The following is a 144,179-nucleotide window of genomic DNA, read 5'->3' as shown; positions in this document are numbered from 1 at the left end:
TACCACGTGACACGTGGCAAGTGCCACGTGACACATGTCAAGTGCCACGTGACACATGCCAAGTGCCACGTGACACATGCCAAGTGCCACGTGACACGTCCGGCATGCTCCTGGCACACGTTACACCTGCTGCTGCTGCATTGCCCTGCTCCTGCTGCCTGTGCAGCTCCCACCACCAGGCCAGGGTGCCACAGGCCACTGATACCACCTATATTTAACCTAAAACACAATTGCTGCATAATTTTTTGGAGGTGTCTTGGCTGAAAACTGTCATGTCCCAGTTGTGCGGTTGGACTTTGGACACAATGTGGGCTGCACGACTGCTGTCTGGAACCTAGGCCTAATGTTAATTGACAGCCATTTTTTTTTCACTTAGTGTTCCCCTTTAAAAAATAATCATGCTACATGCCTCATTAACCCTTAAAAACGTTTTTAAAGCAATTCCATTTTTTCTATCCGAATAGGTCGGATATCCACAGATAATGCATTCGGATATCCGCATGAACGCGTATATCTAAACGGTCGGATTCAGATATCCGATCCGGATATCTGGGTTTCCGGATCAATTTGGATTTTAAAAAGTACTATCCGAGCACCCCTGGTAAATTTATTAAGAATGCTGTAAAGTGCCCTAGTGTAAATTTAGATTTGTGAAGCCAGAGCATATTTATTTATCTTGGTTTCCCTCCCCATGTCAAAGAACTCTACCCTTCCACAGAAATAGGGATATAAATGTATGCATTGCTACTAGTGCTCCAAGCACTTCAATGTTACAATTAAGTTAATAAACATCTTTCTTTGCCTTATCAGGCCTGTTAAGGTAGAGCAGAGGAATGTGTTTGTGAAGTAGCTCAGGTGAGCTGCTTCATTAGCCATATTTTTTCTTCTCAGCCTATCATTAATCACACATCTCTCATCAACAACACAGAGGGGCTCACTGGTCAGCTGGATAGAGTACTGGTAAGGCTGTTGTCTTTGATGAGGGATTTAAGCCTTTGGCCAGCCAATCCCAGCTAAAACCGGTACCTAAAAGAGTAAGGAGTCTTTGGACAAGTCTCCCTAATGATCCCGGTCACCTGTGGAGCGTGCCTAAGTGGCTGCAGCTCTGAGTCTGCCAGGACAAAAGCATGATATTAATGTTCAGTGGCTTGTCCTGTCTGCTTATTAATTTCAAATAGCAGTGGAGAATGCTGGATAACATAAGTGATCCAGTAAACCTGGACTATGTTTTTATAAAGTGTCTGCTATTAGGTAGCAATGGTTTGAAAAAAATCACTTAGCTCATATCACAACATAATGTACATAAAAAAGGCTAGTAAATTAGAGGTGGTCTATGTGCAGCCATGTCCAAATGCTAATACTAACATCTATTTTTTTATAGATCCAGACTGTCTTGGGGTTATTTAATATGTTTTCCTGTGAGTGGGAATAAGCTGGGATTTATGCCAGAATCATTTTTTTGCATTCAAATTAGCATTTTCATCTGACTGAATTTTTTGCGAAAATATAACATAATTGTTGCATGATATACATTTTTACAAAAATAAGAATGTTCTTGAAAACATGTTTTCTCAAGCACATTAATGGGAAAACGTGTTTGGGCATGCATGCTCATACATTTTCACGTATATACACATATGTGTGACCATCTCTTGTTTTACAATTCTGAGTTTACTTCATGATTTGTGAAAAAGTGAATGTTACTTAAATTTCAGTTTTTTTCTCCAAATGTATATATTTCTTTCTTAATTCACCTGTATTTTTGTTTATTTATTTAAGTATTTATATAGCGCCGACATATTATGCAGCGCTGTACAGAGTATATTGTCTTGTCACTAACTGTCCCTCAGGGGGGCTCACAATCTAGTCCCTACCATAGTCCTGTGTCTATGTATGTATCGTGTAGTGTATGTATCATAGACTAGGGACAATTTTAGGGGGAAGCCAATTAACTTATCTGTATGTTTTTGGGATGTGGGAGGAAACCGGAGTGCTTAGAGGAAACCCGCACAGACACAGGGAGAACATACAAACTCCTTGCAGATGATGAACTGGCTGGGTATCACACCGGGGGACACAGTGCTGTGCAAGGCGAGATTGCTAACCACTACGCCACCATGCTGCCCAACCTGTACTGTAAACATGGATATTGTGTAAGCTCTACATGACTCAACAGAGTAAAATATATCTGTATGGTCATCTTTATGTTTTAAAAAGTAGAACGTCAATGCAGAAATGCACAACTGAGCAACATGCCAGTCTGATTTTCTGAAATAAAAGACATGATCATTCTGGAATGTAATTAACATTCATAAGTGGACGGTAACACAATGGATACAGAATGTTAACACTGTTAGATTTTAGTTAATCACAAAAAGTCATGAGCATAATTTGTTGGCCAGTTCAAAACAAGTGAACTTAATTATTTCTTTTAGATTATGAGCTTATCAGGGTAGGCACCTCATTATTACTGATTGCCTCATTATGGTTTAAGTTGTAATTATTTTTCGCTTTGTTCTCCTTTCGTTATGCAAATTGTTCTGCAGTGCCGATTCCAAATATGTTGACACAATGGAACTAGTGTAACATATACATCCAAGATAAATTTCTGTACAATTTAACAGCCATAGCCAATTGATTATCGTCAATGAAATTAACAATTAGTATGGTTTATATTATTTTATTACAGTTGGACGTGGAAATTAACCCAATCTGTTCACAGACTTTAGGCATTATATTAACCACAGGCTGTTTTACCCTTCCTTTTATTCATTCAGCAATAACTTTATCACTGATTATCACACCTACATGATCTATATCTTGTTTTTTTTTTGCCACAAATAGGCTTTTTGTTGGTGATAATTGTTTTCAGTGATTACTTTATTTTCTATGCATTTTAAAGAGTCAAAACAAGGGGAAAAACACTATTTCTCTAATTCCATCACCTACAGTTTTAAAATAAACAACACTACCATAGATACAACCCAAACATTTTGGGCTTGATTCACTAAGACAAATAGCATGCCTTATCAGAGTTAACATGTCTTATCAGATTTTAACATGCCTGATCAGAGTTAACACGCCTTATCAGAGTAACATAGCGATTGCTTTTAACTTACTGTATGCCTGCTAATTGGCAATGATGAGAGCTCCACTCTTCCTGCCCTGAGCCCCTGTGGGTCCAACCACTTTAAAGGATATTATCTCTGCAATTTGATTGGCTAATAGGCTGCCTGTCACTTGACAGGAAACTTGACAGGCAGCCTATTGGGCAAATCAAAGTGCGGGGATATTGTTCTTTAACGTAATTGGACCTGCAGGGGCTCAGGGCAGGACGAGTGGAGCTTTCGTCATTGCGAATTAACAGGCATAAGTTAATAGCATTCACTATGTTACTCTGATAAGACAAAAAAACTGGGCTTGCCAAAAAACTCTGATAAGGCATGTTAACTCTCATAAGGCATGCTATTTGTCTTAGTGAATCAAGCCCTTTATTTGATCATTTGTCCTTGCTATCTCAAAATTTAAATTATGTGGATTGCACAATGTATGGTGACAATATATTATTTGGAAATAAAGGTGTTTCTTGTTTTCTCACTGTACCCGATCAATAATTGCAAACCTTTGTTTGCTAAAATAACAATAATATACTCACATGACATACACATTAAAAAGATGGGTTCTTAAGGTAACTGTTTGATTATTTTTTTAAAATGCTGTGGCTCTTTTTTTTTTTTTTTTTTTTTTTTTAAGCAAGTGTTTTATTTTGGTAAATATGAGGGTGGGAAGGGAGCAGTAGGAGTTAATCTCTTTTTATTGTAATTTTTTGTTGTGTAAATAGTGATTTTAAGTGATTCGTACCTCTAGATGTCCCCACACACTTTATTCCATGTGCTTATAAATAGTTCAAAACACACAGGATGTGTATTCATTTGAATGAATGATCATTGGCTTCTAGCTGAAGCCATGATAATTCATTCACAATCACTTTGATTTGCTCAGGAAACACATGTTCCCATTCACCAATCACAGATGAGTACAGTAAGTCTTGGCGGGTGCATGAGGTGGGAGCGCATCCTTTGCGTGCACGGTGGTGGAGATTTAAGTGACACATGGAAAAGTCCTGTTTGCGGCTAAGAAGATCAAACTGGAAATTGAATGCATCCATATTGCAGCAAGTGGTTAATATACAAGAGGCCTCTGCAGATCAATACATTTTATTACAATAAACTAGACACAGTAAATTTAGAGGCAGTGATTTGGGTACCACATTTTTTTTTCTGCATGATGAATCAGACAGGTTGTACTTCAAACAGGATCCAGTTGGGTATTATAGCCTTTGACAACATTTGTTTTGTAGGTCATAACCTAAATGTCTCAGAGAGTTTTATATTCTAAGTTCCCAGCCTAGAAAATAATTCATAATGATCAGAATATCATCAGCAGCAGTGCTGGACACAAAGAATTAGTCTCCAACCACCAGGAGGAAGAAGTGAGTGCAGCTACCAGGAGCTACTCTCCTGGTAGCTGCAAACATTCTTGAATGGATCATTAAGCCTAAATACACTCTAGTGAAATTATCATGTATCCAAATAAACCACACCAGATATCATTGTGTCCGTGATCAAAACAATGAATGTGTGTGTGTGTGTGTGTGTGTGTGTGTGTGTGTGTGTGTGTGTGTGTGTGTGTGTGTGTGTGTGTGTGTGTGTGCGTGCGTGCGTGCGTGCGTGCATGTGTGCGCGTGTGTGTGTGTGTGCTGAATAGTGATTGATGAGCTGCTAGGCTTGTCCTTCAGTCGGTTAGTAAGTCTAACAGTGCTGTGAAGATGCATGTTCAGCTCGGGAACACTGCAATGAAGTAGGAAGGGAGAATGGTTAAATTGTGATTCCCAGTTCCAGACAGATTTATGGTACACAGAAGAGACTGGTAATACAAATATAATCCTGACCAACTAAATGTTTGCTGAACAATGTTAAACAGAAGCTCAAAGGATGCCTATGCAGACATAAGGTATTTACTTATCCAATGTATAGCCAAATGTTACTTCCGGTCTTATTCAGCTGAAACTGGGCTTGCCAAAAAAGCAAAAATGTGCATGAGAGTGGTGGTATAGAAACAATGATTGACAGATTTAAATGCATGATCTTCAGATGAGATGTAAACCTTCACTGCTACTTGAAGTGGACATCCAGTGTAATTTAAACTTAGTGTCAGGGGCACTAACTCTCTGTTCAAATGAATTAAAATAGCCACAATTCTATTTACTTGCTCGCTCAACCCATGCTACACCATATAAAGCAAAACAGAGAAATGCCATGGCATTTTTTCTAGAGACTAGGTTACCTCCTCCAAAGTCCAGCCTTCATCTCTGTAGCCCAGCCCTAGCTTTGTGGCCATGGTATAATCACACAATATTCCTTTTGAGAAGAGAGGAAAGCTTGCACAATTATGCTGCTTTCACAGAGTTAGAGGCAGACTACAGAGCTAGAGGCAGACTACAGAGCTGGAGCCTGAGCTTTGTAGGAGGAAACCCAGCCTCAGGAAAAAAAGCCTTGCCCTTTTCCTGTAATTGGGTGGGGCCTTCATTCAACATGGTGTAACATGAGCGGAGAAGTGAGTAAATAGAATAATGGCTATTGTAATTCATTGTAACATAGTGAGTTAGTGTCCCTGAACACTGACACTAACTTTACATTACACCGGATTTCCACATTAAATGATTTTCCTGGAACTAGCATTTTATTTTTAATTTAGAAATGAACAGGCATTTTTTACAAATGCTTTTTTCAGATTAGTGCACTAATGCTGGGGTGCAAAGGGTGTCTATTTATTTTATTTATGCAGGAAAAGATGTCATATGGATATGTGTTAAGTTTCAATGTTCTATGCAAAATTTCATGGTAAAGTGAAAAGTTAGAGTACTTTATATTGATCTGTGACATAGCATATTCCAGGCTGTGAGGCCTATAAGATTATTCTAGTTACAAAAAGTCAGAGCATTCTTGTTTATGCTAGTGCGTGGCCTTGATATTTAAAGAGGCTTCAATGTGTTAAACTCACATTACTGCAGTAATTATAAATGCACATAATTATTACACACAGATATTATTAATCTAAATATTAATGATCAATACAGACCTTTTAAAGAAAGAAATAGTTATTGTTAAACCCTATATAATAGAATCTATTACTTTAAAATAAATTTAAAAGCTAGTGATGATTTGAGTCTGTGAAACCTTCTTGTGAGATTGTTTTAGTTTTAGAAGATGTTGACATGTTTCTTAGCTTGAAGACCAAGGCCAGCAAGAAAATATAAACATTTCCCAGACAGAGAAAGTCAAAACATGGAAGATATAAAATATAAAACAAGGGGTTTTCCCAATTAGTTAAAGATGACTCCATGATGCCACCTTGTGGTTACATAGTTTTATAAAACCAACATTATTAATAGATTGTTATTTGTTATTAAATGCTGACCTCTGCCGGTTGAAATTAGATATTTATTTCTTCATCAGAAAGACAAATATATGGAAAAGGATTTTATATTATCAAGATTTAATGTGCAATTATTTCTTTTATGATTAATTGTTTTAAGAAGAATTATATAATAAGCTTTATATTTAAATAAGTATATTAGAAGCCCTGTATGTTTTAATAAGCCTTAAATTGCTGAAGGCTCTTACAGGTCTGTGTATAGGGTCAACCTGACCTGGGAAAGTACAGACACATTCCAAAAACTAATTAGCAGCGAACACTTTATCAGAAATGCGTCATAAATTACATTGTTTAGTCTCCATGTCTGGGTCAGCCAACAGACAAGAGGGCTGGTGACGTCCATTTTTAATTAAGTGCGTCAGAAATGACCCTATATCAAATGTCAAGCACTCCAAATGACGTAAATTCCCACAAGATAAGGTAATTAAGAATTTATAAACAATAATATTGTGACTTAGGAAATCAAAACCTGATAAAGCATTGACGCACGGAAGCTTTAGCCAATCAGAACCTGGGATCCAGGGAAGTTCCAGATTAGGCAGCCATATTGCCTCCAGCCCCTATAAAGGTAGGAGCTGTAAGCTCATAGTTTGCAGAAGCCCAACAATCTCCTGAGAAGACACATGAGGCAGAAGCTACCTTCCCACAAGTGGTTCTAGATGCTGAAGAGATGACAGAGAAGGGGTAATATGCTTAATATTCTGGTGATTTACTTTATTAATTTTTCAGCATTAAGTTTTATTAAGATGTTAGCAAGAAGTTTTTTAGAAGCTATTTTTTATGCTATTTCTTTAAGAAGATTACTACAAGTTTTACACAGCTACTAGATACACAGCTATTGATACAGATGAGACTACTTTTGATCTTATTCTACATAACACAACTGTTATATTCTTTTTTGAATGTGCTTAGAAGATTGATGATCGCTTGGCTCTAAAGCCTTGTTGAGATGGAATACAGTTAGAAGAAAACCCTACTTGGAACTGTTCATATTTTGTATATATGCTGTATGATAAGAAAATACAATTTTTTATATAAATGCATATACTGAGTGCTCTGATTCATTTCAAGGTATACCGTCAATCTATAATTACTGTTATAGAGGGTTCAGACCCCACTATGCCGGATTTATATGATAGCAACGCTTTAAAGGCTGGTCCTTTACTGAGTTAGCAATCATGAAAAAGGCAAAAACCGCTCAGGTTTTTGACAGTTGGCGCCCAACAGTTGATGGTTACCTTGATTGTTATCTTGAAAAATACTTTCTATGGTGGAAATATAGACCATAGTTTTCTATCGCGATAAGAGAATAAAAAAGTACTTATATACTCAAATAGAGAGTTGGATATGCATATGAAGCATCCAAAAATCTGAAGCAAAGAAGGAAGATATTCTTATGCTTTAAAATCTCATAGAAGAGAATTGCTAATGATCACACTCAGTTTATAGTCTATGAAAAGACTTAGAAGAAAAAATAAATACTTTGGCCTTTTGAACCTAAGAAAAGGATTAGCGCTACATGTATTTTTCTGGCAAAATGAAGCAGATTATATTGCAGCAGCATACTGAAGCAGAGTATATAGCTATACGTTGTGAAAACGGCTACCTTAGAAGTGCAGAAAACTTTTTGAAACAAGCTCAGTGAAAAAAAAAGGGAGAGAACAGTTTTTGTCAAACAAAGAACATTTTTTTTATATACGTAAGAGATTCTACTATCAAGAGAATTAACATTGTTTTTTTATACTAGAGAATTGAACAGACTTTGATGAAAGCAAATGCTCCTATAAATAACATTTTTGAGGGAAAATAAAAGAGAGAAAAATCCTGTTTTAAAGATGTATGGCTCTTTAAATGTAGAAGACTACAGATACAAGACAAGTTACAGCAGACATAAATGAGATGTAAGAAGAAATGTTTGCTTTTATTTTTATTTTTGTAATTTTTTTATGAGAACAAGAATCTTTAGTGTGTGGCTAGCACTACCAGATGCCGACACAGGAGAAGACAAGACAATCCTCCAACTGACAGCAACACAACATGCATTAAGAATAGACTTAAAGAGATATGACACTTGATTTTTTTTCTCTCGAGACTATGAATGAAAGATTTTTTTTATATGACTGCTGATCTCAGTTTTTTTGTTGAAAATAAGAAAGAAAGAAAAAAAAAGCCTACTACAGTCTTTTTATACATACATTAATAAGCTATTATGCCAAGAAGTAAAAGAAGAATGCACTAGTGAAGATTCAAGTAGTGAAGATTGAAGTGTTTTTTTTTTTTTTTTTTTTATTATCATGAGAAGCTAAAAGAGTGATGAAGACTCAAATATAGCAGCTGCCATGTTGAGATGTAACGCATGAATATACAGAAGTGACCGTTAAACAAGAAGGTTTTTCATTTTTATAGTCCTAGCCTCAAGGGGGAAAATCTCTACTCATTTTTGAGGCTAGATCCTATTAAGAAGCATCAAGAGACTCTATTTTTGTGACAACATTATACTAAGAAGGTTTCTCTAAAGAAGAATTGAAAATGTTGCTATTGAAGCTTGGAAGACTCACAAGATAATCTCTTTTGTCTGAACCAAAGAAGACTCCAAACAAGCATTCCTTGCAGGCACCCAGAAGAAACCCACTAAGATAAAGCGATGAAAGCTACATGCTAGAAGACTATGCAAAGACATCAACATGAAGCCATTTGATGAGGCTATGTTATAAGAAGCTCTGATCTGAAAACAGCTGAAGAAGAAACAATTGGAACTGGAGTAACCAGAGAAGTGTGATGACTAAAAAGTACTTTTACTTCTTTAACAACTCCAACCACTGGTTGACGCACCAGCTGAGAAAAGATCGAGACAGCACTAAGAGAAAAGTGGGCCTGAAGGAATACAAGAAAAGAAGACCAGACAGAAGAAGACACCAGGTTAAAAGATAAATGAGATTATCAGGTGGGTGAAGAGAGAGCATTAGAAGATGAAGATGGAGATATTCAGTTTTTACAGATAAATCTGATGAACTAGAAGAGGACATATTTTTGATATAGAAAATACCAGAAGTTGAGTGAAAGAAGGTTTTGATAGACATTTTAAACTACAATAGAGACTGTTACATCATATCAAGATTTCAAGATCAAGACTAAGATGTCAAGATTATCCAGTTTTAGAAGAAGACAGCCAATGTAGAAGTTTTTGAAAAGACTGATAGATATTCTATTTTTGATTCCGTATATGAAGAAGATATAGATTTTTCTACCTATGCAGCGATATACTGCCATGCTAGAAATACAGAAGCAGATGCAATAAAGATTTATGAGAAGTTACAGGAAGAAAGCCATACTACAGGAGAAACAAGGAGATAACTGTTCACAATAATGACACACAGCAATCAAGCTGGTACTACAAAAGACTGCACTAAACCACATTCTATGTACAAGATGATTAAAGGCCTAATGTGAAGAATGAAGCCTAGATTGATGAAGACTTTTAAATACATGAAGGAGAAAAGAAGTTATGTACACCAAGAGACTGGAAGAGAAATCCATGCCTTGGGCAATCGACTGACGAAGTTCAAGATGAACAGTTTCAAGATGCATACTCTATTCAAGAAGTGTGACGCTGAGGACAACAGTTAACTAAAGTGATGAACAGATAACAAGAGAAAATGTTTTTGTACATGGACAAGGACTTACTGATGTCAAGCTGTGATAAAAGCCACGACACACATGAAGCAACCAATGAAGACATGTATGATATGCTATCAATGGATTTTTTTGCACAGCTTAAACGTGAAAGTTTTTTATTTTCAGAAGAAGAAAATGAACAGTTTTTAAAGAGAAGAAATATCTCAACATTTACAAGACAAACTAAGATGAACTTAAGAAAAGACATAAGCAAGAAGAGAAGGAACCTGATGTTATAAGTGTGAACACTAGAGCAAACTAGTAAGAATGCACCCAGCACCATAGCATCAATAATATTTTTCTTTTTGAACCACAAGTGAGAAGGTAGTAGTTAGTTTAGTTTTTTTATGCTGAAAATTCACCAGAATGTTGCATATTACTTTTTTGTGTTTCCCCCTTCTCTCCTCTTCCTTTTTATTTTTTCTCAAAGGTGCTGAGGACAATATCAATTATCCGCAAAAAAAACCCATACAATGGGGTTTGCTGTACCTGATACATTTGATGACTACAAAAGCTGAACTTTGCAACTACAAGGAAGACTTCAAAATAAATTGAACTTGATGCATCAACAGTATGCCCAGCGCCTGAACAAGAGTGACTGCTGGATTTGCTCATACAGCCTTTATCCTTAAAGATGATGCTCAACCTAGCCATTCCAGTACTATCTGAAGAGTTGGAAACCAAAGAGTCCGGAGGAAACCCACACAGACACAGAGAGTAGTGTTGGGCGAACACCTAGATGTTCGGGTTCGCGAACGTTCGGCGAACATCGCCGTGATGTTCGGGTGTTCGCGCCGAACTCCGAACATAATGGAAGTCAATGGGGACCCGAACTTTCGTGCTTTGTAAAGCTTCCTTACATGCTACATACCCCAAATTTGCAGGGTATGTGCACCTTGGGAGTGGGTACAAGAGGGAAAAAATATTTGAAAAAGAGCTTATAGTTTTTGAGAAAATTGATTGTAAAGTTTCAAAGGAAAAACTGTCTTTTAAATGTGGAAAATGTCATGTTTCTTTGCACAGGTAACATGCTTTTTGTCGCCATGCAACTTACCAAACACACAGGAGAAACTCACTTCCCAAACAGTTCTCTGCTGCTTATATAGAGCCTGCAGGCTGCTTGTAAGCCAATCAAGAAGTGCACATACACATGACACCTAGTCTGCAGTAATTGATTCAAACAGAAGCTGAGCTACTCAGCTAGTCATAGGAGAGGGTTTCAGTTGCATATAGACAATGGCTATATGGCCAGCAGGGGGCACCAGCGTGCAGGATATACCCTCTCATCTGCCCCCCTCCTAACTAAACTGCATGGGAATCTACATTAAAATTTAAAAACAATAATGGTGCACAAGCCAGCCTGGGGCCCCAGGAACTCTCACTGCCCGGGGCCCCAGAACCAGCATGCAACACCATATGTGAGCGCAGCCAAGCCCTGGATCTGCCACACCCAGGAGCTTGTCCCCAACTGCTCTGAAACTTACCAAACACACAGGAGAAACTCACTTCCCAAACAGTTCTCTGCTGCTTATATAGAGCCTGCAGGCTGCTTGTAAGCCAATCAAGAAGTGCACATACACATGACACCTAGTCTGCAGTAATTGATTCAAACAGAAGCTGAGCTACTCAGCTAGTCATAGGAGAGGGTTTCAGTTGCATATAGACAATGGCTATATGGCCAGCAGGGGGCACCAGCGTGCAGGATATACCCTCTCATCTGCCCCCCTCCTAACTAAACTGCATGGGAATCTACATTAAAATTTAAAAACAATAATGGTGCACAAGCCAGCCTGGGGCCCCAGGAACTCTCACTGCCCGGGGCCCCAGAACCAGCATGCAACACCATATGTGAGCGCAGCCAAGCCCTGGATCTGCCACACCCAGGAGCTTGTCCCCAACTGCTCTGAAACTTACCAAACACACAGGAGAAACTCACTTCCCAAACAGTTCTCTGCTGCTTATATAGAGCCTGCAGGCTGCTTGTAAGCCAATCAAGAAGTGCACATACACATGACACCTAGTCTGCAGTAATTGATTCAAACAGAAGCTGAGCTACTCAGCTAGTCATAGGAGAGGGTTTCAGTTGCATATAGACAATGGCTATATGGCCAGCAGGGGGCACCAGCGTGCAGGATATACCCTCTCATCTGCCCCCCTCCTAACTAAACTGCATGGGAATCTACATTAAAATTTAAAAACAATAATGGTGCACAAGCCAGCCTGGGGCCCCAGGAACTCTCACTGCCCGGGGCCCCAGAACCAGCATGCAACACCATATGTGAGCGCAGCCAAGCCCTGGATCTGCCACACCCAGGAGCTTGTCCCCAACTGCTCTGAAACTTACCAAACACACAGGAGAAACTCACTTCCCAAACAGTTCTCTGCTGCTTATATAGAGCCTGCAGGCTGCTTGTAAGCCAATCAAGAAGTGCACATACACATGACACCTAGTCTGCAGTAATTGATTCAAACAGAAGCTGAGCTACTCAGCTAGTCATAGGAGAGGGTTTCAGTTGCATATAGACAATGGCTATATGGCCAGCAGGGGGCACCAGCGTGCAGGATATACCCTCTCATCTGCCCCCCTCCTAACTAAACTGCATGGGAATCTACATTAAAATTTAAAAACAATAATGGTGCACAAGCCAGCCTGGGGCCCCAGGAACTCTCACTGCCCGGGGCCCCAGAACCAGCATGCAACACCATATGTGAGCGCAGCCAAGCCCTGGATCTGCCACACCCAGGAGCTTGTCCCCAACTGCTCTGAAACTTACCAAACACACAGGAGAAACTCACTTCCCAAACAGTTCTCTGCTGCTTATATAGAGCCTGCAGGCTGCTTGTAAGCCAATCAAGAAGTGCACATACACATGACACCTAGTCTGCAGTAATTGATTCAAACAGAAGCTGAGCTACTCAGCTAGTCATAGGAGAGGGTTTCAGTTGCATATAGACAATGGCTATATGGCCATCAGGGGGCACCAGCGTGCAGGATATACCCTCTCATCTGCCCCCCTCCTAACTAAACTGCATGGGAATCTACATTAAAATTTAAAAACAATAATGGTGCACAAGCCAGCCTGGGGCCCCAGGAACTCTCACTGCCCGGGGCCCCAGAACCAGCATGCAACACCATATGTGAGCGCAGCCAAGCCCTGGATCTGCCACACCCAGGAGCTTGTCCCCAACTGCTCTGAAACTTACCAAACACACAGGAGAAACTCACTTCCCAAACAGTTCTCTGCTGCTTATATAGAGCCTGCAGGCTGCTTGTAAGCCAATCAAGAAGTGCACATACACATGACACCTAGTCTGCAGTAATTGATTCAAACAGAAGCTGAGCTACTCAGCTAGTCATAGGAGAGGGTTTCAGTTGCATATAGACAATGGCTATATGGCCAGCAGGGGGCACCAGCGTGCAGGATATACCCTCTCATCTGCCCCCCTCCTAACTAAACTGCATGGGAATCTACATTAAAATTTAAAAACAATAATGGTGCACAAGCCAGCCTGGGGCCCCAGGAACTCTCACTGCCCGGGGCCCCAGAACCAGCATGCAACACCATATGTGAGCGCAGCCAAGCCCTGGATCTGCCACACCCAGGAGCTTGTCCCCAACTGCTCTGAAACTTACCAAACACACAGGAGAAACTCACTTCCCAAACAGTTCTCTGCTGCTTATATAGAGCCTGCAGGCTGCTTGTAAGCCAATCAAGAAGTGCACATACACATGACACCTAGTCTGCAGTAATTGATTCAAACAGAAGCTGAGCTACTCAGCTAGTCATAGGAGAGGGTTTCAGTTGCATATAGACAATGGCTATATGGCCAGCAGGGGGCACCAGCGTGCAGGATATACCCTCTCATCTGCCCCCCTCCTAACTAAACTGCATGGGAATCTACATTAAAATTTAAAAACAATAATGGTGCACAAGCCAGCCTGGGGCCCCAGGAACTCTCACTGCCCGGGGCCCCAGAACCAGCATGCAACACCATATGTGAGCGCAGCCAAGCCCTGGATCTGCCACACCCAGGAGCTTGTCCCCAACTGCTCTGAAACTTACCAAACACACAGGAGAAACTCACTTCCCAAACAGTTCTCTGCTGCTTATATAGAGCCTGCAGGCTGCTTGTAAGCCAATCAAGAAGTGCACATACACATGACACCTAGTCTGCAGTAATTGATTCAAACAGAAGCTGAGCTACTCAGCTAGTCATAGGAGAGGGTTTCAGTTGCATATAGACAATGGCTATATGGCCAGCAGGGGGCACCAGCGTGCAGGATATACCCTCTCATCTGCCCCCCTCCTAACTAAACTGCATGGGAATCTACATTAAAATTTAAAAACAATAATGGTGCACAAGCCAGCCTGGGGCCCCAGGAACTCTCACTGCCCGGGGCCCCAGAACCAGCATGCAACACCATATGTGAGCGCAGCCAAGCCCTGGATCTGCCACACCCAGGAGCTTGTCCCCAACTGCTCTGAAACTTACCAAACACACAGGAGAAACTCACTTCCCAAACAGTTCTCTGCTGCTTATATAGAGCCTGCAGGCTGCTTGTAAGCCAATCAAGAAGTGCACATACACATGACACCTAGTCTGCAGTAATTGATTCAAACAGAAGCTGAGCTACTCAGCTAGTCATAGGAGAGGGTTTCAGTTGCATATAGACAATGGCTATATGGCCAGCAGGGGGCACCAGCGTGCAGGATATACCCTCTCATCTGCCCCCCTCCTAACTAAACTGCATGGGAATCTACATTAAAATTTAAAAACAATAATGGTGCACAAGCCAGCCTGGGGCCCCAGGAACTCTCACTGCCCGGGGCCCCAGAACCAGCATGCAACACCATATGTGAGCGCAGCCAAGCCCTGGATCTGCCACACCCAGGAGCTTGTCCCCAACTGCTCTGAAACTTACCAAACACACAGGAGAAACTCACTTCCCAAACAGTTCTCTGCTGCTTATATAGAGCCTGCAGGCTGCTTGTAAGCCAATCAAGAAGTGCACATACACATGACACCTAGTCTGCAGTAATTGATTCAAACAGAAGCTGAGCTACTCAGCTAGTCATAGGAGAGGGTTTCAGTTGCATATAGACAATGGCTATATGGCCAGCAGGGGGCACCAGCGTGCAGGATATACCCTCTCATCTGCCCCCCTCCTAACTAAACTGCATGGGAATCTACATTAAAATTTAAAAACAATAATGGTGCACAAGCCAGCCTGGGGCCCCAGGAACTCTCACTGCCCGGGGCCCCAGAACCAGCATGCAACACCATATGTGAGCGCAGCCAAGCCCTGGATCTGCCACACCCAGGAGCTTGTCCCCAACTGCTCTGAAACTTACCAAACACACAGGAGAAACTCACTTCCCAAACAGTTCTCTGCTGCTTATATAGAGCCTGCAGGCTGCTTGTAAGCCAATCAAGAAGTGCACATACACATGACACCTAGTCTGCAGTAATTGATTCAAACAGAAGCTGAGCTACTCAGCTAGTCATAGGAGAGGGTTTCAGTTGCATATAGACAATGGCTATATGGCCAGCAGGGGGCACCAGCGTGCAGGATATACCCTCTCATCTGCCCCCCTCCTAACTAAACTGCATGGGAATCTACATTAAAATTTAAAAACAATAATGGTGCACAAGCCAGCCTGGGGCCCCAGGAACTCTCACTGCCCGGGGCCCCAGAACCAGCATGCAACACCATATGTGAGCGCAGCCAAGCCCTGGATCTGCCACACCCAGGAGCTTGTCCCCAACTGCTCTGAAACTTACCAAACACACAGGAGAAACTCACTTCCCAAACAGTTCTCTGCTGCTTATATAGAGCCTGCAGGCTGCTTGTAAGCCAATCAAGAAGTGCACATACACATGACACCTAGTCTGCAGTAATTGATTCAAACAGAAGCTGAGCTACTCAGCTAGTCATAGGAGAGGGTTTCAGTTGCATATAGACAATGGCTATATGGCCAGCAGGGGGCACCAGCGTGCAGGATATACCCTCTCATCTGCCCCCCTCCTAACTAAACTGCATGGGAATCTACATTAAAATTTAAAAACAATAATGGTGCACAAGCCAGCCTGGGGCCCCAGGAACTCTCACTGCCCGGGGCCCCAGAACCAGCATGCAACACCATATGTGAGCGCAGCCAAGCCCTGGATCTGCCACACCCAGGAGCTTGTCCCCAACTGCTCTGAAACTTACCAAACACACAGGAGAAACTCACTTCCCAAACAGTTCTCTGCTGCTTATATAGAGCCTGCAGGCTGCTTGTAAGCCAATCAAGAAGTGCACATACACATGACACCTAGTCTGCAGTAATTGATTCAAACAGAAGCTGAGCTACTCAGCTAGTCATAGGAGAGGGTTTCAGTTGCATATAGACAATGGCTATATGGCCAGCAGGGGGCACCAGCGTGCAGGATATACCCTCTCATCTGCCCCCCTCCTAACTAAACTGCATGGGAATCTACATTAAAATTTAAAAACAATAATGGTGCACAAGCCAGCCTGGGGCCCCAGGAACTCTCACTGCCCGGGGCCCCAGAACCAGCATGCAACACCATATGTGAGCGCAGCCAAGCCCTGGATCTGCCACACCCAGGAGCTTGTCCCCAACTGCTCTGAAACTTACCAAACACACAGGAGAAACTCACTTCCCAAACAGTTCTCTGCTGCTTATATAGAGCCTGCAGGCTGCTTGTAAGCCAATCAAGAAGTGCACATACACATGACACCTAGTCTGCAGTAATTGATTCAAACAGAAGCTGAGCTACTCAGCTAGTCATAGGAGAGGGTTTCAGTTGCATATAGACAATGGCTATATGGCCAGCAGGGGGCACCAGCGTGCAGGATATACCCTCTCATCTGCCCCCCTCCTAACTAAACTGCATGGGAATCTACATTAAAATTTAAAAACAATAATGGTGCACAAGCCAGCCTGGGGCCCCAGGAACTCTCACTGCCCGGGGCCCCAGAACCAGCATGCAACACCATATGTGAGCGCAGCCAAGCCCTGGATCTGCCACACCCAGGAGCTTGTCCCCAACTGCTCTGAAACTTACCAAACACACAGGAGAAACTCACTTCCCAAACAGTTCTCTGCTGCTTATATAGAGCCTGCAGGCTGCTTGTAAGCCAATCAAGAAGTGCACATACACATGACACCTAGTCTGCAGTAATTGATTCAAACAGAAGCTGAGCTACTCAGCTAGTCATAGGAGAGGGTTTCAGTTGCATATAGACAATGGCTATATGGCCATCAGGGGGCACCAGCGTGCAGGATATACCCTCTCATCTGCCCCCCTCCTAACTAAACTGCATGGGAATCTACATTAAAATTTAAAAACAATAATGGTGCACAAGCCAGCCTGGGGCCCCAGGAACTCTCACTGCCCGGGGCCCCAGAACCAGCATGCAACACCATATGTGAGCGCAGCCAAGCCCTGGATCTGCCACACCCAGGAGCTTGTCCCCAACTGCTCTGAAACTTACCAAACACACAGGAGAAACTCACTTCCCAAACAGTTCTCTGCTGCTTATATAGAGCCTGCAGGCTGCTTGTAAGCCAATCAAGAAGTGCACATACACATGACACCTAGTCTGCAGTAATTGATTCAAACAGAAGCTGAGCTACTCAGCTAGTCATAGGAGAGGGTTTCAGTTGCATATAGACAATGGCTATATGGCCAGCAGGGGGCACCAGCGTGCAGGATATACCCTCTCATCTGCCCCCCTCCTAACTAAACTGCATGGGAATCTACATTAAAATTTAAAAACAATAATGGTGCACAAGCCAGCCTGGGGCCCCAGGAACTCTCACTGCCCGGGGCCCCAGAACCAGCATGCAACACCATATGTGAGCGCAGCCAAGCCCTGGATCTGCCACACCCAGGAGCTTGTCCCCAACTGCTCTGAAACTTACCAAACACACAGGAGAAACTCACTTCCCAAACAGTTCTCTGCTGCTTATATAGAGCCTGCAGGCTGCTTGTAAGCCAATCAAGAAGTGCACATACACATGACACCTAGTCTGCAGTAATTGATTCAAACAGAAGCTGAGCTACTCAGCTAGTCATAGGAGAGGGTTTCAGTTGCATATAGACAATGGCTATATGGCCAGCAGGGGGCACCAGCGTGCAGGATATACCCTCTCATCTGCCCCCCTCCTAACTAAACTGCATGGGAATCTACATTAAAATTTAAAAACAATAATGGTGCACAAGCCAGCCTGGGGCCCCAGGAACTCTCACTGCCCGGGGCCCCAGAACCAGCATGCAACACCATATGTGAGCGCAGCCAAGCCCTGGATCTGCCACACCCAGGAGCTTGTCCCCAACTGCTCTGAAACTTACCAAACACACAGGAGAAACTCACTTCCCAAACAGTTCTCTGCTGCTTATATAGAGCCTGCAGGCTGCTTGTAAGCCAATCAAGAAGTGCACATACACATGACACCTAGTCTGCAGTAATTGATTCAAACAGAAGCTGAGCTACTCAGCTAGTCATAGGAGAGGGTTTCAGTTGCATATAGACAATGGCTATATGGCCAGCAGGGGGCACCAGCGTGCAGGATATACCCTCTCATCTGCCCCCCTCCTAACTAAACTGCATGGGAATCTACATTAAAATTTAAAAACAATAATGGTGCACAAGCCAGCCTGGGGCCCCAGGAACTCTCACTGCCCGGGGCCCCAGAACCAGCATGCAACACCATATGTGAGCGCAGCCAAGCCCTGGATCTGCCACACCCAGGAGCTTGTCCCCAACTGCTCTGAAACTTACCAAACACACAGGAGAAACTCACTTCCCAAACAGTTCTCTGCTGCTTATATAGAGCCTGCAGGCTGCTTGTAAGCCAATCAAGAAGTGCACATACACATGACACCTAGTCTGCAGTAATTGATTCAAACAGAAGCTGAGCTACTCAGCTAGTCATAGGAGAGGGTTTCAGTTGCATATAGACAATGGCTATATGGCCAGCAGGGGGCACCAGCGTGCAGGATATACCCTCTCATCTGCCCCCCTCCTAACTAAACTGCATGGGAATCTACATTAAAATTTAAAAACAATAATGGTGCACAAGCCAGCCTGGGGCCCCAGGAACTCTCACTGCCCGGGGCCCCAGAACCAGCATGCAACACCATATGTGAGCGCAGCCAAGCCCTGGATCTGCCACACCCAGGAGCTTGTCCCCAACTGCTCTGAAACTTACCAAACACACAGGAGAAACTCACTTCCCAAACAGTTCTCTGCTGCTTATATAGAGCCTGCAGGCTGCTTGTAAGCCAATCAAGAAGTGCACATACACATGACACCTAGTCTGCAGTAATTGATTCAAACAGAAGCTGAGCTACTCAGCTAGTCATAGGAGAGGGTTTCAGTTGCATATAGACAATGGCTATATGGCCAGCAGGGGGCACCAGCGTGCAGGATATACCCTCTCATCTGCCCCCCTCCTAACTAAACTGCATGGGAATCTACATTAAAATTTAAAAACAATAATGGTGCACAAGCCAGCCTGGGGCCCCAGGAACTCTCACTGCCCGGGGCCCCAGAACCAGCATGCAACACCATATGTGAGCGCAGCCAAGCCCTGGATCTGCCACACCCAGGAGCTTGTCCCCAACTGCTCTGAAACTTACCAAACACACAGGAGAAACTCACTTCCCAAACAGTTCTCTGCTGCTTATATAGAGCCTGCAGGCTGCTTGTAAGCCAATCAAGAAGTGCACATACACATGACACCTAGTCTGCAGTAATTGATTCAAACAGAAGCTGAGCTACTCAGCTAGTCATAGGAGAGGGTTTCAGTTGCATATAGACAATGGCTATATGGCCAGCAGGGGGCACCAGCGTGCAGGATATACCCTCTCATCTGCCCCCCTCCTAACTAAACTGCATGGGAATCTACATTAAAATTTAAAAACAATAATGGTGCACAAGCCAGCCTGGGGCCCCAGGAACTCTCACTGCCCGGGGCCCCAGAACCAGCATGCAACACCATATGTGAGCGCAGCCAAGCCCTGGATCTGCCACACCCAGGAGCTTGTCCCCAACTGCTCTGAAACTTACCAAACACACAGGAGAAACTCACTTCCCAAACAGTTCTCTGCTGCTTATATAGAGCCTGCAGGCTGCTTGTAAGCCAATCAAGAAGTGCACATACACATGACACCTAGTCTGCAGTAATTGATTCAAACAGAAGCTGAGCTACTCAGCTAGTCATAGGAGAGGGTTTCAGTTGCATATAGACAATGGCTATATGGCCAGCAGGGGGCACCAGCGTGCAGGATATACCCTCTCATCTGCCCCCCTCCTAACTAAACTGCATGGGAATCTACATTAAAATTTAAAAACAATAATGGTGCACAAGCCAGCCTGGGGCCCCAGGAACTCTCACTGCCCGGGGCCCCAGAACCAGCATGCAACACCATATGTGAGCGCAGCCAAGCCCTGGATCTGCCACACCCAGGAGCTTGTCCCCAACTGCTCTGAAACTTACCAAACACACAGGAGAAACTCACTTCCCAAACAGTTCTCTGCTGCTTATATAGAGCCTGCAGGCTGCTTGTAAGCCAATCAAGAAGTGCACATACACATGACACCTAGTCTGCAGTAATTGATTCAAACAGAAGCTGAGCTACTCAGCTAGTCATAGGAGAGGGTTTCAGTTGCATATAGACAATGGCTATATGGCCAGCAGGGGGCACCAGCGTGCAGGATATACCCTCTCATCTGCCCCCCTCCTAACTAAACTGCATGGGAATCTACATTAAAATTTAAAAACAATAATGGTGCACAAGCCAGCCTGGGGCCCCAGGAACTCTCACTGCCCGGGGCCCCAGAACCAGCATGCAACACCATATGTGAGCGCAGCCAAGCCCTGGATCTGCCACACCCAGGAGCTTGTCCCCAACTGCTCTGAAACTTACCAAACACACAGGAGAAACTCACTTCCCAAACAGTTCTCTGCTGCTTATATAGAGCCTGCAGGCTGCTTGTAAGCCAATCAAGAAGTGCACATACACATGACACCTAGTCTGCAGTAATTGATTCAAACAGAAGCTGAGCTACTCAGCTAGTCATAGGAGAGGGTTTCAGTTGCATATAGACAATGGCTATATGGCCAGCAGGGGGCACCAGCGTGCAGGATATACCCTCTCATCTGCCCCCCTCCTAACTAAACTGCATGGGAATCTACATTACTACAATTACTGCAGACTAGGTGTCATGTGTATGTGCACTTCTTGATTGGCTTACAAGCAGCCTGCAGGCTCTATATAAGCAGCAGAGAACTGTTTGGGAAGTGAGTTTCTCCTGTGTGTTTGGTAAGTTTCAGAGCAGTTGGGGACAAGCTCCTGGGTGTGGCAGATCCAGGGCTTGGCTGCGCTCACATATGGTGTTGCATGCTGGTTCTGGGGCCCCGGGCAGTGAGAGTTCCTGGGGCCCCAGGCTGGCTTGTGCACCATTATTGTTTTTAAATTTTAATGTAGATTCCCATGCAGTTTAGTTAGGAGGGGGGCAGATGAGAGGGTATATCCTGCACGCTGGTGCCCCCTGCTGGCCATATAGCCATTGTCTATATGCAACTGAAACCCTCTCCTATGACTAGCTGAGTAGCTCAGCTTCTGTTTGAATCAATTACTGCAGACTAGGTGTCATGTGTATGTGCACTTCTTGATTGGCTTACAAGCAGCCTGCAGGCTCTATATAAGCAGCAGAGAACTGTTTGGGAAGTGAGTTTCTCCTGTGTGTTTGGTAAGTTTCAGAGCAGTTGGGGACAAGCTCCTGGGTGTGGCAGATCCAGGGCTTGGCTGCGCTCACATATGGTGTTGCATGCTGGTTCTGGGGCCCCGGGCAGTGAGAGTTCCTGGGGCCCCAGGCTGGCTTGTGCACCATTATTGTTTTTAAATTTTAATGTAGATTCCCATGCAGTTTAGTTAGGAGGGGGGCAGATGAGAGGGTATATCCTGCACGCTGGTGCCCCCTGCTGGCCATATAGCCATTGTCTATATGCAACTGAAACCCTCTCCTATGACTAGCTGAGTAGCTCAGCTTCTGTTTGAATCAATTACTGCAGACTAGGTGTCATGTGTATGTGCACTTCTTGATTGGCTTACAAGCAGCCTGCAGGCTCTATATAAGCAGCAGAGAACTGTTTGGGAAGTGAGTTTCTCCTGTGTGTTTGGTAAGTTTCAGAGCAGTTGGGGACAAGCTCCTGGGTGTGGCAGATCCAGGGCTTGGCTGCGCTCACATATGGTGTTGCATGCTGGTTCTGGGGCCCCGGGCAGTGAGAGTTCCTGGGGCCCCAGGCTGGCTTGTGCACCATTATTGTTTTTAAATTTTAATGTAGATTCCCATGCAGTTTAGTTAGGAGGGGGGCAGATGAGAGGGTATATCCTGCACGCTGGTGCCCCCTGCTGGCCATATAGCCATTGTCTATATGCAACTGAAACCCTCTCCTATGACTAGCTGAGTAGCTCAGCTTCTGTTTGAATCAATTACTGCAGACTAGGTGTCATGTGTATGTGCACTTCTTGATTGGCTTACAAGCAGCCTGCAGGCTCTATATAAGCAGCAGAGAACTGTTTGGGAAGTGAGTTTCTCCTGTGTGTTTGGTAAGTTTCAGAGCAGTTGGGGACAAGCTCCTGGGTGTGGCAGATCCAGGGCTTGGCTGCGCTCACATATGGTGTTGCATGCTGGTTCTGGGGCCCCGGGCAGTGAGAGTTCCTGGGGCCCCAGGCTGGCTTGTGCACCATTATTGTTTTTAAATTTTAATGTAGATTCCCATGCAGTTTAGTTAGGAGGGGGGCAGATGAGAGGGTATATCCTGCACGCTGGTGCCCCCTGCTGGCCATATAGCCATTGTCTATATGCAACTGAAACCCTCTCCTATGACTAGCTGAGTAGCTCAGCTTCTGTTTGAATCAATTACTGCAGACTAGGTGTCATGTGTATGTGCACTTCTTGATTGGCTTACAAGCAGCCTGCAGGCTCTATATAAGCAGCAGAGAACTGTTTGGGAAGTGAGTTTCTCCTGTGTGTTTGGTAAGTTTCAGAGCAGTTGGGGACAAGCTCCTGGGTGTGGCAGATCCAGGGCTTGGCTGCGCTCACATATGGTGTTGCATGCTGGTTCTGGGGCCCCGGGCAGTGAGAGTTCCTGGGGCCCCAGGCTGGCTTGTGCACCATTATTGTTTTTAAATTTTAATGTAGATTCCCATGCAGTTTAGTTAGGAGGGGGGCAGATGAGAGGGTATATCCTGCACGCTGGTGCCCCCTGCTGGCCATATAGCCATTGTCTATATGCAACTGAAACCCTCTCCTATGACTAGCTGAGTAGCTCAGCTTCTGTTTGAATCAATTACTGCAGACTAGGTGTCATGTGTATGTGCACTTCTTGATTGGCTTACAAGCAGCCTGCAGGCTCTATATAAGCAGCAGAGAACTGTTTGGGAAGTGAGTTTCTCCTGTGTGTTTGGTAAGTTTCAGAGCAGTTGGGGACAAGCTCCTGGGTGTGGCAGATCCAGGGCTTGGCTGCGCTCACATATGGTGTTGCATGCTGGTTCTGGGGCCCCGGGCAGTGAGAGTTCCTGGGGCCCCAGGCTGGCTTGTGCACCATTATTGTTTTTAAATTTTAATGTAGATTCCCATGCAGTTTAGTTAGGAGGGGGGCAGATGAGAGGGTATATCCTGCACGCTGGTGCCCCCTGCTGGCCATATAGCCATTGTCTATATGCAACTGAAACCCTCTCCTATGACTAGCTGAGTAGCTCAGCTTCTGTTTGAATCAATTACTGCAGACTAGGTGTCATGTGTATGTGCACTTCTTGATTGGCTTACAAGCAGCCTGCAGGCTCTATATAAGCAGCAGAGAACTGTTTGGGAAGTGAGTTTCTCCTGTGTGTTTGGTAAGTTTCAGAGCAGTTGGGGACAAGCTCCTGGGTGTGGCAGATCCAGGGCTTGGCTGCGCTCACATATGGTGTTGCATGCTGGTTCTGGGGCCCCGGGCAGTGAGAGTTCCTGGGGCCCCAGGCTGGCTTGTGCACCATTATTGTTTTTAAATTTTAATGTAGATTCCCATGCAGTTTAGTTAGGAGGGGGGCAGATGAGAGGGTATATCCTGCACGCTGGTGCCCCCTGCTGGCCATATAGCCATTGTCTATATGCAACTGAAACCCTCTCCTATGACTAGCTGAGTAGCTCAGCTTCTGTTTGAATCAATTACTGCAGACTAGGTGTCATGTGTATGTGCACTTCTTGATTGGCTTACAAGCAGCCTGCAGGCTCTATATAAGCAGCAGAGAACTGTTTGGGAAGTGAGTTTCTCCTGTGTGTTTGGTAAGTTTCAGAGCAGTTGGGGACAAGCTCCTGGGTGTGGCAGATCCAGGGCTTGGCTGCGCTCACATATGGTGTTGCATGCTGGTTCTGGGGCCCCGGGCAGTGAGAGTTCCTGGGGCCCCAGGCTGGCTTGTGCACCATTATTGTTTTGTCGCCATGCAGTCATAAATGTAATACAGAGAAGAGGTTCCAGGAAAAGGGACCGGTAACGCTAACCCAGCACCAGCAGCAGCACACGTGATGGAACAGGAGGAGGAGGCGCAGGAGGAGAAGGCTACGCTTTCTGAGACACAACAACCCAGGCCTTGCATGAGGACAAGAAGCGTGCGGATAGCATGCTTTTTACCGCCATGCAGTCATAAATGTAATAAAGATGAGAGGTTCCATAAACAGGGACCGGCAACGCTAACCCAGCAGCAGCAGCAGCAGCACACGTGATGGAACAGGAGGAGGCGCAGGAGGAGAAGGCCATGCTTTCAGGCGCAACTCAGGCCTTGCATGAGGACAAGAAGCGTGCGGATAGCATGCTTTGTACCGCCATGCAGTCATAAATGTAATAAAGATAAGAGGTTAAATAAACAGGGACCGGGCGGCAACGCTAACCCAGCAGCAGCAGACGTGATGGAACAGGAGGAGGCGCAGGAGGAGAAGGCCACGCTTTCATGCGCAACTCAGGCCTTGCATGAGGACAAAAAAATGCGTGCGCAAAGCAATGCAATGAGTAGTTTTCAGGACACAATGGGCTATTCGGAGGAGCTATTCCCACCCCCACAATCTTCTACCTGTGAAATGTCAATGGAACAGCCACAAATGTTGTGCCCGGATTCACAACCTTTTTCTGTGGAAAATGCACCTCGCACTGAAATGCAAGGCGAGGCCGAGGATGAACATGACGTCAACAACTCAACATGACGCAAAATGGGGGCGGAACAGAAAGCTGCTTTCAATGTTTTGAAGGCCTTAATTGCCTCCGGTGGCCAGTTAGATGCATCATTCATCACACCCAAATCCCAGAGCAATGTGTGCAGGAATTTGAATCGCAGGAGGTGTACCGAGATCATCTGGACAAGTGACCAAGTGACCAAGTGACAAGTGACCAAGTGACAAGTGACAAAGTGAAAAATGACAAAGTGACCAGTGACAAAGTGACAAAGTGACAAAGTGACTGACAAAGTGACAAAATGACAAAGTGACAAAATGACAAAGTGACAAGTGACAAGTGACAAAGTGACAAAGTGACAAAATGACAAAGTGACAAAGTGACAAAGTGACCAGTGACAAAGTGACAAGTGAGAGGTTGTTCTGGGGAGCTCTACTCCACTGCACACAGTCACATATGAGGAGAGGTCTCGTCGGGACTGCTGATCCTCCTCAGCTTGCTCAAAGCCTTGAGGGTTCCTGAAGATCCTCTGCTTGGAGTTCGCCGGGGTTCAGCTTGGTGTCGGGGTCGGCGGCGTCCTCCTCACTCCAACGTGGCAGATCTTCTGTTGAAGGAAAAAAAAAAACATTTTTTAAAGTCCAGTACCGCTTCTGAAGGACTCACCAAGAGATGCAGGAGCGCTTCAATGTAGCGCACCATCGCTCGCTGGGTGATGTCCCTCCCTACGCGCTGGAATTCTACGCTGCACATGCTAGCACGCTTTTGCGCAGTGAAGAGGCGCATTCCAGCAGCTAGCTACCAAGCTTCTGTGGATCTGATTGGGCCACCATGTTGGATCTCTGCCAAGTCCTCCAAAATTTTGAGCAATCCACGTTGCTTGTGACTGAGCAGTGACAACTCTACAGTCAGCATTACAATACCACTGCTGTGTTTACTGAAGAAATCAATGTTGAAGATGGAAACCGCTGGCATGATGCAAGTGGGGGAATCTGAAGATGAAAACGATCAGCGTGATGATACCAACATCAGGCAACCTGCCTCAGGAAACGCTGGTCCCAGCTATGACAAAGAACAGGACAAGGAACAGCTGGAGTTGGAGCAGGAATTGGATGCCCCCACTGCTGAGGGACAGAGCGGTGCACGTTGGACTTCCACAATTTAGCGGGAATGGACAGCAGAAGAGGAAGAAAGTGATGCTGGTGACGAATATGGTGCATCACAACAATCACAACGCTCACAAGAACATGAAGACAGAGGAGTCTGGCAGGATTCTCTGGCACACATGGCTCAATTCATGCTAGACTGCATTGAACGCGGCCCGCGCATTATTCACTATTCATTATTATTCATTATTCTGGAATCTGGACAACACCAATTACTGGGTTTATACCCAGTTTGTACAAACACAATGTTAAAAAACTGATTGAAGAAAGTGTCAGACAGGTCAAAAATGGAACAATTCCAGCAGGCCCTTGAGGATGGAGACTTTAGAGAGGAGATTGACATCCTCCTCCTTCTCTAGCCAGTTGTACGCCGACAGACTGACTTCAGCAAACCCAGGAGGACCATGAGGGCAGCAAAGAACACAAGCTGCTGCTAGTGCCCAAAAGGGAATGGTATTGGCAGTGTCCTTGGAGTGGGAACATTTTCTGACACCCATGCAGCAGCCCACAGAACAGCAATCGGGCAGTTCCACGTCCTCCAACACCAATCGCCTGGAGAAGATGGTCAAGGACTACATGTCAGATGGCGTAGCTGTGTTGAACAATCCATCTGCAGACAGACGGTGAGTGTGACAGCACAGAAGGACCATGGCAACTCACTCATAGTACCACAGTTTGATAGTGCTGCCCAAAAAATAATATGGATCCGTGGACCCGGGCAGTACTGGGAAGTGGGAACGCAGATTTTAGTACCTAAACACACGATACAACATGTTTTCTGGGGTCGGACTCTGAGGCACATACAGATGGTCCCAATCATCATCCTCATCATACAACTCTTCTCCTGAGTCTGACCCACCCACCACCTCTGCCACCCCAACATCCCCAGACACAGACCCCTCATCGTCCTCAACATTAACTTGGGATGCTGGCCTGAGCCCGACCTCCTCCTCCACATCAGGCCCCATCATCTCCTCAATGGCAGCCCTCAATAATCGCTCTGGTGCCGGACCGATGGACACAACGTTCTCCTCCGGGGAGGGCTGCTGCTGACCCTGGCTGCTGGGGTGGATGTTATAGCTTGCGTGGGGCGTTGGCTGTTGCTGTTGTTGGGAGTGCTGCTCACAGCGGAGGTCTCTGAGGAACTCATGGTGAGCTCATATAGTGGTTGACGTTGAGTGGAGTATTACTGATCCCAGCAATATACACACTGACTGGCAGAGTACGCAATGCTATATAGTGGTTGATGGTGAGGGAAGTACTACAGATCCCAGCAATATACACAGTGACTGGCAGTACAATGGTATGGGTGGGTGAGCAGAGTACTACAGATCCCAGCAATGCTATATAGTAATGGGGTGACTGAGTGAGCGGCAGTGTACTACTGTTCCCAGCAGACACAGAGTGGCAGTAAACACAATGCTATATAGTGTGGCTGAGCGAGCGGTGTACTACTGTTCCCAGCAGACACAGAGTGGCAGTAAACACAATGCTATATAGTGTGGCTGAGCAAGGTACACAGAGTGGCAGTAAACACAATGCTATATAGTGTGGCTGAGCGAGCGGTGTAGTACTGTTCCCAGCAGACACAGAGTGGCAGTAAACACAATGCTATATAGTGTGGCTGAGCGAGCGGTGTTCTACTGTTCCTAGCAGACACAGAGTGGCAGTAAACACAATGCTATATAGTGTGGCTGAGCGAGCGGTGTACTACTATTCCCAGCAGACACAAAGTGGCAGTAAACAGAATGCTATATAGTGTGGCTGAGCGAGGTACACAGAGTGGCAGTAAACAGAATGCTATATAGTGTGGCTGAGCGAGCGGTGTACTACTATTCCCAGCAGACACAGAGTGGCAGTAAACAGAATGCTATATAGTGTGGCTGAGCGAGGTACACAGAGTGGCAGTAAACACAATGCTATATAGTGTGGCTGAGCGAGCGGTGTACTACTATTCCCAGCAGACACAGAGTGGCAGTAAACAGAATGCTATATAGTGTGGCTGAGCGAGGTACACAGAGTGGCAGTAAACACAATGCTATATAGTGTGGCTGAGCGAGCGGTGTACTACTATTCCCAGCAGACACAGAGTGGCAGTAAACAGAATGCTATATAGTGTGGCTGAGCGAGGTACACAGAGTGGCAGTAAACACAATGCTATATAGTGTGGCTGAGCGAGCGGTGTACTACTATTCCCAGCAGCGACACAATGACTGGGGGGACCCTGGCTAGCGTGGCTGGAGCGCGAACTACCCTGCCTGCCTACCCAAAGCTAAACCCACAGACAAATGGCAGAGATATGACGTGGTTCGGGTATTTATTTACCCGAACCACGTGACAGTTCGGCCAATCAGAGCGCGTTCGGGTCCGAACTACGTGACCCGTTCGGCCAATCACAGCGCTAGCCGAACGTTCGGGGAACGTTCGGCCATGCGCTCTTAGTTCGGCCATGTGGCCGAACGGTTTGGCCGAACACCATCAGGTGTTCGGCCGAACTCGAACATCACCCGAACAGGGTGATGTTCTGCAGAACCCGAACAGTTGCGAACACTGTTCGCCCAACACTAACAGAGAGCACATACAAACTCCTTTCAGACCCAGCGCTGCAAGGCGAGAGCATTAACCCCTACACCACTGTGCTGTTCACATGAAGTTAAAGAAAATATTCTTCAGAAACATTCAAATATGCAATACATGGACAATTGAAAGAGGATCCAATTCATCAGAATAAAGGACAGTTTAACATTTGTTTGAATTCCAAGAGAGATGAAAATATCCTAAATGGTGAAAAGATATGTTCAGCAAGGGACTATTGTAAATCTGCACACAGCTCTGCATAGTGAATGAAACTGTACTAAATTGCAACCCGACTGATAATGAAAATAATACAAGGTTCCGTTTAATAATACAACTTGTAGATGACCGTTGTTACTCATCCTTTTCAAGTTTCAAGAAAGCATTCTGGGACAAATGAAATTGCCCTATGACTGGTTCTAGCATACAAGTTATTGCCTAATGGTGGAAAAGGAAGATGCACCATAATTAGAGGAGCACCCACTACATGACTTGGAGAAGAGCAAGAACAGCTCAAATATCAATTAAATACCTAATCCGTATATATACAAGAAAAGTACTGAAGAAACTAAGAGAGTGAAACGCCTTCAAGTGCCATGGTGTGCAAAGACTGTCCTACACACTAGACGTAAAGATGCAAGATGACTAGCCTTAGTCAACTCAGAAAACAGAGTTATTTGTGAGACTATTTGATAATATAACAGATTAAATATTCTAAACAACCTGAACTGTCAATAATGCATTAAAGTGGCAGACTTAACTGCTAGTAAAACACTGGACTGATACTAGATTGCTATAAAGTGGCACAAGGGGGGATCCTATCGTGCTATCAGGAGAACTGCATACTGTACAAGATTTACAGATACTTGACTAAAGCTATACGAACCATATGATACCTGTGAAAGAAGTTTCTAGAAAAGAAAATTCGGAATGACTACTGATTCCAATACTAATGATTGATTGCTGCGGAGAACTACTTCAATCAGAGAGAAGATCTACACATGACATATCCAGGATCAAGCGTGTAACTGCATTAAATATTGCCATAAGAAGAGACTGTGCAACAAGAAAACAACCATATGTCAAACTTACTCTACAAGATAAATTATCACATTTGACTTTTTGCGGAAGTAAACATGCAAAGATTTACATACAAGAATGCTGACAGTCTACAACATAAGTTTCAAGAGACTTTTAATTCAACAGTAAAGATCCTGATTAATTCAAGAGCGAGAATTACTCCTAAATATTGGAAACATGAAGTGGAGAAGCAACTTCAACAATGAGATGTTAATATATATGTTTTATTGAGAATATATTTGAAAACAGCTACTGCAACTAGTTAGCTTGCAATTTGAATAGCTAAAGAACTTTTCCATGCCTACATTTTTGATATGATATCTATATTTAAATAGAAAGATGATATTTTTTGGGATTCTGCTGGTAAACTACACATACTTTATTTTACTACATACCATTTGTGAAAGAAACCTTGTGGTATAAGAAAGGTGTAATTAACTGTATTAATACATAATACTAACCAACTAACTAATTAACCTGTTGTAAGCTAACAATAAAATGTTGAATGTATTGTGTTCAAAAGAACCTAGAGGCCACATGAACGGTATAACTCCTGTTTATACATTTTGAACTTTAAGTTTTACCATATGTCTTTAAATGGGTGACAAATATTGCCTAGAATTTTCCTACATATCTCCACAAGCTACCACAGTGATAGAAACTACAAATTCAAGGGTGAATCCATACATATGTCATATATAAAGACTATAGCCATATCTAGACCAGCAAAATATGTTTATTGGAGAAGATATTAATCTTACTATTGAGTCTATTGTCAGGCAGGCAACACAGCTGACAACGCTACTTAATGAGCAAGGTTTTGCAAGAATGAAAGATTGCATTACTTTTAATTTTGATTATAGAATTATTTTTTTTTCCGGAGAAATATAACAACTACAGAGATCGCTAATCATCTGCCATCATTTTCCTGCAAGGGGGGGTGTCAGAATTAGTGATGGGCGAACACCTGGATGTTCGGGTTCGGGAAAGTTCGCCGAACATGGCCGAGATGTTCGGCATGTTCGGGCCGAACCCCGAACTTTCCGAACATCCAGCTTTTGGGGGCCCTATGGGGTCGCAGGCATAAGGGGGGAGCATGCCCCGATCGCGGGGGGGGGGTCGGAAATTCCCCCCACCCCCTCCGCTAGCGCTCCCCCCTCTGCCCGCTTCCCCATAACAAAGTTTCAAGAAGTACCTGCTGTGTCCGGTGGTAGTGTGGGTGGCTGGCAGTGGGCGGCACTATGCAGTGACTGAATGAGGAGGAGGAGTCCGGAGAGTGACGCGTTGAGGGAGGCCGGGCAGCGGGCGGTTCACTGCTGGGAATTTCCGACCCCCCCCGCGATCGGGGCATGCTCCCCCCTTATGCCTGCGACCCCATAGGGGGGCCGTATTCGGCCGAACAGGGCCCTGTTCGGCCCTGTTCGGCGGCCATTAGAAGTTCGGGGCGAACCCGAACTTAAAAGGCCGAACACCATCAGGTGTTCGGCCGAACGCGAACATCACCCGAACAGGGTGATGTTCTGCAGAACCCGAACAGTGGCGAACACTGTTCGCCCAACACTAGTCAGAATTCTAGCGGTTTTATTTATGCAGGAAAAGATGTCATATGGATATGTGTTAAGTTTTAATGTTCTATGCAAAATTTCATGGTAAAGTGAAAAGTTAGAGTACTTTATATTGCTCTGTGACATAGCATATTCCAGGCTGTGAGGCCTATAAGATTATTCGAGTTACAAAAAGTCAGAGCATTCTTGTTTATGCTAGTGCGTGGCCTTGATATTTAAAGAGGCTTCTGTGTGAAGACAGAAAAGCAAGTTAAACTCACATTACTGCAGTAATTATAAATGCACATAATTATTACACACAGATATTATTAATCTAAATATTAATGATCAATACAGACCCTTTAAAGAAAGAAATAGTTATTGTTAAACCCTATATAATAGAATCTATTACTTTAAAATATATTTAAAAGTAGGGATGGGACGAATCCACAATTTCTTCGAATCCGGATCCGAATCTAAAAAAGTTCTCGAATATCTAGAACCTTTCGAATCTCGAATCTAATGAATCCTGCACATACGAATTGTGCGATCCATGGTATAGTTGCCCGCAGTATAGGTACCCAGGCATAGGTAGCGAGGTAAAGGTGCCTTCAGTATAGCTAGCTAAGTATGGGTGCCTTCAATATGGGTAGCTTTCAGTACAGGTAGCAAGGTATAGTGGCCTTCAGTATAGGTAGCAAGGTATAGGGGCCCTAAGTATAGGTAGCAGGGTATATGGGCCTTCAGTATAGGTAGCAGGGTATATGGGCCTTCAGTAAAGGTAGCAGGGTATATGGGCCTTCAGTAAAGGTAGCAGGGTATATGGGCCTTCAGTATTGGTAGTTAACTAGGTATAGGGGCCTTCAGTATAGGTAGGTAGGTAAAGGGACCTTCAGTATAGGTATATAGGGTATAGGGCCTTAAGTATAGGTAGGTATGTAGGTAGGTATAGGGGCCTTTAGGTAGGTAGGTATAGGGGCCTTTAGGTAGGTATGTATAGGGGCCTTTAGGTAGGTAGGTAAAGGGACCTTCAGTATAGGTAGCAGGGTATAGGGCCTTAAGTATAGGTAGGTATGTAGGTAGGTATAGGGGCCTTTAGGTAGGTAGGTAAAGGGACCTTCAGTATAGGTAGCAGGGTATAGGGCCTTAAGTATAGGTAGGTATGTAGGTAGGTATAGGGGCCTTTAGGTAGGTAGGTATAGGGGCCTTTAGGTAGGTAGGTATAGGGGCCTTTAGGTAGGTAGGTAAAGGGACCTTCAGTATAGGTAGCAGGGTATAGGGCCTTAAGTATAGGTAGGTATGTAGGTAGGTATAGGGGCCTTTAGGTAGGTAGGTAAAGGGACCTTCAGTATAGGTAGCAGGGTATAGGGCCTTAAGTATAGGTAGGTATGTAGGTAGGTATAGGGGCCTTTAGGTAGGTAGGTATAGGGGCCTTTAGGTAGGTAGGTATAGGGGCCTTTAGGTAGGTAGGTAAAGGGACCTTCAGTATAGGTAGCAGGGTATAGGGCCTCAAGTATAGGTAGGTGTGTAGGTAGGTATAGGGGCCTTTAGGTAGGTAGGTATAGGGGCCTTTAGGTAGGTATGTAGGTAGGTAGGTATAAGGGCCTTTAGGTAGGTGGGTAGGTAGGTGTAGGGGCCTGTAGGTAGGTAGGTATAGGGGCCTTTAGGTAGGTAGGTAGGTATAGGGGCCTTTAGGTAGGTAGGTGTAGGGGCCTTTAGGTAGGTGGGTAGGTAGGTGTAGGGGCCTGTAGGTAGGTAGGTATAGGGGCCTTTAGGTAGGTAGGTAGGTAGGGGGGCCTGTAGGTAGGTAGATGGGTGGGTAGGTATAGGGGCCTTTAGGTAGGTAGGTGGGTAGGTAGGTATAGGGGCCTGTAGGAGGGTAGGTAGGTATAGGGTCCTGTAGGTAGGTATACGGGCCTTTAGGTAGGTAGGTATAGGGGCCTTTAGGTAGGTAGGTATAGGGGCCTGTAGGTGGGTAGGTAGGTATAGGGGCCTGTAGGTGGGTAGGTAGGTATAGGGGCCTGTAGGTAGGTAGTAGTGTTGGGCGAACACCTGGATGTTCGGGTTCGGGCCGAACAGGCCGAACATGGGCCAGATGTTCGGCATGTTCGGCCCGAACGCCGAACTCAATGGAAGTCAATAGGACCCCCGAACATGCCCATTTTGGGGGCCCTATGGGGTCGCAGGCATAAGGGGGGAGCATGCCCCGATCGCGGGGGGGTCGGAAATTCCCCCCACCCCCTCCGCTAGCGCTCCCCCCTCTGCCCGCTTCCCCATAAAAAAAGTTTGAGGCAAGTTAAATAGTACTTGGTGGCTGGCCTGGCACTGGCAGTGGAGTGAGGAGGAGGAGGAGTCCGAGTAGCAGAGTGACGCGTTGAGGCCGGGCAGCGGGCGGTTCAGCGGTAGTACCCTTGTGGTACTTCCGCCCTTTCTCTGACCTCACGTCCTCTACGTGATGACGCATACGAGGGTACGCGTGACGCGTACCCTCGTATGCAGAGGACGTGAGGTCAGAGAAAGGGCGGAAGTACCACAAGGGTACTACCGCTGAACAGCCCGCTGCCTGGCCTCAATGCGTCACTCTGCTACTCGGACTCCTCCTCCTCCTCACTCCACTGCCAGTGCCAGCCACCAAGTACTATTTAACTTGCCCTAAACTTTTGTATGGGGAAGCGGGCAGAGGGGGGAGCGCTAGCGGAGGGGGTGGGGGGAATTTCCAACCCCCCCCCCGCGATCGGGGCATGCTCCCCCCTTATGCCTGCGACCCCATAGGGGGGCCGTATTGCGGCATGTTCGGGCGAACAGGGCCCTGTTCGGCCCTGTTCGGCGGCCATTCAGTAGTTCGGGACGAACCCGAACTTAAAAGGCCGAACACCATCAGGTGTTCGGCCGAACTCGAACATCACCCGAACAGGGTGATGTTCTGCAGAACCCGAACAGTGGCGAACACTGTCCGCCCAACACTAGTAGGTAGATGGGTAGGTAGGTATACGGGACTTTAGGTAGGTAGGTAGGTATAGGGGCCTTTAGGTGGGTAGGTAGGTATAGGGGCCTGTAGGTGGGTAGGTAGGTAGGTATAGGGGCCTATAGGTGGGTAGTTAGGTATAGGGGCCTGTAGGTAGGTAGATGGGTAGGTAGGTATACGGGCCTTTAGGTAGGTAGGTATAGGGGCCTGTAGGTAGGTATAGGGGCCTTCCCCATGCCTCCTCCGGCAGACCTCTTCGGTACTTCCCTGTTCCCTCTAGTGGCTGGACCGGCTCTTACTGATGACATCACCAGGAAGTCGGCGAAAGGTCTGCCGCTCTGCGCTCCGCTCAGGTGAGTTGATGCTGTCGAACGGAGGAGGCGCGGGGGGGTTGGAGGAGGTCGGGGGAGGACGAGTGCGAGCGGGGGGGGGGGGGAGCGGCGTATGCGGCGATGCAGCGTCGGGATTTGGCGGATTCGGAAAGTGAAAAATGGCGTCGGGATTCGAATCCACGAATCTCGAATATTTCCCAATATTCGAGGGATTCGTGGATTCGCCGGATTCGTCGTCCCACCCCTATTTAAAAGCTAGTGATGATTTGAGTCTGTGAAACCTTCTTGTGAGATTGTTTTAGTTTTAGAAGATGCTGACATGTTTCTTAGCTTGAAGGCCAAGACCAGCAAGAAAATATGAACATTTCACAGACAGAGAAAGTCAAAACATGGAAGATATAAAATATAAAACAAGGGGTTTTCCCAATTAGTTAAAGATGACTCCATGATGCCACCTGGTGGTTACATAGTTTTATAAAACCAACATTATTAATAGATTGTTATTTGTTATTAAATGCTGACCTCTGCCGGTTGAAATTAGATATTTATTTCTTCATCAGAAAGACAAATATATGGAAAAGGATTTTATATTATCAAGATTTAATGTGCAATTATTTCTTTTATGATTAATTGTTTTAAGAAGAATTATATAATAAGCTTTATATTTAAATAAGTATATTAGAAGCCCTGTATGTTGTAATAAGCCTTAAATTGCTGAAGGCTCTTACAGGTCTGTGTATAGGGTCAACCTGACCTGGGAAAGTACAGACACATTCCAAAAACTAATTAGCAGCGAACACTTTATCAGAAATGCGTCATAAATTACATTGTTTAGTCTCCATGTCTGGGTCAGCCAACAGACAAGAGGGCTGGTGACGTCCATTTTTAATTAAGTGCGTCAGAAATGACCCTATATCAAATGTCAAGCACTCCAAATGACGTAAATTCCCACAAGATAAGGTAATTAAGAATTTATAAACAATAATATTGTGACTTAGGAAATCAAAACCTGATAAAGCATTGACGCACGGAAGCTTTAGCCAATCAGAACCTGGGATCCAGGGAAGTTCCAGATTAGGCAGCCATATTGCCTCCAGCCCCTATAAAGGTAGGAGCTGTAAGCTCATAGTTTGCAGAAGCCCAACAATCTCCTGAGAAGACACATGAGGCAGAAGCTACCTTCCCACAAGTGGTTCTAGATGCTGAAGAGATGACAGAGAAGGGGTAATATGCTTAATATTCTGGTGATTTACTTTATTAATTTTTCAGCATTAAGTTTTATTAAGATGTTAGCAAGAAGTTTTTTAGAAGCTATTTTTATGCTATTTCTTTAAGAAGATTACTACAAGTTTTACACAGCTACTAGATACACAGCTATTGATACAGATGAGACTACATTTGATCTTATTCTACATAACACAACTGTTATATTCTTTTTTGAATGTGCTTAGAAGATTGATGATCGCTTGGCTCTAAAGCCTTGATGAGATGGAATACTGTTAGAAGGAAACACTACTTGGAACTGTTCATATTTTGTATATATGCTGTATGATAAGAAAATACAATTTTTTATATAAATGCATATACTGAGTGCTCTGATTCATTTCAAGGTATACCGTCAATCTATAATTACTGTTATAGAGGGTTCAGACCCCACTATGCCGGATTTATATGATAGCAACGCTTTAAAGGCTGGTCCTTTACTGAGTTAGCAATCATGAAAAAGGCAAAAACCGCTCAGGTTTTTGACAGTTGGCGCCCAACAGTTGATGGTTACCTTGATTGTTATCTTGAAAAATACTTTCTATGGTGGAAATATAGACCATAGTTTTCTATCGCGATAAGAGAATAAAAAAGTACTTATATACTCAAATAGAGAGTTGGATATGCATATGAAGCATCCAAAAATCTGAAGCAAAGAAGGAAGATATTCTTATGCTTTAAAATCTCATAGAAGACAATTGCTAATGAGCACACTCAGTTTTTTTTTTTTTTTGACACCAAGATATCCTTACCCACTTAGTGGAAAAGTACAGATGTGCATTAGTGCTCCACATACTATGCCACAAAGAGTTACATGTTAAAAAAATTGATTCTCACCATCATAAAATATTTTAACTGAATAAATACAGAATACACCAGTTTTAACATAATAAATACACACATTTTCAAACGTATTGTATTAGAATAAGCATTGCAATCAGATTCTATTTTGTAATAATTATTGTCTGTTATTTATTTTATTCATCTGCTTGGCTTTCTTGTGGAATGTTGTCCTTCTATTGTTGTTCCCTTGCCTAACACTGTACAAGAGCCGCAGGGCCAGCATATCTGAATTTTCGGCTGGGACTACCCATTGATCCATTGCTCAAGACAAATGATAATCTTTGTCTAGAAATTCACCGGGATCCAATTCAAATAACCTACAGTGGGGTTACCTTAAATTCCATGCCTAGTATACCTATTTATCCACAGCACAACACATTCATAAGACTGCTCAATGGAAATTCAAATAAGACCCACTGGCCCAGTGGAAAGTCCCGCTGGGAAATGTAAGCACAGTCATCAGCATAGGTAACAATGACTTGGAAATTAAGTGATACAGTAAAGCACAGGCCTGTCCTATATGACTCAATGTGACTAAAATTATACCAACATTTAAGGTACGGGAGGGAGAGGAGAAAGAGATTAATTAGTAGACTACACAGTAGGTAAGTATGACCTCTGTATGGTTATTTTGATTTTTTGTTTTTAGTTCAGGTTCTCTTTAACCTGAGTAAATCAATTTTTTTTCAACGTTTACATAAAGTTATGTTGTACAAGGGGGCATAACTACAACTGACATGGCCCCCCCCAACAAAAGCATCATGCCCACCCCCTAGTATCCCATACTCCCAGAAGTGTGGCCAGTACACCAGTACCCACTACCCTCTACTATACAAGTGTGACCAGTAAAGCACCTTCCCTTTATGCACCACAAAACCCCTGGAAATTGACAAATAGCAACCCTTCCCCAAGAATCAGAGTAGCACATCAGAGCATTATATTTACCTGCTCCACTTCAATGCCTGATAATCTTTGTGCTTCTCTACAGCTGCACACATGCTTTCAACTCCTGATGCATGTCAAGCAGGGTCATTGCTAACATCCCAAAAGATCCGGGGCACTTTTGGGGACAAATGAAGGGAAAGCGAGCAACCTACTGTGATGCATAATACTATAAGAGAAAAGATACCCCTATAAACAGCACCACTGCAGACCATATGTAGCAATCAAAAAATGTTTGTATTACAATCTTTGCAAACACATATCAATGATACACAGAAAATTTATAAAAACATCTAAAAACATCATAATATTGTATTTCCAGCCATATTCAACATAATGGGCCTGCTAGATATGATAATCTATTATGTTCAATCTCAGTGGATGTACAACCTGTAACCACTGGGGGCTCAGAGAATGAGCCCCCTCGTGGATGAACCCGGGTTCAGTAAGAATTATAATGTGCAAAAAACCTGTGTATAACAGTGCATATCAGCCCTACTTGGAACCATGAAAGTGCATATAGTGCTATATTTACACAAACAACCATTCATCATATGCAATAAACCTGAACTGTGCAACCTATCAGACTAAAAGTGCAGTTTAAATACTGTCAAAGTCACTAATAACCAAGTGAAAGCAGCCTATAGGGTCTGCAAGGAAGTGAATAAGTAGAAGATATACTTAGCCGGGTATAAAGAGAGGCAGGCGCAGACTGGCTTGAAAAGACGGAAATATCCCCTCAGGACATAGCCCACATGCTCCGCAGTCGTCACTCCGCTTTGAAAGGTGAGGTGGATAGCCGTCTATCCACCTCACCTTTCAAAGTGTAGTGACGACCACAGAGCATGTGGGCTATGTCCTGAGGGGATATTTCCTTCTTTCAAAGCCAGTCTGCGCCTGCCTCTCTTTATACCCGGCTAAGTATATCTTCTACTTATTCACTTCCTTGCAGACCCTATAGGCTGCTTTCACTTGGTTATTAGTGACTTTGACAGTATTTAAACTGCACTTTTAGTCTGATAGGTTGCACAGTTCAGGTTTATTGCATATGATGAATGGTTGTTTGTTTGTGTAAATATAGCACTATATGCACTTTCATTGTTCCAAGTAGGGCTGATATGCACTGTTATACACAGGTTTTTTGCACTTTATAATTCTTACTGAACCGGGGTTCATCCACGAGGGGGCTCATTCTCTGGGCCCCCAGTGGGTACAGATTGTACATCCACTGAGATTGAACATAATAGATTATCATATCTAGCAGGCCCATTATGTTGAATATGGCTGGAAATACAATATTATGATGTTTTTAGATGTTTTTATAATTTTTTTGTGTATCATTGATATGTGTTTGCAAAGATTGTAATACAAACATTTTTGATTGATACATATGGTCTGCAGTGGTGCTGTTTATAGGGCTATCTTTTCTCGTATAGTATTATGTATATATGTTCTACCCCAGCACACACAGTCAATATTACTTGGGGTGCTGACCAACTCTTTTGTGTTCAACCTACTGTAATGCAGTGGGCGTGGCAATGACAGGTTGTGGGCATGGCCAAATAATGGGCATAATTTACAGTACAGCAAATAGGCAGTATCTCTCCCACTTAACAGCCAAGATATCTCACACAGGGCAATTAGGCAGCAAATCCATCATTTAGCAATTAGGTAATGTATCCACCCCAAAGCAAAAAGTCTGCTTATGTCCCACATAGCAATTAGGCAGCATAGTAGGCACATCACATTGCAATTAGGCAGCATATCCCCCACATAGAAAGTATACACTATATCCATCGCATATGGTAGCAATAAGACTGTATATAGAATTTAGCAATTAGCCAGCATACAGTTCACAAAGCAGATAGGCAGCATATCCCCCACAAAGCAGACATGAACCACTTAATCAGTACACACCAGGTTTCCCATACAGTGATTTGGCACCCTGTGTTCACATGATGAATTTTCACCATGTCCCCCACATGTGAAATAGGCAGCAGGTCAACAATTAAGCAGTAATAAGCCATGCATTTATTTCAGTGAATGGGTAAGGATGTGTACACAGCCAAGAAAAAAATCACTTGGCGATCTCTATTATTAGCCCAATTTCTTCTGGCTATGACCTCCTCACTCACATGGGCATCTGTCCTGCTGCTTTATCCTCCTAGATGTCACACTCACTAACTATCCCCCCTGCCTGCTCCCCCCCTTTCCCTGCTGTCAGCCATTTTTATTTGTCCTTTTCTACACTAATGGTGTGAGGGAGAAGGGGTGGGGGAGAAAAACTCTCACACGCTGCTGATTTCTCCCCATTCAACACATACTTGCAGCCTCCTTCTCTGCTTCCAACCTTTCAAACAGTTGTGCTGTCCGCTTCAAACTGGATCTCTCCGCCCTGCAATGATCTAAACACTGTATCTTTCCATCTGGCAGGCTGCTGAAAATTGGATCCTTCCGCTGGTTCATCTATAGAGTTTGCAGCAATAAGGACTATTTTGTGTCCTGTGGATTTGCTCCATTCGGGGCACAACTGGGAGGATTAGGGGCACGTGATACGAATATATTGGCCTAACGACACCACTGAGTCAAGTGACATGTTGAAAGCCTTAAGAGCAGGAGGCATGTATGCAGCAAAGTGCACATGGCTGCAAGAAAGAAACAGAGAAAACCCAATGCACATAGCAGCCACTTACCTGATAGGAATGATGCACCATACCATACCTGGGAATCGTAAATGCTGCAAGTCAAGGCAATACAGATTGCAATCCCTCAGTTTAACAAATCACCCACCGATGCCTGATAAGTAAAAATATATTAGGTAACACTTTGCACTACTTAGTAAATGAGCATTTGTTAGTACTTTCTTCTGAGCAATTCTATATTTTTAACTGAAACATTTTGTGAAATGAGGAAGTCAGATTTTTTTTACTTTAATTGTTACACTGATGTAAGTTCTATTTCCTAGAAATAGGGAAGTTAATGGGGTATCTAATTTAAAAAATAAATAAATAAACATATTGCACTTTTCTCCTGGAGGACTCAAAGTGCCAGAGCTGCAGCCACTAGGGCATGCTCTATAGGCAGTAGCAGTGTTTGGTAGTTTTGCCCAAGGTCTCTTACTGATTAGGTGCAGGTTTACTGAACATGAAGAGCCAAGATTCAAACCCAGGTCTCCTGTGTCAAAGCAGAACCCTTAACCAGTACACTATCCAGCCAGCAAGGTAAAGGATGAATAGCAGAACCCTTAACCAGTACACTATCCAGCCAGCAAGGTAAAGGATGAAATGCTTGATATAGAGCATTATGTAGGCTGGATTTCTTTGTTTAAACATGTTGTGGTTTATTTGATTGACTGTAAAGACAAACCACCATTATGGCCAGGAAACGTGCTAAATGGTTTGTCTTTACAGTCAATCAAATAAACCATAGCAACGGAATGGCTGTTCCCACTACAGACATTCCGTTGCTGTGGGGAAATCTTTTTCAAATGATATAATGCACCTGGGGTTGTTGGGAAGCATTAATTAACAAATAACTTCCCCATCTTCAGTGGCTCCTGCAGGAATAACAAAAGGGTCATAATAGTAATTTTAGCAATGATCCCACTGACATGGGGAATGATTTGTTGTATTATGTTTAATACATTCTAAGCTTTGGAGGAATATAGAAAACATGTCCACTGATTAACATCATTGGGAGCATGCTGCAGCTGTGTTAGAGCGAGTGCACACCAAAATCGATATTGCAATCGCTAGTGCTTAGCAATTTGTGATAGCGCTTTTATGAAGCAATTTTCAGAGTGATTTTTTAATGAATGAGCATTTTTGCTCATTCATTCAAGTTGAAAAGGTCCCAAAAAAATGCTACATGCAGCGCGTTTGTGATTTTGAAAAATCAAGGCGCTGCTGTGGGAACACCATCATAGGGTTTCAGTAGCCAGGCACTTTTGAAAGTGCTATCGATTTGAAAAGCACTCAGAAGCGCTCTTGGTGTGCACCAACCCTAACTCAGTTTTCCAAAGCATGCTTATTGTGCTGCTACATAGGTAGAGGCACCATATATGGCACCATATATAACCTCCCTAGCATCCTGGACGAGCCTGACTCATCCATAAAAAGCTAGCAAGAGATGGTATGGATGAGTCAGGCTCATTCAGCAATTACATTTACTCACGTGTGCGGTCGCTGGCACCTCACGGCTTCCCTGTGAGCACATTCCCGAAGTCTTCTTGGCCATCCCCAGTGGAAATCTCCATGATTCCTCCTGCATTTCTTACCGCTCCTCTGCGATCACATGTACCCTGCCGTGTCCCTGTGATGACGCTGCATGTGCCCCCTGGTGTCGGGCGTATGTAGTGTCATGACATCAGGTGGCAAATTCAATTTTGTTTGTATTGGATTTAATACAAACATCTGTATTAGATCTAATATAAAAAATTATAGATGTAAAAAAAGCTATAGGCCTTATAACTGCATAAGGCCTTATAACTGCATAGCAGCAAACACTGAAGTTCTAACTCCTTCTGTCTTCTTGAATCACCTCTGCCCCATGTGTCCCTCTGTCCCCCTGTGCCTCCTTATGTCTCCTTGTGCCACCTTTAAACCCATTGGTGCAATGACAGTGGGTCCACACTTGATGGCCATGGCCGCCTAGCTTTTTTGGCAAGACTTTTTGGGATCAGCATAAACGAGTGCCATAGACTCTCTCCAGGCCCTAGGTACTTGCCTAAGTCCCTTGCGGATGATCCGGCTTTGTATGCGTCGCTCTGTTCCTCCCTCTGTCTCATTGTGCCTCCTTCTTTCTCCCTTTGTGGTTGTCTCTGTCCCCTTGCCCTACTATCTGTTCCCGTCTCCCTCCTGCATTCCTTCAGTCCAGTGCGTAAAGCCAGAGTATAGCACAGCAGAAGCTATGCTCTATCCTCTATTTTGATGACCAGTGCTGTGCCTGTGCGACCATCCTGTCTGTTTTCTGCTCCCTCTAGTGCTGGCACCTCACTCTCCTCATATAGCATGTATCAATCATGCTACATGTGGTAGGAGATGCTGGGCACTAGGGTGAGTGATGAGCAGACAGGTGGAAGCACAGAACTGGACTCAGCAGAGAGGTGAGAGCACAGCTTCTGCTGCACCATACTCTGCATTTACACACTAAGTGGGGGTAATGCAGAAAGGGTGTGTGCAACACAATGCGTCCGGATCAGCGGGTTGTTTGTATCTCAGAGACTCCCTGTATTATGCATCAACCCTATACAACACATGGTTTTTATTCTCTAGTGTGCAGAGTATTTTTCAGGGGGGGGGGGGGGGGGGGGTGACACAGGAATTCTTGCCTGAAGTGACAAAAAGGCTAGAATAAATTTATAGCGCAGGTTATTTACATGCTAGCTGATGGCCCAGCGTTGCCCGGGTAAGTATTTGGATGATGTTGGCTCCGTCCACTTTGTCTAACCTTAACACACACTTACTCAATGACCAAGTTTCTGAGCTTTGCAGTCTTTGGCATCAATATTTTGCATTGAAATTAAACAAATCTGATTGGCTGTTTGTGGCTCTACTCCCTTTTTCTGAATTTGAACCCAACTGTACCGGGTTTGAGGCTTGTGCCATTAACAGTGCAAGAATAGCAGCAACTAAATATTCCGCCTTGAAAATCAACAGGTGAATTTTGATTAACTTTTGTAGGCTCCACCCACTTTTCTGAATTTTAATCCCAGTCACCCAGTGACCAACTGTGTAAAATTTGAGAACCCTGCCATTGACAGTGTAAGAATGGCTGCAGTTTAGATTTTCCCAGTGAAATTTGTATTTGTCTCTGCCCACTTTTTGGTTATGGGGATAAAAAGTATCCTATATGTTATTCCAGGTAATGTACTATGTGTGTGCCAAATTTCATTCAAATCCATTCAGCCATTGTTGCGTGATCGAGTAACAAACATCCAAACATTCAAACGTTCACATTTATAATATTAGTATGAAAACATGTGGAGCATAGAGAAGAGGTAGACAGTGGGGGTGAAGGCAGAGAATGAAGGGAGCAGCTGCCAGGGCAGGTGAGTTATTACAATGGAGCTACACATTGTGCAGGGGCCCCAGGAAGCACTCAGAGAGAGACCACTGGGGGGCAGCAGTAGGCCCTGGGTCACTCTGTAACTGTTACTCTATATTTGTAAAAAAAATTAAAATGATACATCTAGGCGACACAACTTATGTTGAATGTAACCTTATTAGAAATACCTTTATATTCCAATCTTCAGTCAGTTATGATTTTTTAAAATTAGCAGAGTGTTTAAGTTTTGATTCTTCACAGTCTAAGCAATTTTAAACAATCTGGAATACAAAACACTAGCATTGTTTTATAGAACACACCAATTTGCCATTAAGCTATGTAAGTAATTCGCCAAGTTCAATCCAGCATGCTTGATAATGGTGCCGTTTCTTAGGGCTCTTTCACACCAGACAACGCGTGCAGGAGCCGTTCTCCTGCACACGTTGATAGCCTGCGGCGTGTCGTCGGGTCTCTGCAGTGCGACGCAATCAGCAGCTGTAGCTAATTAATTGAACTCAATGGAAAACACCGGCTCCCGGCGGATCGACACTCTCGGGTGCATCGGAAACCGCAACGTACCGAACCGCAGCGTCGGGTGTGAAAGGTAAAATGAAAGTCTATGGACTTTCATTTTACCTTGGTTAACGCAAAGAACTGCCTTTACATAAATTACAACAGAAAAGGGCTCTGGTGTGAAAGAGCCCTCAAACATCATACTTTAACGTTGGGCATGAATTACTAATCTCAGGCTTTTTCTTTTAATGTTTTTGCTGGAATTATAAAAAAATAAATAAAAAGAGACCTGATTTCTACTATCTACGTGGATCAGTTTTGCTTGTGAATTTTTGCCAAAGTCATTTTTGCTTTTGAGAATATATACGTAAAAATACATTGTAATGCAAATGGCAGAGGTGAGTGAATGGCACTCGTAGCATGCTGGATACAAGCACTTAGATTGTAAAGACTACACTTGACTGCTCACCACCAGTGAGTAGACATTAATCCAGTATGGGAGAAGAAAAGCAGGTTGGGCACCAGTCTGATGCTTCAGTGTAATTTTAATCCAACAGGTTCAGTAAGGTTACATTAGGAAGTGAAAAAAGAAGACGGCCTGACAGCCGTTCCGCGGGTCCCCCTGCTTTGTCAGAGGCCAAGCAGGGGGACCTGTGAAATGACTGTCAGGCCGTCTTTTTTCACTTCCTAATGTAACCTTACTGTACCTGTTGGATTAAAGTTACACTAAAGCATCAGACTGGTGCCCGACCTGCTTTTCTTCTCCCATACTGTAAAAATACACTGTATTTTTGCAATATGGTCAAAGGAAACAAACTTTTGTCCCTCGCATAAAACGTGAAAAATGACACCTGATAATGTAAATAAATTGAAAGAAAACATGAAAAATCTATATTATTGTGAAAATTAATTTGAAAAGAAAGCCGGCATTTCTGCTGATCACTGATGAGGCAGGTGCTGATCATTTTGTGTAAATCACTGGATATGATCCTGTGGATGTCTACAGGAGTTTGAATCATGGCACACTGACACATCCAATATTTTAACCACAGTTAAAGGGAAAGAGGCACCCTGGTATGTATAAAATGGTTTAAAACTTTCTTGTATGAGCAAAGAATTTTATTTAGCACAGGCAACACGTTTCGTGGGTCACAGCCCGCTTCCTCAGGCTAATCACAGTGCCAATTAGAAGAAAAACCAATAGTAAAGGTAGTATCCCTCACATAGTTACCAGAGTTGAGGCCAACGTCAACAACATTTGTATGTTTTAGTACAGAAAAAACATTTAGTCCCATTTATTTATTGTATTTATTTATTGATTGTATTTATAAAGCGGCAACATATTTGGGCAAATGATCTCCTATGAACCAAATTTTCAGGTTCTGCTTTATAGTCTGAAATTTGTATTATTAATAAAAGCTATATAGTGATATTACAGTGATGTAAATTACATGCTAAGATGAGATATCAGGAGATTCCTCATATGTAATAACAGCTTCCTACTAGGATCAATTACAGTAGTAAAGGCACAGTTTGGGGTCAAGCCTTGCCATACAACGCCCAAAATAAAGCAAAGCTGATAATGGGCACAGAGGGCTTTAACCACTTTGCATTCCAAGGTTATTTCCCTTAAAGATTACTGACATTTTTGGGGAGCGCATGCGCGCAGGCAACTGAGATGGACGCTTAATCTCAGCCCTGCGTGAGTCCGGGGAGATCATTCGCTAAAAACGCCACTCATCCAGCCTAACAATTCCTCCAAAGCGCAAAAATCGCAATAGGAACATCCAGGGCTGCAGCCAGAGGATGGCTTCCAACACCCGAGCTAGAACCGGAGCCAAAAACACGCCGACAAGCTCCCCGGCAGATTCTCCTAAGATGGCGCCCGGGCCTGACCATGAGGCAGAACAACCTCCCACGAACAGCCAAGACTTGTTCCTGAGCGAGGAGATGCCAGAGATGCCAGATATGCCAGCCAAATCGCCCTCCTTACCTGATCAGCTCACGCTTGATGAGCTGAGGGACATCATCCAGCAAGAAATCGTAGGTGCCAACAAGCAACTAGGATGTGAGCTCCTCCGGGAGATCAGGCATGTCGGCCAGAGAGTATCCGCTAACGAAGGTAGACTAGACAGCGTGACCGTTGTGCTGGAGGGCCACGAGGAAGAAATCACATCCCTCCGTGAAGAAGTCCGTGTATTGCATGATAAATTGGAGGACTCCGAAAACAGGTCGCGCAGGGAAAACGTCAGAATAAGGGGGATTCCGGAGTCAGTGCAAGACCTGAGAGGCTTCATCACTGCATTATTTCAGGAGCTCCTACCTAATATACCGGTGGATCAACTCGAAATGGACCGGGTACACAGGGCCCTCACTCGGCCACCCATCAGCGGCCTCCCGCGAGACATCATCCTCAAAACGCACCATTATACTACTAAGGAGAAAATACTTCTAGCAGCTCGCAACAAACCTGACCTATCTTTTCAGGGGCACAAATATCAAGTTTTTGCTGATCTAGCTCCTGGTACCCTGGCCAAGCGTAAGGAGTTACGACCATACCTCACCACGCTGAAAGACAAAGGTATAAAATACAGATGGGGTTTCCCCTTCCAACTTACATTCACGTGGCATGAGAAACAAGAGGTTATACATAATACTGATGAAGCGAGAGAGTGCTTTCGGCAACTGGAATTCCCTCTACCACCACAGCCTACCCAGTCACAGAGTACTCCGCGCCAACCTGCCGGCTCCCAAGCACGGCCGAGTCCAGCGCCTACATCACCTAAGGAGAAGCGGCCCGTCAAGAAACGTTCTGAAGCTTTAAAGGAACTAACGTCGCAAATGTTTCAGAGAGTACCCTAGACCTCCAGATAAGTATACAGTTTGTATTCCATTTTCCTGAGCCACCCTGATCCTGAAGGTCACTCTTCCTTAGCCCGAGATGACTCACCCCCGAACAGTTTGCGTGATATGCCCTGGCCGATCCCCTGTGTTTTCCGCAACAGATACGGAACTTACTTCCGCTGCCCTGGAGCTAAATGCGAACTACCCAGTGACACATTATTATGCCCATCGCCTACTTGGCGCCACACGAAGCAACACAGACCCACATAAGCAACCTTCTATTAGAAATATACTGGGCATGTGAGCGGTCCTCCATTAGAGTGCATTCTAACCTGCTACTTAGTTCATATCCCTACAACACTGTGGTGTTATGTACTGATAACTGTTCCGATCAAAAATAATGACCCACTGTGTCTATCCTACGTGCACTGACAGCGGGTGAAGGTCTGGAATCGGCCCCAGAAGCGAGTTACAGTTATATACGAACTTCATTATTTTAAAATGCCTGCTCTGAGGCTGAGCTGGAGGGCCCTGCCGCGTGGCGCCGTTGTGGTGCAGGCGCATCTCCTAGCCTATAACTCTTGAAATGGATAGTATTATATCTTCAATTGCGTTTTTATACTTGTTATATATGTTTATACAGGTTTATATGTATGCAGATTCTGAGTTATTGGGGTGTAGAGTTGGGCCGAACGGTTCGCCGGCGAACGTGGTTCGCGCGAACGTAGGTGGTTCGCGTGCGGGTACCGCACGCGAACCTTTTGCGGAAGAAGTTCGGTTCGCCCCATAATGCACTGAGGGTCAACTTTGACCCTCTACATCACAGTCAGCAGGCCCAGTGTAGCCAATTAGGCTACACTAGCCCCTGGAGCCCCACCCCCCCTTATATAAGGCAGGCAGCGGCGGCCATTACGGCCACTCGTGTGCCTGCATTAGTGAGAGTAGGGCGAGCTGCTGCAGTCTCTCATATAGGGAAAGATTAGTTAGGCTTAACTTCTTCCTGGCTGCATACCTGTTCTGTTCAGTGAGCCCTCAGCCCACTGCATACCTGTACTGTGATCCTGCCACTGCATACCTGTTCAGTGATCCTGCCACTGCATACCTGTTCAGTGATCCTGCCACTGCATACCTGTTCTGTTCAGTGAGCCCTCAGCCCACTGCATACCTGTACTGTGATCCTGCCACTCCATACCTGTTCAGTGATCCTGCCACTGCATAGTGCATACCTGTTCTGTTCAGTGAGCCCTCAGCCCACTGCATACCTGTACTGTGATCCTGCCACTCCATACCTGTTCAGTGATCCTGCCACTGCATACCTGTTCAGTGATCCTGCCACTGCATACCTGTTCTGTGAACCCACCACTGTATACCTGTTCTGTTCAGTGGACCCACCACTGTATACCTGTTCTGTTCAGTGGACCCGCCACTGTATACCTGTTCAGTGAACCCGCCACTGCATACCTGTTGTGTTCAGTGAACCTGCCACTGCATACCTGTTCTGTGAACCCGCCACTGTATACCTGTTCTGTTCAGTGGACCCGCCACTGTATACCTGTTCAGTGAACCCGCCACTGTATACCTGTTCTGTTCAGTGGACCCGCCACTGTATACCTGTTTAGTGAACACGCCACTGCATACCTATTGTGTTCAGTGATCCTGCCACTGCATACCTGTTCTGTGAACCCGCCACTGTATACCTGTTCTGTTCAGTGGACCCGCCACTGTATACCTGTTCTGTGAACCCGCCACTGTATACCTGTTCAGTGGACCCGCCACTGTATACCTGTTCTGTTCAGTGGACCCGCCACTGTATACCTGTTTAGTGAACACGCCACTGCATACCTATTGTGTTCAGTGATCCTGCCACTGCATACCTGTTCTGTGAACCCGCCACTGTATACCTGTTCTGTTCAGTGGACCCGCCACTGTATACCTGTTCTGTTCAGTGGACCCGCCACTGTATACCTGTTATGTTCAGTGGACCCGCCACTGTATACCTGTTCTGTGAACCCGCCACTGTATACCTGTTCTGTTCAGTGGACCCGCCACTGTATACCTGTTTAGTGAACACGCCACTGCATACCTATTGTGTTCAGTGATCCTGCCACTGCATACCTGTTCTGTGAACCCGCCACTGTATACCTGTTCTGTTCAGTGGACCCGCCACTGTATACCTGTTCTGTTCAGTGGACCCGCCACTGTATACCTGTTCAGTGGACCCGCCACTGTATACCTGTTCTGTTCAGTGGACCCGCCACTGTATACCTGTTCTGTTCAGTGGACCCGCCACTGTATACCTGTTCAGTGGACCCGCCACTGTATACCTGTTCTGTTCAGTGGACCCGCCACTGTATACCTGTTCTGTTCAGTGGACCCGCCACTGTATACCTGTTCAGTGGACCCGCCACTGTATACCTGTTCTGTTCAGTGGACCCGCCACTGTATACCTGTTTAGTGAACACGCCACTGCATACCTAGTGTGTTCAGTGATCCTGCCACTGCATACCTGTTCTGTGAACCCGCCACTGTATACCTATTCTGTTCAGTGGACCCGCCACTGTATACCTGTTCAGTGAACCCGCCACTGCATACCTGTTGTGTTCAGTGAACCTGCCACTGTATACCTGTACTGTTCAGTGAACCCACCGCATCAGTGTGCATACCTGTGCAGTTAAGTGAACCCACCTACCTACGTGAGTGCACGCAGTGTGATATACCACTCCGTGCATACCCAATATGGACAAAACAGGTAGAGGAAGAGGAAGAGGTAGTGGCAGAGGCAGAGGAAGGCCACCCGGCAGGTCTGCGCGAGGTCGTGTAAATGTAATTTCGTGTGGACCTGGCCCACAGTACAGTGCTCGGAAGAAGGCACGTCCCATCACCTCCCAAGATTGTCAGGACGTGGTTGAGTATTTAGCGACACAGAACACCTCATCTTGCTCAGCCACCAGCGCTACTACTAGCACCACTTCCGCTGCATTTGACACTTCGCAAGAATTATTTAGTGTTGAAATCACTGATGCACAGCCATTGTTGTTACAGCCAGATGAATTTTCACCAGCTAATATGTCTGAGTTACGCGGCAACACTATGGATGTAACGTGTCAGGAGGATGAAGGACCTACTGATGGTGCAAGTTTGGATTTGTCTGAGGCAAGCGAAGCTGGGCAGGATGACTACGATGATGACGGTAATAGGGATCCTCTGTATGTTCCCAATAGAGGAGATGAAGAGGGGGACAGTTCAGAGGGGGAGTCAGAGAGTAGTAGGAGGAGAGAAGTTGCTGAAAGAAGCTGGGGCAGCTCTTCGTCAGAAACAGCTGGTGGCAGAGTCCGGCACCATGTATCGCCACCTATGTACAGCCAGCCAACTTGCCCTTCAGCATCAGCTGCTGAGGTCCCCATAGTGCCCACATCCCAGGGTGGCTCAGCGGTGTGGAAATTTTTTAATGTGTGTGCCTCAGATCGGACCAAAGCCATCTGTTCGCTCTGCCAACAAAAATTGAGCCGTGGAAAGGCCAACACTCACGTAGGGACAAGTGCCTTACGAAGGCACCTGGAGAAAAGGCACAAACAGCAATGGGATGGCCACCTGAGCAAAAGCAGCAGCAGCACACAAAAGAAAAGTCACCCTCCTTCTCCTCTTCCTCCTTCAGGTGCATCATCTGCTTCTGCCGCTTTCTCCCTTGCACCTTCACAGGCACCCTCCTCCACTCCGCCTCTGCCCTTGAGCGGTTCCTGCTCCTCTGCCCACAGCAGCAGTCAGGTGTCCGTGAAGGAAATGTTTGAGCGGAAGAAGCCACTTTTGGCCAGTCACCCCCTTGCCCGGCGTCTGACAGCTGGCGTGGCGGAACTGTTAGCTCGCCAGCTGTTACCATACCGGCTGGTGGACTCTGAGGCCTTCCGTAAATTTGTGGCCATCGGAACACCGCAGTGGAAGATGCCAGGCCGCACTTATTTTTCGAGAAAGGCCATACCCCAACTGCACCGTGAAGTTGAGAGGCAAGTGGTGTCATCTCTTGCGAAGAGCGTTGGGTCAAGGGTACACCTGACCACGGATGGCTGGTCTGCCAAGCACGGGCAGGGCCGCTACATTACCTACACAGCCCATTGGGTGAACCTGGTGGTGAACGATGGCAAGCAGAAAGCGGCGGATCAAATTGTGACACCTCCACGGCTTGCAGGCAGGCCTCCTGCCACCTCCTCTCCTCCTGCTACATGCTGTTCGCTGTCCTCCTCCTCCTCCTTGGCTGAGTGGCAGTTCTCCTCTCCAGCTACACAGCCCCAGCTCCGCAGGGCCTATGCTGCATGCCAGGTACGACGGTGTCACGCCATCTTAGACATGGCTTGTCTCAAAGCGGAGAGTCACACTGGAGCAGCTCTCCTGGCTGCTCTTAAGAAACAGGTGGATGAGTGGCTGACCCCGCACCACCTGGAGATAGGCAACGTGGTGTGCGACAACGGCAGCAATCTGCTTGCCGCTTTGCATATGGGGAAGCTGACACACATACCCTGCATGGCACATGTCATGAATCTAGTGGTTCAAAGATTTGTGGCAAAGTACCCTGGCTTAGCGGATGTCCTGAAGCAGGCCAGGAAGTTCTGTGGGCATTTGAGGCGCTCTTACACAGCCATGGCACGATTTGCAGAAATTCAGCGTAAAAACAACATGCCGGTGAGACGCCTCATTTGCGATAGCCCCACTCGCTGGAACTCGACCCTGCTCATGTTCTCCCGCCTGCTAGAACAGAAGAAAGCCGTCACCCAGTACCTCTACAACTGGAGTAGAACGAAACAGTCTGGGAAGATGGGGATGTTCTGGCCCGACAACTGGACACTGATGAAAAATGCATGCAGGCTCATGCGGCCGTTTGAGGAGGTGACCAACCTGGTGAGCCGCAGTGAGGGCACCATCAGCGACTTAATTCCCTACGCGTACTTCTTGGAGCGTGCTGTGCGTAGAGTGGCGGATGAAGCTGCGAATGAGCGTGACCAGGAACCGTTACAGCAGGAACAGGCATGGGACCAATTTTCATCAGACCCAGCTGTTTCCTCAACACCTGCGGCAGCACAGAGGGGGGAGGAGGAGGAAGAAGAGAGGTCGTGTGCAGAAGACGAGTCAGACTCAGAGGATGATGAGCAAGGTGTTTCTTTGGGGGAGGAGGAGGAGGAGGAGGAGGGGACAGCGGCAGGAGAACAACCGCAGCAGGCGTCGCAGGGGGCTTGTGCTGCTAAACCTTCCCGTGGTATTGTTCGCGGCTGGGGGGAGGAGGTTGACTTACCTGACGTCACTGAGGAAGAGCAAGAGGAGATGGAGGGTACTGGATCCGACTTTGTGCAGATGTCGTCTTTTATGCTGTCCTGCCTGTTGAGGGACCCCCGTATAAAAAACCTCAAGGGGAATGAGCTGTACTGGGTGGCCACACTACTAGACCCTCGGTACAGGCACAAAGTGGCGGACCTGTTACCAACTCACCGGAAGGTGGAAAGGATGCAGCACATGCAGAACCAGCTGTCAACTATGCTTTACAATGCCTTTAAGGGTGATGTGACAGCACAACGCCAGCAAGGTACCACTGCCACTAATCCTCCTCCCGTGTCCACGCAGTCAAAGACAGGACGCTCCAGCGATCTCATGGTGATGTCGGACATGCGGACGTTCTTTAGTCCAACGCCTCGCCGTAGCCCTTCCGGATCCACCCTCCACCAACGCCTGGAACGGCAGGTAGCCGACTACCTGGCCTTAAGTGTGGATGTAGACACTGCTGTGAACAGCGATGAGGAACCCTTGAACTACTGGGTGCGCAGGCTTGACCTGTGGCCAGAGCTGTCCCAATTTGCCATCCAACTTCTCTCCTGCCCTGCCGCAAGCGTCCTCTCAGAAAGGACCTTCAGCGCAGCTGGAGGCATTGTCACAGAGAAGAGAAGTCGCCTAAGTCACAAAAGTGTTAAGTACCTCACCTTTATCAAAATGAATGAGGCATGGATCCCGGAGGGCTGCTGCCCGCCCCAAGACTAAGTCAGTCCCCGCACACACAGCATCTCTGCCTGCACGCCGTGTGACTGGCTGCCTGGCCTGCCCCAAAAAGACTAAGTCACTCCCAGTCCCTCCACACAGCATGTCTGCCTGCAGGCCGCTTCACTACCTTCTCCGCCACCACCAACAGGGTCCGGGACTCCAGGCGGATTGCTGAATTTTTTAGGCCACTGCTAGCAGCGGCCGCTGTAATAATTTTTATGGTGCGTGTACATGACTGCCTAATTTTTCTGGCTGCACTGAGGGCAGCTGCAACAACAAAAGAAAAGGCATGTACATGCGCCCATTCCCCTTCGTGATCATTACCTTGCCGTGGTGAAGGGGCTTGCGTATCACAATGAAGCAATGACCGGCGCCTAGATGAGTGTCTCGGGGGGCACACAAAAGATAATAAGGTCGTTGCTTCATTGTGGTCAGACCAAATTTGATCAGCTGGACAGTCACTGTTCTGTCATTCAGCTACATCAGCCAGGCCGACCATATGGGCTGTAAAGCCACCAAAACCTGCACTCTCGCCATGGTGCGCACCAGTCCAGCACTGCCGTCACTAGTACAAACAGCTGTTTGCGGTGCGTTACACGGTGAGTTTGGTGTGTCAGTGTGAAGCAGTACCTTAATTACACTACCTGATTGATGTATACACATGCAAGATGTTTTAAAGCACTTTAGGCCTGTCATTTAGCATTCAATGTGATTTCTGCCCTTAAAACGCTGCTTTGCGTCAAATCCAAATTTTTCCCGGGGACTTTTGGCGTGTATCCCACTCCGCCATGCCCCCCTCCAGGTGTTAGACCCCTTGAAACATCTTTTCCATCACTTTTGTGGCCAGCATAATTATTTTTTTTTTTCAAAGTTCGCATCCCCATTGAAGTCTATTGCGGTTCGCGAACTTTAACGCGAACCGAACGTTCCGCGAAAGTTCGCGAACCCGGTTCGCGAACCTAAAATCGGAGGTTCGGCCCAACTCTATTGGGGTGTTGGGCGCTGCGCCTTCCTCCCGGGGGGCCCTGTGACGGGTGTACGTCGGCACGCCGTCTCGACCGATGTAATAGGCCGGGTCCGCCACTGCGGCGTTGCCCTTTGCGGGGTCCCTTGGGGGGGAGGCGGGGCGGCCGCCCCTAAGTGTTTACAGTCTATAGTTCATTGTAAGATTTATGTACGCCGTGCCTTCTCCCGGGGGGGCCAGTGATGGTTACATGTTATGCATGCCGGCCGGGCCACTATATGTTGGCCGGGCCTGCCACTGCGGCATTTTCCCTCGCTGGACCTCTTGGGACGTCGGCGGGAAATCCTGTTTTAAATACTGGGGATTGGGGAGCTGGGATCGCGGATACCCCCCCCCATTTGTTCCCCCGGGGGCGGCCCGCCGGGGCAATGTTACGCATGCCGTCCTGGCCACAGGCGTTGGCTGGGTCCGCCACTGCGGCATTTCCCCCACGCGGGTCACCGTCGGGGGACTGGGACCGGGATCTTGAACAGATCTCAAGCGACAAAGCCCCCACTTAAGGAGTACAACTAGCGCGACCAATGTAAAACTATTGAAGCTGGTGACGTGGCGGAAGTTAATTCCGCATTTACACTTTGCTACTCCCGAACCACTATGTGCTCCCACAAGCACCCGACGAGTGTCAATGTTTGGCACCCCACGGGCGCGATTTGATGCTACACAGCATCTTTATATACCTTTGAGGCTCTCTCTTCTGATAGCCTCTCTCCTTTCACTCTTTAATATTACTTCTTCTTTCCCTAACAACCCCCGACCTTTACCTCTCACGCCGAGTTACCTATCTCCTCTACATATCCAACCCATAAATGGAGATTTAAGCTGCAGAATCCCCTACACTTAGAAAGATGTCAATTAACATCTTATCCCTGAATGTTCAGGGCTTTAATTCTCCACTAAAGCGCACAAAGGCCTTCTCTACTTTCAGAACTGCCCATGCAGACATCGTCTGCTTACAGGAAACACACTTCCCTTCAGATTACACCCCCAAATATCTCCACAGCACCTTCCCACAGTTTTACACCGCCAAGGCTAAAACAAAGCAAAGAGGGATCCTCATAGCATTCAGGAAAGCAGTTAACTTTATTTGCAAGAAGGAGATTGCGGATCCTGAGGGCAGATATCTCATCCTAATGGGAAGCATCCACGATATAGATGTAACCATCGCCTCCTATTATGCGCCCAATACGGACCAGCTTCCCTTCCTCAATCACGTAATGGAGTTGCTGGAAATACACTCGATTGGCACTCTGATTCTATGTGGAGACTCCAACCTTACGTTGAGACCGCACCTTGATAGGGATAATCCCACCCAACCGCTTCCATCCTCCTCAGATCTCTGTAAAGCTAAACACTTCAGCAATCTCCTCCAAACCTACAATTTGACAGATTGTTGGAGGGAAGTTCACCCCATTAAAAAAGGATTCACCTTCTTCTCTCACCCGCATAATACACAAACTCGAATCGACCACTGCTTCATACATTTTAGTCTACTCACGAGCCTAGCTGACGCTAAAATCATCCCTATCTCTTGGTCGGACCACAATGCTGTCTGTATCACACTATCATCGATCATACCCAAAACATCAGAACTCCAGTGGTCTCTAAATTAATCTCTACTATCCGACCCCGCCATAGTCACCACCCTAGACTCCCACCTCAAGGATTATTTCAAACTTAATCCGAATAATAATGAAGTACCAGACTATATCATTTGGGAAGCACATAAGGCAGTCATGCGCGGACACCTTATAGCCATTGCTTCTAATAGGAAAAAGAGTAGGAAACGGGAGCAGATAATGCTTGAACAAACATACGCAGAAGCGATAGAAAAATACAATGCAGACCCATCTATTTCAAACAGACAGACGTGGTTTAGGGCGGAGGAGGCCTTGAACCTTCACCTTACCAGCCAAGCCGAAAAACACTTAAGATGGAGCAAATACAAGTTAGCAGTCAACTGCAATAGACCCTCTGCTATGTTCGCCTGACGCCTCAGGCGAACAGATCCCCATCTTAAAGCTATAAGATTAAATATAGGGCAAGGTGCTTACACTAACAATCCTCAAAAAATAGTAGACATCTTCCAGCGGGGACTAGCTAAACTATATCAATCATCCTCAACTGTCATTCAAATACTCCTAAATAACACACTCGAGGCTATCCCACTGCCGCCTATCGAGGAGTCCTTTAAACTTACACTTGACCAGCTTATAACCGAGGAGGAAGTCATAGGAGCAATTAAATCCTTTAAAATTAACAAGGCCCCAGGCCCAGATGGCTTCCCCACACTATATTATAAAAAATTTCTAGATACTTTAGCCCCCCCATTAACAGTGGCCCTCAACAAACTATTGCAGGGAGAGAAACCGGGTCCTGATTCCCTGCTCGCGCGTATAAGCATGATTCCCAAGCCGGATACCGACCATACGATCTGGTCTAACTATAGACCTATCTCCCTGCTGAATATTGACATCAAAATATTGGCCAAAATAATGGCCACAAGACTCGGCAGGGGGATAGAAGATCTTATTGGAAGAGACCAGGTGGGCTTCATGCCTCGTCGGCAAGCAGGCGATAACATCAGGAGGCTTCTCCATGTGATAAATGAGGCGGGTGACACGGGTACTCCCGCGATGCTGCTTTCACTTGACATACAAAAAGCCTTTGATACCGTGTCGTGGGAGTACCTGTTCACACTCTTAACTACCTGGGGTTTTGGTCATAATTTTACTACCTGGCTCAGAGCGTATTGCGCTCCAGGCGCCTTCATTAAATATAGTGGGCATAAACCCTCAACTTTTCCCATACATAGAGGCACCCGTCAGGGTTGCCCCTTATCTCCCTTGCTGTTTGCTCTCATCATGGAGCCCCTGGCCCTCCTAATTAACAACCACTCTGGTATTCAGGGAATTAAAATTGCAGGTAACCAGCACAAATTATGCATGTATGCAGACGATGTGATCCTTACATTGTCCGACCCCCGGGAATCCCTATCTAACCTTACTGATGTCCTCAAAACCTTTGAGGACATATCTGGTCTGAGAATAAATGACCTCAAATCTAAAGCATTAAATATATCATTAACCACTTTGATGGTACAGAGATTGCAGGAAAACTATAAATTTAAATGGGAACCCCAAAGGTTGAAATACCTAGGCATCTACCTAACAAATTCGTTCAGTACAATGTTCAAGGCCAACTACCCCGCTCTCCTTACTGAAGTCTCCAAGCTCCTAGAGTGTTGGAAAAGATATGCAATATCATGGCTGGGCCGGATAGTAGCACTCAAAATGACAATCTTACCCAAATTATTATACGCATTTAGAGTATTACCAGTGCCCATCCCCTCCCTCTATCTCAAAAAAGTGCAGTCCCTGTTTCATACGTTTATCTGGAAAAATTCAAAACCCCGCGTGGCACGAACAACATTATATCGCCTCACTGCAGATGGTGGCCTGGGTGTTCCAAATGTAGCATACTACTATAAGGCAGCTCAAATCGCTCAATTAGCATTGTGGCATGAGGACGCTCATCCCCCTATTTGGCGAGATATTGAAGGCTCAATCTGCTTCCCCCTAGCCATCAATAACCTACTCTGGCTATCTACCCTGCAGCGTAAATCTATCAAGAACCCAATCATGGTCCATTCACTAAAGATATGGAACCAAGCTAAATTAAAAGACAAGCTCCAATCTCCGCATCTCCCCCTCATGACATTTACAGGACACCCTGATTTCTACCCGGGGCTACACAATCCTAACGCCTTTAAATGGTGGGTTCAAAAAGGGTTAACCTCCATCTATAGTTTAGTGACTGACTCCTCACTCAAATCCTTTAGCTCCCTAAAAGAACACAAACAAATACCGGACGCAGAACTCTTCCGCTACATGCAGATTACACACTTTACCAAGAAATATATTAGGTCTCACGATTTCCTACGCACTAGAACCCACTTCGAGCATACTTGCGCTACAGACCCACACGCACCGGGCCTAATCTCGCTACTCTACAAGAATGCGATCTCCCCAGCCAATATCTCCAATCCGACATACATAACTAGGTGGGAACGGGAGATCAACACAACCTTTGAAAAGGAGGACCTCCAACACATGTGGAAGGGTGTATCTAGCATCTCGGTTAGCTCTGCTCTGGTAGAGGCCCAATACAAGGTCTTAATGAGATGGTATCTGACACCAGACCGTATCGAGAAGCTCAACCCTGATGCTAAGGGTTTATGTTTCAGGGCCTGCGGTCAGAGGGGCACCTTCCTGCATGTATGGTGGACATGTCCTAAAGCACACAGGTTTTGGAACAGGATCTACCAAGTTATATACTCCACAATCAAATTTCAAATCCCTAAATTGCCAGAAGTAGCATTCAGTGCTGCTCATCAGGATACCGGATATCCGAATAGACTCGGATATCCGAACTTTTTAGGCCTATCCGATCGGATCCGGATTCCGGATAGCTGGACGGAAATCCGGATAGCTCTATGCGGATAGTTGGTCGCATAACCCGGATATCCGCGGATACCGATCGGATATCCGAATCCGGGTACTGTAACCATGGACATGATGTCCATGACGTCATTCAGCCAATCAGAGCGCTCCCAGCCTAAGCCCAAGCACCCAATCACAGAGGGGAACCTTGGCCAGTCCCTCCTGTATATAAGGAGGGGGGCATGTTAAGAATCTCGTCCTTGCTTTGTGACTGCCACTGAGATAGTTTGTCCAGTGTGTTTGGCTGAAGCAAGTACATTATCCCAGTGATAACCCAGCGTTTTAACACTAAAACACCTTCTGGTTTTACTGTTTTACTGTGTTGTAGTTAGCTTAGCTAGTCTGTGTAATTTGTTAGTGTCAGTCAGTCTTGTCAGTCAGTCTTTCAGCTGCAGCAGCTGCCTGTGCCTGCTACTAGGTCCTGTGTCTTTGTGTGTGCTGTGTCTGTGTGCACACACTCCAGGCTCCTTGCTGCTGGCTGGGCTGCTATTACTACTGCTACTGTGGTTTTATATTGTGTAGTTGCAGACAGTGCTAGTACTACAGATTATTGCTGCTGTGCTGCTGCTGAGTGAGCAGTGTCAGTGTGTTTAGTTGTTGTACTCCTGTCTGTCAATCTGCTGATCATTTCCAAGCCCGCCGCCAATAATAAAAGTGCACCAAGTACCCCACACACATCATCTGTGACGTCGACTCATCAGTGACAGTGAGTCTTGTACTATGTCTGGCGCTGGCAGTGTGAGACGGGGGAGGGGCAAGGCCAGAAGGAGAGTGAGCAACATTGCGGCCTCTGGCAGCAGTTCTGCCGCATCAGTCATTCCGCCGCTACCCACTGGCAGTCACGCTGCAGAGACGCAGCAGCGTGTTGCGTCAATTTTCAAGCAGGGTCAGCGGCGCAGATTGGAGGAGAAGGACGCCGCGTCTGTGATGCAGCAGATGGCGCATGACGAGGAGCAAGCCAGTGACAGTGAGGCCACCACCACCAGCCCTAGCCCTAGAGAAAATATTCTCAGCAAAATTGGCTTTACAGAAGAGTCTGAGATGCTGACAGTAATTGTTGGGGGGGAGCCCGTCCATGATGTGTCAGCAGAAGAGGAGTTTGAGGCGGGCTCATCATCCCAGCAGTTTTACGAAGGGGAGTTTGATGATGAGGTGAAGGACCCGGACTACCAGCGACCGGAGGGGCATGTCAGCTCTGACTCTGAGGAGGAGTCAGTGTGTATGGCACGCAGGTTGAGCATTGCAGGGATTGGCAGGAGCAGCAGTGGGCATGGAGTACGTGACCCGCAGGCTGCTGCTCCATCTGTCAGTGGCACGACTACCACCAGCCGCACCACTCAACCCCAGGCCCCAACCACCACCGGGAGAAAATCCACAGCAGCATCCCGTTCTGAGCCACGTAAGGGAAAACTCCAATCCCCAATATGGCAGTTTTTCCATCTGCCCTCACTGGATAGCAAATTTGTAACGTGCAAATTATGCCATGTGAAGCTGAGCAGAGGGTCTCACCCCTCCAGTTATGGCACCTCCAGCTTCATCAACCATCTGGGCAATAAGCACAAACCTGAGCATCAGGAATTCAAGCTGCTGAAGGAAGCTGGCGCTGGCCCTTGCAGAGGTCAGAGCACTATAACCAGCTTTGCCACTCCTGCTGACACTGAGGCCTGTTCAGGCAGCCAGTCCTCCTCAGTGGTCTCCTCTGTTCCCTCCTCAGCTTCCCGTGCAAGCCTAAAACGCCCCCACCACCAGACCCTGCTGAGTGACTCTTTTGTGGTCAGGGCTCAGCCTCCCGGCAGCCGTCGCATACGCCAGCTGAACGGCTTGCTTACACGGGCCATGTCCTCCCAGCTCCTCCCGTACTCGTTTGTGCAGGAGGGGAGCCGGATGCGTGCGCTCCTGCAGTGCGCAGCGCCGGATTGGCCAATCCCCAGCCGGCACTACTTCGCACGCAAGGCCATCCCAGCACTGCACTGCTTTGTAAAGGCCAACGTGGAGCGTGGGCTGGATCATGCGCTTGGTGCGCGCGTCCATGTGACAATGGACTCATGGAGCAGCCGGTTCGGGACAGGCCGCTATTTGTCCTTCACCGCGCACTGGGTCAGTTTGGTGGAAGGGGGTGAAGAGGAGACAGCAGCATCATCACCACGGTGGGTGGTGCCACCCCGCAGCAGGGTCAGGGGAAGTGCAGCAGCTTCCAGCTCTGATCCGGTTCCATCCGCCGCCAAACAACCCCGCCTCAGCAGCAGCGTGAAGGCCCACCACTGCCAAGCGCTGCTGCAGATGGTCACGGTGGGCAAGAACAAGCTGACGGCAGACCACGTCTTGGCCAAGCTCCGAGAGCAAGAGAGGAGTTGGCTGACCCCCAGAGGCCTCAGAGTCGGAGAGGTGGTGGCCGACAATGGTGCAAACTTGGTTGCCGCCATCCAGCGGGGAAACCTCACCCACATCCCCTGTCTGGCCCACGTCCTGAACCTAGTGGTGCAGAAATTCCTGCACACCTACCAGGGGATGGACACTCTTTTGGGAGCGGCAAGGAAAACGGTGGGTCATTTTCGCCGCTCGGGTGGTGCCACAGCGACCCTTACAGCCGTGCAGATGGAGCTGAACCTCCCACAGCACCGCCTCATTATAGACGTTCCAACACGCTGGAATTCCACCCTGGCGATGTTGGAACGTCTGGTTGAACAGAGGCGGGCTGTCAACCTGTACCTGGCCAGAGCCACCATGGATGCCAACTTGTTGGGGACCGGCACCACCCACCTCCCAGACATCATCCGCCCTGCTGAGTGGGGAAAAATGCAGCTGGTGTGCTTTGTGCTGGCACCCTTCCTGGAGGCCACCAACATGGTCAGCCGGGACCATGCGTCGCTGTGTGAGTGGTTGACCATTGTGTGCATGCTGGACAAGGCCCTCGATGCTCTGCTGGAAGTGGGAGAGGAAGCCTTGATCCAGCAGCAGGAGCAGCAGCAGCACACTTCACAGTCCACCTCTGTGCAGCAGGAGGAGGATTCGGAGGAGTTGGAGGAGGACTTGGAGGAGTTGGAGGTCCCTGACCTTGAAGAGGAGGGGGCACAGCGGAGTGCAGCTGCAGTAGTGCGGGGGTGGAGAGAGCAAGATGAGGCTCCGGAATCAGAGGAGGACGACAGCACTGTCAGCGGTGCAGAAGATGATAGGTCAGCAGAGATGGCAGCCCTCTTCCCCATGGCAGTGCACATGCTGCAGTGCCTGCGCAAAGACCCAAGGGTGAAGGAGATGAGTGCTCGGGAGGACATCTGGATCACCCTGATGCTGGACCCACGGCTGAAGGGGAAGCTGGCTCAGTTCCTGCCTGTAGGAGGAGACCCTGTGCGCCGAATCAGGGACTTGCAGCGGATTCTGGTTCGGCGCTTGGAGGAAGCCTTCCCCCGGACTCCCACCCCCACTGCTGTCTCAGTCCAGCCAGCACAGCAGCAGGTGCCTGCATCCAGCATCAGCAGGCGCCCAACAAACCTGCTGTCTCTGACAAAGGCGCTCTATGCCACACCAGTACCGCTGCCTACAGAGGAGGTGCCTGCAGCAGCATCCGGCTCTCAAAGCCAGAACCAGCACCTGACCCGGATGGTGGCCGACTATATGGGGTCCTATAGCGGGCTTGACACCGACACCCCTGTGGACCCCTTGGAGTACTGGGTGAAGCACCTGGATATCTGGGGCGAGCTGGCGCAATACGCCCTGGAAGTGCTGTCCTGCCCGCCTTCCAGCGTTATGTCGGAAAGGTGCTTCAGTGCGGCCGGTGGCGTGGTCACTGAGAAGCGCTCTTGTCTGTCAGGCCAGTCTGTGGACAGACTGACTTTTTTAAAGATGAACGAGGCTTGGGCAATTGGTGAGTTCCTGGCCCCTGTTGTTGGCAAGAGGGGGAAATGAAGTGGCTGAGTGGTTATCACTATGCCTGCTTGCTGCTTAACCACCCTTTACCACCACAACCTCCTGACTCCATCTTCATGAAGCCAGGTTCTTATTTTTTGAACTGTGCCGTGGTACCTGCCATGGTCAACTATGTAAACACAATAGCTGTGTAATTTTTTTGGAGGTGTCTGTGCTGTGCGAGTTGTGGGGAGGCCCCAACTGCGTCAGTACGACCGCTTCCTGGAACCTCTCCTAATTTTTTACTGTGCCGTGGTACCTACAACAGTGCCATGGTCAACTATGTAAACACAATAGCTGTGTAATTTTTTTGGAGGTGTCTGTGCTGTCCGAGTTGTGGGGCCCCAACTGCGGCAGTACGACTGACCGCTTCCTGGAACCTCTCCTAATTTTTTACTGTGCCGTGGTACCTACAACAGTGCCATGGTCAACTATCTAAACACAATAGCTGTGTAATTTTTTTTGGAGGTGTCTGCTGTCCGAGTTGTGGGGAGGCCCCAACTGCGTCAGTACGACTGCTTCCTGATACCACTCTGATGTTGATTGACAGCCATTTTTTTTAGGAGGGAGGGATTTTAAGTCCACTCCCCACATCATCAGTGTTTCCATTTTCAAAATTATGATGCTACATGCCTCATATACCCTAAAAAACCTTTTTAAAGCAATTTAAAGGCCACTTCCGGGATTAAACACGGATATCCGAATCCGATCGGATACTAGGGTCGGATATCTGAATCGGATTCGGATCGGAAAATTTTGAATTCGGATATCCAACCCGGATCGGATAGCGGGGTATCTGGATCCGAATCGGATCCGGATTTTGAAAAGGGGTATCCGAGCAGCACTGGTAGCATTACTGGGCTTAAAACCCCCGAATATATCCAATATACAATACAGACTTCTGACACATATCTGCCTAGCAGCCAAGCGGGTAATTGCCCGCTCCTGGAAGTCCCCGGCACTCCCCCTGCATATGTTCAAGGGTTATCTCAGTCATGCATTATGTTTTGACAGGATGAAAGCTATTGTAGATGATAAACTTCCTCAATTCGAAAAGATATGGAAACCATACTTTGAACATTACTCACATTGGCTTCCCAACTCCTTAGCATCAGTATAATATATATAATCCCACCAATCACCACCTATAATAGGTAAACTAATAACGTAACGAAGCTAATGGTGGCTCGGCAATCCCCACACCTATACCCCTGCTCTACTGCCCCTATACTAATACTTCTCTCTACCCATCCCCCCTACCTTCACCACCTTTCCCCTCCTGCCTGATAGTCTCTACTCCAACAGACCTACAATGTGGAAAACAGAGAAACTTCAAATGCGCAGTTAAACCTAAAGGGCAGCCCTTGGAACCCTCAACAATGTTGTAACCCAATAGAACTTAATCCCAGGGCCGCTTAAAACAATAATAAGGTACTCCAGGTCATGATAAATAAGCCGCCAACCCTTCCTGACGGCTTCTTTCCCTTGTTGGAATTAGTGTTGGGCGAACAGTGTTCGCCACTGTTCGGGTTCTGCAGAACATCACCCTGTTCGGGTGATGTTCGCGTTCGGCCGAACACCTGATGGTGTTTGGCCTTTTAAGTTCGGGTTCGCCCCGAACTTCTAATGGCCGCCGAACAGGGCCGAACAGGGCCCCTGTTCGGCCGAACAGGGCCCTGTTCGGCCGAATACTGCCCCCCTATGGGGTCGCAGGCATAAGGGGGGAGCATGCCCCGATCGCGGGGGGGGTCGGAAATTCCCCCCACCCCCTCCGCTAGCGCTCCCCCCTCTGCCCGCTTCCCCATACAAAAGTTTAAGCAAAGTACCTGTAGTGGATGGCCTGGCAGTGGGCGGCACTGTGGAGTGAGGAGGAGGAGTCCGGAGAGTGACGAGTTGAGGGAGGCCGGGCAGCGGGCGTGAGGTCAGAGAAAGGGCGGAAGTACCACAAGGGTACTTCCGCTGAACCGCCCGCTGCCCGGCCTCCCTCAACTCGTCACTCTCCGGACTCCTCCTCCTCACTTCACAGTGCCGCCCACTGCCAGGCCATCCACTACAGGTACTTTGCTTAAACTTTTGTATGGGGAAGCGGGCAGAGGGGGGAGCGCTAGCGGAGGGGTGGGGGGAATTTCCGACCCCCCCCCCCCCCCGCGATCGGGGCATGCTCCCCCCTTATGCCTGCGACCCCATATGGCCCCCAAAAGCTGGATGTTCGGAAAGTTCGGGGTTCGGCCCGAACATGCCGAACATCTCGGCCATGTTCGGCAAACTTTCCCGAACCCGAACATCCAGGTGTTCGCCCATCACTAGTTGGAATTACTCCAAGTCCAATACGTCAAGTTGACCTGACCAGATGTCAGTACATGATGCCTAGTGCTGCTGACATCAAAAGTTCTCTTGAATGTAATGTATTTTACCTAAAGCGTTTTTATGTACCCTAAATACAATTGCACTAAACTGCTATGTTTGTAATATGTTTTATTATTACACTGTTTTCTTTTTACTCTAACTGAAAATTAATAAAAACTTTTTGAGAAAAAAAAAGATTACTGACATTTTTGGTGTTTCAGCTGTCACTATTGATACAGACCCCTCCCACCCAGGTAGCCATTTCTTTGAGCTCCTCCCTTCAGGACGCCAATACAGATTTATCCCCTCCAGAACAACCAAGCACTGAAGCTCCTTCTTCCCATTGGCGGACCACCTGCTGCAGTCCCCCCTCCTTCCCCCTGACAGGTGGGCTCTCCTCTCCCATCCATGGATATCACAATTCCCCAAGCACCCATTCCAAACTTCCCAACCCGTCTGGGCAGGCCCCTCTGTTGTGAGTTTCCATGTGGCCCTGTCGCTACATTCCCATGCTCCTCTAACCTGTATCTACATTCAATTTCCTATGCTATGTGTACATGTCTCTTGTTCCATGCTATGTAATGTATGTCTCATATTCTACACTGCCTCATGTCTCATGTATCAATGCATTTTTCCTATGCTCTGTCAGCACGTCTCATGTTCTACTCTGTCTCACATCTCATGTACTACTGCTATGAATTACGGGTAAGTCAACAGGCGTACTTGGTGAATAAAGTTGATTCTGATTTGTTTGGGTAATATTTATTTTCAAGGATTATTTAATTTTATATGCATTTTATGGAGAAAAATTAAGCATAAGTGCAGAAAATACTATTTGTTTCATATTTCACCCTTCACAAATGTCACATGACAAGTGCCACATTTAAAACATATCTTAAAATAGGTTACTTGTTTTTTTCCCAGTTAAAATGATGACCTACATGCCATATTTCTTCACTAGTTGGGAATGTGGCGTACCATTATCGCCAACTTGTGCATCTGTACTGATCAGATCGCTATGGTGCACAGTTTGGGGACCCAAGCGCCATACAGATACAATCACTAGGCAACAGCAAAGCTATGCATCTGTACAGTTTTGGGTCCTGGATCGCATCAGATTGCTTCTGCGGCAGCCATTACAGGTGTCCACTAATCTTAGGGAGGTATAAGTGACACAAGGTGCTTGATTCACAAAGCGGTGCTAACTGTTAGCACGCCTGTGAAAACCCTCTTAGCATGTCTAAACAAGCTTTTCGCGCGCATTAAGTTTTACGTGCGTAAAGTTTTGCGTGCGAAAAACTTTATGCGCGCAGTGCACAGAGCGCAGGGCGCGCCACGCAAAGTGGCCATTAAAGCCTATGGGACTTAGCATAGGACTTTGCGCGCGCAAAACTTTGCACACGGTACTCAGTGCGTGATCTGATTGAATAAACCGGTGCTAACCTACTTAGCACCCTGGTTAGCATGCCTAAAGTCTTTAGACGTGCTAAGTAGGTTAGCACCGCATAGTGAATCAAGCCCAAGGAGTTCATTAGCTAGGTAGGAGTTAATATTTGACTGGGGGGAGCAACACTCTATTATTTAAGGGGGACATTGTCACTTAAATATATTTTTTTAACTGTTGTACTTTTTTTTTCTTTCTTTCATGAATGAGCACTTCTATTAGCAGCAGTTATGCACTGTGAAATGAATGCACGAGCAGGCATGAGCTTGTGCACATTCGGGAGCACTCGGCAGCGCTTTAACTGTAGGACGTGAATTTATTATTATCACTAACATGTAAAAAAACACATATATTTAACAAATTTGCAATATATTCCTTTTAAACTGGATGGAACTCTTTCCCTGAAAGACTTGTTTACTTTGTCTGCTGAGTGTGTTACTTTGTATTATACCGTAAATGATGCCTGATTTAAGACATGCAAATCAGTAAAAGTGGCATTGTCAGATTTCCATTGTAACGGTACTTCCTAAAGCCATTTAATCTTCCTCAGTTTAGATGATAAAAAACAACTATCTGATTAAACGATTTATGGGTTGCCAACTTGTTAGAAACAGAAAGAAAGTCATTGCATTGTTCAATAAAACAGCATTTGCAATTACATACACAATGACAAAGTGAAACAATGCATTACAGCGAAGATTTACCACAGTCCTCCCCAGTCATAACCTCCTTCTATTCACGCCTACTGTATTTAGCTTATAGTCTTCTCTTAAGATTATTATTTTTATGTTTTTGCTGAAGTCACGCTGAGACAAGCTCATAAAATGTAAAAGGAAGATAGATAATTATGTATAATTACTATGCTAGTCGTGTCTTGGTGGTACATTAGCAATCAAATTCCTCAAACAAACATACAAACTTCATAATAAAAAATGAATTATGAGCTCTAAGCAAGAAGAAGTTATCCTTTTAAACCATGGTGGTGGTTAAAGACACACACAGAGATGCCTGCCCACACTTTCCTTTCACTATTCATAAAAGAGAACATTTCTTAACATCCTTAGCGGTAACCCCGAGTCTCGGGACAGAAATTGCCAGCTCGGAGCAGTAACCCCAAGCTGTATCCATGGGAGGGGAGCTGACCATTTGTCTTTCATTATCAGATCAGCCAAGAAAGGGGAGATGTTTGCAAAAATACAAAAAACAAAACATGAGGCTTGATTCACTAAGACAAATAACATGCCTTATAAGAGTTAACATGTCTTATCGGAGTTAACACGCCTTATGAGAGTAGCATAGCGAGTGCTACAAACTTAACTCTGCTAATTGGCAATGACGAGAGCTCCACTCGTCCTGCCCTGAGCCTCTGCGGGTCCAATCACTTTAAAGGACACTATCCCCGCACTTTGATTGGCCCAATAGGCCTGTCAAATTTTAATTATCCAAATTTGCTTCATTCCCCCATTCTGATGTGCCGACCCTTTAAATAGCCAAAGGTGCCCCCTTTAGATAGCCAGATGTGCCCCATATAGATAGCCAGATATGCCCCATTCCCTATTTAGATTGCCAGATGTGCCCCCTTTAGATAGCCAGATGGCCCCTCTTTAGATAGCCAGATGTGTCCGGCTTTTTCTGCTGCAGTTAACACTTTTTAATTCCTCTGCAGAGGGAGGGAGAGAAGCGAGGCACTTTGGGCAGCCAGTGAGCCACCTCTCTTGCAGGTGGGGGTGCAGCAACTCACAGTGCTGCACCAGGGACATATGTCCCCCCTTGCCCTACCATAGCTACACCTCTGGTTTAGAGGTGCCAGGGGAGGAAGAAAAGGGAAAGTTTTGGAGTGCACACAAGGAACTTCTGCTGCTCTGCACCTCAGGACCAGGCCCTCTTAGCCCGCAGAAGGTTACGGAGCTAATTTTGTGCCCCTGTGAGTAAGTAAGCTGCTCTAAGTTAATTAAAAGACAAATGTAGAAACATGAACACTAGCTTTTACATATGTACTGCTAGTTCAGTTTGCTCTCCCCATTCCTCAGCCCTCCCATCTCTTATTTATTTGTAACCCGTGAGAGAGACAGTAAATGTTTAGCCCTAGTGAGGGATATATATATCGATATGAATTGTTCATTGATATGCAGTGTAGAAATATGTGTGTGCTATACAGACATATAATTTATTTATTTATTTATTGTATTTATAAAGCGCCAACATATTACGCAGCGCTGACATAATATTAATGATGTATAACCGGGATTACTTTTTTACATTACATATTAACCACTTTACCCCCACGCGTACGCATTTCTCCGTCCCTTTTTCCTTCCATTCACCCCCAGGGACGGAGAAATGCGTACTTTCCGCGCTCCCGCTCGCTCTAGCGTGCACTCCCGCTAGTAAAAACGCCGCCGGCCACTCGCCCGGAGATCAATGAACGGGAAAATCCATTCCCGTTCGTTGATCTAAGCCCCACAATGATCCACTGCTTATCCGATAAGCAGCGCGATCATTGTGAAAAAAAAAACGTTCTCAGCCTCCTAGTACTTCCTGCAAGCGTCCGGAAGGACGTCTGCAGATCGCATTAAACAAAAAGTTACTGTTGCCATCTTGTGGCCAAATAGTAAAACTACACCCTAAAGCATTTTTCACATACAAATAAATGAGTTTTACATTAAAAATTAACTCCTTACCTCTCACACTCCTCAATTTTTTTTTTGTTATTAAAAAAAAAAAATTACAATGAAAAAAAAAATACATAAATAGTTACCTTAGGGACTGAACTTTTTAAATCTTTACGTCAAGAGGGTATAACACTGTTACTTTATAAACTATGGGCTTGTAATTAGGGTTGGACGCAAAACTGAAAAAAAATGCACCTTTATTTCCAATTAAAATATTGGCGCCAAACATTGTGATAGGAACATAATTTAAACAGTTTTATAACCAGGATAAAAGGGCAAATACAGTTCATGGGTTTTAAATACAGTAGCATGCATTATTTAAAAAAGGCCAAAAACTGAAAAAGAATAAATTTTTTCCCACATGTTTTCCTATTTTCCCATTAAAACACATTTAGAATAAAATAATTCTTGGCATAATGTCCCACCTAAAGAAAGCCTAATTGGTGGCCAAAAAAACAAGATATAGCTCATTTCATTGTGATAAGTAATAATAAAGTTATAGACGAATGAATGGAAGGAGCGCTGAAAGGTGAAAATTGCTCTGGTGGTCAAGGGGTAAAACCCCTCAGTTGTGAAGTGGTTAATAATAACATTCTATTTATGCCACATATCACTCTCTGGTATAGATATATTGTCCCATGTGGTCAAGTGTAATATTCTGTGTTAAATATTTTTGGTGTCTTAGTATCCTGATGTCACAAAATGCATAGCATTTCTATCAAAACATGATGTCTGCTAGAGCATAAACATAACAAAGGCTGTGCACGCAAAGAAAACTAGCTGGAAGCTGAAGCATAATTTATCAGCAGCCTTTCGTACATGTCTTCTCTTCTCTGTTGTTTACTGTAGATATTCCCTGTGTGAGGTAAATCTTCCATCCACATAAACAGATGAACAATCTGAATTCCATTTGCCAGGCTCTGCTCATCTTGCGCTGGGTGTGTGGGGAGAATGCACCAGTAGATTGCAGCAGCAATAGAAAACTCTTCTGTTAAATTTTCATGAAGAAAGCAAGCACAAAACAATTGTATAACTATTTTAGGATATCTCACGAGGATCATTTTATCCTTAGGTTGTCAAGGAACATGCTGACAAATGTTAGCTCTTTGTGCGTTAGTAAAGTTCATCAGGAAAAAAAAAATGTAACATTACTTCTAGACTGTAAAATTTGGAATACATGTTCTGATAGGGGAAAAAGTACTGATGCATATTGAAGGGAACACAGTGCAGAATGTGATGGTAATCTTGTCAGAAGGAGGTTCTGCTGCCTTATGTCGGGCTGCATACGTGTGCCGGCATAGTAAAACTGAAGTTCATATCTATGACTTTTCATAAAGCTTAAAGGGAACTTGGAGTGAGAGAGATATGGAGGTTGACATATTAATTTTGTATGTACAGTCAAACTGGAATCTCGGAAATTACAGTTTATTAAAAATGGAAATGAATATGGCAGTCTCTATATGCCTCTTGCTTCAGGTTCCCTTCGTGAAAGAAATGGGCTGCTTTTGACTCACAGCATGCTTTAGTGTGGCAGACATTTTAGGTCTAACCTTGTGGGCTTGAACTACATGGAGCCTCCATGTTCATTTGCTCACAGACCTACACTCACTCCACTGAAATTCTCAAATCTCGACCACCAGTGGCCAGTGCAAGTGCCCACAGAGTGCAGGTACCGCTTGCAACTGGTCAGCCTAAATGTTCCTGCATTATCCCCACTCTCTGGAACGAAACAGCCCAGACAGCACCACCCATGGACACTGAGCTGCTGCAGAGTGCAGTACCATCTGTGACCCAGAGGGTCTGAGCAGCGCTGTCACACACCGGGATGGAACTGAAGAGGAGAAGTGAGGGATGAGTATGTCCAATTGCCATGAGCCAAGTCCCCAGCATAGTGGGACACAAATTTGCTAGCTGGTGCACCCATAAAGGGAAACCAGCACTTCTTAAAGGTGAGATCAGTCCATGGCCACTGGACAGCTGGCCCACAGTCTAGTCTGACTCAAATCCTGACTCGAATGTTATTTTGCAGGATTGCCCCACTGATTCTCACCACAACAGTTATGGTTGCTCTCTCAGGTTACTGCTTCCCCTCTTACCATCCAGGATTCCTGGAACTTCTGCCCATATAGCCCACCCACCATATAGCCCACCCATCCAGCTTTCTATGGTCCATGTAATCAGTGCTGAAGGAGCAAAGAGAGCTGGGTTGGTGGGATGGATAGCACTGCTTATACAGCTCGCCCATCCAGCTCTCTATAGTTTGGAGTTGGTGACATCTGTGCAGTGCTAGAAGAGAAGATTGATGGGTTGGTGGCTTGCATAAAATAGAGGTGCTGTGAAAAAAGGGAGCAGGATAAAGCCAAAATCATTATTTTCCGGCAATGATAAGGAAAATATTGGTTTGCAAGTAAATATTTGTTAAAATTAACAATTGTTTCTAAAGTAATTTTTAATTATTTTAGGTATTGCAAAGCCAAATATTTAGATTATTTTTTATCATTTCTTCATCTGAAACTAACATTGCAAAAAATATAGTATATAACGATGAAAAAGAAAATATATTTACAGTCGTAATAGGCACAGTAAAACATTGGTAAATATTATGGATATTTTTCTACCTAACCCTTATACCCCCCCGCCCCCATGGTGCCTAACCCTAGGTATCCCTGATGGTGCCTAACCCTAAGACCCCCCGTGGTGGTGCCTAACCATAACACTCCCCTGGTGGTGTCTAAGCCTTAGACCCCCTAGTGGTGCCTAACCCTAAGACCCCCCCGGTGGTGTCTAACCCTTAGACCCCCTCTTGGTGCCTGCCTAACCCTGTGGTGTCTAACCCTTATATCCCCCAGGTGGTGCCTAAACCTTAGAACCCCCTGATGGTGCCTAACTGTTAGACCCACTGGTGGTGCCTAACCCTAAGATCCCCCTGGTGGTGCCTAACCGTAAGACCCTCCCTTCCTGCCACCTAACCCTAAAGCCCCCTTTCTCTGCTGCAAATAAGATAAATACAAAAAGTGGTATATTTGTAAGATAATACATTTGAAAGCCATAAGCAATACATTTGTAAGATAATACATCTCAAAACAATAATTTACAAAATTGTAATTCCTCAAGGAATTTCAATTTGCTAAAATAGTTAAAATGATCATTTACCTTTTAGAATTTATACAATTATAATTCTCAAAAAGAATTTCAAAAAATTTGAAACAACATTTTACAAACCACTAATTCTCAAAATGAAAAATGTCCCACTATTTAACAATTTTACAAACCAATAATTCTCAAAACAAAGAATTGCCCACTATTTAATGGGTATCCGAACATCCAGCTTTGCGCCCAAAAGCCAATATTTAACATTAGAGTTAATGGCGGCGCTCAATTTTTCCACTTCTCATATGCGCCCGATTTTCCTGCTCCCGGGTCGGTGGAAGCTTCAGGGGACCAGAATGGCAAACTGCCAGGAGGACACATCAGGGATTGTGGCATTAAATGGTGCAAATGTTGTGCACTGCAGCTCTGTGACTAAATTATGAACCCCATATTGAGTGTTCAGGGGTTTGACAACCTGAAAATTCTGACATTTACAAACCTGTTCGCCTCACTGAACCACCATCTGTAGACATCACACTAGGAACCACACTTAGCACCACCACACAACACAGAGGCCATAAGAATGAATCCCCTGGTATCATACATGCTCAAATAATCATACACATTTTTACATTATGCAGCACTATTGCGTTACGAGTTATTTATAAAAAACAGAAGTTTTCACTTGGATGCCCCTTCAGTATCTTTTTATCCTTATATTATTACTAGTGTTGGGCGAACACCTAGATGTTCGGGTTCGCGCCAAACTCCGAACATAATGGAAGTCAATGGGGACCCGAACTTTCGTGCTTTGTAAAGCTTCCTTGCATGCTACATACCCCAAATTTGCAGGGTATGTGCACCTTGGGAGTGGGTACAAGAGGAAAAAAAATATTTGAAAAAGAGCTTATAGTTTTTGAGAAAATTGATTGTAAAGTTTCAAAGGAAAAACTGTCTTCCCAGCAGACACAGAGTGGCAGTAAACAGAATGCTATATAGTGTGGCTGAGCGAGCGGTGTACTACTATTCCCAGCAGACACAGAGTGGCAGTAAACAGAATGCTATATAGTGTGGCTGAGCGAGGTACACAGAGTGGCAGTAAACACAATGCTATATAGTGTGGCTGAGCGAGCGGTGTACTACTATTCCCAGCAGACACAGAGTGGCAGTAAACAGAATGCTATATACTGTGGCTGAGCGAGGTACACAGAGTGGCAGTAAACACAATGCTATATAGTGTGGCTGAGCGAGCGGTGTACTACTATTCCCAGCAGACACAGAGTGGCAGTAAACAGAATGCTATATAGTGTGGCTGAGCGAGGTACACAGAGTGGCAGTAAACACAATGCTATATAGTGTGGCTGAGCGAGCGGTGTACTACTATTCCCAGCAGCGACACAATGACTGGGGGGACCCTGGCTAGCGTGGCTGGAGCGCGAACTACCCTGCCTGCCTACCCAAAGCTAAACCCACAGACAAATGGCGGAGATAGGACGTGGTTTGGGTATTTATTTACCCAAACCACGTGACAGTTCGGCCAATCAGAGCGCGTTCGGGTCCGAACCACGTGACCCGTTCGGCCAATCACAGCGCTAGCCGAACGTTCGGGGAACGTTCGGCCATGCGCTCTTAGTTCGGCCATGTGGCCGAACGGTTTGGCCGAACACCATCAGGTGTTCGGCCGAACTCGAACATCACCCGAACAGGGTGATGTTCTGCAGAACCCGAACAGTGGCGAACACTGTTCGCCCAACACTACCTGTGATACAGAAAGTATATACATTTTCCTCACCCACAAATCATGGACTATATTGTTTTGTATCTAAAAATAACAGATCTAAACTGAACATGCCCTCAAAAATGGTTAATTGCAGTAAATCGCTAACCCTGTTATTATTTGTAGATTTATCATTGGTGTTCTATAAAAAATAAGGAAAGCAGTGTGATATTAGATGTGTTGAAATAAATGCAGCAGATTGATCTTTAGCAAAACCGGCTTAGACCCAGATCTTACATTTTTAATCTTCTGTTCAACAAGAAGCTCAAGAGTTAACTACAAAAAAAGACAGAAAAAAACATAACAATTCCTTCTATAGCGTTTTGGGAAATGGCAGCTTCTACAACATTTCAAGGCAGGTTGATCAATAAACGAAGCTTCAGGATTTCAAAGATTGTTACATTGTTGAAAAAGACATTCAGGGAGTTGAACTCCTTTTGGTATAAGATAACATTGCTGGTGTGAATGGATATTACCTGAAAGTCCACTGACTCCAGAGAGCTGTTGTTCGCTGTTCAGTTTGAAAAACAAGCCATGATGACATTTGACTGTCAAAACAAAAAAGTAGTAAAGATAGTAGTACTTTCAAAATGTGTTTCATTTCTTGCAGTCAGTACTTTAAACAACATATTTTTTAATCAGGGAAAATGTTTATACTTTGAGAAAGAGAGAATATTTTAAGTTTACATAGTACATCCAAACAAAGACAGAAAGAGCTAAAATCATTGCTTTATATTGCATAAGATAAGATAAAATACGTGAGTAATTCATTAGGAAAGTTTATTAAAAATGGGTGAAAATTAAGCTATTAGTATCAGGGCTGGTGCTGTGCAATGTTTTTCATTTAGGCCTGTTGCACACCTAAGATTAGCAGTGCAATGCAGTGCCTTCATATTACACTGTGCCACGGTTCACTAACAGGGTAATATGCCTAGTGCTGCCCCCCAGCTAGTAACGTACTCCTTGCTGTCCAGGAAGTATATCAATGGAATTCCCGTTGTTGTGTGCATGCGTGCAGCACCCCACCACACTCCTGTCGTGCACACTTACTGCGTCGCCCACTGAGTTACAGTACTGCATAATCCTTGCAGATCATGCAGTAACGCGCTGTAGACTTTGTGTTGGGATTGCAGTGAGTTTTATACTTCCGATGAACTGTGTAAGGGCCTGTACACACTGAAAAACGCAGGCAAAAACGCAAGCGCATGCGTTTTTAAAGTGCCTGTAGTTTTAAAAACGCATGCGCTTTTGCCTGCGTTTTTGTGCGTTTGCGTTTTTCTTGTAATTGCTGATTGGCTAAAGAAACCTTTGTTTTTTTTCTAGTTTACATTTCAACAGGAATCAGGACATTGCAGAGTCTTCTGGGATACTGACTTCTGAAAAACGCAGGCAAAAACGCAAGCGCATGCGTTTTTAATGCGTTTTTCATGCGCTGCGCTTAAAAAAGCGCAGCAGGCACTGCGTTTGCGTTTTTTTAAAAACGCATCGCACCAGTGTGTACAAGTCATCACGATTTTCATTCTTTTTCAAAAGACCTTGCGTTTTTAAAAACGCATGCGTTTTTAAAAACGCAACGCAAGCGCAGCAGTGTGTACAGGCCCTAAGTCTCCCTAGACTTGCATGACCCTTGCGGTGAGGATACGGTGGGGAAGTGTACTGCGGGCGACACAGAACGCAAGTGTGCAAGGGGCCTCAAGGAAATCTTAAAGGACAAAACAACGTTCAGTTTAACTTACCTGGGGCTTTTCCAGCCCTTTGTAGTCCTTTTCATGTCTCTTTCTTTCCTCCCAGTCTGATCTGTTCTGGTGATGTGCCCCTCCAAGAGCTGGCTGTCTGAGCCCTGTCGTGGGTTACTGCACATCACACTTCCATGGCTGGCAGCATGCTGCACATTCCGAGTTGCAAGTTTTATGAACTGCACATGTGCAGAACACTCCCGGCCACAGGAGCGCGATTAAAAAAAGTAATTTATAGTGCATTTTTCCCAGACAGAAATGCACTTCTTATTTGTATATGCACACATATATTTTATACTCTATAGTTTCATTTAACCTCCTTGCCGGTCCAATTCCCACCGGCAAGGAGGCAGCGCAGCACTTTTTTTATTTTTATTTTTTTCAAATCATGTAGCGAGCCCAGGGCTCGCTACATGATAGCCGCTGAGAGGCAGCATCCCCCCACTCACTCCGATCACCTTCGGCGATCAGAGTAAGCAGGAAATCCCGTTCAGAACATGCTAGCTGCGTGTAGGGAAAAAAATTATGCAAATCAGCCCAGTGGGGCCTGAGAAATCCTCCTGCGCAGGTTACACCGAGCTGAGCTCGGGATAACCGGCAAGGAGGTTAAATAAGCAGTATCTCCTATTGAAACATTACTGCTAAGATATAGTTCAGGTTGAGCCACTTTCGTTTTCAGCTTTTTTTTTTTTCATGTAGTTGTGACTGATAAATACACAATATGGCTAATATGGAAATAAATAAATGGAAATCAGGAAGTAAGCAAGAACACTGTATCCTGGCAGTAACCCCACATTGTGCATGCTTTTACCTTTTGCACTAGATGGAATTAACAAATATAATCACAAAAAAATAAAATAATTTATGCAATTGTTAAAGCAAACCTGAAGCAAAAAAACAAACAACTTATAATGAATTGTATCTGTAGTATGAATAATAAATATTAGTAGCAAAGAGTAGTCACATATTTTTTTTCAGTTATACACCTTTTTTTTAACATTGCATCATTCTGTCCTATTTGCAGTTTAGAAACCACACTCTGTCTTTAACCACTTTGTCCTCCTTGACGTAGTTCTACGTCAAGGAGGACATGTGTGCTCCTGCGGCCGATCGCACGCTTGCACGCCCGCTCCTGGCCGCGGATTCGTTAGCCCAGGAATCAATGAATCGGGCCATGGTGCCTGATCACTGATTCCTCTCCCCCACAGAAAAAGCTACAGCTTCTCTCGGAAGCTTAGCTTTTTCTGACTCCTATGTCCCTCTAAGCATACATTGTACGCTTAGAGTGACGTCATGTAAACAAACCCATTTTGTGACCAAAAAGTAAAACTACATCTAAATGTAAACAAAAATAAAAATGCACATATATTTACCCCAAACAAATACTATTTACATCCCACCTTCCCAAAAATACCCACATAAAATGTTTAATAATAATAAAAAAAACATTACATTAAAAAAAACACATACATATTTACCTAAGGGTCTAATTTTTTTTAATATCTATGTAAAGAATTTTTTTTTGTTATAAGATAGTGATGGATGCAAAACGGAAAAAAATGCTTTTTTATTTCCAAATAAAATATTGTCGCCATACATTGTGATAGGGACATAATTTAAATGGGGAAATAACCGGGACAAATGGGCAAATACAATACGTGGGTTTTAATTATGGAGGCATGTATTATTTTAAAACTATAATGGCCGAAAACTGATAAATAATGAATTTTCTCAGTTTTTATCTTATTCTTACTGTTAAAATGCATTTAGAGTAAGGTAGCTCTTAGCAAAATGTACCACCCAAGAAAAGCCTAATTGGTGGCGGAAAAAACAAGATATAGATCAGTTCATTGTGATAAGTAGTGATAAAGTTATAGGCTAATGAATGGGAGGTAATAATTGCTCGGATGCATAAAGTGAAAACAACCGAGGGCTTAAGTGGTTAAAGCTATTAAGCAAATCAGACATAATGACCCTTTGAACTCTCCTGCAGTAAAAACTTATATCAAGCTGTCTCTCGCTGTTTATTGGCTGTTTAACAACTTGAGGACCATAGTGATTAACCCCTAAAGACCAGGCCTTTTATAATGAAAATGGCCACTGCAGCTTTAAGGCCAAGCTGCAGGGCCGCACAACACAGCACACAAGTGATCCCCCCCCCCTTTTCCCCCCACCAACAGAGCTCTCTGTTGATGGGGTCTGATCACCTCCAGGTATGTTTGTTTGTTTACAACGGCAGGTTTTTTTTTTTTTTTTTTTTTTTAACACGGCTGTCCCCAGTGCAGTGCTGCTGCTGATCGCAGCGCTGCACTATGTAAATAGACAGCAATTTTGCCGTCTAACAGTCTCCCGAGCGGCAATAGCCGCTCGGAGACTGAAGTTGGGGCGGAGCTCCGCCCCTCAAGCAGGAGATGCGCGTGCACCCTGCACGCGATCTCCTGCAAATCCCAGCCCCAGGACTTTACGCCAATTGGCGTTAGACAGTCCTGGGGCTGCCGCCGCGGTCGGGAGATGGTTAAGTGCTTCAGAAAACAGGACTGTATTCTACCCAGTGGGTCCAATAGCTCAGAGAAGTTATTTTGCATAGATAGCAACTGAATGTTTTTTTTGTTTTTTTTTTTAACTCTTCTTGTAACTCTTCTTTAAGCAATATGAGACTTTTTTTTGCTACTAATGTTCTATTTCTTAACTGTATTAAATGCATTATGTTGTAAGTTTATTTTTGCTTCAGGTTTGCTTTAAGCATCCTATAATGTATGTACTGTTTAAATTTTCTTTTTAAGTTTTTAGAAGCAAATGCAGTTCTTAGATATCTTTCATACAAGATGCAACCATGGGACCAATTAATTTTAACTAGATTTTCAACTAGGTTTGTACCAATATATGAACACATGAATTTGCAAACCTTATTTGCATATGCTGAGCTGACTAACTGCTTGGTGCACTTCTCTCCTTGAAAATATAATTTCCCTCTGTTAAAATAAATTGATAGCAGTTTGATAAATTAAGTGTTAATCTATAGGAAGGGCATAATACACAGGCAATTTGTTGTAGCTACAAATCTTTTTTTCTTTAGAGAATTCTACAGAGTTGTTGCTGTAGCCAGCTACAATATGCTGTCTATGAAACTTCAGATAGCTTCCATGCAGTTATTTGTAGCTTATAAATTGTTAGCCAGTGTTTGTTACAAGGCGGAACTTTGTTGCTATCATAAAATGCAAATATGCTTCAATTGCCCGACAAATTTATTGATAACTAGTTTCATAAAAGCTGCTCAATTACTACATTTAAGTTAAATTCCTTTACAATTTTCAGCCAGTTGTGAATTGAGTAAACTGGCCTTGAGCAAAAAAAGCATTTCTTTTCAAACATGAAACCTGTGCTCTTTTTGCAGTACTGACTACACAGGATTTGTTTATTCTCTAATGGCTAATTAGCTGTAAAGCGCTTGAACAGCTGTTGCTTATTTTCCTATGGCGGGTAACTGGCAGTACCTTTGGAAGCTGGGACTTGGGGCAAGGGCCTCAGATAAGGAAAGACCTTCTGAGTAATAAGTAAAAAATCGAGTATTAGACTAGAGCTATGAATTTGCTCAGCTGGTATCTGTCACCACCAGATTGTACACAACTAGAATGCAGACATAAGGAGGGGAATTTGCCGTAGGTAATCTGCTCCTGAACCACTTGCTGGTCATTATCAGAAAACTGCTTTCAGTATATAGCCCTTTCCATAGAAAACCAGAATAGGTTCAAAAGAAAAAGAGGTGTGTGCTCATACCAGGAATCTCCTTACCTATACAGGCTGCCAAAATGTCCATTGACAAATGTATAGCGGCACAGCAAATTAATATTGCATCTCAGTGCTTTGGGGGCTGCCTGCATCTCCCCTCCCCTCATCATTAATTGGCAATGTCCCTCTCAGGTCATGAATCTTTCTTACTCTTCCTATCAAGGTAGGTATCTTGGCTTTGAGGAGGAAACATAGATAGTCCCCTTTGGGGGGGTGGCCAAACTTTGGGGTGGGCTGTCTGTGGTTCTCTGCCTCCCCCCCCACACCCAGATGCAGTCATGGCACTCCTGAGCAGTGAGAGTTCTTGGGGTGCTGTCAGGACTGCACTGCATTTCTTGGGGGCATAGGAGGCCTACACGTGGGAGCCCCTGTTGAGATGCAAAGAATTTTGTGCAGGCCACAGTTTGCAACTTATAAAAATACTTCTTCAGTATAGAAAACTCTGAAATGACAGTTATGTTATACATCAACAAGATAATTAATAGTTAGCCAAGGTAGCAGTTACAATGAAACACAGTAGTAGTGTTAGTATAGGGTGCACTCTTACCCTTAACCAGAAATTGACAAAAAGGAGAAAGGTCTACAGTGTGCACAAAATGATGACCAACTAACACAACTAATAGGAGACTGAAGTAAAAATGAAAAAAATACTGTACTGAGAAACAACCAGATGATAAAGTTAATGCCTTAATTAATTAAACTAGGAGTTGAGTAACACTGAACAAAATGTTTGGGGAGAATGATTGCGGCGGTGGACAGTATGGCTGCTAAGTAGCACTCTTGCCATACAGTCCCCTAGATTCAAATAAGATGAGGACTGGGACCAATTGGGCTGTTCAGAGGATACAACCAAGTGGCTCTTGGAGGAAGGTAATATGAAAGGAGAAGTGTCAAAAAATGAATTGTGCCAACCATGCCATAAGTATCAAATGTATCATGACAAAGCTCTACTGCATTTTTCAGTGCTCACCAGTGCATTTCCTGCATTTCAGCGCCCTGTTGTGTCTGAATTTCCCCAGAATACATCTGTCTAGTTTATCCCACAGTATGTCATCAGTATTGTACAGTACTTGAAAAACCACTAACAGAGGCAAGGATCACATCTGAGAGAAATGATGGCCACGTATGACTGATATAGATATTGGGGACCATCTATGACTATAGTAACAGAGACTGCTTGTGACTGTAAGGCAGGGTACACACGTTGTGATTTCCCACGTGATCCCGAGCTCGATCCTGGTCGATTGATTATTTCCGGGTCTCGATCGATACAGTCGTCGATTTACTCATGTTAAGTATGCAAAAGCGATGACTGTATCAATTGATCCCGCTGATCGAGCCGGAAATCGAAACGTGTGTACCCAGCATTAGCCACTGTGTATTTGTGTGTGTAACGATCTGTGAAGATCAGTGTCACACCCTGAGCCTTGATTATTGGTGATCCGCAGAATCACCAATGATGCAAGGATTGACCCGATTATATAGCAATCTGCGGAATTGCTAATAATGCGGGCAGATCAAAAAAGGGAGTAGACACATAAACAGAGCAACAAAATACAATGCAGAATAATACACAGGTTCGTGGAAATGTCCACCACTTGGTAATTCCTCAGAGGTGTGGTTACCTCTGAATGGGAACCCCGTGTGTGAGATCCTCCAAGGGAAGCAGTGGAGGGAGCTCGGCCTCTGGCAGTAACAGTCTGCTAGGGCGGGCGTCTCAGAGAGGCAAGCCTCAGATAGTAACCCTACAGTGGGAGACGTTCCACTGAAGGGAGAAAGGTCAGACAAATAGAGGTTCGGCAACAGATCAGGCGGCAACAGTACAGAAACGTGAGACGAGAGAATAGTCAGAAACTAAGACAATAGTCGATAACGGTACGGGCTGGCAAAGTACAGAATCAGAAAGCAGAAGGATGGTCAAGACAGGCACAGAGTCATACACAAGAAATCAATACAGTTCAATATGCGTATATACTGGCAATAAACCAGTATATAACGCAATATCAAATACAAGACTGGCTAAGTGCAACAAGAGCCGGGGTCCTGCCGGATTGTCACACGGGAACTGACTAGGTCTGAGTGCTGACACAGAGTATCGCAAACACAGACAAAGTGTGACTGAAAAGCACTTCCTTATATACTGCCTGGGAGAGAAGTCTCCACCACAAGCAGCAACCAATCAGGGTAGGCAAAAAACATCAGCTGACCTCCAGGTCAGCTGACACACTTTCTAGGGGTATAAAGGCGTGCCTGGCGCACGCGCGCACCCCCTAGAGGCAAGATGGCAGAGCCCCGATGTGCAGCAAGCCGGTGAGTTTGGCGCGGTACGCCTGGAGAATCTTGCGCGGCGGATGCGGACAAATTTCCGCATTCCATATTGGAAAGTCTGCATGCCGGAATGGATGGGACCATATTTCCGCAATCCGTCCGGCGTCGCTGATTTTTCGTTACAGTGTGTGTGTGTGTGTGTGTGTTTTTTTTGGGGGGGGGGGGTTGCTTCCTCTCTAAGATGGAATTTTTTCCTGTTTGGGCTATTTTCCTCTCACACCCTTAAAACATACTTGTAGATTAAATGGATTTCCCTAAATGAGTCCTTTACTAAGGACATTAGATATTGCACAATACACTATGTAAAGTGCCACACAATATATGAGTGTTCAGTACAATTTATAGGCAAAGACATTACAGGCCACTGCCTGGAGTACAATGTGTTTAAGGGTGCTGCAGCATTTCTCAATTCTTGCCGATGGTCACTATGATCATCGACGGCAACTGCAGCTACCGGTGTCATCCTCCACTGCTCCACTTCACCCCCAAGAACAAGTGCAAGGCTCAGTAACTCAGGTGCATCCAAGGTCCAGCCTCCTCAACGCTGCCTCGAAGGCCGTACTCATACCCGGACCGTCTCTGTCAGTGTATGGCTCTGTGGCCGCTCACAGGCAGGACATAATTTCAGTTGGCACCGCTCCACCCCCAAGACCAGTGAAACTAAGCATGCACATAGTTTGCACTCAGCACCCAAATGTCATCCAGCACCCAAGTGGAACTCAGTCAGTACCCCTCCTTAGCCTTCAATCAGCACTAACATACCACCCAGTACCCTCATAGCCTGCAATCAGCATCTACATGGCACCCTGTACTTCCTCTAGCTTGCATACAGCACCCACATGGTTCGCACCCAGCACCCACATCTCACTCAACACCCACATAATCAACTCCAAGCACCCACAAGACACCCAACACCTGGATAGCCCACATCCAGCACCTCAACTTCATCCAGTAACTCCATGGTCCACACCAAGCACCCACATGGCACCTGGTACTCAGCAAAGCCTATACGCACATTGCACCTAGCACCCACATACTTAGCACACATACGGCATCCAACACCCATATATCCCACAAACAGCAACCATGTGGAACCCAGCACACCCCATAGTCTTCACCCATATGGCATCCAGTAACTCCATGGCCCACGCCCAGCACTCCGTTGCCTGAACCCACATGGAACCCAGCACTGTATAGCACTGCTTGCAGCTTTTGCACTGAATACTGCTTAGCACCCACTGTAACTTGGCACCCTGTACTGTTAGCTGCTGTTGCAACTTGATTTCCAGTACTGCTCAGCACTCACTGCAACTTGGCACACTTATCCAGTACTGCTTAGCACCCATGGAATTCTGAAACCCAATACTGCTTAGCACCTTTTGCAACTTGGCACCCAATACTGCTTAGCACTTGCTTCAACTTGGCTCACTGCAACTTGGCACCCACTGCTACTTAGCACCCACTGCTGCTCAGGACCTACTGCAACAAGACACCAAGTATTGCTTAGCATCCACTGCAACTTGGCATCTATGGAAACTCTACATCCAATAATGCTTAGCACCCACTGCAACAAGATACCTAGTACCCCTCAGCACTCACTGCATCTGGCACATACTGGACCCTGGTACTAATTGCAACTTTGCACACACTGAATGTTGGTGCCTTAATGCCCACTGTTTTTTATCAAAAATTGCAATTTAGCACTCTTCTGACCTTGACACACATGCCTTTCAGCTTCTGCCACTAGGGTCTACCTACCCACTTCTAGAATCTAACTGCCACTACTAACCTGCCTCAACAATACATAGATAACTACTTGCCAATCACTAGATTCCACTGATAACGACTCAGGCACCACTACGATCACTACTTACTCAACCCTAGAATTTATGGGTCACTACCTACCCACCACTAGATTCTACCGATCATTACCAGCCCTCTAAAATAATCTAGCAATCATTACTTGCTTGCCACCAGAATATTCTGAGCACAATCAGCCTACCACTAAAACCTACTGATCACTACCTACTTGCTGCTAGAATCTACTGTATTGATCACTATCTGCCTGACACTGGTATTCCATGCCAGGATTCATATGTTCTGTTTGTCATTGATTATATTTGTTCTATCGCTTGGGGGAAGGGGGGAAGGGGGAGTGGGGGCACCTCAGGTGCATTGCCCGGGGTCCCAAATAGGCTAGATATGGTCATATGACTATTTTATGTAGTAAAAGGAAGAAGTAAATTTACAGATGCTTTTTCGCTTAAAGAGGAACTCCAGTAAAGCACCATGGTCCTGACAGCACACTGTGGGAGGGGTTTCACCACAATATTAGCCATACAGAGCCCCCTGATGATCCATTTGAGAAACGGTAAAGATTTCTCATGGGAAAGGGGGTATCAGCTACTGATTGGGATGAAGTTCAATCCTTGGTTACAGTTTCTCTTTAAGCTGTATATTTCTGTTGACTTTGAGAAACTTTGTTCATTTCAGAACCATTCAAAAACTTTAATGCCTTTTTTGGAGATCCACCCATATTAAAAAGATCAGCCTGTAAGACTTGACAAGTTATGTCTCCAATCAGTCTCTATGCTGCAATAACGTGCAAGGCATACTCACTGAGGTAGAGAGGAACAACCTGTCAGGACCCTAATGAGGCTAGCAACACAGTTCAATAATTCCTAAGTATCACACGGGTATTACCTTGATTCAGATGGATGAGGCTATCAGCGTTGTGTGTCAGTAGTAGCAGGAATGACAAGCAAATCCACAGGTAATGGGTAATCCAGATATGAGACAGTTCAAGCAAGTCTCCATGCAAGGTTATTTAATAGGCAACTGATGCTCTAGGCAGTATGTGGCATAGTTCATCTAAGACAGCATGCAAGGTTGTTCAATATTGACAGGGATAATATGAGTATACTTATTGTCCAGTCCAGATAGCAAGCAAGACGTATCCAGTAACAAGCAATGGTCAGTCCAGGCGGCAGACAAAAGTATCCAGTAAACAGGCAGTGGTTGGTCCAGGCAGCAGACAAGAGTAGCCAGTAAACAGGCAGTGGTCGGTCTAGGCAGCAAACAAGAGTATCCAGTAAAAAGGCAGTGGTCAGTTTAGGCAGCAGACAAGAATATCCAGTAAACAGGCATTGGTCGGTTCAGGCAGCAAACAAGAGTATCCAGTAAACAGGCAGAGGTTAATCACAACAGACAGGAATTGTCAAAATCCAAGCCAAGGTCAATTTCCAGTAATCTATCTCAAGTGAGTGCGCACCCAGCAACTAGCCAAAGCTATGCTTATCACGGGCAATGACTGGGCGCACTCTGCTAGTTTAAATACCACTCATCATCCAATTAGTCGCCGGCCACACATTGCACATCCAATCACACAGCAAAGCCCTACCTAGGTGCCAGCTGGAATGTTAGCTGACACCGCTCTGTCAGCTGACTGGAGTCAGCTGACTATTGTTTACTTTTGCAGAGGGCGCACTGGGAACGCACCTTCCGCCTATCAGACTGTGTAGTTCATGCAGTAGGAACAGCGTCACCAGCGAGGAACAAGTGGCGAGACCCAGAAGCGGCGGATTCTGCCCGGGTCTCGGCAGAATCAACAACAGGCAAAGATGGATTCCTTATACAGCCCATATGGTATTTAAAGCGGTAACGATCTAAACATTCCAAAATACTGTACAAATATAAATAAGCAAACAAATACAAGCTGTTTTCAACAATTATGATGATGGAATTATTGCTATTCTGCATACACAATCCATTAGATGTTACTGACCAAACATGAAACCTTGAGTGTTGACTATTTAAAATGAATGCAGAATAAAAATAAACTAATGAGATAAACAATTGTATTTATCCTTCTACTCCTAAAATGCCTTTTTTTAGATAGCCCATGGTTTTATTTTATATTTAAACATTTACAGAGTCTATTGACTGTCTTGCTCTCTGCTCAGTGGAAGCCTATTAAGTGTTGAATGAAAAGCCATAAACTTTTTCTATTTCCCTCTGTTCTCAGAAGTTGCATTCTGACAGAGAAACTTTTATGGTTCTAATGTGCTTATCAGTGTTGTTTACTATATAACTGACAAGACAGAAGCTGTCACTTCTAGGCCTAAAAATGAACTCTTTCAGGCAGCAAAATAAAACAAGTAAAACAGCCTGGTTATTCATATATGTTTTGCTCTGTACATATACATGTTTATCTCATCATGTCACCTGTCGCCTGGGGTACACTTTAACAAGCACTCAGAAAGCTTAGAGATTGTGCAAGATGATAGCAGTTACCAGTAACACATGCTTGTACTGTACAAGATGGCAATCCTGACAATACCCAAGGACTTCAAATGATATCCCAAGTCTTTTGGAATTGCATAAGAGGCTCCAACTGTGACATTCTTACAGCTGATTTCTATAAGCACAATTACTCTAACACAAACAGCTGGTCCTTTTATTTCATATTCTGCTCCAGCAATTCCAGTACTGCTCATTAATCAGGAGTACTAGTCACAGCTACATCACATGTATTGTATAGTAGATGTCTGTCCATTTGGAAGCAGAAGTTCCATAAACTCTTAACATCTTCATTTTCAATCATATGTTTCTTTTGTGGTCCCACACCACTACAATTTAACAAACCCCAACATAAGTGCTCCTAATGGACTGGAAATTCCACCTTGTAATTACTTTCTGCAGAAGGATGTGCTTAATACAAATGAACATTAGAGTGAAAAATATTGCTGGCTGCTACAAGCACATTAAATGATTTGAGAAAGAATAAGAGTAGTAATGGTTTGTATCGCAGCCTTGTTTAAAACCTTGTGCTTATGCATTGAAGCTGAATCTGTTTGGTCCCATCATTATTGTAAATGTTATAAAAATGCTATATGAAAGTCATTTAGTATATTTTTATGACAGTGACAGGTGCTTGTTGTAGTGAATTGCTGATTATCCACAGATGTTAACAGTCTTCTGCCTGGTTGTAAATATCCTAAACCATTATGCAGACTTCAAAAAAAAAATGATGTAGTAGTTACTATTAGATGCTGCAGATGCATGTAATAGCCTACAAAGAGAGTTCCGCTTGGACCTTTGAATTCCATAGCTAGAGTCACTGCTCTAGCCTTTTCTTCATTCCGTTACAAGCTCCTCATGTACACAGCTATAGAGTTTATTATATCGTTACATGTTTTGGGAACCACCCCCTTCTTCAGGTGACCACCTCTACTACAAGCCAAAACAGGAATATAATAATTCTTTGCCACTGTATACCTGTGATCAGAATAGATTACCCCACTAACTAGAGTAGAATATTATTATTAGTAACTATAATTATAATAATATATCATTCTGATCTAAAACATTAACCATTTCCGCCGCCCGGACGTGAAGATCACGTCCGGGCGGCAGCTCTGCAGCACTCCCGCCCGCAATCGCGGGCGTGCCCCCGTGTCCGCGTTGTGTCCCCCGGTAGCCCTGGGATCAGTGAAAGGGAACATGGTTCCCTATCACCGATCCCTCTCCCCCGCAGAAAAACCGAAGCGCTCACCTGTGAGGATTCAGTTCTTCTGACCGGACATATTTCCACATCCCCCTTGTACTTCCGCTTAGCGAGAAGTACAAGGAGGGTAAACAAAAATGAAGGTGGCCATCTTGTGGCCAAATAGTAAAACTACAGCTACACATTTTTTACATTACAATTTACACACAAGCCAACATTAAAAATTAACTGTTTATGTCCCACACCACAATATTCCCCAAATACATTTTTTAATGAAAAAAAAAATTACAATTAAAAAAAAAAAAGGACATAAATAGTTACCTATGGGTGTGACATTTTTAAACATGCTTTTGAAGGGGGTATACTACAAAAAAATTTTAAATTATAAGCTTGTAAATAGTGATGGACGCAAAATGGAAACAATGCACCTTTATTTCCAAATAAAATATTGGCGCCATACATTGTGATAGGGACAAAATTTAAATGGTATAATAACCGAGATATATGGGCAAATAAAATACATAGGTTTTAATTATGGTAGCGTGGATTATTTTAAAGCTATAATGGCTGAAAACTGAGCAATAATGATTTTTTCCATTTTTTTCTTATTAATCCTGTTAAAATGCATTTACGGATAAGTGTTTCTTAGCAAAATGTACCACCCACAGAAAGCCCAATTAGTGGCGGAAAAAACAAGATATAGATTAATAAATTGTGATAAGTAGTGATAAAGTTATTAGCGAATGAATGGGAGGTGAAAATTGCTCCGATGCATAAGGTGAAAAATCCTCGCGGGCTGAAACGGTTAAACACGGCATAAAGCTAAAAGAAAAAAAAAAAAGAAAAGTTACTGCAAGTTACAAATAAAGCAGAGAAAGGGGAAGCTCTCTGCATTGTTTACTCTGCCAATATTATGCCTCAACACAATGTAATGCTTTTGTCCATGGCAACTGCAATCTTATCAATTAGCTTCTGAACAAAGTTTAAGTTTGAGTATTAACCCTTCCAGTAACTTGAAAACCAGTCATATATTTGTCTTTATTAGTTTTATGCTATGGTTAATTTTTTAGACCAGGGATGAAATTCGAGTTTCACACAACTTTAGGATAACCCTTTAAAGCACATTATGGAGTAGGAAATGAGCATGTGGAATATTTCAACAAAGAAAAAATAATATTTGTTAAACAAGTAAAAATTGCAATCACAATGCACCGCACTTGTGATCGTGATTTTCAGTGTGAAAAGGCCCTGAGTGTCAGATAGTTCCTGCCTCCCAAACTTAATCTGTTCCAGCTCTCGGAACACTCACAGAAGAGCCCAGAGTTCAGAGACCTTGTCTCAGTTACTCCTTTATATTGCCTGATGAAGCAAGTCAAACCTACGAATGTGTCCTATTGTGGATGGTACAATAAAGCTTTTTTTACCTGAATCAGACAATTTGAGCCATCGTTAGGGAAGTAAATCCACCACTGCCTCCCATTTTTAAACAGTTTTTAGTGTATGTTATCCTTTTCAGCAGCCCTGTTTTTCTATTATTTGCAATCGTGTTCCGAGATTCCTACTATTATTCATTCATTGTTAAACTAAAATATGCAGGGCTGAAAAGGAAGACCTCATGTGTGCTTTTTTTTCCTGGATATAATATGTGACTTAGAGGTTAAAAGGCTTACAGCCACATTGTACGGCTTTAACCTAAAATAAGCCTTAGCAATCTCATTAAAAAATTAGAAAACATTGGAAGATTTTTTTAGTGGAAAATACTATCAACATAAGAATGTTAGCCACAAATTTTTCTTGTAATACAGTATATAGAATAAGTAAAAAAAAAAAAGAATGACCAGCCAATATAAACAGCACACATGAAAGTGACTTTAATTTGTTTCCCAAGAGAAAGAGGTCATTTAGAAATAAAGGATGTTGGGTGTTAGAATGTAATAATAATGCTATGAACGTCATGAATTGTAGTGTAACTGTGAGCAATCAAGCAACAGCTAGAGAGACAGTGATTGCTCTCTGTAATATTTTTTACCCAATATTACTTTTTTTTGCTATATGATCACAGATTCCAAACAGAAATGTATCCAGCTGTGTGCGCTATTAAAAGATTGCACCATCAGTTTTGATTGTGGGTAATGTTTTTATGGGAAGAAAGCCTTTGTTAACACATACATTGTGTGAGTCATGTCAGCTTCTGAAGCCTTCAAAAATGAATAGCTCATTGTATAACATATTTTTTATGGGACAAAGTCATAGAAGCACAAAGATGAAGTCGAACAGAACACAACAAATCCATGCATTATCAGCAAGGCTATGAACATCACATTATTTTGACATTTTTTCCAAGGGTACCTGTAATATTGTCTGAAGTCAAATTTAGATATCAGGATGTGATGATCCGCTCAGCTGGCTGCACAGACAGATAGCTGTTTGTCCATTCCTCTAGTCTGTGGGCTGCAGGTCTCTGGAACAGAGACCTGTCTTTCCATTGCAAGTTTCTGGTCTGTTCTCTTGCTGGGGAATTTGCATACATCCGTTATGCAAATCCCCTACCTGCCTTCTCTGATGACTGGCACTATAAGAGCTTTATGTTTCCCAGAAGGCTTTGCTGGTCATTTCCTTTCCATGGTCTGTTCCTGATGGACACTGCTGGAGTGTCAGCCATTGCTATCTAGTATAGTTAATTCCTGGGGGTTGCTTTAGGCTCCCCTTCTAGCCCAGTCAGGTTGTATTATCTGTATTGCCTGTTCTGTCTTGTCTTGCCTGTTGCCATTGTCCTGTCCCAATGGTTTGTAGTATGTATGGTTTGGAGTATAGCTGGTGCAGCGGTTGCTACCAGCTATCTCTTCTGTTCTGTCTCCTGGGATCGCGCTAGCTACTTTTCGCTAGCGCTGGGGATCCTTCTGTTCTGTCTTCTGGGATCGCGCTACCTACTTTTTGCTGGCGCTGGGGATCCTTCTGTTCTGTCTTCTGGGATCGCGCTAGCTACTTTTCGCTAGCGCTGGGGATCCTTCTGTTCTGCTACTCTGTACCTGGATCACGCTAGCCACTTTTCGCTAGTGCTGTGGATCCTATCTCTCGTGTGTCCCTGTTTTCGTGTGTCTGTCTTGTCCGCTACGCTTGCTGGAGGCTCGGTGAGGTAACCGTTAAGCAAGCGCTCGCGTCCTCTGTTTCATGTTTGTCTGTTAATGGTTAGTTAGGCGTGCTTGTCTCTATTGTGCTTTTCACGTGGAGATCGCGCATAACCGTGTGCACTGTTGCGGATAAGTGCGGTGTTCGCGGTTAGCTAGCGTTTGTTATTTTTCGTATCTCCTTATTGTATTATTTGCTGTGCCTTTGCTACCCTCATATTCTATTCTGATCTGCCTTGTGTCTCGTCTGGCGATCGCACCTCCCGCGATCGCGTTCCTATTTCGTATCTGCTGTTGTGTGTGCGCGGTCGCGGGGTGGCGACTGGATTGGTGCACACACATACAACCTGTCCCTTTGCTCAATCTCATTCGCAATCGCATCTCTTGCGATTGCGTTCTGCACTTTGTACAATTCCTGTCTGGCACTTGTGGAGGTACAGAGGATTGGTTCCTCTGCACTCCCCAGCGCCATCTGCCAACAGGAATTTCCCTCTACAGGTGCGTATCACCTTTCGTTGGGTGCCTGCAAATATACGCTTGTGGAGGATTTCCGCCGTGTCAGCGCACGCGTTGTGCGCTGATCACGGAGAAAGTTCCACAATCGTTACACAGGAAAACATTTAAACTGGTAGCAATTGCCATAATTTATTTTGACAACATTCACTGAGTTAACTTCGAACTTAATCAAAATTTAAATTCGATTTCCTACTTTTGAATTGAAGATTAGTGCCACGTGAATTGCAAAGCTCCAAAACATTCTGTTGTCAGCCAACTGCTGCAGTGGTGGCAGGACACTTGTTTAAAATTGTTTTTTAAAAATATAGTTTTTGTCTATAATGACTGTATTATTTTTTTTTTTGCAAGAAAATACATTTTTAAACATGGTAAGGAGAGAATGGAAAAGGTTCGATTATAGCACCAGCGCCACCCTCCATCCTCTGGGTGGCGCTGTAACCCTTTGGTGAGATCAATGACGGTGATCTCACTAAAGATTCAGAGCCTCCGAGGACAGGAAGAAGAACGGCTACCGACGTCTGGATCCCTCGGGAGGTGAGTAAAAGCTGCCGCTGCCCTCCATTGACTTGCATTGAGCCTCCAGCGGCTAGCCCGAACTTGGCTCGGGATTACTGCCAGGGAGGTTAAGGGATCCACCCCAAGTGTATGAAAATGTGTAACTTTAAATGTGTGTGTGGTCCAGGATGCACTGTAAGTACACTTGCTGATTGGAAAAGTATAATGTTCAAATTCTCCTTTATCACTTTGATCACATGTCTGCTTTCTTCTCCTCCACTTGCTGGTTCACTTTCAGTTTTGAAGGAGTGATGAAAGGAAGCAAAAATTCTTGGCTAATGATAACATGCCCTCATAACACCTTGTCACAAGGGCATGTCAAGGACTTTTATGGAGTTACCTCCTAGTAGGCTTCTACTTGGAAGTAAATGATCGGCATGAAGAAAAGACATATGGAGTTCTATTTATAGAGGTATGAACTGGAGAGTCAGTATTTTTATTAAACAAAAAAAAAATCACAAATATTACTACATTTATAAGTTTCAATAAGATACAAATGATCTCCTATGTGTCTTCAAAATGTCTCCATTGCTGTTTTTTTATTATTATCAACATTGTTGTGGATATATGACATATGTATCACAATCTTTGAAGACATTTTACTTTACCACTTACACAGTAGTGACCTTCATTGTAAAAAGTGGACAGTAGGAAAATCTTGGGTGAGTTTTCTCTGCGCTCTTGGGGTAATTTTGGTCGGCCAGCCACTCCTGGGAAGGTTCATCACTGTTCCATGTTTTTGCAATTTGTGGATAATGGCTCTCACTGTGGTTCGCTGGAGTCCCAAAGCTTTAGAAATGGCTTTATAACCTTTACCAGACTGATAGATCTCAATTACAGTACTTTTGTTCTCATTTGTTCCTGAATTTCTTTGGATCTTGGCATGATGTCTAGCTTTTGAGGTGCTTTTGGTCTACTTCTCTGTGTCAGATAGCTCCTATTTAAGTGATTTCTTGATTGAAACAGGTGTGGCAGTAATCAGGCCTGGGGGTGACTACAGAAATTGAACTCAGGTGTGATAAATCACAGTTAAGTTATTTTTTAACAAGGGGGGCAATCACTTTTTCACACAGGGCCATGTAGGTTTTGAGTTTTTTTCCCTCACTAAATAATAAAAACCATAATTTAAAACTGCATTTTGTGTTCAATTATGTTATCTTTGACTAATAGTTAACGGTTTTCGATGAGCAGAAACATTTAAGTGTGACAAACATGCAAAAGAATAAGAAATCAGGAAGGGGGCAAATAGTTTTTCACACCACTGTATGTGTATGAAATAAAAAAAAAATCACCAAATGCACTGAAGTCTATGGGCATGAAAAAAAGCATTTTAGTATAGATGAGTATATGTGCAAAAATGTATGAGCATGTATGCAAAAACACTGTTTTTTAATGCACATAAGTCAATGGGCATGAGAAAACACATTTTCAGAATTTTCTTATTTTGAATTAGAGTATGTTGCTAAAACGCCACTATATTTTCTTAAAAATCTCACCAGGGCAAATTCAAATTTCGATGCAAAAATGTATTTGATCAAAATTTGAGCTCATCCCTATTCACCACATTTGCCATTTTTCTCTATTGAAGTGCTGTTCATACCAGCAGATATGGGTCCTTATTCAATTCACTTTTTCTCCAAGGTGATTTTAACACCATTTCATTAAAATGCATTTTATGCCCGCAGCAAGCAAGGAAATACTAGTACTTTTTTTTATTTGCAGAATGCTAAAAAGTTATTTTAAACAGAATATGAAAATTATCTCCTAGGAGAAAACTTAAAGCGGACCCAAACCAAACATTTTTTTAATTAAAAATATTTAGTTGCACCACTCTGACACATACAAAGATAAATAAACACTCCTTCAAGCCTATGAGCATTTCAGTGCATGCTTTTCACCCTTCTCTTTTCAGAGCTAGGATTATACAGGTGGCAGCCATTAGCAATTCCTCCTTTTCCAGACACCACCTACTCCACCAGTTTGCCGGAAAAATCCTGGCAATTTGAAAGGAAAGGAGGGGTTCCTCCAATACATGTAAAATATTTTATATTTGTCATCATGCAGCTGAAAAAAGGCTGCTATTTATTATTATAATTTAGAAAATAGATTTTATTTCTGAAATCTTGTATTTTTAATTTAAGTCCACTTTAAGAGAAAAAAGTGAATTGAATAAGGAGCATGGAGCCATATGCAATTTACTTTTTCACCTGAGTTTTCTCTTAGGTGATATTTTCACAACTTGTAAATAAAATGTTTTTTTAAACCATTTGTAAGCAAACAAATGCTCAAAATAATTTTGACAGTCCTTTTCCAGCTACTTTTTGGTCCTTTTTTCATTGCAGAGGGCTAAAAAGTTAATTTAAATCAAGCACGATAAAATATCTCCTAGGAGAAAACTCAGGGGAAATAATGAATTGCATATGGCCCATGGAGTGCAGAAATATAGGCTGCTGGCAACTTTTTTTTTTTTTTTAATAAGTCAGGAACAAGCTTGTATTTTTAAAACAGAAATAAAGTCAGTAGTGCCATTACATTATTAGACAGGGCCTCATTTTTAGACATTTCAAAAGACTTACATATAAGTACGCTAACACCTTCAAGTGCGTTTTCTGTAACAGGAGTATAAAAACAAATGTACACAACATACTTATTTTGTCTGCTTGTATTACATGTAAGTGTAAAGAATGCTGTTGTAGTTTTACCTGAAACATGATTTAATTGTATTTCCATCTTCTTTTGTTGAGAGCTTTCACCTCTGCTAACCTAAACCAGGAACTCAGTGCAATGGTAGGTCATTTTTCAGATTTTCCCCATTCACATCAATGGAAAAATTTAAAAGACTGCCATTCCGACAGAAATAAAGTACCTAAACCCAAAAGAGTCCCCAAACTCAGCACAGTTGGTCACTTGGAGACAAAGGTTAAAAAAAATCAGGAAAAGTGAGTGGAGCATAAAACAGCCAATACAATTGTAGCCATTCATTTTACATGAGGAAACATGAGGAAATTGTTAATTGCATGGTTCCTAAACTTGGAATTAATATTCAGGAAAGTGAGTGGAGCTTACAACAGCAAATCAAAATTCACCTACCAAGCAGTGATGAGGTGAGTGCACTGAACACAACAGGTAGGTATATGCAGTGATGAGGTGGGTACACTCAACACAACAGGTAGGTATATGCAGTGATGAGGTGGGTGCACTCAACACAACATGTAGGTATATGCAGTGATGAGGTGGGTGCACTGAACACAACAGGTAGGTATATGCAGTGATGAGGTGGGTACACTCAACACAACAGGTAGGTATATGCAGTGATGAGGTGGGTGCACTGAACACAACAGGTAGGTATATGCAGTGATGAGGTGGGTGCACTGAACACAACAGGTAGGTATATGCAGTGATGAGGTGGATGCACTCAACACAACAGGTAGGTATATGCAGTGATGAGGTGGGTGCACTGAACACAACAGGTAGGTATATGCAGTGATGAGGTGGGTGCACTCAACACAACAGGTAGGTATATGGCGTGGTGAGGTGGGTGCACTGAACACAACAGGTAGGTATATGCAGTGATGAGGTGGGTGCACTGAACACAACAGGTAGTTATATTTCAATTAGTAGCCAGTAGAAGGTGAGGTGTTTTTAATTTCATTTCTCCCATTTAGTTGACCCTTGGGCTTTTGGCATGGTTCCCACTAGAACGCTGATAAAAACGAGCATTTTTGCCTGGTTAGAGTAGGACTCACCAGATCGGGGACACTTTGGTGCAGTTGGTGAGCTTAAACGTGTTAAAGCGTAACCAAGAGCCCCTTTCACTGTTTTCCTGTTGTGTGCTGCAGCCCCTCTGTATTTATATATTTCTTATGGAGATTGGGGTTCTCCAGTGCTGCGTATGCTTTGCATGGTATTGCATAGAATTTGGTTTGTGCTGCTCATCCCCTGACATATATATATATATATATATATATATATATATATATATATATATATATATATATATATATATATGAAATTGTCTATGCATGTTAAGAATGTTTATACATGATGGCTGATTGTTAGTTAGTGAATAACCAAAAGGTTATTCCACCCAACATTTAACTCTTGATGAAATCCGAGAGCCACTATAACATAGTTATGAGCTCTCATATTTCTCCCAAATGATTCCATAACTGACAAGATTCTTGTTAAAATATATCGCTGAAATGAACAGAGAGGTCATTGTGGGAGCACTTAAAAAAGAAAGGTAGAGCAGCTATAGATTGCTATGGGAGAGGGATGTGTAAATTTCAAATTAGAGAGTAAAAGATACTGTTCATAGTGAAATGGATTTAATCAGCTTTTGTAGTCAGATTAACAATAGCATTTGTCTAAAGCTTGAGGATAACAGTAATGCTGAGCTTTTCTGTGGTTTAGAATTCTCTCCTTTTCAGATTTTTGTGCTTTAACAGAAATGTACAATTTAAAGAAAACTGCAGATACTTTTAACTGGAGGATTCATTTCTAACTATAATATTGCCCCATCTTCTCTCCAGGGGCCACTTTCAGAGTCTGATGTCAAGATGATCTTAACCCAAAGGCAGCCCTAATATCCACTTTATATACTCATCACTTTGATATGAAACTCCTGTTACATAAAAAGCGATGAAATTATGTTTGACCATTCACCCTTATCTCATAATATTGTTTAAAAAAAAAAGAAAAATCAAGAACACCTTCAACATTGCCCAGGTTAAAACATTTTAGAAGAATGGTAAAAAAAAAAAGAATAAAATTAATTAGATAACGCTCCCTAAACTGTCTGGTTATTGTAAAGTAATAATACAGAGAAAGAAAAATATGCTTAAGGTCATTGAGTGTATGCCCTTCATTACATGTATGTTCAAGAGGCATACTTGTAATTAAGGTGCCTGGAAATTTGGGTGCAGGGTGAAGCCAAAAAAACAGTTATTCCTCCTACTGCAAATTTCCTGGCAACATTAAAGGGACACTATCGATTAACATTTTTTTTTCCAATTGAGATAGGAAACGTTTGGGAAGAGACAAGACAAGACAAATAACATTTATATCGTGCTTTTCTCCTGGCGGACTCAAAGCGCCAGAGCAGCAGCCACTAGAGCATGCTCTATAGGCAGTAGCAGTGTTAGGGAGACTTGCCCAAGGTCTCCTACTGAATAGGTGCTGGCTTACTGAACAGGCAGAGCCAAGATTTGAACCCTGGTCTCCTGCATCAGAGGCAGAGCCCTTAACCATTACACCATCCAGCCACCACATGCTGATAAGTACTGGTGTATACATTTCACTGCTTATCTATTTGATTACTGTTATCTAATTCCTTTCACATTTTTCTGAGGGCAGTCTGCTGAAATTCTGATGGCAGACTCAGCCATGTTAACTCTGTGTGCAGAGAGCTCAGTCAGAGACAGGCAGAGCTTTCTCTCACCGAGAGCAGAGGAAATGTATCTTATGTGCAACATAAACATTTGTAATACTGTAGTGTGTGAAACCTGATACCTGCTTTCAAATAATCTGCTTCAAAATTACAGTGCATCTCAGACTGCAGAGATTAATACCTCTGCAAATGAGACATTCCAAACGTAGCTAAAATCTACACACAATGAATTAAAGCTTTAGCCTCTCATGTTCAACATGAATAGTAGGAAAATGTTAACATAGCTACTTAGACATTATTTATACGTTGTAATTTTAGAAAACATGGGCATTGATAGTATTCCTTTAAGTATTATTTCCCCTCCAAACCCGAGTTCAGTGGGGTGAGACATAATTCAGCCTCCAGCTGTTGCTGGCGGAAGAATGATGTTGTTTTCATCGTAATTTGGGCTCCGTATTTTGTCGGGGGGAATCAAAGTTTCACTGAATTTAATAAGGGCCTTTGTATTATTTATTTACTAAACAATCTATGTATTATTATTTATATATGCTTTACCTGTATTATTTGATGTTGCTATAGTTTAGCTCTTAACTGTTATATATTGTCAACCACAGTAGTGTGTACTGTACTCTACACAGCTCTAAAAAGATGGTGACACTATAAAATAATAATACAAACAATTATGGGTATATCCATTAACAGAAACAAAAATAACAAGAAACAAACATTATTCTTTCATAGCTAGCTGTCAAATGAATTAATCAATGAATGAGATAACACTTGTAAAGTGCTTTTCTCTCATCATACTCAAAATGCATAACAGCTAAGAAACCAAAATAGCATGTACTTAGCAAGCTACACTGGTGGTATATTTGTGTTGGATCAGGTAAAAATGGTGCAGAAGCAGTGTCACTAAAAATAGCAAGGTGCGGTTAGCAGCAATGAACTGTAATTTTGGCACCTGATAAATAGTGGGCACTCTTAATTTAAAAGTATTTTATTAATTTTTGTTCAATCAGAGAAAAAGAGTTAATTCAGAGTACATTCGTACAAAATATCTGTTCCAGTTATTACAATACACGTAACCGATAATCTTAAAAACATCCAGAAATTCTCTGTATTACAAAGCGCATCATTTTTATATCAAATCAAATTTGTACCCCTCAACTGCATTCATCTAGTCTTATAAAAATATCTCCTGTGACCCCAGCTCCAAGTTAAGAGTAACACACAGAGCCGCAGGTGGAAAGAAGAGGAGAAGAAAAGGAGAAAAAAAAATAGTGGGCATTCTTCATAATAGCAGTGGTCAGCTCAATGAACGGTAAATATGGGGCAAGATAAGGTAAGCAGCACCCAGAGGCAGCTATTCATCAGGTGCCTTAACTACCATTCATTGTTGCTAATCACACACTTTACTATTATTGCCTGTGGTGGCAGCAGGTAGTTTAGGGGGCTAGGGTTAGCACAGGGTATGTTTAAGGTTAAGCACGGGAGTGAAGTTTAGGCATGGGGGAGTGTAAAGGTTAGGCACTGTAGTGGGGTTGGTTAAGGTAAAACTGCAGGGGGGAGTGGTTAAGGCTAGGCACTGGGGGGCGGGTAAGGTAAGGCAGCAGGATAAAGTGTTTAAGGTTAGGTGCAGGGGGTGGTAAAGGTTAGGCAGCACTAAGGGGAGACTTAGGGTTAGGCAAGGGTAGCGAGAGGGTTCTGTGTGAGAGTAAAGTTAGGTTAAGAGGTTAAGTTAGATCATCCTACTAATATAATAAATGGGAAAGTTCGGATGTTTGGATGTTTGTTACTCGATCACGCAAAAACGGCTGAACGGATTTGAATGAAATTTGGCACACACATAGTACACTACCTGGAATAAAGTATAGGATACTTTTTATTCCCATAACCAAAAAGAGACACATACAAATTTCACTGGAAAATGTAAACTGTAGCCATTCTTACACTGTTACACTGGAGGTGTGTTTAGCTTCTAAGGGTAGAATGGTTAATTTGCATATATTCAGCAGTGATGCCCTGGGAGACATCTCAAGCTCACTCAAACCTGAATTATCGCAAATTATTTCTGTTTTAAGAAAGCAAACTTTTGTTTTTCTTAACATCTTAGTAAGGGGGCTTTTAGGAGCATTGTAGTCCCTTACACACTCCAATGAGTTCTGGGTCACCATGAGCTCGCTGGTTAGTCTGTACCTCTCGGTGTTACAAGCCCTACTGCATAGAGTCAAATTAATCTATGCCATGCACTGATGAGGATCAAACAATCCAAAACAGTCTGTATGCATGTTGGATTATTATGGCTCTGTACAAATTAACAAGCTGACACATCATTGCATTCCAGCGGTTCTGGAGGTATGTTTAGCTTCTAAGGGTAGCAATGGTTAATTTGCATATATTCAGCAGTGATGCACTGCAAATTCTTTCTGTTTTAGGAAAGCAAACTTTTGTTTTTTTTACACTGTTAATGGTAGGGTTCTCAAACTTTGCACAGTTGGTCGTTGGGTGACTAGGATTATTATTCAGAAAAGTGGTTCGAGCCTATAAAAGCCAATCAAAATTCACCTATTGATTTTCAAGGGGAATATTTACATTTCTGCCATTCTTGCACTGTTAATGGCACAAGCCTCAAACCTGGTATAGTTGATCATTGGGTGACGGGTTCAATTTCAGAAAGGGGGTGGAGCCACAAATAGCCAATCAGTTTTGTTTCATTCCAATGCAAATTATTGTTGCCAAACACCGCAAAGCTCACAAACTTGGTAATTGAGTAATTGATTAATTGTGTGTTAGGGTTAGGAAAGTGGGCACAGCCAACATCAGCCAAATACATAAGCGGGCAACGCAGGGTCATAAGTGGGTGGAGACAAATACAAATTTTACTGGGAAAACAGCAGCCATTCTTACACTGTTAATGGTAGGGTTCTCAAACTTTGCACAGTTGGTTACTGGGTGACTGGGGTTAATATTCAGAAAAGTGGGTGGAGCCTACAAAAAACAATCAAAAATTACCTATTGATTTTTCAGGGGAATATTTCATTGTTCCCATTCTTGCACTGTTAATGGCACAAGCCTCCAACCTGGTACAGTTGATCATTGCATGACTGGGGTTTAAATTTATATAAGGGGATGGAGCCCCAAACAGCCAATGTAATTTATTTCATTTTAATGCAGGTTATTGATGCCAAAGACCGCAAAGCTCACAAACTTGGTCATTGAGTAATTGAGTAATTGTGTGTTAGGGTTAGGAAAAGTGGGCGCAGCCACCACCAGCCAAATACCTAATCGGGCAATGCTGGGTCATCAGTAGGTGGAGACAAATACAAATTTCACTGAGAAAATGTAAACAGCAGCAATTCTTACACTATTAATGGTAGGGTTCTCAAACTTTGCACAGTTGGTCACTGGGTGACTGTGATTAATATTCAGAAAAGTGGGTGGAGCCTACAAAAGCCAATCAAAATCCTCCTATTAATCTTTAAGGGGAATATTTAATTGATGCCATGCTTGCACTGTTAATCACCTGTACCTGGTACAGTTGGCTATTGGGTGATTGGGGTTCAAATTCAGAAAAGGGGTGGAGCCACAGCCAATCAGATTTATTTTATTTCAATGCAAATTATTGATGCCAAAGACTGCAAAGCTCACAAACTTGGTTATTAAGTAATTTTGTGTTAGGGTTAGAAAAAGTGGGCGGAGCCAGCACCAGCCAAATACATACCTGGGCAATGCAGAGTCTTCAGTGGGCGGAGACAAACACAAATTGCACAGGGAAAATGTAAACTGCAGCCATTCTTACACTATTAATTGAAGGGTTCTAAAACTTTGCACAGTTGGTCACTGGGTGACTGGGATTAATATTCAGAAAAGTGGGTGTAGCCTACAAAAAACAATCACAATCCACCTATTGATTTTCAAGGCAAATATTTAATTGCTTCCATTTTTACACTGTTAATGGCACAAGCCTCAAACCTGGTAGGTTGATCATTGGGTGACTGGGGTTAAATATTTAGAAAAGGGGTGGGGCCACAAACAGCGAATCAGATGTGTTTCATTTCAATGAAAATGATTCATGCCAAAGATCACAAATCTCACAAACTTGGTCATTGACTATTGACAATTGTGTGTTAGGGTTAGAAAATGTGGCCACAGCCAACAGCAGCCAAATACATACCCAGGAAACATTAGGACATCAGTGGATGGAGAAAAATACAAATGTAACTGTCCGAATGTAAACTGCAGCCATTCTTACACTGTCTGTCAATGGCAGGGTTCCTAAACTTTGCACAGTTGGTCACTGTGTGACTGGGATTAATATTCAGAAAAGTGGGTGGAGCCTACAAAAGCTAATCAAAATTCACCTATTGATTTTCAAAGGAGTGGAGCCACAGCCAATTAGATTTATTTCATTTCAATACCAATTATTGATGCCAAAGACCGCAAAGCTCACAAACTAGGTCATCATTGAGTAATTGTGTGTTAGGATTAGACTAACCAGCAAGCTCATGATGACCCAGAACTCATTGGAGTGTGTAAGGGACTACAATGGTTCGAGCGGTTCTAGAGGTGTGTTTAGCTTCTAAGGGTACAATGGTTCATTTGCATATATTCAGCAGTGATGCCCTGGGAGACATCTCAAGCTCACTCAAACCTGAATTATCGCAAATTCTTTCTGTTTTAAGAAAGCAAACTTTTGTTTATCTTAACATCTTAGTAAGGGGGCTTTTAGGACCATTGTAGTCCCTTACACACTCCAATGAGTTCTGGGTCATTATGAGCTTGCTGGTTAGTCTGTACCTCTCAGTGTTACAAGCCCTACTGCATAGAGCCAAATTAATCCATGCCATGCACTGATGAGGATCAAACAATCCGAAACAGTCTGTATGCATGCTGGATTTTTATGGCTCTGTACAAACTAACAAGCTGACACATCATTGCATTCCAGTGGTTCTGGAGGTGTGTTTAGCTTCTTTTAGGGTACAATCATTGATTTGCATATATCTAGCAGTGATGCACTGGGAGACATCTCAAGCTCACCCCAACCTGAATTATTGCAAATTCTTTCTGTTTTAAGAAAGCAAACTTTTATGTTAGGATTAGAAAAAGTGGACAGAGCTAACACTAGCCAATTACATACCCGGGCAACGCTGGGCGACCAGCTAGTAGTAAAACATGTGTAAATATTAACAATATTTTACTATAGTATAGTATATTAAGTGGTAGAGTATAGGCAATTTTACCAATATTGTACAACCGGCAGTCTCCTGTGCCATTTTTATCTGGCACCATTTATATAAGTACACCACTTATGTATAGCAATAAGTGATGCAATTTTGGACTTAAATTTTAGTACAAAAATATAGTACAGGTAGTCCCCAACTTACGAACGACCCGCCTATACGAACGGCATGGATTCTGTGTTTTCATGGGAACAAGTCAAAAACAATTTTTTTCAAATTGGACTTCTAGTTTTGGAGAAAATCGTTTTTAAAACATTCAAAGAAAAAATGGCTTTTAAAGTTGTATAAGCAGGTACAGAGGGCAGAGGTGACACAGAGAGGGACACTGGAGCACAGGGGGGGCACAAAAGAGGTAAAGGGGACAGAGATGGCACAATGCTCTGACTTAAGAAAAGATTCAGGATTAGAAATGTTGGCGAACGGTTCCAGAACCGTTCGCCGGCAAACCCCTCACCCTATACTACTTCCAGGTTGCTATGATCCATAGTAGAACGGCTGCGCTGGGCCGGCGGTGCGCGTCCTTGATCGCGCGCCTGTTGCCCTGCACTTTTTGTGCATGTGCATGACGTCATGAGTAATGTCACGCTCATGCACAGAGAGTGCCCAGCAACAGGCACGCGATCAAAGACGCGCACCGCCGGGCCAGTGCAGCCGTACTACTACGGGTCATAGCGACCCGGAATTAGTACAGCCACATAGAGATTCGCAGGCGAACTGTTCACTCACATCTCTATTTAGGATAAGAACAAACCTATCTCGTTCGTTAACCGAGGACTACTTGTATATGTGATTAAAGTGGGATTATAGTCCAAAAACTAAAATTTCAGCAAATACTCTTAGGTACAGAAAAGAACATTTGAAAGCATTTACAAGCATTCCCTGTATGAAAAAAAATGTTTACTTTCATTGCAGACTGAAGCGAGCAGGGAATGGGTGGGAGAGTCAGGAAGTGGGTGGGTGGGAAATAATAAATTACCTTGTGTAGGAATAATGTGGGCAGTGGTAAGGTAGATGAAAATGAGTCGAGAATTATGGAGGAGCCATGGAATAAGAGAGCGGAAGGGTGATTTTCTTTAGGCTGGGATAGTGTTCAAAAATGCAGGTATGATTAAAAGGAAGAGGAGGTTACCTTGGTGTAAAGCTGAATTCTGCTGTATTTCTGGTGAATACTGGCAAATTTGATTGTTCCGCCCTTAGAACGCTGCCCTTTGAAAGTGAACAGATGACAGTAGAGCTGATTATAGGTTTTCCTTATATACACATGTCCAGAACAGCGTAATCAGGACGGCCTGGTCAGTTGGCAGACAATTTGCAAATTATGCAGTGAGGTTGGTCTCTAGAGTCCCCTGCAAGTCAAACAAAGTTGTAGGTGTTATAGACTTTGCTTGAAATTATAGACAAGCCACCAGGTAATAAGTGTGAAACAAACAAAAAAGCCAAAATAAAATGTAATAAACGTAATAAAAATCTGTATATTCTAGTCTGATGTTGATAAAGTGGTTGAGGCAGGTGAGGACATCAAAAATAAATTATATGCAACAGTTTAGAATACCCAAGCAGCTCAATGTGAGCCATAACTACTAAGATATTATAGGGGGCTAAAAGAGCCCAAATAGCCCTCCTACTAAAAAGCAATGTTCAGTGTAGTTTGCCTTCTTAAATGAAATGGGTCATCGCTAGAAGTGTGACAAATCCACAATTTCTTCAAATCCGAATCCAAAAAGGTTCTGAGATATCTTGAGCCTTTCTAATCTTGAATCTCACAAATCCTGTACATAAGAATTGTGTGATCCATGTAAGAAACATAATAATCCAAACCCATTATTCTCATAATTGAAAAATAGAGTCCTTACCTCTTTAACAAAGTATTCTTCAACACAGAAATAAAGTAAAACCGTAAAAGGGCAACTGAAATTAGAGGTATATGGAGGCTGCATAGGTGCCCCCAGAATAGGTAGCCAGGCATAGGTGCCCCAGTGTAGGTAGCCAGGCATAGGTGGCTCAGCAGCATAAATAGTCAGTTATAGGTACCCCAGTATGGGTAAGCCAGGCATAGTTGCCCAGTATAGGTTATCCAGACATAGGTGCAGCCAGTATAGGTTAGCCAATCATAGGTGTCCCAGTATAGGTAGCCATGCATAGGTGTCCCAGTACAGGTAGCCAAACATAGGAGCCCAAGTATAGATAGCAAGGAATAGGTGTCCCCAGTATTGGTAGCCAGGCATAGATTCCCCAGTATAGATAGCCAGCCATAGGTGTAGGGTGCCGCTATTTGTATCTATGCAAGGGGGAGTGGAGGAGAATGGGGAGCAGTGGAGGAGGAAGTGGGATGTGGAGGAGGCCCTGGCGACACAACATCGGAATTCGCTGGATTCGAATTGTGGAAATGATGTCAGGATTTAAATCTACAAATTATTCACAAGATTAGAGGGATTTGTGGATTCAACGTATTTGTCATCTCACCTCTAATCATCACATACACAGAGAGATGCAGTTTAAGAGATTGTTTGCAAATTCAGCGCAGGTCAGATGCAAAGATGAGGGATCATCATCACATACTTGTAAGGAGAAAAGGAGGAAGATGATCAGGGAATTAATATACTGTACTGGCTCAGAGAAGTATTCTCACTTGCCTTTGTTTTCATAGTGTTATCCTTGCCTGAATACAGCCCTTTTTAGGAGCTTGTACAAATACAATTTATTTAAATAAAGACATACAACGTTCAAGTACATTTTAAGTAGCCTCTCCGACATATATATTTGACTTTGCTTGACTGTCTCACTCTTCTTTATTGAATCTAATGCAGACAAACCCTGACAAGTGTTAAAAAAAGAACATATGTTGCTTTCAAAAGTGTCAAGCTAAGGTGGCAAATACAGTCAAATGGAGCCAGAAGGAGATTTCTATTTTGCTGAGTATTTCTCTTGTAAATTGTTAATCCACAGAATTTACTGTAATATTAGGAAACAATTTCTTTTTGTTGATGCAGTGCATAGAACTACTAGCTTTTACATCCTCACCCATCAAATTCAGTGTAAGGCTTTACGTTCATGATTCTGTCCAATCTGGAAGATGCATACAAAACAAATATCTTGTCCCTCATGCTAAACCAGGTAGGACCATTCTTGTTTTATTAGCTTGAAGGCTTAAAGGGGAACTTTATCCCAGGATTGAACTTCATCCAGATCAGTAGCCAGGGAGGGGGAGTTGTAAAAACGTAATTTGTGATTGCTATGGGTTACTACACCTTTTGTTCAGCACCATATCACAGGAACTGCAATTACTTGACATTCGTCACAGCAGCAGCAGGCACAGAGTAAAATCACAGACATCTTCAAACTTTAAAGCGGAATATAACCCTGCATTTTAACTTTGCTCTAAAACATTATTTACAGCATATTATATGCAACCCGTATTTTTTTTTACTAGACCAGCATTGGAAGGGTTACACACAGAGCTTTAAAGTTCCTGGAGAGAAATGCAGACGCATTTGAAGTTTAGATAGATACATTTTGTTTACTTAAATGTATCTAAGTGTGGAATGTGACTCACTCTCTCTGACTGTGCAGGAGCTGGAGGACAGCCAAAGAGTGTGTAACATTCCTCACTTGTTACATTCTGTTTAGTTAAATGTATCTATCTGAACTTAGGATGCGTCTGCATTTCTATCCACGGAACTTTAAAGCTCTGTGTGTAACCCTTCCAATGCTGGTCTAGTAAAAAAAATACGGGTTGCATATAATATTCTGTAAATAATGTTTTAGAGCAGAGTTGAAATGCAGGGTTATATTCCGCTTTAAGGAGTGTATTTGACAATATAGAGATATAGCAGAAATGCAATCATATGTCTTTAAGGGTGTCTCAGCAAAGCAGGAATCTGAAGTTCATCTTAAGTGTTTGATGGCATCTTGATCCATTGCTAGTGAATGGCTCAGGCTCATGATCTTAAAGAGAAACTCCGGCCAAAAATTGAACTTTACCCCAATCAGTAGCGGATACCCCCTTTTACATGTGAAATCTATTCATTTTCACAAACAGACCATCAGGGGGCGCTGTATGACTGATATTGTGGTGAAACCCCTCCAACAAGTAACCCCTCCCACAAGAAAAGTTCGAACTTTTGTGGGAACTGCCAAAAACCATGCAGCAGCTACATCACCTTCCAACAGTTAAATGTTCACTGGAGTTCCTCTTTAAGAACAGTCTCTGCTACCTCACCTTAAGACCGATGCAACCCAGAAATTCTTACAGTTCCCCCTGAGAAGACTTGATATGCAGACCTCTTACCTATGGTTCAGACAGTACCTATGAACCATTTTCTATTGTTTATTTTCCATGCTTGTGCTCACACACTCGTTCTCTGATCTAGGTGTTTGCCCCTGGGAGAGAGAGAGTAAGACCTCTCGGCCTACTTTAACCTTGCTCTCTGGGGACTTCTAGGTCGCCCTACTTCTATGTTGCCATTGCTCCATCTGCTCGGCATCCATGTCACATGTGTATCCTTTGCACACTTGCATGTTCACAGAAAAGTGAAACTTGTTTGTACTTAACAAAGCAAAGAAGCAGTGCAAGGTGTCTTCTAAAAAAAAGCCTTTAAACCATCAGCTCCTTCCCATATGTACTGTTTGAAGTTTGAAAAAAAACCTTCTAACATTACAGGATGTTGCTTAACTTGGAAATATTGGCACATAAGATTGTATATTTGACACAAATCTCCTAACCATGTTGATTTGTTTGGGTAATTTCAAACAAACTAACCTGTGTAATGATACATATGATTGTAATCCCCATCATGACGACCAATGGGAGCAGAAAAATGTTTTGAACTGCAGAGGCCCAGTCTGAGTGTCCCTGGAACTTTGCCAGACACCTTTTCCACCAGGTCAGACTTGAACTCACCTGACTGTATATCTGTTCGATCTCTGTAAGAACTCCTTGATCATGGTGAAATATTACCTTTAGTTTAGTGTTATGTTCGTTTAACCTTTGTAACAAAGTGTGGTCTTGTGTCAAAACCTGTATCCATCTGACTCATGGCATGTTATCTATCAAGATGAGCACTTCCTGTAACGTTATGGACTTTAGACTTTTCTTAACAATTTGAGGAATATTGTAAATTAGTCAAATCTCGACGACTAGATCCATATGGAATCTCCGCTCACACAGTAAGTCCCCCTGGTGAGATCAAACTTGGCTGAACAATTATGAAAATGTACAATGAATGTGTCCATAGACATCATGTTTAAAAAACAAACTTTTCCTTCCACCACCGGAGATATTGGTTTGGCTTCAGGGCGGATCTTTTGAATGGCAGCTGTGCATTCTGTGCTAGGGTGCTATTGAGCCAGAATGCTTCATCACTAAATCTGACTTGTCCTGGCAAACAGATATAATTATCTGAAAATTGCCAGCACGAAGACAGGTCTACTTGTTTCAGCTCTCCATCTAACACCAAAAATGTTGACCTCTCAGGTCATGGTGTAAGACTTGTGTGGATGACCCAGGTGTCCCAAGGGATACCACTGGAAAAACTACCTGGGTACTTCTGTTGGTAGGAACCAAGGAAGTAGCCGTGCATAAGGAACTGTCGTACCCTGTTCAGATCTGTTCACCCAGACATCTTGGTGTATCCATGCAAAAGATCCTTCCCCAGGAAAATCGATACATTTATTCTTGTCTAGTCTTAGTTGCGAAGGAGTTTTACCTTTTGATAAGGCTTTAACCATTATCTTAAAATCTGCTGTTAACTCGATCTGCATGGACAGGCATGGTACTTTCCATGCAGCACCCCTATTATGTGCAGGGTTGCTCGGATAGCTCTAATCACGAATACGAGTAGTGATGGGCGAACATCCAGATGTTCGGGTTCAGGGGGGTTCGGCAGAACATGCCCCCGATATTCGGAATGTTCGGGCCGAACCCCGAACCCAACCCGAACATGTCCCTTTGGGGCCCTTATAGGGTCCCAGCATAAAGGGAGAGCATGCCCTGAGCGCGGGGGGCGTCGGAAATGCCCCCCACCCCTCCCCGCTAAGCTCTCCCTTCTGCTGGACCCTATAAAATTAAATAGAAGTCCCCCAAAGTACCTGTATCAGGCTGGCAGGAAGAGGACAGGAAGCGGGCAGCCGGCGATCACAGGCGCTAGTACCATCTGGTACTTCCACCCTCTCTCTGACGCACTTCCTGTTTACATTTGTAAGTCGTGTCAAGAGAGAACAGAAGTACCGCGATGACGCGTACGAGGGTACGTGTCATCATGTAGATGACGCGTACCCTCGTACACGTCATCGCGGTACTTCTGCTCTCTCTTGACGCGACTTACAAATGTAAACAGGAAGTGCATCAGAGAGAGGGCGGAAGTACCAGATGGTACTAGCGCCTATGCTCTCCGGCTGCCCGCTTGCTGTCCTCTTCCTGCCAGCCTGCTACAGGTACTTTGGGGGACTTCTATTTAATTTTATAGGGTCCAGCAGAAGGGAAAGCTTGGCGGGGAGGGGTGGGGGGCATTTCAGCCCCCCCCCCCCCGCGCTCGGGGCATGCTCTCCCTTTATGCTGGGACTCTATAGGGGGCTTTGTTCGGCCGGACACGGCTGCGTTCGGCCGAACACAGAAGGCCTGATCGGGTTCGGGCAGCATGCCCAAGCACCCTCCCGAACACCATGAGGTGTTCGGGGGTGCCGAACCGAACCCGAACAGGCCAAAATCCGGGCAAACCCGAACAGTGGCGAACACTGTTCACCCATCACTAAATACGAGTGATCACGAGCTTGACTCCACCCACTTCCAAACTGACTCGTGATCATGATCACCAGTAGAAAGGGATATCCGACTCGAGTGCAGTTTCGAGGCGAATAACCGCATGTAATCACTAATCACGAGTCGTTATGCGTGATTAAAGCCCCGCCGACTTTAACGGTTAATAGCAAAGCCCCCTTACATGCTAGAGACACCAAATTTGCAGGTTATGTTAAGAAGAACAGAGCAGGTTATGTTAAGAAGACTTTATAGTTTTTGAGAAATTTGATTTCAAAGTTTTAAAGGAAAAAAGTATACATTTAAATGCGGTAAATGACAGTTAATGTAGCAAACCTAACGGTAGTGTAAACTTGCAAATATCAAAATAAAGAGCAATACATTTCCTGACTGGGTTTCCATGGGGTCCATATGCAGTGTGTACAGACCCCATGGAAACCCCTCCAGAGCCGCAACGCTTTGGCCAGGGATCACTATACAGCCGCAATATGGCTGTATAAAGATCCCTGGTATCTTTTCCTATTTTTTAAAACTTTTTTTATGTTCAGAGAGGAGGCAAGTGGGGAGTTAAGCATGAGGAAGAGCTTACCGAGTGGAAGGACATATACTGTGCAGCGCGCCGCCCGACGCCATCACGATTCACTGCTACACAGCGGGTTATTCCAGGCGCCCGAAATAAGCCGCTGCGTAGCAGTGAATCGCAACGGCATCGGGCGGCATGCTTCGCAGTATATGTCCTTCCACTCGGTAAGCTCTTCCTCATGCGCAGCTCCCCACCACTATACGCTCAGCTTCTCTTGACCCCACTGGGTACACGTGTCATCTTTGATTTCATTATCCACATTGTTCTCACTTTTTTCACTATTTGGGTGGCACTACTATTTGGTACTCCAATCCATTATGTGCAATATTACCCATTGTTTATGGAAGTGTTCTGAGGTTTCATGTATTTTTAGATATGCTGTATGTAGTAAGCTTATCGTTTTATAAGTTTTGAGCTATCCCTGTGTTTTTGGACACCATTACAATTATACATTATCATATTAGACTGGTCATTTCAGTGTGCCACCCATTATCTGGTTTTTAATGGTTTTTATTGCTTTCTGATGACTTTTTGGTATTCAATAAAGATGAAATTATATATATCTATATCTATCTATCTATCTATCTATCTATCTATCTATCTATCTATCTATCTATCTATCTATCTATCTATATATATATATATATATAATCTGAAAGAAAACAGTACAAATATGGCAGCAGATTATGCAGTATGTACATATATACCCCTAATACACCTCCCGTGTGTGGTATATTTTAAAGCAAGGAATTGCACACAGGGCAACATCACAGTCTGGACTGTAGCATCGTGATTCTTTCCTGATTCTTTTCCCCTTCTCGTCGCTTTTGCTGCAGCATACATGACATGTCCTAGTTGGGGCATTTTTTTGGGGAGTTGGTGGAATGTATTCCATAAAATGGCGGCCAGTGAGGCGCTCCGGATTTACCCCATAAGAGGCACGGCATCCAACTCTGGCATCCGATGCAGTCTGGTACCTTAGACAGATGGATTCGCACAGTTTTCAGATGAAGTCAGCGTGCGTCACTGGCCTGTCACTTCCATGCTTGTGCAGAATGTATGCATTCCAAATGCTTTGTTCCAGTAGGTGCCGGGAAATCTTCTTATAATATTTTTTCTGCTGTTTCCTTACAGCAGGATTAAAGGTCACCGCCTGGTCAGCTCTGTCCACACCACCCATGGTGTGGTTATAGTCCACCACGACCTGGTGTGGTTATAGTCCACTTCGCCGCCTGCAATGTCACGACGCACCGCCGACCCTCCCTACTAATTGGCCACCGGGTCCCGGAAGATCAGAAGGTAATGGGGACTCCGGCGGCCGGGGGGAAGAAGCCTGGGTCCCTCTGACAAGCGCTGATCGGGAATTAGCTGCAGGCACTGTTTTTGCCCAAACGAGCAGAGCTCGGGCTTACCGCTCCAGACATGTGTCAGTCAGCCCGAGCTCTGCTCGTGAATACCACCAGGGGGGGTTAATTTTCTTTACTTACTCCTTTGTTTGGGAATCCCAAATTTACCCCAGGGATGTTACTATTTTCCTGGTGGATGTCAATCAGCACAGTAAGAGCTTAGGATATAATAGGGGATGGAGAAGTGCAATCATTTGAGTTTCTAAAGTTTCTACATTAATCATTTAAGAAGTGAAATTTTTAAGTTTCTACATCACTTAACGCTACCCGACTGGTGCAAATGAGACTTCCAGCGAACACAGTACTTTGTGAGGGAGTCATTGGGGATCTTAACCACTTGAGGACCCACCCTTTACCCCCCCTTAAGGACCAGCGCTGTTTGATGGGATCTGTGCTGGGTGGGCTCTGCAGCCCCCAGCACAGATCAGCGGGCACCAGAGCCGGGACAAGGTCCTCCAGCACCCAAGGCTGAGACACCAAAGTGCGCCCCTCCATCCCTGCCACCCGAGCCATCAAACACTGATTGCTATTAGACTAAGAGGCGCCACAGGGCCCACAACCTCCCCAACACCTTAATATCTAGTTATCTGGCTTGCAGTCACTGCCATGTATCCCCTTTTCTTATTTCTTTCTGCTTCAAACACAATTAGGAATGAGAGCTGAATGAATTCTGCGCCCCCTCCTACACTGCGCCCTGAGGCTGGAGCCTCTCCAGCCTATGCCTCGGCCCGGCCCTGGCGGGCACGCAGAGCGATCAGATCGCCCCCCTTTTTTTCCCCCTATGGGGATGATGTGCAGGGGGGGTCTGATCGCTCCTGCGTGCAGGCTAGTTGCGGGGGGGGCACCTCAAAGCCCCCCTCCGCGGCGACATTCCCTCCCCCTCCCTCTCCTACCGCTATCCGTCCTGTGCAGCCAGTGACAGGACGTCCTCTGTCACATGGCGGCGATCCCCGGCCGCTGATTGGCCGGGGATCGCCGATCTGCCTTATGGCGCTGCTGCGCAGCAGCGCCGTACAATGTAAACAAAGCGGATTATTTCCGCTTGTGTTTACATTTAGCCTGCGAGCCGCCATCGGCGGCCTGCAGGCTATTCACGGAGCCCCCCGCCGTGAATTGACAGGAAGCAGCCGCTCGCGCGAGCGGCTGCTTACTGATTAATCAGCCTGCAGCTGGCGACGCAGTACTGCGTCGCTGGTCCTGGTCCTGCAGCTGCCACTTTGCCGACGCACGATATAAGCGTGCGGTCGGCAAGTGGTTAAACTGTTATTGCCGCACAATGCTAAGCGATGTTTGTGTGTTTGTGCGCTTGTACCCATGTCATGAGATCACATAAACGACCACTCATCACTCAAAAAATCACCGGTCATCGGCAAAATCATTGGAAAAATCACAAGGTGGGTACACAGCTTTAGTTGGACATTTGGTCAGATGAGAATTGAGACACAACTACTACAGTATAATATTATACATATGTATCTGCTGTATGTCATGTACTTTTCTGTATGTTTGCTTAAACATTTTTTTACTTAAGTCATTTGAACTTTGAAAGTAAAAGTAAAATAAGGTATAATAACACGTTAATATATTCATTAGTTCTATTCGTACCGAGTGCTAACCATCCTTTCCAGATTAATTGCATTGGATGTATACAGAAGGATTGTAACTTCAGTACCAGCATAAATAATATTTATGAGTACATATTAGGGTCGGGATGCTCATTCGGATTCTGCGGAAATGCAATTTCTGAATTGCATTTCCGCATCGGAATGCGGAAATCGGTAATGCAAGCGCCGTAGGCGGATTTCCGCCGGAAATCGCGGAAATTTCCGCCGGAAATCGCGGAAGTTCCACCCGACTTTAACATCGATTTTCTCAAAAACTATAAGGTCTTTTTGAAAAAAAATGTTTTGCATCTTGTTCACAAGATTCGATTTAATAAACCCTGAACATTTGGTGTTTCTAGGACTTAAAGAGACACTGAAGTGAAAAAAAAAATTATGATATTATGATTTGTATGTGTAGTACAGCTAAGAAATAAAACATTAAGATCAGATACATCAGTTTAATTGTTTCCAGTACAGGAAGAGTTAAGAAACTCCAGTTGTTATGTCTATGCAAACAAGCCATTAACTCTCCGACTAAGTCTTAGTCGTGGAGAGGGCTGTTATCTGACTTTTATTATCTCATCTGTAAGTGAACTGTTTACTTTTTCTCTGCTAGAGGAGAGGTCATTACTTCACAGACTGCTCTGAAAGACTCATTTTGAATGCTGAGTGTTGTGTAATCTGCACATATTATAGAATGATGCAATGTTAGAAAAAACACTATATACCTGAAAATAAAAGTATGAGAATATTTTCTTTGCTGCTAATCTTCTAGTAATTATTCATAGTACACAACCAATTCACTATATCATATTTTTTTTTTTTCGCTTCAGTGTCTCTTTAAGGGGGCTTTGCTATTAACCGCTAAAGTCGGCGGATTTTTACTGTAATGTAAAATGCAGAAAATCTGCATCTGCCTATTTCCTGCATTTTAAATTACAGTAAAAACCCGCCGACTTTAGCGGTTAATAGCAAAGCCCCTGTACTAGAAACACCAAATTTTCAGGGTTTATTAAACAGAATCTTCTGAACAAGATGCAAAAAAAAAGTTTTCAAAAAGACCTTATGATTTTTGAGAAAATCAATGTTAAAGTTGGGCAGAATTTCCGCGATTTCCGGCGGAAATTATGCATTGGAATGCGGAAATTGGTAGCGGAAAGCGGAATCGGTAATCGGTACATGACGGAATGCGGATTTACCGCGGAATCGGAAATTGGCATTCCGACCATCCCTAGTACACATTTTTAAGGGTGACCAAACAATGTAATGCATTTCATGAAAAGAAATGTCGCAAACATAGAATTCTTCATTTGCGAATGGCGAACATGAACTTCCGCAAATGTTCCCTAACAGGTGAATCTAGCAAACCGCCATAAACTTCAATGGGCAGGCACATTTTAAAACCTACAACAACTGTTTCTGGCCACAAAAAATGATGGAAAAGTTGTTTCAAGGGGTCTAACACCTGGACAGGGGCATGCCAGAGGGGGATCCATGCCAAAAGTCCCACGGAAAATTATGAAGTTGGCGCAAAGCCTGGGTTTAATCCCTAAAGGGCAGAAATCACATTATGCACAGCTCTGGATGTCAGTGAGCTGTGGAGTGTTTCACACAGAGAAATGCAATAGTACTATCAGAATACAGTGAAATAATATTGCACTGGAGTAGTTCTGTGCCTGCAACTTAATGAGGCAACAGCGGTAGTGTTTACACAGCTCTGGGTGTCAGTGGTCTGTGGAGTGTCTGTGGCTGTGGAGACCAATGTGCTAGCCCTCAAAAGGCCTGTTTGGGGTGCTTTCACAGCAAGTGAGGAACAAAAACACAAGCCTAGCTAATGCTCTCCCTACCTATCTGCAGCAAGTCTGATTCTGCTCTCACTAATCCAGTATTCCCACCGCAACTGCTTTTTGATAGAGGGTGGGGGGTCCAGGAAAGGGTGCTAGCTGATTGGCTACCATGTGTCTGCTGACTGTGAGGTAAAGGTTCAAAGTTTAGCTCAATGATAATGTATAGGGGGTGAATCGAACACGACAAATGTTCGCCGTGAATGTGAACAGCCAAAGTTTGCAGAATACTGCTAGCCGGCGAATTGTTCAGGCCATCTCTATTCATGAATGAGTTTCACTTCCTCGGGAGAATATCCCAGACTTTTAATTTAAGTATCTGTCCCTTATAGCCATTCATAAAGTGCAATAACAGTCATGTTCATCATAAATGGTTTCAAGGATTCTGCATATTTAGAAGTCACAAATGTGTTCTATGAGTTGTGAATATACCACAAACTGCCTCTAGGAGCTTGTTTTGTCTTGGGGTGTTAGAATTCTAGCGGTTTATTTATGCAGGAAAAGCTGCCATATGTGTATGTTTTAAGTTTTAATGTTCTAAGCAAAATTTCATTGTAAACTGTAAAGTTAGAGTACTTCTTTAAAATACTCATAATTATTATATTATTTTAGTTACAGAAGCTAAAACATTTTTGTTTATATTACAAATATATTGTGTATATTACAAATGTCAAGGTTAGACAGTGCAGTATGTGAAGACTAAAAGAAACAAGTTTAAAAGGCACATGCATTACTGCAGCAATCATGTCTGTACACAGTATTTTCTCAGTTATTATATAAACATATTAAAAATCAATACAGTGCTTCTAAAGAAATAATTATTGTTAAACCCTATAATTACATGTAATAGAATGTATTACTTTAAAATACATTTTTAATGCTGAATTCTGCCAGTGATAGTTTGAGACAGTAAAACTTTCATAAGATTGTTCTAATTTTGAAACTAGAAGAGTGTTTATATGTTTTTTTTTACTTGAAGGATGTCTCAGCTAGCTGAACACTGATAGCTGATAACACATGCTATGTTTTGGGAACAGTCATCCACTGTAAGGGGTTTTACCAATTATTTAAAAATGATTAAATAGTGACATCTGCCGGTGGAAATTATTACATGTATTTGTTCATAATAGAACATTATTACGTTTTAATATGCAATTATATCTTATATGATTAATTGTTTTAAGAACAATTATTTGATACGTTTTATATTTAACTAAGTATATTGGGAAAAGTCCTGTATGCTTCAATAAGCATTAAATTGCTGAAGACTCTTACAGGTCTGTGTAACTGGTTCAAAATGACAAGTTTTATTTCTGAAAAAGGACAGACACATTCCAAACTAATTTGCAGAAGGACACATTATCAGAAATACATCATGAATGACATTGTTTAATGTTTGAAATTCCCAATGTCTGGGGCAAATAAGTCAACCAGCAGACAAGATGGCTGGTGATGTCCATTTTTTATTAAACATGTCAATATGACCTGATAATCAAATGTCAGTATATGTACTACGTCAATTCCCACATTTAAAATCATTAAGGAATTTGTAAACAAGAATTGTTATGGGTATTTTTAAATGTCAGCTATTCACAGTATTCAAAAAAAGATTTTGCGAGTTATGCATGGAAATCTCAGCCAATCAGAACCAGAGATTTAGGGTAATTCCAAATTAGGCAGCCATATTGAATCCATATGTATAAAAATAGGTGGTTTTGAGAGCTTTCAGAGACATCCAGACCGAATCTCTCCTGAAAGACACCTACTCAACTACAAGCCAGAAGCTACTTTCCCACACGTGGTTCTAGATGCTGAAGAGATGATAGAGAAGGGGTAATATGCTCAATATTCTGGTGCAGGGGCGTAGCAATAGGGGTTGCAGAGGTAGCGACCGCATCGGGGCCCTTGGGCCAGAGGGGCCCCGAAGGGCCCTCCCTCAACCACAGCATTAGCTCTCTATTGGTCCTGTACTGATAATAATCACTTCTATAGATACTTTGAATAGTGGTAATCCTTAACAAACTGTTTCCCATCCCCTTCTTGCACCTCTGACACTGTAGCTGCCATTGGCAGGTTTTGGTGCGCCGGATCAATTGTTATGTATAGAGTGCTTGGGGGGCCCAATGTAAAACTTGCATCAGGGCCCACTGCTCCTTAGCTACGCCACTGTTCTGGTGATTTACTTTATTAATTTTTCAGCATTAGGTTTTGTTATGATATTAGCAAGAAGTTATTTTAGAAGCTATTTTTATGCTATTTCTTTAAGAAGATTAGTACAAGTTTTACACAGCTTCTAGATACACAGCTATTGATACAGATGAGACTACTTTTGATCTTATTCTACATAACATTATATTATTTTTCGAATGTGCTTAGAAAATTGATGATCGATTGGCTATAGAGGCCATGATGAGATGGAATACTGTAAGGAAATGCTACTTGGAACTGTTCATATTTTGTATGTATGCTGTATGATAAGCAAATACATTTTTTTTATATAAAATCTTATACTGAGTGCTCTGATTCATTTCAAGGTATACCATCAATCTATAGTTACTGTTATAGAGGGTTCAGACCCTATATGATAGCAACACTTTAAAGGCTAGTCCTTTACTGAGTTATCAATCATGAAAAAGGCAAGAACCGCTCAGGTTTTTGACAGGGGCTTCCAAGCTACTTCAGGCAATTGGTATCAGCCACCCCAAGTATAAAAAAACAAACATATAGGTAGTTTGAATAATAATAATGATAATGATAATAATAATAATAATAATAATAATAATAATAATAATAATAATAATAATAATAATAACAATAACAATAATAATAATCAAGAAGAAGAAGAAGAATTCCAATTTATTCAAAATATGTGTGACTTTTTTTTAAATTTGCTCTCTTACAGAACCCTGATTCCTATCATCCTTACTGTTTATCAGTGTGTATATATACATATATATATATATATATATATATATATATATATATATATATATATATATATATATATATATATATTTTTTTTTTTTTCTCGTTCATATTCTGCTTTTGTCTTCCACCCTGCTAAAGGTGAAAAAAGAAACATGGCTCCAGAACAGCAAGTTGGCCAGGCATGGAGGGTGGTGTTCGTTGGAAGCCAACAAATATGTGGGCTCGACTTTTGACAAATCACATAAGCCCACATTTATGTTGACAATGGGTTGCCTTACTAAAGCCTGATGGGCACTGGGCTCTTTGGGCATCTCCCTGACCCACTATGAATTCCTGGTCAAATTCCTGGTCAAATGGAGTTAAAGCAATATCTAGTCTGCTGTCCTAATAAGGTGATGTTCTAGCTTGCTATATTATACAAGTGTGAAAAAAAGATATTTAAAGTTCCCTTATTTATTCACAGAATGAAAAATACCGACTTAAAAACACACCCACTTTAAAATAAAAAAAACAATGTAGTCTGCATCTATAATCTTGTACCTTGACTGCATATTTCAGGATTAACAAGTTACAGCTGGCCCATTTTGTCCTCTTCAAGTTTCCAGCAACTACTATCAGAAGTCTAATCAGTGATCATTTACAGTAGTCTGTTGTAATTTGATCCCTCAGCTGAGTCAGCTGCCAGCCGCGGCAAAGAGCTAATTGGTAAACACAGGATGTTAACAATATGTCTGCTTCCATGACAGCAGCAAGAAGAAACACTGCAGATTTTTGGCAGGATTTGTATCAGCTGTAACAGAAAAACAATTTTCTTTAACTACCTTGAGACCGATCCATGCCCATGGGCATGGCCGCGGCAGCCCCAGGACCGCCTAACTCCAATTGTCATCAAGTCCTGGGGCTGCAGTTTGCAGGAGATTGCGCGCAGGATGCATCTCCTGCTTGGGGGGAGGACAAGAGAGCGATCGGCTCTCATAGGCAGAAGCCTATGACAACCTATCTCCAGGATTGGCCGGCTGTGGGGTGGGAGGGTTTAAAAAAGAAAAAGAAAAAAAAGTAAAAAATAATTTAAAAAATCACATAAATATTGATAAAAAAAATAAACACTGGGGGGGGGGGGGCGATCAGATCCCAACAACAGAGAGCTCTGTTGGTGGGGGGAAAAGGGGGGGTCACTCCTCTGCTGTGTTGTTCGGCCCCGCAGCTTGGCCTTAAAGCTGCAGTGGCCAATTACAGAAAAAAACAGCCTGGTCTTTAGGGGGGTTTAGCACTGTGGTCCTCAAGTGGTTAAAGGTTATTATGCTGTTGCGTTTCTTTTAGAGCAGAGAGTAAGTTCTGAGTTCAGGTCCACTATAAGCTTTGATAGGATGGAAGGGGATACATTCAACATTGCTTTGATGTAGCAGGAACACAGAATAGAATCTCTCATGGCCCCTGGCCAGTCTTTGTTACAGTTCAATTGTCCTTTTTACATTGGTAGCAGGAATTTCTAAAAATGTAAACACACCTCAGTCGGTCATTTAATTAGGGATGAATAAGAAGCAAAGTTGGTAAAACCAATGCGTTACAAAGTATGGCACATGTTATGTGCAAAGCTGGGTTAATATTACACATGTTACTTGCAACTTTCTTCAATTCATGTCTACACAGGTCACGTTCCATGGGAGTTGATGGGCATTTATTATGTAGCAGTGGCATATACAGCACGGCTATTGCATACTAACTGAGAGTGGTCTCATGGAACTTAACATGACAGCTTGATGAATCCAACCCTTATAGGGCTGAGAAGTCAATTACCTTGGACTGATTATATGAGAGGGATTAAAATAAATAACAGTCTCTATGCTTGGATGAGCCAGTCGAAGGAATCATTCATTCTTGCTTTATTATTCTGGTGAAAATATGTGTTCCAGGGAGAGAATCTAATATAAATATCATCCAGACATACTGTATATATATATATATATATATATATATATATATATATATATATATATATATATTCTTCTAAATGAATTTTGCCACAGACAGTCTGTAATCGTACTGGCTGGTGTGGGGGAAATCTAATTACCTAATTATGTTTATCTCTTAATGAAACACAATAATTCACTTTGTGTATAAATGAATAATTGCTTATGACTGAATGTCCTTAGTTATGGCTATTTTTTTTTTCCTTGCAACATTAGTCACTTCCATTTGCTGCGTCTCTGGTGCTAAAACACCGGAAAACTTGTTAGTGCTGCAAAAATGTACATTAAATAAATGCTTCATCAAATTATGTTATAATGTAGCGATCTTACCAGAAATGATCTTAACTCAGCTATGTTTTCCATAATATAAAATCATTATAAAGACAGCATAATTTTTATTCCATTAGAGCCCATTTTCCAATCACCATCTTGTCATTTTTTATTTAATGCTCTTTTCGAAACATGGAAAGATGTTTTGTTGAAATAAGAGGTCGACAACCAAAATTTGGAAAAGAAAAACATAATTCATAATTGTGTTTGAAAGGAGAATTGACTGTTTCCTCAACAATCAATCAAAATGCACAATATCTTCTTTCACTGCAATAATGGAGTATCTATTACATCTTTTAATGGAAGGGAAAAACAAGTCAAGAATTCAAGTTCAATTAAGCTTCAATTTTTTTGAAAGTAGTTGTAATTGGATCCATTTGCTTGACAAGACGATTCACTAAGAATGATGATAGATAAAATTGCCAAATAGCTTAAAATCTCCAAAACCATTGAGGTCAATCAATAAAGTTAAAATTATTTTTCAAGTAGACCCATTCTGCATTGTAATATGTCAGAAGCTCTGGCCAGTCAGTACAAAGAGAAGTATTTTATACATATGAATGTCCCTTTTTTAAGTACAATTATGCGGAATATTTAATTACATAAAAACAAGAAGGGTGCTCTGAGACTTCTGAGACTAAAGAAAGGCAAATGTGTCCCCCTCCAGGACAAGTCTCACCTGCTAGTGTTGTGACTGACCGGGCTCTCTGAGGAGTCGCTGGGATCATGTGCTGCAGGCGGCGTCACCACGGGAGAGCATGCTGACTTGAGAAAGCGGAGGGCATACCTCCAGGAAATGCGTTGTCATAATTGCTTATTTTAAAATAAATGTTACACTTTATTATCCCCCTATGCTATTATGCACGCTGCTGTTTTTTAAACAGCAATGTGATACCATTATCTGCACTCCACAACATCGCCCAATCACCGCTCTCTACGCATTGATGAGTGGTTGGTTTCCAGGGCGTTACGTAGATGCTGATGACTTCTCCCGCGGTGATGCTGCCTGCAGCACTTGATCTCAGCGACTCCTCAGAAAGCCAGATCCCTGGCTCGATTAAGTGGGACACAAGCGCTTACTGGCTGAGCACGTCCTGTCAGCCACAACACTAGCAGGTGAGACCTGTCCTGGAGGGGGACACATTTGCCTTTTATTAGTCTCAGAGCGCCCTTCTTATTTTTATGTATTTTTAGTGGATCTGGAGCAGCCTGAGCATTGGACTACTGAACGTTGGCCTGATCGCACCGAGGGGACCTCCATACCTCATAGTTTATCTGAATATTTATTTAGTAGTAGAGGCATAAGGAATAGACTACTATGATCAGAATGAGTTCCAACAACCCCTATATAGCCTTTGAGAAGAAACCGTCATTCTTCTGATATGCTGATGCATGTTTTCCTCAAAGCAATAAAAAAGTAAGTGTTTGTTTGTACATTTTTTGTCAAAATTGATATACCCTTTTTGATAGAAAATCAAGACACCCAATTATATTGTGCTCACCAAAACTTTAAACACCACTTGGTTTGCAGAATGTCCAATCATGTAAGTATAGTATTGCACAGGTCAGCTGCACTCCCCGCTGGTATGTGATCTCATATTCCTCAGAGCTCCTATGTTGTTAGTGTATCACTGCGTGATGCACCTTGGGACAAAAGCAACAGGAAAACTACACCCTGGAGTAAACTCATTATGAACAGTGCCACTCAACAAATAGAAAAGAGAGCAATTAGCCTGTGATGATGATGTTGTAATTATTAGTTATACATTAATGTTGCACTGGGCAAAATATTGTTAGGCTGTATCTCTCCAAGTCGCCCATGGGTCATCATGTGCACACAGAATTCACCACCATTTAGTAACCTCTGAAGGGGACATGAGCAAGCTGGACTGAAAAAGTAATATGCCTTGTGCGTGTTGTAAAAAACGTAAACAACCGCATGTACGATGTTACGTGTTTTGTATGTTAGGCACGGAAAGGACACCAAACTGTTCCTATTAAAACCTCCTCTTTCCTGGCCGCTTAGAACTGTATCTTAACACAATGGGTCTTCTTGACCCCTCCAAATCACAAAAACGTAGTTGGTGTAATGACCAAACTTATGCATATTGCCAAATTTGATGCAGAACAAAGTGTGTCCAAAAACACTGCAAAATTCTTCAGGACCCCTTTTATTAAATTTTATTTCCCAAGAACTGAACTTCTTAGCTTTATGCAACCTTTTAAGTACACCAAATGGTATTTATATGGGCGAATAGCAGGATCCCTAGGGTTTCTAGATGTAGGTGACAAACACCTAATATGTTTGTAAACAAAGAGAACATAATCTTACTATATTTTTTTAGACTATATTTACCCTATTCACCTATAGACAAATAAATAATGGTTGATTTTTTGTTGTGCATACCAAGAAGATATTTTGAAGTAGGCCTTTTTTTTTATACGGAAAGATGCTAAGTTACTGTTATTGTTAGGATTATTAGGGACAGGTTTCCCCCTCTATGTAAGAGGGATTAGTCAGACTGTCCCTATTGTCTGGTTTAATGGTTACAAATTCATGGGTTGTGGGTTATATTTTGGGTTTCATGGGTTTGAAGTTATATTTTGAATTGAATGACTAGTGATGAGCCCATGCGTAATCATGCATGGTAATACACAATTACGCAGTGTAAATGTAATGTGTAATTTCAGGAGAAAAGTGTAAACAATTTCCTAGTTAATTGTTCCCATTCATAATTACGTATGAATTTACGTGTAATTTCATGCCGACTTTGATGGTGAATAGCAAAGCCCTCTTACATGCCATTGCTACCAAAATACCTACATATGTTAAGAAGAATAGTGGGTACAAGTTACAAAAAGTAGTTTTTGTAGTTTTTGAAAAAATCGATTTTAAAATGACAAAAAAATTGGTTTTTAAACTTCATTTTTCTAGGTTTAAAAACCATTTTTGTTTGCATTTGTAAAATCCATTTTCTCAAAAACTACAAGGTCTTTTGAAAAATTATTTTTTTGACTTGTGCCCAATATTCTCTGTAACACATGTAGCACTTTTGGTAGCAATAGCATGTATGGAGGCTTTGCTGTTCACCACCAAAGTCGGCAGAAAATTACACTTAAATTATGAGTAAATTCATGCGTAGTTATGAATGATTATACAAAGTCAATTGAATTACAAATTTGTAATTACGTGTAGGTGTAATTGCGAAAAATGTACACGTAATTTTGTGTAATCGTAGTTAGCAGATTACGATCATCACTAGAATTGACACAACTGGTTGTTCTTCACTTGGACCTTCATAGTACAATAGGTTTTAGGACCTCAATACTTTTGCTTTAGTCATGACTGTTTAGTATATAAAAAATGTTTAAAAAGATTGGAGGATATGTACAAAACCGAGAACTGTTGTGGTAACGATATTACATTGATTTCTGGATCTCTCTGATATCCTAATTGTATTATCATTTGTATATTACCTCCTAATAAAGGTTATTGAAAAAAAAAAACCTCCTCTAACAACAGCCCAGTGCTGTCAGTTCTGACTAGCTTGGATGTGCTAGTACTACTGGTACTGTAATTCTGATACATGTTGCCAACCATTGCTTGCCCCCTACTTCAAAAAAAAAAAGATGACTAAGAGCTGGTCTAATTAACATGTATAAATACATCTAAGGGTAATATAAAAGCTTGACAGGGGAACTTTGTTTTACCTGGTTCTGGACAAGAGGGCACAATAAATGCATAGACAAAAAGGAGATTGTACCACTTATATTGAGAGGGGTTCAGACAGTATGCAAAATATTCAAATGTTAGTGCAAATCTATGCAGCTTGAATATGGACCAGTGAAATGCTTTTACTGAAAATTTGATTAGTCCATTTTGCAATATTTTTTATAATAATTAGCATAATTCTGTACCATAATATTTTTCATATATCGGTCCCTTGCTGTCTTCTCGGGCCGACTGAATCCTCTGCTAGTTGGTCTGATAATTCCCCCGGTCTGCGTGTACTGCTTCCCCTTTGCGCTGCCATTGCAGAGAGAGTTCTGCGCCTGTGTAGTACTACTGCACAGGTGCAAAATGCTCTCAGCTATGGGAGATTGACAGGGTAGTGCGTGCAGCTGGACTGTGCTTGAACCAACTGGAGCCGACTGGTGGAATTACCGGGCTCCCTAGCTGGGGATCCAGGCGGCCTGGGAATATGGCAGGGAACTGATTGGCCTGAAGGAGATTGGAGGAAGCCCCAGGTATGTATACATTTTTATTTAACTCATCTCAGGTACACTTATACAAGCTCCCTTCCCAATTAATGGATATAATCTATCCCTTAACCTCATGTCTTCCTGCTGACTAACCCTAATTTCTCCATTATTGTTAAGCCCTCCATAATGAATAACTTTAACCTTCCCTTTATGTTCATTCCAACCTGATGCCTAACCCAATCTCTTCTCTTATAAATAACCTATATCTGCTTAACCTCAACATTAAAACCATGACAACTGAAGCTAACATCTCCCTATCTTACACCCACATTAAACCATTATCAGCTTTGGCTTTAGTATTTGGTGTCCATTCCTACCTCTTACAGCCAGTGATAGTGCTGATTCTTCATGCCGGCCTATGATACAATACCAAATCTACGCACCTTCCTGATGATAATGTGGGAGCTGATGACAAATCCACTGTGACTAGTCAATGTGTTTCAACCACCCTCTTCTTTAAAACAGCAGGTTCAGCCATTCTATGCTAGGAAAAAAAAACACATATATAAGTAGATAAATACTTGATCTACTCACATAATAAATGTATTGTACTGTCCACATTTTGATTGCAGTGAAATTTATATAGTAAATGAAAAGAATTCTGTTCCTGACAGTCTCCATCTGTTATTCCTAAGACTGAAGCCAAATCCTCCAATCTGCAGTGTAATCTCTGGCTTGCTTCTAAACATGTGTGAGCACAGGATCAGGTTTCAGCCTAAGCCTGTCACAGTGAACTGTGCTCAGACCAATTAATGAGGAGCAGGAATGTGGGAGGGGGATGACAAGCTTTCCTCTTTCCCTCTGATTGGCGATGGCGAGAGATTAGAGCCTGGCTGACCGAGATAAGATAATTACAGCAGAGACAATCCTGAATAGATTTGAGAGCTTGCACTGCAGGGTGAGATTCCTGGCAGCATTATAATCACAGTGCAGTGTTTAAATGGAATTTGATTTTGTGGCTGACAATCCCTCTTTAATGTACAGCAATAAATGTGCATCAGTGTCTACTAACCTGCACAGCCTCCTTGAGCAATAGATATAATTTTCTATGTAGATTAGTCTTCCCATGTAGCAGCATCCTGCACTCCGTGTACAAACTCTCCAATGCATACTTTTCTGTTTCATGTTCAGAAGCCTTTATGTGAAGTCACATGCTGCAACAACCACTTCCTTTCATGTGTAGCCCTCTGTGGACAGCACATTCCTTCTTCCATGTACCACATGCTCCTATCCTCTGTGTGTGTTTTCTTACATCTTTAACCTCCAAATTCCATTTGTAAGTGGCAAATGGCAATACATGTGCATCATGTGTAGCAACCCTTTTATACCATAAGCAGTTGCCTTTTCATCAGAGTGCAGCCCCCCCATATCAAGAATCTCAACTAGGCTAAGACCTATCCGTCCTTTGTGGAAATCCTCCCATGGCTAGCAATGTATTTTATATTTGCCATTTCTGTATTGTTCTCATTAGAGTGTTTAAAACAGTGCCAGTGAATGAGACATAATTTCACTTAACTTTATGTCAAAGCATAACAAAGCAGAGTGACAATTTTCCAAACAGCCTGTGTCTTCAGTGACATGGAGTCACAACAAATGTCTTTGGTTTCTAAATACAGTCACTATGAGATGTCAAGCTGGAGATTAGTAGGTGGAATGTTATGTTAACCTTGATTTAGGTCAACTCTTCTCATACGCAGCACTCATAATGTACAGATTTTATTACAGATCTTGCTTTCAAGATGTAATATTTATCTGCACTGTACCTCAGTGTAGGTTTTAAATACTGACTTTAAAATTTAGATGCAAAAACACAATATTTAGACTTTATCAACCTGTGATGGCATTGAGTATGTAAATGTTTAACAAATGTGTGGCGTACAGGATATATTATGTAGTCTTAAATCGCTCACCGGTCCAGGAAAACCATTTGTCTGACTCATGCCACAAACATACTCATTCCAACGCATTGACACACCAGGGAACCAATGATGATATGATCTGAAGGGGTATTGCAAACCGTTAAGTTTTCTCATACTGAGCTTTGAAATCTGAATTCTTTTTTTAGAATTGCATGTGAATAGAGGCAGAAAAATGTCACAGGCTCATCCCGCATGAAGTTAAATGGTTATGGTAAGAGTTGAAGTTAAAAAATCTGTGGATATCTTCCCTGAAGTCATACATTTCAAGACACTCCTACATGGTTACTACTCGAAAGCCCATGCCCATTGCCAACTAAGCATACATTTAAAGTCTGTGATCCTTTCTACTATCTTTAAGATCCATAAAATAGCTGCTGGGTAGACTGTATAAAAGTTGCTCCCCTTTTTAACATACATTTCTAATTAAGTATTATTATTAAATATTATAATGCATTGACATTTTTTGCAGCACTTTCATGAGCTCACAATCTAATCCCAGAGTAATTTGTGGTCTCATGTTCCTGTTATAGTCTAAGGTCTATTTTTGGAAGTCCATTTAACCTACCTATATGTTTTTAGAATGGGGGGGGGACGACTGGAGTAGTTGGAGGAAATTTATGCAAACAAGTGGAGAACAATCAAACTCCATGCAGATAGTGTATTGGTCTACATATGATGATGCAGATGTACTACTGTGTATGAGCTGTTGAAGATCAGCTACATTTAGACTAAAAAAATGTTGCTTAGCTAGCAAATTTGCACTTAGCTCTAGTTGCTAATTGCTGCTCCTCCTCCTCTCTCTCTCTCTCTCTCTCTCTCTCTCTCTCTCTCTCTCTCTCTCTCTCTCTCTCTCTCTCTCTCTCTCTCTCTCTATCTATCTCTCCCCTGTTGGCTGTCTTTTTAACCTTTACTGGGTACCTCTCCTTTTTACTCTCTTTGTTGTCATTTGTCATCATTGTTGTTATCATCTCCACTTGGCTGTCATCATATGATGTGTTTTCAACTCCTGTCTATCTTCATGATGGTAATGTCTTCCCCTTTTTTGCTTCTGTTGGTGGTCTTCTCAAATCCCAACTTTGTCTGTGCCATTTCCAATTAAGCTCTCACCATTCAAAGAGGAGGTTTAACCCAGGATTGAACTATATCCCAATCAGTAGTGGATACTACTACTGTCTTTTGGCAAAGTTTCTCTGTACCCGTCTTTTTCCCTCTTACTTCTTCCCCTTTTGTATCTCACCATTTTCTTTTGCCCTCTTTGTCAGGAACCGGCCCGCGGCACGCCTGCGTATACGGTTCCCGACTGCGGGTTTGACCAGATTAAGCGGGGAACAGCCTTATTTAAGCTACAAACAAGGCTGGAACCCCTCAAACACTTCCCACTGCCACCACTAGCGTTGCTAGACACGTTCACTCAGCTATCGAGTGCTCAATACGCAAATCTGCGTTTTCGTATTTGGGTCAGCTCTGTGCTTAGGCCAAATACAAGAGCGCCACGCACACACACACCGTTGCAATCTTACACTATAGTGACGCAAAACCACTAACAGTCATTCCGAACGATACTGTTAGCTACTCGCACTGGCGTATCGTACGTTGGGTCAGCTGCGCACTTTGGGCCAACGTATGACAAACGCCCCCACACACAATGCAATTACAATTTCATATGGTAGTGTTGCTCAAGCATACAAATTAGGCATGGACTTATACACAGCTACACTGCAGTCTCTTCTAGGCTATGAGTGTTAGTTTAGTACAGCAGACGTCAAGCTTATTAAATAATGATTTAATATTCCATAAAAACATAGAACAATGCAGAACTTAATATATACAAACGATTACAAAAAACAAAGTAAAAAAGGTACAAAATTAAGAGTTACAAAGATACCACACAAAGCGATTTTGCTTACCAAAATAAACGGGAAATAAACATACCAGCGTATCGATCTGGTGTTGTTGCGGGGGGTACGCACTTCTGGTCAGGAACCAGGTTAGTTCTAGCCGTGTGAGCTACCTCCAAGAACTATAAGTTGTGGCTATCCTAGCTGCGGTTTTATACTGTAAGATACGCCTGGAGGCTGCAACTTCCTTGGGGAGGGGAGGAACTAGTTTTTTAATTAAATCTCAGTCATAATTGGATTTCCAGAGATCTAACATCCATATGGGAAAAATGTACTATAGCCCACATACATGAAAAGATTTCCCTAACCTCCAATCTCCCCAGGTTACAGGTGACAGTTGATTAAGGCTTTCACATTGCAGCAGGATGTCCTGTGTGAAGTAAATTACCAAGTTTCCTGATAGCCTATGAAGTTGGCAGATTCAATTAGTCCGATTGTCTTTTGGGACATGTCAAAGAGTTCAGAACCTATGCAGACAACCCAATTAGCAGTTACTCACTCTCAGAGGAACTGCATACAGACTCAAAAGCCCTTCCTATTGTCCTATAGTACACACAGCTTTCCCCAAAGCCAGAATTGCTTGTAACAGGCATACAGAATTTACATGTACATACAGGCTCCCATTAACCGTTTCCTGGAGCTAGGTGACACCTTCAAGAGCAAGCCTAGCTGTTAGCAGACTTAGTAGACAGAAAAATGAAATAAGTATGTTCCTGTATTCCTAACATCATCAGCACCCCAATATATCTCCACACCTCCGCCGTTAACTTGGTGCAAGGCAGATGATCTTCCCAGATCATCCTGCCTGCACCTACACTGTTGGTTCTGCTTGACGGGACAGCCCGTCCGCATTCCCATGATTGCTCCCCTTCCTATGTTGAATAGTGAAGCTATATTGTTGGAGAACTAAGCTCCATCTCAGCAATTTTCCATTGTCACCAGAAACCCGATGTAACCAACTAAGAGGGTTGTGGTCGGTGACGACCGTGAATACGCGACCGTAGAGATAGTGCTGCAGCTTTTGTAGGGCCCATACAATTGCCAAGCATTCTTTCTCTATGGTGGCGTAAGCTACCTCCCGGGGCAGCAGCTTCTGACTTAAATACAGAATCGGATGTTCTTCCCCAGTTTGGTCTACCTGGCTTAACACAGCACCTAGGCCAAAGGCTGAGGCGTCCGTCTGGACCACAAACCGTCGGCTGAAGTCTGGCGCTTGCAACACGGGAGGGCTGGCTAGGGCCCTCTTCAGAGCTGTGAATGACTGTTCACATTCTGGTGTCCAGAGAATCTGCTTGGGCAGCTTCTTTTTTGTGAGGTCTGTCAATGGCTTGGCGAGGGCACTGTAGTTGGGGACAAACTTTCTATAGTACCCCGCAGTCCCTAAGAAGGACTGAATCTGCTTCTTCATTTGGGGGGTGGGCCAGGACACAATGGCATCTACCTTCCCAGTATCTGGAGTGGACAAAGCTCTCCCCCCCCCCCACCACATGTCCCAGGTACTGTACCTGTTTCATACCTATCTGACACTTGCTAGGCTTGACTGTTAGACCTGCCGCAGTGATGCGTCCCAAAACCTGTGACAGCTGCGCTAAGTGGTCTTTCCAGTTGGCGCTAAACACGGCAATGTCATCTAGGTAGGCGACAGCACAGTGTTCCAAACCTTCCAGGAGACCATTTACAGCCCTTTGGAAGGTGGCTGGGGCGTTTTTAATTCCAAAGGGCATCACATTAAATTCAAACAGACCTGAGGGGGTGATAAAGGCAGACCTCTCCCGTGCCTCAGCTGTTAGAGGGACCTGCCAGTATCCCCGACTCAAATCCACAATTGTTAGATATTGCGCGCCAGCTAGCTTATCTAACAATTCGTCGACCCTCGGCATTGGGTACGCATCTGATGCAGTTATCAAATTTAGTTTTCCATAATCTACACAGAACCGAGTGGTTTGGTCCCGTTTTGGTACTAGCACTACAGGTGATGCCCATGCGCTGTGCGACCGTTGGATCACCCCTAGTGACAGAATTTCCTCAATCTCCTTGCTGATGTGGGCCTGAACCTCAGGAGAGACTCTATATGCTGACTGTCTAACCGGCTTGTTATTTCCGGTGTCAACATGGTGTACAGCCAGGCTGGTCAGACCAGGGCGGGCTGTAAAGGTACCATGGTAAAGGGTCAGCACATCAGATAGCCCAGCCTGCTGCTCTGCTGTCAACTCCGGATTGATCTGCACCTCGGTAACAGAGTCGGTTTCAAGGGTGGAGGCCAGGATGTCAACCAGGGCCTCTGCTTCACCGTCCGGTAGCAAACTGCAGACAGGGAGAGCGCAAGCGGTTCTATCATGATGTTCCTTTAACATATTGACATGGTACGTTTTCAGCTGCTTACCTCGGTCATCCAGCGCGACCACATAGGTCACATCACTAATCTTCCTATGTATTGTATAGGGCCCATCCCAAGCGGCCTGCAGCTTATTCTGTCGCATCGGGTTTAGGACCCATACCTTGCGACCTACCTCATAAACTCTCTCCCTAGCCCCGTGGTCATACCACTGCTTCTGGGTGGCCTGGGCTTGGGTAAGATTCTCTCGCACTCACCCCACCAGGGTGTCCATCTTTTCCCGGAACTTTAGAACGTATTCCACTATGGAGACCCCGGGGCCCATATCCTGCCCCTCCCAGACCTCTCGAATGAGATCGAGGGGTCCGCGTACCCTCCTCCCATATAAGAGCTCAAAGGGCGAGAACCCGGTGGATGCCTGGGGCACCTCACGATAAGCAAACAGTAAGTGGGGCAGGTATCGCTCCCAGTCTCTCCCTTGCGATTCAACAAACACCCTTAGCATCTGTTTCAGAGTACCATTGAACCGCTCACATAACCCATTTGTCTGGGGGTGGTAAGGGCTGGCCATGATGTGTTCTACCTGCATTTGTTTACAGAGGCATTCCATTAGGCGCGACATGAATTGCGGGCCGTGATCGGTGAGCATTTCACGGGGAAAACCGACCCGTAAGAAAATGCGCACCAATGCGTCCGCAACCTTGTCTGCCCGTATGGAGCTCAGGGCTACAGCTTCAGGGTAGCGAGTGGCATAATCGACCACCGTAAGAATGAAACGTTTCCCTGTGCTGCTGGGTATTGCTAGAGGCCCAATTATGTCCACAGCAACCCTTTGGAAGGGCTCCTCTATGATGGGCAAGGGCCTCAGTGGGGCATTGTCTGTGTCACCTGCTTTGCCGACCCGCTGACATGCGGCACAAGACCGGCAAAAATCGGCAAAATCCGTCCCCATGTGGGGCCAATAAAAATTGTGTGCAAGCCGGGATTTGGTCTTGCGGATCCCCAAGTGACCAGCCAGGGGCACCTCGTGTGCTATTCTTAATAGCTGCTCCCTGTACCTGTGGGGCACAATCAACTGCCTGTCTGCCTCCTCCACTTCAGACAGCTCAGAGGGAGTAACCTCTCTGTACAGTCTGCCATGCTCCCAGTACACCCTCACTTTGTCGCCCTCCACCGGTGCCCTGTCCGCCAGACCCCTGAGCTCTTCCAGGCTGCTATCAAGTCGCACAGCCTCGGAGAACTCAGCGCTGTCGGCCACAGGCACCAGGCAAACTGAGAGGCCTCTGGGTCCTCAGAGCCAGGCTCTGAAGTGGAAGAGCCCGACCCTGTGACATCAGCCCCTTCAGTGGACAATTCGTCTGCTGCAGCCCGGTGAGCACTTCGGGTCACCACTGCAGCTGACGGAGCGTTCACTGTACACATGTCATTATGCAACACATTCCATATTATATCAACATTATCTGCATTCATGGTAACAACGTGTCCTCCTCCAGGCCTGGGCACTGGAGACTCACTAGGGCTGGCTCCTAGTACACAGTCCGTAGCCCCTGGGGCCTCACCAGCACTCCCCGCTTGCACAGCATTATCACACAGTACCTTGAAAGAGTCCTGAACTTCTGCGGGGGATGCAGGCTCCATGGGGTGTGGAGTAGGCTCATACCGGGCCACTAACCGTCCCAGGTCAGTACCCAACAAAACGTTTGTGGGGATGGCATCCGTTACCCCCACTTCTTTCATTCCGCTGCCGGCCCCCCAATCCAGGTGGACCAAGGCGGTGGGTATGGCGGGGTTGACACCCCCAACTCCTTTGACAGCCATAGTCTTGCCAGGAATGTACTCCTCAGGGTTCACAAGCTGGGGGTGCACTAGAGTCACCTCTGCTCCAGTGTCTCTTAGACCGGTGGTAACCGTATCCCCAACCGTGACAGGTTGCAGATTCTCTGCATAGCTACCTGCATTCCTGGTGGCACACAACGCATTTCGGGCCTCGCCAGAGTTTGGGGCTTCCTTCTTCTTTTCTGGGCACGTAGCACTGATGTGACCCGGTTTGTTCCAGGCAAAACATCTCCGAGTGTCAACGGTGGTTGTTCTACCTCCAGGCAGCTGCGGGACTTGGCTTCTCTGGGTGCTCAGAGGAGAAGGTCTCGCAGTCTTTTCTCCCTTCCAGCTGGGTGCCGTAGTCCTCCGAAAATCAGATGCTCGATTGGACGTGTAGGCATCAGCGACTTTCGCGGCCTCATCCACGGTCTTCGGCTCTCGATCCCGTACAAACTGCCGGACCTCAACAGGACAAGTGTGGAGGAACTGGCCTTTTATTATCAGTTCCTGCAGGGCATCAAAGGTCTCAACCGCCAGTCCTTTTACCCACTGCTGGAAGGCAGTGCGCAGGTTGCACGCGTGATCCAGGTAACTGTCATTAGGACCTCGCTGCACTGTCCTGAAACGTTTGCGATACACCTCTGGCGTGAGGTGGTATCGCGCAATAATGGCTTTCTTAATTGCCTCAAAGTCTGTTTCTTCCTCCTGGGGGAGACTCACAAACGCCTCCAGGGCCTTGCCTCTCAGCCCTGGTGTGAGGTATCTTGCCCACTGCTCACGGGGCACCCCATACTGCCGACAAGTCCTTTCAAACCCCTGTAGGAAAGTGTCTATGTCAGAATCCTTGTCCATAGTGGGGAACTTATCCAGGGGGATTCTGTGGACTCGCTCACCTTTGCGTTCTGCGGGTCCAGCAGACCGGTTCTGCTGCTGAAGTTTAGCCAGCTCCAGCTGGTGTCGCTGTGCAACTTGTTCCCTCTGGGCTTGTCGTATTTCCCTCTCTGCTTGCCGATGTTCCAGAATCAGCTTTAGGCGCAGTTTGGGCTCAGCCTAACCTAGTAGCTGTAGGTCGGCTTCCAGAGATGTAATCTCCGTGTTCGGTGGATCATCCAGGACATCGTCTCCACTCGCATCCTGTGGCGGGAGCGATTCCTCCTCTGGCGTGTCGTGAGCTGCATCCGCTGACGTTGAAGCACGGGCTCGCTCTGCCTCATCATGCTCCTCGAGCGCACGAACTAACTGCTCCTTAGTCTGGCCGCTCACCGTCTCGATGCCTTTGTGCTCACACAGGTTGAGTAGTGTCTCTTTGTTTTGCCTTGCATAGCTGGATGCTTTCTGAGCCATCGTGTTGCAAAAAATAAAAAGAAAAAAGGGGGGAGGGAAAGCAAATACCAAGTGTGTATCTTTGAACAAAAAAAAAACGTATATAGGTTCTGCACTGAGTAGACTTCTGTAGGCTAGTTGCTTCTAGCAAGCTTCCAGCCTTTAGTACTCAGAATAGCGAGCTAAACTGCGTACTAATGTACTAAACGATCCCACCACTGCCAGCCAATTATGTCAGGAACCGGCCCGTGGCACGCCTGCGTATACGGTTCCCGACTGCGGGTTTGACCAGATTAAGCGGGGAACAGCCTTATTTAAGCTACAAACAAGGCTGGAACCCCTCAAACACTTCCCACTGCCACCACTAGCGTTGCTAGACACATTCACTCAGCTATCGAGTGCTCAATACGCAAATCTGCGTTTTCGTATTTGGGTCAGCTCTGTGCTTAGGCCAAATACGAGAGCGCCACGCACACACACACCGTTGCAATCTTACACTATAGTGACGCAAAACCACTAACAGTCGTTCCGAACGATACTGTTAGCTACTCGCACTGGCGTATCGTACGTTGGGTCAGCTGCGCACTTTGGGCCAACGTATGACAAACGCCCCCACACACAATGCAATTACAATTTCATATGGTAGTGTTGCTCAAGCATACAAATTTGGCATGGACTTATACACAGCTACACTGCAGTCTCTTCTAGGCTATGAGTGTTAGTTTAGTACAGCAGAAGTCAAGCTTATTAAATAATGATTTAATATTCCATAAAAACATAGAACAATGCAGAACTTAATATATACAAAAGATTACAAAAAACAAAGTAAAAAAGGTACAAAATTAAGAGTTACAAAGATACCACACAAAGCGATTTTGCTTACCAAAATAAACGGGAAATAAACGTACCAGCGTATCGATCTGGTGTTGTTGCGGGGGGTACGCACTTCTGGTCAGGAACCAGGTTAGTTCTAGCCGTGTGAGCTACCTCCAAGAACTACAAGTTGTGGCTATCCTAGCTGCGGTTTTATACTGTAAGATACGCCTGGAGGCTGCAACTTCCTTGGGGAGGGGAGGAACTAGTTTTTTAATTAAATCTCAGTCATAATTGGATTTCCAGAGATCTAACATCCATATGGGAAAAATGTACTATAGCCCACATACATGAAAAGATTTCCCTAACCTCCAATCTCCCCAGGTTACAGGTGACAATTGATTAAGGCTTTCACATTGCAGCAGGATGTCCTGTGTGAAGTAAATTACCGAGTTTCCTGATAGCCTATGAAGTTGGCAGATTCAATTAGTCCGATTGTCTTTTGGGACAATTGGGTGTCTCCATGTCAAAGAGTTCAGAACCTATGCAAACAACCCAATTAGCAGTTACTCACTCTCAGAGGAACTGCATACAGACTCAAAAGCCCTTCCTATTGTCCTATAGTACACACAGCTTTCCCCAAAGCCAGAATTGCTTGTAACAGGCATACAGAATTTACATGTACATACAGGCTCCCATTAACCATTTCCTGGAGCTAGGTGACACCTTCAAGAGCCAGCCTAGCTGTTAGCAGACTTAGTAGACAGAAAAATGAAAGAAGTATGTTCCTGTATTCCTAACATCATCAGCACCCCAATATATCTCCACACTCTTGGCTAGTACTAGTAACTTTAATGTATTCCTTTCTCTTCCTCCTCAAACACTCTGAACATCCCTGTATTTTCATTCCACCAATTTTTGAATTTAGGTGCACACCACTGACATGTGATGGGTCAAGTTTGCTTTTGTCATATTATTCTGCAATCTTCTCAACCCACAGCTCCCTCCCCATCTACCAACATAAAACTAAAATTACTAATTGTAATTTCATGTTGTTGCTTTTTTTATTTGAATATTAGTCCTTTTTGATTTTCATAGATGTCATGTTTTACCCTCTAATATTCATCATTGCTAAATGCAGCTCAAGTGCAAAAACAAAGCTAATAATAAAAGCAGCAAAGTGTAATGCAAATCATAATAGTAAAATGGTAAAAACGGCACTCTTTTATAGATACTGTCTATTTTATTGCTTTCTGCTTTAACTGACTCGATAGCCTAGTGTTGAGACCTACAATTATACTCACTGATCTGATCTCTATGAGTACATATTATTCCCCATTGATATCTCTGAACAGCTTAGTTTACATGGAGCACTGTTCTCTCTTTTCCCATAGATTTTTCCATGGTTAATTTTACTGACCGTTGCTTAAAATCTAAAGGAATACTATTGATTGAAACGACTTTTTTTTAATACTCTATATTACTGTACACATTACCACTAGTGCTAGGGGCACTTTATTTATTCACCCAGGTCTCTCTCTCGCTATCCCTGCTTAAAAATTAATTTCTCACACAGCTCATAGTAGTTTGGGTCACCCTGAGCTGCTTGGTTACTCTGTCACACAGCTCACAAATATATTTCACTGTGTCACTCACAGCATGCAGCAGACATGAGGAGAAATAGGCTGATCTGAGGTGGTAACAGGTAACTAAATGAGCTGGAATATTGCTGGAATATAACTAGCTAAAGAAATAGTCCGTGTTTACACTCAGACTGGCTGCCTGCTTGTGGTGATTCACTCCAGGCTGCATCCACTTTACAAGCTGCTGAGAGGGGCAGACCACTGTCTACAATTAGCATTATTAGTATCTTTATCAGTCAAGAGAAGCAAAGATAATAAACACACTGTTGCTAGAATATTTAACCCCTTACCACCATATCAATAAGATTCTTTCAGCAAGGTGATAATTAATCTATAAACTGAGGAGTTGATAGGAACTCCCCTGTGCAAAGACATGGTCTAGCCCTCTGGGAGCCCAGTATTTTGATACATTTTGTATCCAACACTGACGCCAAAACTGACGGAGGATTTTACAGCTGAGAGGCTGAGCTGTGTGAGGAATCAAATTGCTCCTGGTACTTGCCCTAATGTGTGCTACACCATACAGCATTTCAAAATGAATGCATACATCGATAGTATTCCTTTAAGTGAGACTTCAGGCCTTGTTCACTTTGTGTTCCGTTCGCATGTCCGTCCGCGTTGGGCTGTTTTTGAGGTGTCTTTTTTTCCGATTCCCAGCGCTTGGGTAGGCGATTCTTTTTTGTGTTTAATGGTTTTCTAAGCGTTTTTCTGAGCGATTTTGTAATTCACTCCCTGACGCAAGTCAGGAAGTGAACTCTTTGACCCGGAATAGCATAAATACAATGTATTTATTCTTAAAAACACGATTGCAATCGCTACACAAAGCGATTTTGTGAGTGTTTCAGGTTTCTCCTATACTTTCCATTGAGGTGGAATTGCATCAAAAATGATTCACGCACAGCTTTACTGAATGGACAGTGCACGCCCTGCGCTGATATGAACCTTCTCATACACATTAATTTGGTGGTCGATTTTAAAAATCGCCCGCGTGTAAAAAAAAAACGAAAACGCCTACAGTGTGAATGAGCCCTAAAGAAGGATATTTACGAGCAGCTGTGGTTTCCCATGATGCATCACTTCTAAATATGGAAGTCATTCCTCTATGCCCAATGCCCATGAAGGCTAGGCTGCACATCCAGAGCCACTGATGTAAAGTAATGTGCATGTAGATAATATATTTTTTCAGCACCGCCGAACAATCGCCACACCTTTCGCAAGTCCTGACACTGTAATTCTTGCAGAGTCCCAACAAAACATCTTTGAACCTCCTGCCGGGGCTCGCCATTGGTCCACTGTCTGGATCAATGAAAATGATTGAGACAGTGGACCAATAGGGAGCCCCGGTGGAAGTTCGGTGAGGCTGAAAGGTAAATTGACAGGGATGGCCAGCTCAGCTATGACGGTATTTGGCGATGTGCGATGGCCCAACAGGGAGATGCAGCGGCGAAAGATGGTGGGGAATGTTTGGTGGGTGCATGTGCATCTTGGGGGTGCGAGGGGCAGTGCTGTGGTGCTCAAGGACAGCTTAACCTCGCTCCCTATTGCCAAGCATATAGGAGGATCGTTTAATCTAAGTTGTCCCTTTCACCTGAACAATGCTACCTAACGATCGGCCATCGCACACATGTAACCAGCAATAGGATTTGCTGCTAATTCTCATGCGATGGCAAGTTGATAAGTAGCTTGCATCTGCAAGCTACTTAACACCTTGAATAAGTTAAGATAAGACCCTAAGTGAGATAAACCATGACACATGAATTCAGGTAGCCATGCAGGGTAATTTTTTGAAACAACACAAACTGAGAGAAGGTGTACAAAGGTTGTACACATCGATGAAAGACTCTGAATCACAATAAATATAAAAGCATAACTACTTTAAGTTAACTACCTAAGTTAGAATCTAGCTAAGGATGCCTCCCCTCCAGCAGTTCACACGTGTGCATGTACACACATACACACACACACACACACACACACACACACACACACACACACACACACACACACACACACACACACACACACACACACACACACACACACACACACACACACACACACACACACACACACACACACACACACACACACACACACACACAGTGCATAGTGTGTATATAAAGGGACTATAAATTCCAGCACATTTGCCCTGCAATGCCCAGGAAAATTATAGCAAAGCTCTTACAAACACTAATACCTTGAGTTCCAATGCACCGCTAGCCAGATCGTCAATCTGTGATGTAGTGGCAGATAATCACTACTAATGTCTCAATAATAATCAGAGTATGCAGACAGAATGCTAATGCAATTGTATGCAAGCAGCCACATTATGAGTGTGCAGCGGCAGCGACAGTCATAGTTGAAAAAGTCCAACTCAAGGATCTATCCCATAAATGCAGTAAAACTTCTACACGTGCAAGCATAGCAGCCTCCTGAGCCTGCACACACAATTTGCAAGAGGCAGATGCAAGGTAAGACAAAGCAGCACAAGCACAATTCATGATAAATCCAAATCAGCTGATTTCGGTGCGCAGCTCTCAGAGCCGAATGCCAAAACTGGGCGCCGTCATAGCAGCAATGCTATGATGTGCACCTCGCATAGCAGTAACTCGGGGCTCTGGTGGCTGCCACTGCCAGACCCCAAATGACATCTCCCTCTGAATTGTGACAACTCGGAGGGGGAATAGTATTTAACGCCGCCTCGGAGTTTAGCGGCAGCAGGGAGAGCCGTCATTTGGCTCTCCCCGTTCCGAACTGAGTGGCGCCGATATGATATGCACCCTGATAAATTGCCATCCTGGATAATCTGCAGCTGCAGTGATCCTGGTATAGAATGAGTCATCTGCTCCTCCCCCCATCAGGTGCTGCCGCTAATCCAATTATTGTACTATTATGTAAGTTACAGAAACTCAAGGTCATCTAAACTGCATGTAATGTCAAAGAATTGCCTAAAGCCTATGTTCTCAACGCATGGTACACGTACCACAGGGGGTACTTCTGATGGTTCCAGGGGGTGCTTGGGCTTGATATACATAACCAAGAATAACAAATTTAGAGTTTTAGAAAATGAAAAATCTTATTTGAAGAACACCAAATTAGTGTTTTAGCTACCGTATATACTCGCAAGCAAGCCGAATTTTTGACCCCCCAAAAGTGGGCCAAAAGTTGGGGGGTCGGCTTGCTTGCGAGTGATGTGCCAGCATGGGTAGGTGGGTGGGCATGGTAGTACCCCTCCCCGCTCCCCCCGCGGCCGCCGCTGCTATTACCTTAGGCGGCGCCGCTTCCTCTATCCCCGTCCTGCTCCGGTACCTGACTCACAGCAGCGCGCCCCTCGGCGGCTGCTGTGATGACGGAGGAAACCATACAGAGTGGTTCCCATAGTAACGGCATCGCCGCTACAGGAAGCCGCTCTCTATGGTTTCCTCCGTCATCTCAGCAGCAGCCGCCGAGGGGCGCGCTGCTGTGAGTCAGGTACCGGAGCAGGACGAGGATAGAGGAAGCAGCGCCGCCTAAGGTAATAGCAGCGGTGGCCGCGGGGGGAGCGGGGAGGGGCACTAACAACCTACCCACCCACCTACCCATACTGGGACTATACTGGGGCACTATGCTAGCCATACTGGGGCACTATGCTAGCCATACTGGGGCACTATGCTAGCCATACTGGGGCACTATGCTAGCCATACTGGGGCACTATGCTAGCCATACTGGGGCACTATGCTAGCCATACTGGGGCACTATGCTAGCCATACTGGGAACTATACTAGCCATACTGGGCAATATACTAGCTATACTGGGGCACTATGCTAGCTATACTGGGGCACTATGCTAGCCATACTGGGGCACTATGCTAGCCATACTAGGGCACTATGCTAGCCATACTGGGGCACTATGCTAGGCATACTGGGAACTATACTAGCCATACTGGGCAATATACTAGCTATACTGGGCAATATACTAGCTATACTGGGACACTATACTAGCTAAACTGGGCACTTTACTAGCTGTACTGGGGGACTACCTACCTATACTGGGCACTATACTAGCTATACTGGGAGACTACCTACCCCTACTGGGCACTATACTAGCTATACTGGGCACTATACTAGCTATACTGGGACACAATGGGGGGGATCACGCGGCCAGCATTTCCTACCCCCGGCTTATATGGGGGTCAATCATTTTTTCCTGGTTTTCCAGGTAAAAGTTGGGGGGTCGGCTTACATGCGGGTCGGCTTGCTTGCGAGTATATACGGGCTAATTGGAAATTGTTAACAACCAATTATCATGCACTACGATTACATATATATTTGTCAAGGGGTAGTTGTGATAATGTTTACTATGCTAGGGGGGTACTTGGTGAGTACAGGGTTTTAAAAGGGGTACATACCAATAAAATGTTGAGAAACACTGCCCTAAAGCACACCTGAACTTTTAGCCATAGCTTCTTCCAGCTCCTCTTAATCTAAGTGGCCGGTCAGTTTTTTTGCCCTCCCTTTCATTATGTTACTGCTGCCCCTCTTAAATAGCTACGACCTGGCTGGGTTGCAGCTATGGTATATGTTTTGTCCCCTCCACGATTGCGCTCATGATAGCTACGTGCATGTGTAGCTTGGAAATAACTGTGGCCACGCACGTGTGCTTTAAGCCTAATGTATTAAAAAAAGGTCAAATTTATAGAAAAGTACTACTACACCTCTAACCTGGACATGGTCAGACACTGGTGGAACACTTCTTCATGCCAACACTAGGTAGTTATGGAACGCCAAATAATGGGCGGTTCACCCTCAGCCAGTTGGTGTTCATCCAATTTTGTAAATCCACTAGATACGCATTTATGGATGCTGACAGTAAAAGGACACAATCTGGGGAGATGGGGATGTTCTGGCCCAACAACTGGACACTGATGCGAAATGCATGCAGGCTCATGTGGCCGTTTGAGGAGGTGACCAACCTGGTGAGTCGCAGTGAAGGCACCATCAGCATCTTGATCCCATACGCTTACTTCCTGGAGCATGCCGTGCGTAGAGTGGTGGATCAAGCTGTGGAGGAGAGTGAACAGGAACAGTTACAGCAGGAACAGTTGTGGGAGCAATTTTCATCAGAATCAGATGTTTCCTCAACACCTGCAGCAGCACAGAGGGGGGAGGAGGAGGAAGAATCATGTGAGGAAGAGGAGTCAGACTCGGATGATGAGGAAAGTGTTTCTTTGGAGGAGGAGGAGGAGGTGGCAGCAGAAGAACAACTGATCCAACTTTGTGCATATGGCGTCTTTCATGCTGTCCAGCCTGTTGAGGGACCCCCGCATAAAAAAACTCAAGGGGAATGAGCTGTACTGGGTGGCCACGCTACTAGACCCTCGGTCAAAGTGGCGGACATGTTATCAACTCACCAGAAGGCAGAAAGGATGCAGCACATGCAGAACAAGCTGGCAACTATGCTTTACAATGCGTTTAAGGGTGATGTCACAGCACAACGCAATAAAGGTACCACTGCCAGTAATCCTTCTCCCATGTCCACGCAGACAAGGACAGGACGCTCCAGCGATCTCATGGTGATGTCGGACTAGTGTTGGGCGAACAGTGTTCGCCACTGTTCGGGTTCTGCAGAACATCACCCTGTTCGGGTGATGTTCGAGTTCGGCCGAACACCTGACGGTGCTCGGCCAAACCGTTCGGCCACATGGCCGAACTAAGAGCGCATGGCCGAACGTTCCCCGAACGTTCGGCTAGCGCTGTGATTGGCCGAACGGGTCACGTGGTTCGGGCCCGAACGCGCTCTGATTGGCCGAACGGTCACGTGGTTCGGGTAAATAAATACCCGAACCACGTCATATCTCCGCCATTTGTCTGTGGGTTTAGCTTTGGGTAGGCAGGCAGGGTAGTTCGCTCTCCAGCCACGCTAGCCAGGGTCCCCCCAGTCATTGTGTGTCGCTGCTGGGAACAGTAGTACACCGCTCGCTCAGCCACACTATATATAGCATTGTTTACTGCCACTGTGTACCTCGCTCAGCCACGCTATATATATAGCATTGTGTTTTCTGACACTCTGTGTACACGGCTTAGGCTAGCCTGACTAATATAGCATTGTGTGTACTGCCACTGTGCACCTCGCTCAGCCACGCTATATATAGCATTGTGTGTACTGCCACTGTGCACCTCGCTCAGCCACGCTATATATAGCATTGTGTGTACTGCCACTGTGCACCTCGCTCAGCCACGCTATATATAGCATTGTGTGTACTGCCACTGTGCACCTCGCTCAGCCACGCTATATATAGCATTGTGTGTACTGCCACTGTGCACCTCGCTCAGCCACGCTATATATAGCATTGTGTGTACTGCCACTGTGCACCTCGCTCAGCCACGCTATATATAGCATTGTGTGTACTGCCACTGTGCACCTCGCTCAGCCACGCTATATATAGCATTGTGTGTACTGCCACTGTGCACCTCGCTCAGCCACGCTATATATAGCATTGTGTGTACTGCCACTGTGCACCTCGCTCAGCCACGCTATATATATAGCATTGTGTTTTCTGACACTCTGTGTACACGGCTTAGCCTGACTAATATAGCATTGTGTGTACTGCCACTGTGCACCTCGCTCAGCCACGCTATATATAGCATTGTGTGTACTGCCACTGTGCACCTCGCTCAGCCACGCTATATATAGCATTGTGTGTACTGCCACTGTGCACCTCGCTCAGCCACGCTATATATAGCATTGTGTGTACTGCCACTGTGCACCTCGCTCAGCCACGCTATATATAGCATTGTGTGTACTGCCACTGTGCACCTCGCTCAGCCACGCTATATATAGCATTGTGTTTTCTGACACTCTGTGTACACGGCTTAGCCTGACTAATATAGCATTGTGTGTACTGCCACTGTGCACCTCGCTCAGCCACGCTATATATAGCATTGTGTGTACTGCCACTGTGCACCTCGCTCAGCCACGCTATATATAGCATTGTGTGTACTGCCACTGTGCACCTCGCTCAGCCACGCTATATATATAGCATTGTGTTTTCTGACACTCTGTGTACACGGCTTAGCCTGACTAATATAGCATTGTGTGTACTGCCACTGTGCACCTCGCTCAGCCACGCTATATATAGCATTGTGTGTACTGCCACTGTGCACCTCGCTCAGCCACGCTATATATAGCATTGTGTGTACTGCCACTGTGCACCTCGCTCAGCCACGCTATATATAGCATTGTGTGTACTGCCACTGTGCACCTCGCTCAGCCACGCTATATATAGCATTGTGTGTACTGCCACTGTGCACCTCGCTCAGCCACGCTATATATAGCATTGTGTGTACTGCCACTGTGCACCTCGCTCAGCCACGCTATATATAGCATTGTGTGTACTGCCACTGTGCACCTCGCTCAGCCACGCTATATATATAGCATTGTGTTTTCTGACACTCTGTGTACACGGCTTAGCCTGACTAATATAGCATTGTGTGTACTGCCACTGTGCACCTCGCTCAGCCACGCTATATATAGCATTGTGTGTACTGCCACTGTGCACCTCGCTCAGCCACGCTATATATAGCATTGTGTGTACTGCCACTGTGCACCTCGCTCAGCCACGCTATATATAGCATTATGTGTACTGCCACTGTGCACCTCGCTCAGCCACGCTATATATATAGCATTGTGTTTTCTGACACTCTGTGTACACGGCTTAGCCTGACTAATATAGCATTGTGTGTACTGCCACTGTGCACCTCGCTCAGCCACGCTATATATAGCATTGTGTGTACTGCCACTGTGCACCTCGCTCAGCCACGCTATATATAGCATTGTGTGTACTGCCACTGTGCACCTCGCTCAGCCACGCTATATATAGCATTGTGTGTACTGCCACTGTGCACCTCGCTCAGCCACGCTATATATAGCATTGTGGGTACTGCCACTGTGCACCTCGCTCAGCCACGCTATATATAGCATTGTGTGTACTGCCACTGTGCACCTCGCTCAGCCACGCTATATATAGCATTGTGTGTACTGCCACTGTGCACCTCGCTCAGCCACGCTATATATATAGCATTGTGTTTTCTGACACTCTGTGTACACGGCTTAGCCTGACTAATATAGCATTGTGTGTACTGCCACTGTGCACCTCGCTCAGCCACGCTATATATAGCATTGTGTGTACTGCCACTGTGCACCTCGCTCAGCCACGCTATATATAGCATTGTGTGTACTGCCACTGTGCACCTCGCTCAGCCACGCTATATATAGCATTGTGTGTACTGCCACTGTGCA

The sequence above is a fragment of the Hyperolius riggenbachi genome, chromosome 8, assembly GCF_040937935.1.
Source record: "Hyperolius riggenbachi isolate aHypRig1 chromosome 8, aHypRig1.pri, whole genome shotgun sequence".
NCBI classification, from domain to species: domain Eukaryota; kingdom Metazoa; phylum Chordata; class Amphibia; order Anura; family Hyperoliidae; genus Hyperolius; species Hyperolius riggenbachi.
This window is presented reverse-complemented; position numbering follows the sequence as displayed.